Genomic DNA, 144,179 nt, shown 5'->3' with positions numbered 1-144,179 from the left:
GGTAGTCCATGGGAGGTAGGCTGCTGTGAGCCCTCTAGATTGTCCTCTAAAAAAAAAAAAAAAAAAGTCTGCCTGGAGGGCTAACCTTTAGCACAAGAGGCTGAATTGCCAGAGGCTGGGTCTTGAGAACAATTGCATGGGACAGGATAGAGGAAATAGCAGGGCTGCCTGGGAGCAGCAGTGGGACACCCAGCAAGATCAAGTCTTGATCTCCAAGAGACCCCCGGGAATATCCACCAGGAAACAATGGTCATATGACACACCTTCACACAAGTCCAACAAGAACTGTTTGCCTCCTTCAGTCTCCTCCTTCGCTCTGCTCTAGGAGGACACAGCCTTAGGAGAAGGACGCAAAGGGGGAAATAACGAGTAAGACGATAATGTGAGCCCCTCTCCCCTGCTACGGGTAAGCTGCGCTGGGCAGGGGAGTGGATTTGGAGAAGAGTAACAAAGTTAAGTTTCCATTGCGGGTAGAACTGGACTTGTTATTACAGAAGATAAATGAAATTATTTTTTCACACTTGGTAATAGCTTCAAAACTGTGGTATCTTCTGTGGATTTTTTGTTTGTTTGTTTGGATTTTTTTGTTTTTTGGGTTTTTTTTTTTTTGTATTTTTAGGGCTATACTCTCGGCATATGAAGGTTCCCAGGCTAGGGGTCAAATCAGAGCTGCAGTTACCAGCCCACGCCAGATCTAAGCTGCATCTGCAACCTGCAGCTCACAGCTCACGGCAACACTGGATCCTTAATCCACTGAGCAAGGCCAGGGATCAAACCCGCATCCTTGGGGATAACAGTCAGGTTCATTAATGGCTGAGCCATGAAGGGAATTCCTCTTCTGGAGATTTTATTCAGGGAAGAAGAATGAGCTAACAGAGTAAGTTTAATAGGGGATGTTGAGAAACAATAAAGTTGCCTTCTGCTTGAACCCTACTGATATAACTTGATAAACTAGTTAAAACCGTAGAGATTTAGAAGAAAGAGAGCTGGGAACCCTCTGGTTATCAAAAAAATCGGTCTCTAGAAAATAGTAATATTCCTTATCACAAAGTTTCTCAAGATGAGATAAAGAAAACTAACTTTAAGAAAGCCTCTTTGAACATTTCCAAAGGTGGGAATATTACCAATTCATTTTTTTTTTCCATTTTAAAGTGTTAAACTCTCACAGACTCTTCACTCTAATAAAACTCCATGTAACTCTGCCTTCTTTAATGGAAGAGGAAGGAAGGAAGGAAGGAAGACTCTGAGCTTAAAATTTCAATTAAACTAGTCAACCAGAACATTAGCACTGAAGAGTCAATAGAATTAGAAAACTAATTTTGTAATGAATAGTAACTATAAGATAATAGACATCAAATAATACAATATTTCTCACTCTGGATATTGCCTGGAAGTGGTCAAGCATGGAACCAACAGCATAGACAATAGAGTGTTTGTATTCATGTCCTAATACTGCCATAACAAATTTAATGGCTTAGGTGATACAAGTTTTTTAATCTCACAATAGATGGGAAGTTTGATGGGCTCATACGGTTCCTCTGCTCCAGTTTCACAAATCTGAAATCAAGGTGTCAGCAGGGGTGTTCCCATTGTGGCTCAGCAGGTTAAGAAGCCGACATGGTATCTGTGAGGATGTTAGTTTAATCCCAGGGCTCGCTCAGTGGGCTAAGGATCCTGCGCTGCCTCCAGCTGAGGCATAGGTCGCAGGTGAGCCTCAGATCTGGTGGTGTGGGCCAGCAGCTGCAGCTGCAATATGACCCCTAGCCAGGGAACTTCCTTATACCGCAGGCACTTCAGTGAAAGGGGGAAAAAGGCATCAACTCTTCTGTGGAATCTACAGCGGTTATCAGACTGAAGTACTTACTTTCTTATTGGCTCTTAGCCGAGAGCCATTACCAGCTTCCAGAGGATGATTCTTTTCCTAGCGGAGGGCCGTCTTCTTCCATCTTCAGAGTCAGAAATGTCTGGGCATCCTCTTCTCATGCTTCAAATCTCTTCAGCATCTTCTGTTGTCAAATCTCTCTGACTATGGTCAGGAAAGATTCTTTGTTTTTAAGGATTCAAGCAGTTTGATAGGGCCCATCTAGAGAATCCAGGATATTCTCTTTACCTCAAAGTCCATACTTTCGGTTGCACCTGCAAAGCCCCTTCTAGCCATGCAAGGTGCAGGGATTAAGGTCTGAACATCTTTGGAGAGCCAGTGTTCTGCCTAACACAGTGTTAATGCCTAACAATCTCTAATGTCATGATGAAGTAGAGTATTAGTTCATTAGGTGAACATAAAATAGACAATGGTATAATTGAAAGAAGAAGATTCAGAATAACTCTAGTGAGGAAGGAAATAGGAGTAAATTAGGTGCTAAGGATAAGGGATTAAGTGAGAGCTAGGCACCATTTGGCGGTAAGCCATGTATAACTAAGGGCCACGTAATTATCAAACTTATTGAGAAAGCATCACTAATTTAAAATTATACATACTCGCTCTTTGGGAATCCACTTATGTTTGAACAATTTCCACCATGGGGTCTAACCTTCTTTCTTAAATGATCATACTCATTAACTTTCAATTAATATATACAGCTGTGGCTGCTCAAAATGGAAGTAATTCTATTTTCCATTTGGGAATTAGAGCATTGATTTTCAACAGAAGGAGACAGCACTAGGGATTGGGGAGATTGTAAAGTTGGGGAGAACATAGGGTGGGGTAGAAGAAAGAGCATATTCATGTGGGGAAGAAGGTGGTAGAAGCAATGAGAGATTAGTTACTTACCCAGGGATTGAGCAAATCAGTAAAATTAGGAAGATAATGGGAGCCCCATTTCCCACCTTTGCGTAAGGGAATCCCAAGTACGGAGAAGGAAATAAACTAGAAGCAACTTTGTATCATTTGGTTGGAATTGTGAACCCATGGATTTCAATCCATCCTGATAAAGAAATGTATAGATATTAATGTGAGTGTTGGGAGCGTGGAGTCGCAGCTATTCTTCAACAGACCCAAGGACACCCAGCAGCCAGATTGTGATGTTTAAATACCATCCTTCAGTATATGGCTGATTTCAAGGCTGGAAAAGGAAAAAAAGCAAAATGATTCTGGGATATCTTTTTGTGCCAGGAAGAAGGTGCCTGCAGAATGACATGAACATGTTTAAAGGAGAAAAGGCCTGTTTGAAGGGTCTCATACTGGTCAAATTGGGCACAATTTAAATATAAAATAATAGTAACATTATGAATCTTGCATAAAATAGCAAACCATGGGTCCATTGTTTTTCATGAGGAATACCATTCTCAAAATAACTTTCTATAGAAGGTTTATTAATGACAAAGGAAAAACGAATAATTCTACAGTGGAGAATTCTGACAGCCACTGCCTTAAAGAAGTGTCAGAGAATATGATCAGTAATAGGGATACGCTGAAGTATGCATCACCTGATGGGATGCAGGGAAGGAGAACACGGGATCTCTTCTCCAGTATTCCTGCCAAAGACACCGTACCTGAATCCAATCAGAAGAAAATATTGGAGGAGTTCCTGTTGCAGCTGCAGCAGAAACGAATCCGACGAGTATCCATAAGGATGCGGGTTCGATCCCTGGCCGAGCTCAGTGGGTCAGGGATCCGGCATTGCGGTGAGCTGTGGTGTAGGTCACAGACACGGCTTGGACCCTGGTTTGTGGCATAGGCTGGCAGCTGTAGCTTCGATTCAACCCCTAGCCTGGGAGCTTCCATATGCCAGGGGTGCTTGCCCCACAAAGCAAAAAATAAAATAAAATAAAATAGAAATAAACTAAAAAAGAAATATTGGAAAAATACAAACTGAGGGTCATTCTGCAAAATACCTGTAATTAGTACTCTTCAAAACTGCTAAGATCCTTTCATGGAAAGGCTGAGGAACTATGCTAATTTTAGGAGTCTACGGAGATATGATCTAAATGGGAAGTGTGATTCTGAATTTGACCTTCTGCTCTTCAGAATGTCATTAGGATGATAGGTGAAACTGAATGGATGGGATAGCAGCAGCGTATTAATGTTAATTCTCTTATTTTAATGGCTATATTGTGGTTTTCTAGGAAGATGTCCTTGATGGTAGGAATTACCCTCTGTATTAGATTCCTGCAATTGCTCAATGAAATTATCACCAACGGTGTGGCTTAGAAATACACAGATTTATTCTGTCACTGTTTTGGAGGCCACAAGTCTGAAATTAAGATATCGGCAAGGTTGGCTTATTCCAAAGGTTCTGAGGGAAAACCCACTCCCTGCCTCTTCCTCAGCTCCCAATAGTCCCTCAATTCTTGGCCTTCCTTGGCGTATCTCCAATCTCAACTCCATCTTCCCCTGTGTCCCTCTTTTGTAACCGAGTAGCTCAGATCTCCTTGTCTTTTCTCTTACAGTGATACTAGTCATGGGATTAGAGCCTCACCCTAAATCCACAATGATTTCATCTCAAGATCCTTCATTTAATTACATGTGCAAAGACCCTACTTCTAAATAGGCCACGTTCACAGGTGCTAGCGGTGAGGACTTGGACAAACCTTTGTGTGTGGTGGGGAGGGGTGGTCCCTATTGAAACCGCTACATAAAGTTTCCAGGGGTTGAGGATCAGGGTGTCATGTTGGCATCTTATTCGCAAATGTTTAGGGAAAAAAAAAAGTTCTTGTATTCGAATTGCAGTTTTTAAAAAAGTGGAGACAGTCACAACTAGGAAAATTAGAAATAAATTAGAGGAATAAGCTCTGCTGAATTCGTTTAGTGGTAAATGGGACAGACCAGAGTGAGATCACCTAGGTGTGTGCTCTTCCACTTCACTCACCGTGTGAACTTGGGCAGGTCAGTTTAACCCATTTCAACTTCAGTTTCCTTACCTGTAAATGGAGGAGATTAGTACTGCATGGATTTATAAAGATTAACTGAGACAGTAGTTGTAAAGAGCTCCGCAAAATACTTACTCTTTAGTAAACAGTTGATAGAAGTTAGTTAATATCATTACCATTTTCACATGATCCATATCATTAAAACAAGTGACACTTACTTTTATGCAGTAACTGAAGGTCAGGGATGTGCTTTCAGCCTGATTAAAAATTCCTGAACTTGGTAGGCCAAATAGACCTGTCCTTTCTACATTAGTTTACCACAATCCCACATTCTTGCTTTCTTCTTGTACTTGCACTCAATCGTGCCATGTTTTAAGCCTTGGCTTAGTGGGGTTTTGACATTTAAATGTCTTAATCTAGCCATTCAAAAATCTGGAGATTCAAAAATCCAGCTTTAGGGTCATGGTTGTGTAAGTATTTCTATCCATGTTGGTAGATATAGCATTTAGGAATGCACTCAGCCGTAAGTGACATAAAGCAAAACTAGAGTGCATAAAATAGATAGAAATTCATTGGTCTCACATAATAAGAAGTCACGAAGTAGGCAGCCCAAGGCTGGTGAGACAGTTCACTGTTGTCAGCAAGGATCACCCTGGACAGTTTAGCTTCTGTTCTTTATTGCCTCATCGGCGCAAGGCAATCACTGTATGTTGAGGTTTGATAGCTACTCTACAGGCATGACGGGAGGAGCACAAATAGATTAAAAGGCCCACCAATTGAGTCTGTTGTTTAATTTTTGTAATTAGGAGAGCAAAATTTCCCAGAAGCTTCTATCCATCAGGCCTTCGTTATACCACCTTGGTCAGAACTAGGTCACATAATGCCCAGAGATAAATTACTACAGGGCAAGAGAGAAAGGAAAAGGGATGGCATTGCCATAATTAATTCAGGTCATTTATGATTCATTGTCCAGAACTGGAGCAAGGATCAAACTTCCCAGTAGAACCATCCTTGGCACATTCCAGGGTTCTACTGGAAAGAGGAGAAGGGGGAATGTCAGTGTGTATGTAGGCAATGGATGGTTTCTGTCATAATTAGCCTTGACCCTTTGCCAAGCTTCAGGGATGAAATGCCAGCCTTAAAAATGTAATATACAGGGAGTTCCCATCGTGGCGCAGTGGTTAACGAACCTGACTAGGAACCATGAGGTTGCGGGTTCAGTCCCTCCCCTTGCTCAGTGGGTTAAGGATCCGGCGTTGCCGTGAGCTGTGGTGTAGGTTGCAGATGCGGCTCGGATCCCTCGTTGCTGTGGCTCTGGCGTATGCTGGCGGCTACAGCTCCGATTCAACCCCTAGCCTGGGAACCTCCATATGCCGCGGGAGCGGCCCAAGAAATAGAAAAAAAAAATGTAATATACAGGCACATCTCATTTTATTATGGTTCACTTTATTTACTTATAAGTGTACTTTGCAGATATTGTGTTTATTACAAATTGAAAGTTTGTGGCAACCCTGCAAGGAGCAGGTCTGTTGGTGTAATTTTGCAACAGCATTTGCTCGCTTCATTGGGAGTATGTGTCCCATTTTGGTAATTCTCAAAATATTTCGAGACTTTTCACTTTTATTATACTGGTTTTGGTGATCTGCGATCAGTGATCTTTGATGTTCCTGTTGTAACTGTTGGGGGGCCCCCGCCGCTGAACCATGCCCGTATGAGAGTGCGAACCCAACCAATGAATGTTGGGTGGTTTCTGTCCACTCCACCAACCAGTTGTTCCCTGTCTTTCTCCCTCTCCTCAGGCCTCCCTCTTCTCTGAGATACAGTAAGACTAAACTTAAGCCCGCTAATAACCCTACAATGGCCTCTAAGTATTCAAAAGTGTTAAAGGATTGCATGTCTCTCGCTTTATATGGAAAGCTAGAAATGAGTAAGTTTAGCGAGGAAGGTATATCAAAACCCCAGATATGGAAAAAGCTAGGGCTCTTGTGCCAAAAAATTAGCCAAGTTGTAAAGGAAAACTTCTTGAAGAAAATTCTAAGTGTCCTTCCAGTGAACATACAAGTGATAAAGTGAAACAAACATATTACCGATAAGGAGGAAGTTGTAATGGTTTAAGATCAAACCAGCCACAGCATTCCCTTAAGCCAAAGTCTAATCCAGAACATGGTTTTAACTCCCTTCAATTCTATGAAGACTGAGAGAGGTAAGAAAGCTGCAGAAGAAAATTTTGAAATTAGGAAACCTGATTAGTGAAATTTAAGCACGTCTCCATAACCTCAAAGTGCAAGGTGAAGCAGCAATGCTGATGTAGAAACTGCAGCAAGTTATTCAGAAGATCTAGCAAAGATATGTAAAGTGACAGCACTAAACAACAGATCTTTAGTGCAGACAAAATAGCCGTCTATTGGAAGAAGTCTTTATCTAGGAATTTTTTTTTTTTTTTTGGTCTTTTTTGCCATTTGTAGGGCCGCTTCTGTGGCATATGAAGGTTCCCAGGCTAGGGGTCTAATCGGAGCCGTAGCCACCGGCCTACGCCAGAGCCACAGCAATGCGGGATCCGAGCCACGTCTGCAACCTACACCACAGCTCACGGCAACGCCGGATCCTTAACCCCCTGAGCGAGGCCAGGGATTCAATCTGCAACCTCATGGTTCCTAGTCAGATTCGTTAACCACTGAGCCAGGAACTCCTATCTGGGATTTTTATAGCTGGAGAGGAGAAGTCAGCGTTTGGCTTCAAAACTTCAAAGGACAGGCTGACTCTCTTGTTAGGGGCTAATGCAGCTGATGATTTTAAGTTGAAGCCAGTGCTCATGTACTGTTGTGAAAATCCTAGGGCCATCAAGAATTATGCTACATCTCATCTGCATGTGCTCCGTAAATAGAACAAAAAGCCTTAGGATAGCCTATCTGTTTACAACATGGCTTACTGAATATTTTAAACCCACTGTTGTAAAGCATTGCTTAGAAAAAAAGATGCCTTTCAAAATATACTGCTCATTGACCTTGCACCAAGTCACCCAGACCTCTGGTGGAGATGTACAACAAGATTAATGCTGTTTTCATGCCTAACGCAACTTCCATTCTGCAGCCCATCAATCAAGGGATGCATTTGAATTTCGATTTTATTATTTAAGAAATACATTTCATAAGGCTATAGCTGTTATAGATCATGACTCCTCTGATGGATCTGAATAAAGTAAATCCAAACCCTGCTGGAAAGGATTCATCACTCTAGATGTCATTAAGGACATTTGTAATGCATGGGAGGAAGGCAACTTCTCAACATTCACAAGTGTTTGAAAGAAGTAGATTTCAACCCTCATGCATGAATTCAAGACTTTAAGACTTCAGTGGAGGAAGCAGATGTAAAGCCTGAAGGTTTGACTGAATTGCTTCAATCTCATGACAAAACTTGAATCAATGAGTTGTTTCTTACGAATTCTTGAGATTTGCCTCCAATTTTGAAAGTTCTACTATGGGTAAAATGCATCAAACAGCATTACATACTACAGAGAAATTGTTCATGAAAGGAACAGTTAAGCAATACAGCAAACTTCATTATTGTCTTATTTTAAGAAATTGCCACAGCCATCCCAGCCTTCAGCAAACACCACTTGATCAGTCAGCAGCCATCAGTGTTGACAACTGGCTGAAGGCTTGGGTGATGCTTAGCCTTTTTAGCAATCAAATATTTTTTAACTAATGTATTACATTGTTTCTGTAGACATAATGCTATTACACACTTAATATACTACAGTATGGTGTAAGCATAATTTTTTATATGCACTAGGAGAGACAAGACAAAAATTTATGTAATTTGCTTTTATGGCAATATTTGCTTTATTGCAGTGATCTGGAACCAAACCCACAGTATCTCCAATATGCACCTGTGTCAATACATCACAAGATACTTCTGGAAAAAAAAATCATCCCAAGATACACTAATAAAACATGATTTCTAGTTTGTTTTTTATCTCATAAGAAATTATGAGATATACAAAGAGGTTTTTTGGTATATCATTAGCATATTTTTCAGCTATGAATATAAAATAGGAAGACATAGAATCCTTTTTTGTTGAAGATGGTCTAAAAACTATTAAGTTAATCTTAGCTTAAGGTGAAAAACTCTTATGTTGAAAAGAAAAGTTTTCAATTGCATGAGATGAAATCCCATCTAAAGTCCTCGAGGAGTAAAGGAGAAGGTATTTCTGTCTTCATGATCTGAATAAGACCTAAAATAAGAAAGTTACAAATCCAAAAACTATACATCACCATGACCTTAGAGAGATCGCCTAGTCCTACTCCCTCTGCAAATATGAAATGACTGGGCTCAGGGAGAGGAGACAAGGCATATTGCCAGAGGTTGTGCAATTGTTAAGGGATTGGAGTCAGCCCTCCTGATTCCAGTCTAGTGATCTTTTCATCTATGTCCCTCTGAGGCAGAGGCAGTCCAAAAATCTACCAAAAGGGATATGTAGTGAATTGCCTTGATTCCCATAGAGAAGAGGCAGGAAGCTAGAGAAATTCCCTGGTAGATCTAACATTCCAGCTAGGAAGAGAGGACCAGAGCTAAAGGAATCTTATACTATGAGGAGAGAGAAGTAATAAAAATGTGAATGTTTGGTTTTACGTAACCAGAAAGCCTATTAAAACTGTAAACTGGAGTTCCCGCTGTGATGCAGCTAGTTAAGGATCTGGTGTTGTCTCTGCAGTGGCACTTTTGATCCCCAGTCTGGCACAGTGGGTTAAGGAATGGACATTGCCGTAGCTGGGGTATAAGTTGCAGCTGAGGCTCAGATTCAATCCCTGGCCCAGGAACTTCCATATGTTGTGAGTGTGGCCAAAAAACGAAACAAACAAGCAAACAAAACCTCTAAACTTACCTCCTCGCCCTCTCTTCCTTTTTTCTCTTTCTGAACATGTATTTATTGAGCACCTATTTTCTACCTGCTATAATAGGGCATAAAGTGAAGTCCTCCCTTCCGTACAGTCTAGGCTTTAAAATTTCTAGATTGTACATAACAATCATAAGGCATCAAAATTTCAGTTCATGGTCTGCTGGGAATCAACTGTCTCACCATTTTTACCTCCCAAGTTAGAGTGATCTCAGATCAACACTAGATGAAAAGGTGGCTTTGGTTTGATTATTGACACTCGAATCACACTCACTATTGTGAGACACACAGTAGGACAGATAGAAATTAAGGCAGATTTGGAGGACTAAACAGCACCATCCAATCCCCATCTCACAACCAGTGCAAGGCTGTGTTTATCAAGTAGAATGGGGAGCAAAATTGCTCACACTTTGGAAAATTTCTATTTTTCAGGTTTATTTATTAAAATGTTTTGAAATAAAATATGCATAAATTCAATGTAAATACATGCCACAGTGGTCAATATAGTGTGTATGTGACCATGTAAATATAGTTACAACTCAATAGCTGGTGAGTTGCTAAAAAAACGAACATCAGTTTAGGTCAGTAGCAGGCAGGGGCAATAAGCAATTTGTAAATAAAGAGTTGCTTCGATGGCTATGGTCACAGATTATCATTAATGAGAGAGAAGGACTCAGGAGGTCTAAGGACTTACATCTTCTTTTCGGCCTCATGAGAAGCACGTGAAGTAATTTGCATTATCCCAGGCAACAAAAATGAAACACATTCGAGAATTTCTCCAAAATATGTATCTTGCAAATGGTGAAGCCAACGCTGGAACTCCGTTTTATATGACTCTGAAGTCTGTGTTCTTGAAATGACAGCACAGCTTCAGACCCAGTGCATGGGATTCTCATCTTTAGGGGGAGGCATGGGAGAAATCTCTTTCCTGGTCGTCAGCCAAGGAGGATTTATTAAGGGCCTCTGGAGCAACTGCTATGTTTTCAGTTGAGGACACCCTGAATACACCTTCTTATTCTAACATTTCCCCCTAATATTTAGCAACACATTTGTGGCACATCTGTAACGAGGTCAAGAATCTATTCTGCGTTTTTTTCTTCAAACATCACTCTTCCCTTCATCTTAACTTTTCTTTCATTCTGGGCTTTGTCCCATTTTCACATGCAACTATTTTGTTCGCTTCAAGTCTTGCCTATAACACGGTATGATCTAAACAACAAAGTGAAAACCTAAATATAAAATTGTTTACAAGCAGAATATGATCGTAAGAATGACGGATGGGCGTTCCTGTTGTGGCTCAGTGGTAACAAACCCAGCTGGTATCCACGAGGACATGGGTTCACTCTCTGGCCTCGCTCTGTAGGTTAAGGACCTGGCGTTGCTATGAGCTGCAGTGTGGACCACAGACGTGGCTTGGATCCCACAGCTACAGGTCCAATTTGACCCCTGGCCTGGGAACTTCCATATGCTGTGGGAACAGCCCTAAGAAGACAACAAAAGATGAGGGATTAGCTTTAAAATAATAAACTCATAAACTACAAAAATACATGTGACAACCTAATTATACCTATCATCTTCATTGTTGTTGATATTAACCAAAGGATTTACCTGTCTTGTAAAAGGAAAGGGAGAACTAGAAAGGAGGGAAGGCTTTGTCTGTTTGAAAGAGGAGATAGTTATTTTTTTTTTTTTTATGACCAGTTAAATGTTCTTTGTGTCAGGCATTATGCCAAGCCTGGAGGTAAAACATAAATATCCTCTATACTTAGTGACAGATAATTGCCAAAAAGAGTGATCAGCGATATGATAGGTACTTATATAAGACCTTCTGAGATTAATGCAGTAAAGTGACTGAAAGGTTAGCCTTTCAAGTCAGACCTGGATTGAAGAGGGTTCTTTGTGTACTATTTTCCTAGGGTTGCAATAACAAACTACCACACACTGGATGACTTAAGATCTAGAAACTTATTCTCTTGCAATTCTGGAGGCCAGAAATCAGAAATCAAAGTGTGAGCAGAGTTGGTTCCTCCTGGATGTTCGGAGGGAGTTCCCTGCCTCCCTCCTAGTTTCGGGTGGCTCTGCAATCCTCCACACGCCTTGGTTTGAGGATGCATCGCTCCTGTCTCTGTCGTCACATGGCCTTTTCTCTGTGTGTCTGTGTCTTCACCAGGCCTTCTTATAAGGATGCCTGTCATTGAGTTTAGGGCCACCTTAAAATTATAGCTGCAAAGACTCTATTTTTAAATAAGGTCATGTTATGAGATTGAGCGGACACGAGTCATGGTGGGGGGAGTTCTCTTACAGGGCAGTGGGTTAAGAAATTTGGTGTTGTCACTGCAGTGGCCCAGGTCCAATACCTGGCCTGGAAACTTCCACCTGCCATAGGTGTGGTCAGAAAAATAAAATTAAAAATTAAAAAATGGAATTATGGGGGAACATTCTTTCAAGTCAGTATGCTCACTTACTAATTACATGAATTTAAATGAGAATTAACTTTTCTATTCCTCATCTGTAAAATGTAATGATTTAGTAACTATCTCCTAAATTGTTAGGATATTTAAATAAAACACATATAATACTTAGCATATGACTTGGCATAAGACAATTGCTGAGTAAATGCTAGCTAGGAGTGGTTTTGAGAACTATTGAGTTCTTTCTTGTAACAATAATGCTTTGTGAACTAGTATTTAGGAAGTGTACCAATTTTATTTTCCAAAGTCTATGATAGCCATCCAGCTGAATAGTTTAGATACCTCCTAAAACTTGGCAGTGGAAAACTTAACAAGAACTGTGAGGAGTATTGGTGTGCCAAGTATTTTACAATCACAAGAATTGGAAATGTGAAAGTCATGTATCAAAAACGTGTGCGTGTGGAAATAGGGCACTAAAATAGATCTTTAGAAAGTGTCTGATTATTTTCAACTTCTCTAGTGAATTTTGCTTAAGCAGTGACTCTTTCAGTCAGTGTGATAAACTTGTAAATAAGAGAGATTCTGATCTCCAAGATACAATTTCACATTAAACCAAGGAAATCGTTTCCCGAATATCACACTTTGCTTTTTTGGTTTGTCTGTTGTAAATAGACCTTATTTTTTAGATCAGTTTTAGGTTCACAGCAATATTAAGGAGATGATACAGAGATTTTCCTCATACTTCCAGCCTCCATGCATGCATTATCCCCCTTATCAACATTCCTCAGCCCCCCAACCGAGTGGGACATTTGATGAACCTATATTGATACACTACTGTTATCCCAAATGCATAGTTTACACTGGGGTTTACTCTTGGTGTTTTACATTCTATACATTCAGAAAAACTTGTAATAACATTTATCCACTATTAGAGGATCACATAAAGTATTTTCACTGCCCTAAAAGTCGTCTGTGCTATGCATGGTCATCCCTCTTCCAAACTCTGGCAACCACTGATCTGTTTACTGTTTCCATAGTTTTACCTTTTCCAGAATGTCATGTAGTCGGAATCATAAAGGTGTGTAGCCTTTTTAGATTGGCTTCTTTTACTTAGGAATACACATTTAACTTTCCTCCATGTTTTTTTTATGGCTTCATAGCTCATTTCTTTTAAGCTCTGAACAATATTCCATTGTCTGGATGTACCACAGTTGATTTATCCATTCATCTACTGAAGGACATATTTGTTGCTTCCAAGATGTAGCAGTTATGAATAAGCTGCTATAAAAATCAGTGGGAAGGTTTTTCTATGGACCGAAGTTTTCAGCTCCTTTAGGCAAAGACACCAAGGGGAACAATATCTTGATTTTATGGTAACAATGTCTTTAGTTTTATAAGAAGTTTCCAAACTGTCTTCCAAACTGGCTGCATTACGTCACATGCCCACTAGCAGTGAATGAGAGTTCCTATTGCTCCACATCTTCAACAGCATTTGATATCAATAATGTTCTGAATTTTGGCCATTCTAATAGATGTGTAGTGGTATCTCACTGCTGTTTTAATTTGCAGCTCCCTGATGACATACGATTGGAATATCTTTTTTTTTTTTTTTTTAGGGCCACACCCACAGCATATGGAAGTTCCCTGGCTAGGAGTCTAATTGGAGCTGTAGCCATTGACCTACATTACAGCCACAGCAATGCCAGATCCAGGCCACATCTGTGACCTACACCGCAGCTCACGGCAACGCCAGTTCCCAAACCCACTGAGTGAGGACTGGGATCAAACCTGTGTCCTCAAGGATACAAGTCAGATTCGTTTCTGCTGAGCCATGACAAGCACTCCTGATTGGAATATCTTTTTGTCTGCTTATTTGCCATCTACATATTTTCTTCAGTGAGATGTCCATTTTTTAACCAAGTTGTTTGTTTTCTTATTATTGAGTTTCAAGAGTTCTTTGTCTATCTTGGGTAATGGTTCTTTATTGGATATGTATTTTGCAAATATTTTCTCCCAGTGTATGGCTTGTCTTCTCATGCTTTTGACACTGTATTTTTAATTTTATTTTTTCGTTCATGGATCATTCCTTTTTGTTGAATTTAAAAGATCATCAGGAGTTCCCTGTTGGCTCAGCAGGTTATAGATCCAGAGCTGTCACTCCTGTGACTACGGTTACTGCTGTGGCATGGATTCCATCCCTAGCCTAGGAACTTCTGCATGCTGTGGGCCTGTCCAAAAGAAGTAATAGTTGGTATGCCCAAGATCATCTAGGTTTGCTTTTATGTTGTCTTCTAAGAAATGTATAGTTTTGCATTTTAACTTATCTCTGCAATCCATTCTGAGTTAATTTTTGTGAAGAATGTAAAGATCTTTGTCCAGATTCATTGTTTTTGCATTTGGATGTCCAGTGGTTCCAGCAGCACTTGTTGTAAAAACTACCTTTGACCCATTATATTTACTTTGCTTCTTTGTCAAAAATCCCTTGACTATATTTATGTGGGTCTATTTCTGAGCTGCCTATTCTGTTCCATTGATCGAGTTGTCTATGCTTTCATCAAAAACACATTGCTTTTATTGTTGTAGCATTATAACAAGTCTTAAAGTTGGATATTATGAGTCTTCCGACTTTGTTCTTGTCCTTCAATATCAAGGAGGCTATATTGTGTCTTTTGTCTCTCCATATAAATTTTGGAATAAATTTATTCATATTTGCAAAGTAATTTACTGATATTTGTATTGGGATTACATTGAATTTATCTATCAAGTTGGGAGGAACAGACATCTTGACAGTATTGCATCTTCCTATCTATAAACCTGGACTACTTCTCCATTTATTCAGTTCTTTTCTTCCTTCCTTCCATCCTCCCATCCTCCCTCCCTCCCTCTCTCTTTCTCTTTCTTTCTTTCTTCTTTGGCTGCATCCAAGGCGTACAGAAGTTCCCAGGCTAAGGGTCGAATTGGAGCTGTAGCTGCCAGTCTACGCCGCAGCCACATCAACACCAGATCCAAGCTGCATCTGTGACTCACACCACAGCTCAAGGCAACGACAGGTCCCCAACCCACTGAGTGAGGCCAGGGATTCAGCACGCATCCTCATGTTTACCAGTCGGGTTTGTTACTGCTGAGCCACAACGGGAACACCAGGTTCTTTTATTTCTTGCGTCAGAGTTTTGCAGTTTTTCTTATGTAGATCTTCTTACATATTTTGTTATATGTATACCAAAGTATTTCATTTTAGGGAGTGCTAACGCAAACGTTACTTTTTTTTTATTGTCAAATTCTGCTTGGTCATTGCTGGTACATAGAATAGTGATTGATTTTTGTGTATTAATCTTGTGCAATAGACTGAATGTTTGTGGTCACCTCAGAATTCATATGTTGAAATCTAACTCGCCATGTGAGGGAATTAGAAGATGGGGCCATGGGGAGGTAACTAGGTCATGAAGGTTGAGCCCTCATAAATGGGATCAGGGCCCTTAAAAAAGAAGTCCCAGATAGCTCTTCTGCCCCTTTTGAAAATGCAAGAAGATAGTCATGGACAAACCAGGAAGGAGTCCTCACCAGATACCACATAGGCTGGTGCTTTGATCTTGGACTTCCAGCCTCCAGAACTGTGAGAAATAAATTCCTATTGCACATGAGCCTCCCAGTTTATGATATTTTGTTATAGCAGCCCAAAGGGACCAAGACACTTACTATCCTGTCGCTTTGCAACTAGTACTTATAGTTTCAAGAGGTTAGTTTTCTTCTGGATATTGATCTGATCTAGTCCAACTAAGAAAAAATTAATAAATTAGAACCAATGTTTATTGAGTGTCTACTATATGCATGGTGTTTTTCTAGACACTGGGGAATGAATTAATAAAAAATCAACAAATTTTCTGCCCTCATGGTGCTTATCTTCTGGTGGAGAAGATAGATAATGTATAAATCAACTTATAGCATCTGGTAGCAATTACTGTCACGAGAAGAAAAAAGTGGAAAAGGGATTGGGTGAGGAGGCAAGTATGCTCCTTTAGGTAGGTTGATCAGAGGAGGCTTTATGTGAGAACATGACATTTCAAGAGACCCACAAATGAAGTGTGGGAGCTGGCCATCCAAATATCTGGGAAAGAACATTCCAGGAAAAAGGAAGAGCAAAATCAAATAGTAGGAGAGAAGAATGTATTTGGAATGTCCTAGAAACAGTGAAGAGCTGGAACAGAGTGGGCTAGGGCAGGGATGGGGTGGGGTGGGATGGAGTGAACTAGGGGAAATTACATTAGAGGATTGGATAAAGGGAGTTTTAGGACACGGTATGTAGAAGAGGATAGGTACTTCCACTGTCATGCTGAGTATGGTGGGAAGTCATTTGATGGTTGAGAACCAGTGAGGGACTTTACATCTTCCTTTTTGAGTTTTTACTCAATTCCTAATAGCCATTGAATTTGCACTGTCATGGAGAAAACTGACAATAGTATAGTATGCTATTTTTGCTATGATACAGACACTACAAGAAGAAATAAAATGACTGAAACTGTGGCCATACGTTGAATGGGTCAGGTTTGAAAAAAAGAAAAATGAGAATAAGCTAAATGAGACAAATGAGAAATTAGAAGACACTTTGAAAAATAGGACATTGAGAGAGAAAAGAAATAGATACTAGAAAGACACAGCTATTTAGATCCACTCAGTTTTGTTTTAAGCTCCCGTTTCATGAGCGCTCACTGTGTGCTCAGTGGTTCGCTCACATCCTGGACATATCCAGTGAGGGAAAAATTATTGGTCTTCCCCAAGGCTCTTGTACCCTCATGTGCCCAGCACGTTTGTGGCACCCTTTAGAGGGGTTTTCCCACTTCCTCTATGGCCACCTCACAGGCGAGGGACCTCAGTGTCCTCCCCATCGTCTCCTAAACCCCTGGTGAAAAATTTTGATGATGAAACTAAACCTGTACAAAAAGAACACGTCTGTAAAAGGGAGACCGGGCTCTCACAATAATGTTGTGGATCTCATATGAGCAGGGGCATCATTTTATTTCAAGAAGATTGACTCACAGATCAAAGAAAGAAAAGGAAAGACAGAATGAGAACAGACACAGTCACTACAAAGCCAGGATTCTTCCTAGTACAATTCTTTTTACTAGTCTATACTGTCTCCCGTTTCAATCATTTCCTTCCTGGCTGTCATGTTCATCTCCCAACCTGTCCCTTTTTCCTTGACTAATCTATCAGACACTATTTTCACTAAGGATGTTAACACTTTTTTCCCCCATACTCTCTTGTAATAACTTTCTAACAACCCTTTTTTTTGGGGGGGGGGGTCTTTCAGTGCCACACCCATGGCATATGGAGGTTCCCAGGCTAGGGGTCACTGAATTGGAACTGTAGCTGCTGGGCTATGCCACAGCCACAGCAATGCCAGATCTAAGCTGTGTCTGCACAAGCAACACCAGATCCTAAACCCACTGAGTGAGGCTGGAGATCAAACCTGCGTCCTCATGGATGCTTGTCAAATTCATTTCCACTGAGCCACGATGGGAAGTCCCCAACAATCATCATTAATTCCTATATTCATGACTTATTTAACATTGTAGGTCCTTTTCCTTGATCTAGTTTGCCTTAGTAACTTCACCTCTAAGTACTTACTTGGGTGTCTATCTCTCATACCTTGAACTCTGAGCTTTATCTAAATTAGTCCTCCACAACTTCTTCTTCCTCAATTTCAGTAAGTTTGCTTTTTGATTTTGTCATTATTTTCCTTTTTACCAATTTATTTATTATTTTCTTTCAATTTACTAGAGTCTCAGTTTCACTTCCTTCTTATCAGAACAGGTGTACCTCTGTGCCTTGCTGCTAGAAACTTTCTCCAAGTGTGCTGGATCACACCATACTCCCCCAGATTTCTGGGTTTATCGTTCACATATATGCATTTTATTACTCTCTGGGCTTGCAGAATTTGGGATTATAAACTTATTCTCCCCACTTGGGTCATAGACTGTATTTTCCTTTGGTCTGTCCTGCCAATAGGTATTTGAATGAATGTCCTTCTTGAGATTGTTCAGTCTTGAGTCCTGTCCTTGCCATGGCCTTTTAGGTGAAGGTGTTACTGATTTCACCCACCCCCATATATATGATCTGGAAAGCTTCCCACCCAGGCGGGATCCCAGGGTTCATGATGTCAAGTATATACTCATCCATCCCTTCATTCTTTTACTCTCTTGACTGTTAAGTGGAGCATGTACACCATTAATTCCTAAATCTGGATCACTCCACTGATTTGCATTCCTTAATTCCATTCCAAGAGTTCTAAGTACTATTAAGGAAGATTGCATAATTTTTTTGGTTTGGCTCCATTAAGATTTTATTTTTTTTTCAGCTTAGCAAATCTTTTAATCCTCCTTAATCAGTCCCTTCGCATTTCCTTCAGTAACCATTAGGAAAAAAAAACCAGAAAACAAAATCTTTATGGTTCTTCTTAAGCCCCTGATTCCAAAAAAGGGGTCGTCTAGTTATGTGACCTAGAATTTCTATATTGTGCACGGTCAACCTCAATTTTACTGCTTACTCTACCATTACTCTTTCCTCATCTTTCTCTCTCCCCTCTGTGTCAGCTAAAGTTCTTTGGCAAAGGTGACGCAAATGGACTCCCATGAAGAAAAACGGAATGTATCTGAAGGATTTGCGAGATCATGGTATCAAAGGGAAGCTTAGAGATGCGGACTTGGAAATTTATGGGAATCAAGGAAGCCGCAGACGGAATTATAAAATGGTCTTTTGGATAGCAAAAACAGCTTAGTGTTCCAAGCCTGACCTCTGGGATGAATCCAGCCGTTTCTAGTCTCTTGTCACTCTGCCCACTACTAAGCCTTCAGGAAAAGAGCATCCAAGTGACTTAGCTTGATTACAGACGTTGCTTCTTGGCTCATCAGACTGTAACTGATGGAGAAGTACTACTTCCCTCAAAGGGACCTATGAACAAGGGAAAGTGAATGTTAGCTAAGCAGTCAAAACAAAACAAAAATCCACTATACTTTATGTCTCTGAGAAATAATTGGTTCTATACTTTTCCTGTTCTCCCTCAGGGTTCTTGACTCAATCTTAGTAGACTTCCTCCCCAATATACTCCTTTTAATCCTGGGTAGTTTGCTTGTTTTTTGGTTTTGTTTTTGTTTTTTCCCCATTGAGAACCATTTACACATTCCAGTCCTTTAAGTTATGGACCTCAGAGTTATCTCTGTCTCTTTCTTCTTGTTTATCATCTGTTGCCTTATTAATCAGTTTTGAAGGTTTACTGCTCTTTTGTGAAAAATTTCTCTCCCATTAAGTTTTTTCCCTTTGTCTCACTTCAGCCTGTCATAAACTATTATAATAACATCGTAGGCGACCTTTCTCCCTATAGATTCTTCTTCCAATCTAGTTTTTAATGTTGCTTTCAGGGTGATTTTTCTAAAGAAGTTAAGACACCAAAGAAATAAAGAGTAATCTTATCATGACACTTTTCTTGCTTTAAAAAAACTTTAATGGCTTTTCAGCAGCTCCATAATAAAATCTAATCTTTTTACCAGTTAGGCAAAGCCTCAGCTCGTCTCACCTCAACTTACCCTTTCTAGAATTAAATCCTCCCATTCTTCTTTAAACATTCTTCTAAGAACACACAGGTCATCCAGTATTTTATGTTTGAACATGCTGTTTATTATGGTGAGGGAGGTAGAAGAGGGGGACAATTAAAAATGGGGGCCAGATCATGGAGGACCTTGTAAACCCCTGGCTCTGAACAGAGAGCTTGGGCAGAGACTGGATGGGATTTGACTTCTCTTTTTAAAGGCTCCTTCTGGTTGCTGGATTGAGAAGAGGCTTTGGAAAGTATTTATCACACTGTATGATTATTGGTTATTTATTTATCTCTGGCGTCTCTTCCTCCTTTAACTGACAAAGTTGCAACTTCTTCATCCTAATATCCTTGTGGCTTACAAGGGTTTGGGCGATTTAATGGGAAACCACATCTTTGTTGAATGAGTTTTATTCTCTTCATCAGGCATTAAGAAATGTGTATGCACCAAGTAAAATCTGAAAAGATTACGTCGTGTCTATTAGTTAATTAAGATCAAATTAAGTAAAAGCTTATATTAAGATTCTATTAGTTTCATAGAAGAGCAACACTAAATTGATAAAAAGCAGTAAAGTGTAGAAAACAAAAGTTAAACTTGCACATAGGTAAACAATTACACAATAGTTTTAAAATAAATAATAGTTTGTCCCTGGATTTTTAAATAAATTAAGATCTAAGGGAGGACAGAATTCTCGCTTAGTCAACTTTATCGATTAAACTTCTAAAATGATATCAACTATACTATAATTCCATGTCTGTATTAAAATGAGTGTATTGCTGAAACGCTGGAAAGTTAATCATTTCCCAAGTGGCTGAGTAACCTCGGTGTAGACAAATCATCAGATAAGTGTCCCATCGCTAAATAAACTTGTTCCCTGAAGCGAAATTAAATTCTATATTTGAGACATGTGTGTGACTTCCCAACACAAATTTGCAATTTCATTGAATTTTCAGACAATTCGTAGGTTTTGCCGAACGTATTCCTTTGCCCCATCATTTGTCTGGTGTTTGAAAAGCTGTATTCACAAGTTCAGCTAGAAAATATTTATAAGCCCTATGGTGCCAGGCATTGGCAAAGGTCCTCCCCGGACATGTGCTGAAGGGAACAAGCCCCACGACCTCTTCCCTCCCACATAATCCCTCTGGCACATTGAAACTGGATGACCTTCCTGGGAACTCTTTCCTGTGGCCTCGGTGGGTGCCAAAAGCCCAAGAAAGCTTGCTGGGTTGTTCTTATTCAAATACTGAGCTTGCTGGGTTCTCATTCAGGAATCTTTAGACACACTTCCTTCTTGCTCAGCGAAACTGCTAATTGGCTCAGGAAACACCCCAGCTTTGTCCATTTTCTATAGAAGTTGGAAAGGTTTCTACTTGACTCTGCTGACAGAATTACATTTTCAGCAGTCTGAATGCCCCAGACATTTCAGTGGCAACTTTGGAAATAAAATAATACACATGATGCCGTTGGTTCGTCTTAAACAGTCTCATGCCGCAGAATAAGTGGTTACAACAAGAATCTTCTGAAATTGGGGGTAAAAAAAAATGGGTGCTTGGGATGTAGTTATTTATGTTTTATAAAAACTGTACACAGTGCCTTTATGTTCTCATGCTATTTACCTTAATTGGTCTATTTGCACTATTATGCATTTAATCTGTTTGTTACTAATTATAAGTAAGAGGGACTATTGTGGTCGGTTTCCAAGGAAAATTTTTTCATCAGCTCAAAAAAGCATGTTACAGTGCCAGGGGCGAAGAAAACTGCCTTTGTATTTATTGTTGACCAAGAGTCTATGTCTCCTATATGTGAGAAGGAAAAAACCCTCTGCGATCTGTATTTTTAGGTTTGTTTGCTTCTAATGGACTTGGGTAACGTGACGGGCAAAAAGGAAATAGAGATACCCATGAGAGCGCTTGGGCTGCGTGTTGAAGTTATTGAAATGTTCTTTAGCCAGCCTTAATATTTTGATTATTTATTGTCAAATTACCAAAAACTACCTTATATGTTTTACGTATGTATATACAAATGTGCCTATGCATCTCTTTTGAATTCAAGACGATGCATGAAGACATTGCTGAGTCTTTAGAGGAAAATTATGCTCTTCAGTTGTTAGGCTTCATGCTTTAACCATGATATTTCTTATCAAGTATATTGATATGAACAAAGTCCGTTCAAAAATAGCATTAAAAATAAGAGATCATAAATATTTTGCTTTGTGTTTCTAGTTGCATTTTGTGAAGTTTTAGAGTACTCATTGAGAAAGAGATAGAATTTGTAACGTTACTATCCTTGTGTTAAAAAGATCATGAGAAGATACCTAGGTTGCTGGTTGTGTATAGAAAAACCCAGTCACTACTCACTACTCATTTTTACTGTACTTCGTGTATAAGAAGTTCATTTTGCTGCCCTTTTTCCAGTGCGAGAAAGTATTTGATTCATTGAAATTCTGTGTGACCACAGATATCCGGAACTGTGATAGGTAGTTGAATGGCTAAAAAGGAAGTTTCCTGGAGAACTTTTGTTTAGGTCCTCTTTGAATTGTGATTTCTAATACTTGCCAAGTTGTTTTGTTGGAATTAAGTTTTAAAGGATAGTTTCAAAGGGTAATATTTTATGCATCCCAAATGAAAAATCCATTCGTTTGTGAAAGAAAACTAAAAATAGTTTTCAAGATCATGGTTAAGTCAAAGAGGTGAATGCTTGAGAAGGAACAAAATGACAACGAAAATGGAATTGACAGTTCTGGAAATAGAGCCAAAATACTCATGGGGATTTAGTGTGTGGCAAAGCTGTTATTTTAAAGCAGTAGGGAAAGATCAATTATTTAATAGGCAGCTGGCTAGCCATTTGGATGAAGATCAAACTGGATTTCTATCTTAGAGCACTAATAAATTCTTGGGAAAATAATGACTGAAAATAACAATAGTAATAGTAGTAAAATGAACCCTAATAAATTAGAAAAAAACTGAACACAGTATTTTTCTTTATTTAGGATCATGAAATAGGCAAAATCTACTTAAACATAAAATATCACCTGTAGACTATAAAGAAAATAAAATAATGGAATTGAGTATATGAAAATTTCAAGTATCTATGCGGTAAAAATTATCATAAAAATGTTAAAAGACCAATTGGGAAAAAAATATTTGCTGAACATATAATAAACAGAAGGCTAATTGCCTAGATATGCAAAAAAATAATCCCAAACCAGTAAAAAGATAACACTTGAAAGAAAACTTGGCAAAAATATAAACAGAGAGTTAACAAAGAACCGTGCATGACAGACAGGTAGTTATTTAAGCTGCAAATGTGTGCTGCAAACTGACATATGCCAGAATTATTCATGGTGCTTAGATTACATCAGAGAACAAAACCGACAGAAACTCTAGCGCTTGAGTGCATTCTATCATGAGGAATGGTGGTGGGAAAGACAATACATAATCCATGTAATTAATAATTAGATAATATGTCAGTGCCATGGTTCTTAAACTCTATGCCAAGGCATCTTTGTAATCCAGCAAAACTGCAGAGACAATGAAGGTTATCTCAATTTTCAAGGGAAACTTACAATATCTATCAGACAATGTACACACTACTAGCTGAGGTAGCTCAAAATTTCATTGCATCACGCCAGTTTCTTTTGGTGACATATCTTTTCAGGGCCAGCTTTTCAGTGGTTTCTGCAATAACAAACACCACCAAGAGGTGCATGGGGAAGTGAGGGTGGGTAGTATTGTCCATTATGATTTCAAGTGTCGGTAAGCCATTTAAGGTCCGACAGGCATGCACATCCCGTTAGCAAGTCTATTATAATTAATCAGGAATAAAATATAAGATTCAAGGAGGCAGGTCACACAGAAGTCATTAAAGAACTTGGGCTTTTGCCCTGAGAGAAATATAAAATCATTGCCCTTTAGGAGTTCCCATCATGACTCAGTGGTTAAAGAACCCTACTAGTATCCATGAGGACACGGGTTCGATCCCTGGCCTTGCTCAGTGGGTTAAGGCTCCACGTTGCAATGAGCTGTGGTGTAGGTCACATACGTAGCTCAGATCCTTTGTTGCTGTGACTGTGGTGGAGGCTGGCATCTGTAGCTCCGACTGGCTCCCAAGCCGGGGAACTTCCATAGGCCGCAGGTGCAGCTCTAAAAAGAGAGAAGACCGAAAATAAAAAAAAAAATTAAAAATTAAATCATTGCCCTTTAAAATAAGCTTTTAATATACTTATATTCCCAAATGAATGGTTTAGTGAAAAAAACACTTATCCTTTCACTATTTCAATAAACTCTATAGCAGATAGAGTTATATAAAGTTTTAACAACTCTTGTGTATGTTTCAAAATTCATTTTTTTTAAAATGTATTTACTTGTCTTGGAAAACTTAGCTTTCTGACTTTGAAGTGAATCATTTAATGACATCATTGTTTAGAATGTACAACTGTCCTAGAGAGCATTACAGGCTACAAACAAATGCTTCATTCCCGGCCTCATTTTATCCCACGAAAGAAACCCTTCTAGTAAGTAAGTAAGCAAAGCAGTGCCCAATTTTCTATCCAAAAAAATCATGCATAAAAAGTAGAGGAAGATAATTTATTTTACAATAATTTTCACCATCAAACATCTAAAGAATTGTCTTTAAGGTTATACTTTGTTCTGAAAGCTTTTAGAGGAGGCATTATGCTGACCCATATTTAAATATTTTAAGTGACAAATATTTTACATAATATGAATATTACATGAATATTTTAAATTATACGCATGATTTCTTTTTGCTGGAGATTAAAATCCGAGACAATCTTTATAAACCAAAATAAATACCATGCTTGAGTGAGTTCAACTCAGAATGAGAATTATTAAAGTTACTTTCAGATAAATATGTAGTAAAATCACTGTTCGTATTCAAAAAAGAGCAATATATCTTCAGATATATTTAAATCACAGAGAAATTATTATTTGTGTAAAATTTATCCTATTGGATAAACAATTTTTAACTGTAGCAAACAACACTAGTCATAGAACAATTAATAGAAGTATAAACCCAGGGTGTAATTTTAATATTTCCAAGACTTTATTTGGATAACAGAAACAATTCCTTTTAAAAAACATCAAGTTGAGTAGGTATTTTTTGTTTTGTTTGTGTTTTTGTTGAGATCAGGAGTTCTCTTTTGGATATTAACTTTGGGATATTAACTCGGATACTCAGGTATCCAAGAAATGGATCTGGGTTGGATGCTTTAATTGGGCGTATTTGTTGTATCTCTGTTACATAAAGAGTACACTGGATGAGATCACCAAGAAATGAGTGTATTCTAATAGAAAGCAGCCAAGGCCTGAGCCATGGAGCACTCTAACATTGGTGGGACAGGAGGGAAATAAGATGAAGAGGGAAGATAAGGAGAAGGAGGAATTAGGAAATAAGCTAAAACAGGACTGAACATGTGTACCAGAGAATGTACAGCAGATGAGGATTCTGAATTAACCGATGGAATTCGTTGCATAAAAATCTTGATAAGAGCAGTTTCAGTGGTGTAATGGAAATGAAAATCTACTTGGGTTTAACAAAGAATGGAGGAGTTCCACTCTAGTAATCCTGAAGTTAAATTGGATCAACCCTCCAGATAAGGAAAACAAACTAGACAAAATAGGAGGGGAAAAAAAAAAAAAAAGGCAGCAATAACGACCAACAACTTTTCCAAGGGACCGGTGAACTAAAAAAGAAAACTCAGATATGCAAAGCATTCAGGGTCCTTTTTTTTTTTTTTTTTCTTCAGAGATTCCCACTGATAAGGGAAGTGTTAGCTAAAACACTAAGAAGCTGAGAAGAACTTTCAACAAACTCCTAGGGCTGGTGGGCAAACTCTGGACTCAGGGTATGAGCCCTGGTTAAGAAACAAAAACAAACAAAGGAAAACCCAACATTGAGTTGGGACCCTGAAGGTGTTACAGGAGTAAGTAGGAATAGATGGACCATCCCAGGGATGCAAATTTAGTTTCCGAAGATTTCAATTTTAGATTAATTTAAGGCAATACTTTGCCCTTCCCTGGATATTTGGCTATATCTGAGACATTTTTTATTGTTATCCTGGGTGACGTTATTGGCATCTAGTGGGTAGAGTTCAGGGATGCAGCTCAACATCCTAAAATGCAACACAAAATATATATAGCTAATAAAATGGCAATTGTGCCGAGTCTAGAAACTCTGGATTAAGGTGGTCTGGAGTTGCTAGGGCCCCTAGCTGCATCCAGAAACTAATGAAATGTTCTTGGGATGCTGTTCTGGGACTCAGGCTCTATCTACAAGTAGTTGTGTACAGTGTCTAATAAGAGGTCCAAAAGAATCAAGTACATGAGAAGTGAGGCAATGAAATCAAAACTAAAAGGAACATATATGAAGACACAATGATATTATGTCATGAATTTTATACTTTTTAGTTTTTCCTTATGGAAAATTTCAAGGCTATGCAAAAAATAGAAAAAGCAGACATGATAGAAAAATGAACACCTATCTATCTATTTTGTATAAATGGAATCATATAGTGTTTATCTTTTTGTGACTGGCTCACTTCCCTTAGCAGAATGTCCTCGGTGTTCCCCCATGTTGTCCATGTGACAGGATCTCCTTTCTTTTTTAAGGCTGACTAATATTCCATTGTGCGTATATGTCACATTTTATTCACCCATCTGTTGGTGTACGTTTATAGTACTTCCACCTCTTGGCTGTTGTGAATAGGGCTGCTACAAACACGGGGGTGGAAATACCTTCTCAGGCTTTTTTTTTTTTTTTTTTCCTCCAGTTCTTTTGGATATATAGCTAGAGTGGGATTGCTGGAGAGCTAGAGTGGGATTGCTGGATCATATAGTAGTTCTCTTTTTAAATTTTTTAGAAGCTTCCAGACTGTTTTCCCTAGCCGTTGAGTGATTTTACCATTCCAGCAGTCCTGCACAAGGGTTTCAGTTCCTTCATGTTCTTATTTTTGACAGGAGGAATATATTTTTTAATATATGTTACAACCTAATTTGTCCCCACTATCACCCTAGGTTCATATGTTAAAATCCTAACCTCCAACATGATGGGATTTGCGGATGGGGACTTTGGGAGGTATGTAGGACTAAATGAGGTCATGAGGGTCAGGATTCATGATGGAATTATCACGGAAGAAGAGGAGACTCCAGAGAACTTGTTTTCTTTTTCTCTTCCCATGGATACACACACACTCACACACAAAAGGGTTTATGTGAGCATGCAGCAAGATGGCAGCTGTCTTCAAGAAAGAAAACGAGCCTTCTCCAGAATCTGACCATGATCTCAGACTTCCAGCCTCCAGACATGTGAGAAAATAAACTTCTGTCTTTCAAGCCACACAGTCTGTGGAGTTTTGTTATGGCAACCCAAGCTGAAGAAACTAATATACAACAATAATACCATTATAACTCCTTAAGGAGGGAAAAAAAAAAAAAAAAAGCTTTTAAACATAATTCACTATCCAGCAAGAGTTTTAATTTCCTGAATTGCTTCATAAATTTTTTACAGTTGGATTGTGAAAATTAGGACCCAAACATTGTTCACAAGTCAAATCTACAAAACACTCAGAGAAGTTTAGCTTCTTGCTTTTCCCTTCCATAAGAGGCAGTTATTTCCTTCCCCAGAGGTAATTCTGTATTTTATGATTTAGCATTTCTTATTTTAAATATAAGCAAAGATCAACATAATCATATTCATAATACCATTTCTAAGATAAATACCAGCATATTTATATTTTCTTTGACTGCTTTTGATGTCATACATTTTTGTTACCATTTGCATTATAACATACAGGAATTTAAATGTATTTCCTCAATCATCCTTATTGACTCTGTGTCACATATACGTTTTATTTAGGTTGTTTTTCAGTCCTTAATAAAAAAATACAAAGATGGCAGTAAGGGATCCTTTATATCTACTTTACATGTTTGAATCCAGAGTTTATAATTTCTCAATTATTTTTATGAACCATTCCAAAATATATTTGCACATTGGAGGGAAATGATGTGACTGAATTTTATTAGTTTTTCCCTTCTCATGTGTTTTGACTTTTTGTTTTGAATCTTTAAAATGCGTTAGAAGTCTTTAAAATGTCATTATGGCCCAACAGCCTTATACTGGGAAGACAATCCTGTTACACAAAAACACATGAGAAAGTCCAAGTTTGTATGTGTTTAAAATACTCTATCAACAGGAGGATCCTGAAAATCAAAAATACTAGCAGTTGCAAAATACCAAAGTCATCAACAATTTTAGGTCCCGTGTAAACTGCCTTTACTCTGATGAGATTAAGGCGATGACCTGAGCAGGATATATGCTCTGTGTTTGTACATGTGTATTTTTTAAAAAAAAATCCTTGCAGCTGCTCTGTAAAAGACAGTGTTAAGAGAATGAAAAGACACGCCACAGAATGGTAGAAGATAAGGGCAAAACAGAAGTCTGACAGAAGTCTTGCATCTAAAATATGCAAAGAACTCTTAAAATTCAGCAATAAGAAAATAACCCAATTTAAAAATGGACAAAAGACTTGAACAAACATCTCACCAAAGAAGACTTACAGATGGCAAATAAGCATATGAAAAGACGCTCATTTGTCATCCCAGAACTGCAAATTAAAACAATAATGATACACCATTACCTACCTATGAGAATAGCTGAAATTAAAAAAAAAAAAAATGACAATAACAATTGCTGGCAAGAATGTGGAGCAGCAGGACTTTTCACTCCTGGCTGCTGGGAATGCTACGCTGTCCAGCCACTTGACAAGACAGAATTTTCTAAACCTAAACAGTCTAACCACACAGTCCAACAAGCATGCTTCTAGTAATTTACTTAGCTATTCTGAAAATTATGTTCACAAAAAATTGAATGTTTATAGCAGCCTTATTCCTAATCACCAAAAACTCGAAATAACTAACTGTTCTTAATAGAGGAATGGATAAACAAACTGTGATACATTCAGACAATGGAATGTTATTCAGTGATTAAAAGAAATGAGCTATCAAGCCACAAAAGACACACATGAATCTTCAGTGCTTCTTGCCAAGTGAGAGAAGCCAATCTGAAAAGGGTACATGTTTTAGGGTTTCAATTACCTGGCATTCTGGAAAAGTAAAAACTATGGAGACAATTAAAAACCAGTGTTTCCAGAGGCACAGGGAATGGAAGTAACACTGAATATTTAAACACAAGGGGGAGTTCTCATCGTGGCTCAGTGGTAATGAGACCAACTAGGAACCATGAGGATTTGGGTTCGATCCCTGGCCTTGCTCAGTGGGTTGAGGATCTGGCATTGCCATGAGCTGTGGTGTAGGTCACAGACAGGGCTCAGATCCTGCATTGCTGTGGCTGTGGCGTAGGCCAGACGCTGTAGCTCTGATTTGACCCCTAGCCTGGGAACTTCCATATGCTGCAGGTGTGGCCCTAAAAAGCAAATAATAATAATAATAATAATAATAACAGTAATAATAATATAGCACAAAGCATTTTTTTTAGAGCAGTGGAGCAATTCTTTTTTTTTTTTTTTTTAACGCCACAGTTCACAGCAACACTGGATCCTTCACCCACTGAGCGAGGCCAGAGATTGAACCTATGTCCTCGTGGATCCTAGTTGGATTCATTACCACTGAGCCATAATGGGAACTCCCACAGTTCTGTATGGTGTTACAATGGTGGATGCACAATGCTATGCATTTATCAGGACGAGTACCCTGGAAAGTATAGAACATATGTCCTCACATACAGATTTTCTGGTTCTAGAAACAGCAATATTGTTAAATTATATTGCATTTCCTTATCACTAAGAGGGGACACAAGTACAGTTTATTTATAAATGTATACTCTGCAGTACCACATAATTTCTGGTGGAGAAAATACCATTTTGGCAAGGAATTAATGAAACCTGAGTCTTCCATTTACAGTTTACAGGTGACTGTGACAACTGTGAGAATTTTCCATAGACTGGCTTCTGGCTCTAGTCACTTAAGCCCTGTTTCTCCTTCATCAGGAGAAGGTCCATCCGACACATTCGCCAGGGCATCATGGTGACCACACACCTTTGGCCATGATGCCCTGGTGAATTGGCACAGTGCTAAATGGGAGAGCTGCTGGAAGCCACTGCCACATGAGGACACCTGCTAATACCTTCAAGATAAATGGAAGTGACTGCAAATTGTATACAAATGTATTTCTATGTGAATACATTGCTAAGCTTCCTCCTGCAACTTATAAAAGAACTGCCTAAGTGAGGATCAGAAGTTTAAGCTTCTCAACTTCACAGAAAATCAGCCTCTAGGTGCTAGGAATCTTTTATAAAAGACTTTTATAAAAGAATTTATAAAAATCTTTTATAAAAGTTCTCTTTTATGTTTTCAGTTTTCAAGGTGAAGTAGCAATCAAGATTGCTAAGAGGGAGAATGAGGAATGAGGTAGGTGGTTTGGGAGAGAAAATAATATATGAAATAGTCAACTGTAAGAATGGAAAAGCAAATAGACTAGGGAAATATAATTGTTGAGCAGATAGGACCCACTTGAAATTCATGGGAAGGAATTTATAGAGAAACCAGTAGGCATGATAGTGTAGTGTACTCTAGCCATGTTTAGCCACTCAAGTATAGACAAAGAGTGGATGGAGAAGTGGATTTGAGCAGGGGCATCATTTACCAAGCAGATATTAGGAATTGAAAGGGATCAAAAGAGAAGGCATATGCAAGAAAATGATTAGAAGCTGGATCATGAATTTTAATCTGTAAAAGGAGAGGAAGAAAATATCAAAGATGGGCAGTCAGTGGAAAATGGTAGATGTGGCTTGGATCTGGCATTGCTGTGGCTGTGGCACAGGGGAGTGGCTGTGGCTCTGCTTCCACCCCTAGCCTGGGAACTTCCATATGCCAAGAGTACGGCAGAAAGAAATGAAGAAAGGAAAAAAAGGAAGAAAGGAAGCGGAGGGCAGGGAAAGGAAAGGAGAAAGAAAGGTCGAATCAATAGGACAGGTTCTGTGGATAAAAGGATTGTTGGAATTTAATCTGTGAGGGAGTAAACTGGAAAGATTCAAAGTGGTGACAAGAGACAGGATGCCTAGAATTGAGATATGGATGGGTTGCCGTTAACGGTAGTGACAAAGCACACAGGGTGACCATCAGACTTCGTGGCTAGGGTGGTGGTGAGGACTGGCTCACTAGGATAGAAATTTCACGGACCTAAAAGAAGAGGATGTTGAAAAGATCACTTACATGTGTATCAGAATCCCAAGAATTAAGACAGAAGGACAAATGGGTTGCGTGACAGTGAACTGGGTGCTAACACCATTGCGAATGAGGGAGAACCCGGGAGTTCCTACATGAAATCAACAATGAATAGCAGAGGGTATGTAATCGGATGAGGTTCAAATCTGGGAGGGTTTGAGGAGTGGCAAAGAAGACCCAGAAGCAGCAATGAGAAGTAGGGAACCTATTTCCAGACCTAGTGACAGTTATGGAGGAAACGTGGCCACCAACTGAGAGGGTGAAGGGGCAGCTATGTCCCCAGAGAAGTCCTTCATTTTAATTTTGAAGAAAAAGTTCTGAAAGTACATTGGATTTTGCTAAGTATGGACTGTGATTCCAGAAGGCACACATTATAGTACAATCTCAATGTCCATCCACAATCGCCTGGTTCTGGTAGTGGGTAAAGGTTTATCTGGGCTAATGCAGAGTGTTACCCATTCTTCTGATAAATGGGAGAAGTAAGGTTGGAGGAGAGTATTGCATATGTATGTATGTACCTAGTTTTTCTGAGGCTTAACAAGGAATGTGTTCTTCTCCCAAAGAACTAAGCGTAATGTTGAGGGAGGCATTTTCTCTGTGTTGTATTCCCTCCTGTAGTACAATATCACGGTGCACAACGATGAAAGACAATCAAATTAGGAATATTTACTGGGTCTTGGCTATTAAGGCATTATCATTAATTTTTCTCAGGTGCGGCCAAGGGTATTTTGGGTATGTTTCAAAAGTTACAGAGATACCAATGTAAATATTTACAGTTCAAGTATCTGTAGGTATTGTAGGTATTATAGGTATTTGTAGGTATTGTAGCCTGAAAATAGTATGAAAGGTGGCGCTGATTCCTGCGTGCCCCAAGCGTATGAACTGAACCTCAGGTGTGCACTAGGTTGTTACTTCACTGTGGCTTGATGCAGGCTCCTGTGGTTTTCCTGTCTTCTCCGCTAAGTGAGGAACCTTGTTGAGATCCAACAGTGTGTTAATTCAACGTCATCTTCCTTGATGACCTTACCTATCTTCCTTGATTACTTAACCAGGAAACATTGAGTTAAAATGATTTCTTGGATTTTCCTTGTGGTACCGTGGGTTAAGGATCCAGCACTGCCGCTGAAATGGCTTGGGTTGTTACTGCGGTGTAGGTTCCATCCGTGGCCCCGGGAACTTCCACGTGCCTTGGGCGCGCCACCCCTTCCCCAACCCCCCAAAAAGCTTCTTATGTCAAATGACAGGGCCAATTTATGAGTGCATAAAATTCTTTATTTAGAACAATAAAGTATATGTATATATAATGTAATTTCAAATTCAAACCTGTATAAAAAGGGTCAGGACATAGACCTATTTTAAAAAGTACACATACAGTACATACACATACACATCACATTTTACCACCTTTTTATTTAATTAAACCTCGGTCATAAGAAAACTATAGAATAGTGTTGACATACATTTACATTACGATATGCAAACTCCAATCTATGACTGAACTAGCAATATATCTGTGCATCCATCTAAATGTCTGAATACTTTAAATCCACTGATTTAAAAAATAGTGGCACGTGGATACTATAATCACATATTAATCCTTAAAACATAGGAGAATAGGATACTTTGATTGGAAACTTACTCAGTGAGTCTTATAGCTCAGAAATCAAGTAACAGAAAATACTATGGTTTTAGTTGAAACAATTAAACATTTTTAAAAACATCATAAAGACATAATTGGAGATGGCAGTTATAAATAAATTTACGATGCTCAGGAAACATTTTAGGATCACAAATATCCATTTTAATACAGATCATGTCTAAAACGATACCCTTGTTTGTAAAGATAAAATAATGGTACTTCCTTTCCTAAGATATTACCAACCACGCCATAAACTGTGTGATCAAACACCACAACCGAACTGGCTGACATTTCAAACCGAGTGTTTACATTTTAATGCCAATTTCAAAATATTGTTTCGAAACAAGCTGGCTTTCTTTAAGATTCTTAGCCCACTTTCAATTTTAAAACATAACTTATGGTTTAACCATTTCCAAATGGATTCTAAACTACTTTTTGGCATTTAAAAACTCTATGAACATTCTGCATTTTCTGCTCTCAGCTTTTAATAAAATAAGATGCTTAAATGCTTAATTTGGTGCACTTCCAAATGTGATACACATGCTATTTAATTTCTTTATTCCTGAGTAAAATGTACTCTTGGTTTTCATTCTTCAGAGGAGATCCAAAAATGTTTATTTAAGCAAAGGAAAAAGCCATCTCTTGCTTATCCAATTCATCCTACAGGAGACTGAATTTCACTTTTACTAATGGACCCTATTTACATTACAAACAAGAACAGCCATAGCCTTTTATGCTCAAATTGCTTATTCACAGAGATCAGGGTCGAATATTTTGTCTGGGATAGTTTCAGCTCTGTTTTATCATCTTTGTCAGCCACATATTAATAGGTTTCTCCCATACCTCCCATGATCTCTGACTTAACTACATAAATAAAAAAATTGAGATCCAAAGAAGAGCAGTGATTTACCAATATCAGTTAATGGCAGAGTAGAGGCTCCTGACAATTTTTTCCAACATCCATCCCATGATGTCAAACTGCCTTTTTGAAAAATGTATTTCTTAGTTAAATGAGAATAGGTAGGGGATGGCTAACAGCCCCATACAGGGCATTCCGTATTGAAACCAAAACCTAGCTGCAGAAGAACATGAAGAAGTATCCATGAATTCTAAAGGGTTTTTCCACTCATTTAAAACTTCATTTGAGTTAGAATACCAAAATATGCCACAATTCTCCAAAGGACTTTCTTACTAAAAGAAAACATTTTGTTGTGAACAAACTATCATATATCGTCATTTTTCACATCATACTTACACCCTTTTTAAAGAGAATACAGTATGTGTTCTATTAATATATTGAAAAAATCAGCTTGTCTCTGACGCATTAGAAAGTGGCAGTGTGGTAAATACATTAGATTATAATAAAAAAAATCCAGCAAGACTTTGATACCCCTGGCAGGCACCATTTATCACAAAGCCAATTTTTCTACAGACTTGGGTTCTGTCAAAGAGGTGCAAAGCTTTTAGTATAATCTGCAGACTTCTGAGACCATTTTAAGAGACAATTTTGAAATAATACAGAAGAGAACGATCAGATACATGGCGCCAATTTAAAAAGGGATTCACGTTTATGATTTCAGTTGTGGGTTTTCCAGCAGGATGTGCACCAGAAGGCACATTGGGTAAAGTAATGCAAAGATATACATATTTTTATCTCAAAGCAGATATGACAGTTAATTCCCAAGCAACTAGCATCCAAGATAATGTTCAGCATTTTTTCTGTTGTTTGGGTATTTTATCGAATTTTAGTGTTTTAAACATTGGTAATCGATACAACTCTCAACGAACGAATACATTTAATTAGGCAGAATACATCTCCCCTCGCCTACCATGCCGGATTTCATACTTGCTGAATTTCTTTATTTAACTCTATGGATTAGAACCATGTCCTTGAGTGTTAAAATCCAGCCACTAGCTTTGAGAACAAAAGCACACGTACTGTACGCTCAAGCTCATTAAATAGCATTTCCACATACCTACGAAAATTGAAACCATTGCTGAAATAAACTATTCGATTGAGAAGTATTAATCTTCTCAATCTACATGTGACCTACACGCAGAATCATATTAATCTATGTCTAGTTTCCTTAAAATATCATACAGTGAGACAGGTCCTTTCAGCAATTAAATCGATCTCTGGTTTTATTATATATAATTGTTTGTACCATGGGGAATTTGAGGGCCTGTATAAATTAATGCAGCTTCCCAAAGCTCCTGGATTGTATCTCAGAGAAAGGTCTAGTGTTTAAGGAACCACAGCACTTCAGAGAAGGAAAAGATTGGAGAAATCACCTGGGCTCTTTGGTACAAAAAAGAGCAAAGGCCACTTACCGGAGTTGTATTTGGATTAGCTTTGAACCTAAGCTAAAATCCAATGATACTAGAAATTCTTGGACATTTGAAATCAAAGGAAAGGTAGCAGTTTTTCATGCCTTTTTGTGTCACTATTGAAAACAGTCATCAGATGGTGGCAGGACATGGCAATGTTATCGCAAGGATTAAGTTGAAATGGAAAGCTTTGGATTTCTTTATGCATATGTTTGTGATATAGTAAAAGAATCTTCATCAAAATAAACCGTAAGAAGTCATTCTTTGACCTTAGTCAGATGTTCCTTTGATATTAAAAAAAAAAAAAATTGGCAAGGAATATTCACTTATTGTCTTACAAGTTCTGGTTAAAAAGTGCAATGTCATCTTGGGAATTCCTGCCAAATTCACTCAATATGACAAAAATGCTGTCACATATTGAAATAGCAAACCGACATGCATAACTACATAAAGCTCCCTTTATTTTTAATTCATAAACCTTAATGGATATAGAGTGCCTGATTTTAAATAAATGGATCCTTTAAGCAGATAGTGATGATTATATTATAAATAACTAGTTTCCTGATTCCTTTCATTCTCGGACAAAAAAAAAAAAAAAAGAAAAAAGAAAAAACCCGAGTCATTTAGTTGTCAACACCCATATTAACATGTGGGTGTAGCTTTCTAACCTTAGATACTAAATATCATTATTTTTACTGTCTCCCATGGCAGAAATGGAAAATGGGGCCTCCATACATTCAGTGATTTCTCCTAAGTCCCTTTCCATAACTCTGTAATAGTTTTAGAATATAAACATTTTGTAATATATTTTGCAAGCACAATTTATACACTCTGTAGTGGTCAGGGGTAAAGGCAAACTTCACCAGTGGTGCCAAATGTCCTCCCCAGTAGACAGTGCTGCTGCTCAGCGTCCACAGCTTCCTTGGGCGATAGATACTTGGTCAGCGTCTCTCCGCAAAGGCATCACTGTTGTAGTTCAATACTGGCTGCCCTGCATGGATAGAACTGGCCAACCCTGTCCATTTGTCTAGTGGGATGTGGGTGAGCACGTTTCGTGTCAAGAAGAGAGGGGGCTCAGACCCATATCATCCACTGATCAGCAGCTATAAGGCTGACCTGTCGCTTACTCCCCCACTTTGTCCCCACTGCTTCCTGCTCAGTGGCTGATGCTGCTGAGTTTTGGGGGTTTTTTGAGTTTTTTTCTAGATCCGCTTGATAGAAATGATTGCCCCCACCATCCAGGCTGAAATGTACTTACGGAGACCAAGATAACTACGAACTGCAGGTTGTAACTATAAAACAAAGCTATGTGGTTTTTCAGCAATTAGACGTTTCTGGAGGCATGCAAAACGGTGCGTGCAGTCTGGGACACGTGCTTTCTCTCCCAACGTCGGTGGCAAGTTCTAATTGAGACCACAAGTCCCCCGGGTCCTTAAAAATAGAGTCCTCCGCCGTGCAAGTTCTTTATAGATGATTAATTCAGTGCCAGTTTCACAGTAAAACACTTTGTTCCAATTTCTGAATCATCCATATAAAGTCATGGGGTAGCAAGAACAGATAAAGATGCGGTCTGTCACTCCAGACAGAATAGGAATTTGTTTAAAGCTGCTTCATTTATGAAGCAAACATGAACTGTTACCCGCCTGGAGAGGAAAGGAAAAAAAAGAGATTATAGCGTATCTGCTTTCTGTCTTCTTTTCGTTCTCAGTAGCTGAATTCCGATCACTACACAATGAGGAGGAGACACACAATGCCTGCTTCACTTGCACAGCCTGAAATAACTCGGGGAACGTTTTCCTCAAGCGGGACCCATCACCCTCTGATCTCGCCGGTAACACCTTACATGATCCAAAACGATCTTACGTATCGTTTATGAAGGTCTCCTCCCATTAGAATTTCTCTCTTTCGCTGCTGTCCTCCCACACCTAGAACAGCGCCCCGTACTAAACAGGTAGGGGTATCGCTTGCTGTTCCAAAGTTCCCTTTACACCGCTTTGTCGAAAACGGGTACCCTGGAGACGTTTCATAAAAGCAAAGGAAAAAAGTGACAGGAGCATTCATTCAGTGCATGTTTTGCAGTAAACCTCTGGAGGGACTGTGAACCCCCAGCAGTGAGAGTGGCACCGCCAAGCTCCTTCCCCAGAACTACACTGCACATCTCAGCATCAAGCTGCCATAGCTTTGACCTGTGTCTGTACGCATTTATACTTTATCTTGATTTATGCCGTGCATCCTGTTAACAAGAGGTGTCCTTAGGTAGTTGCTTCTTTGTTTTATGCCCTCTTGGTTTAGGAAAGCTTTCATGGGAATGCTCTCCTTTGGAAAAGTGCTGGACGAGGCCACCTGTACGCAATAAATGTTATCTTGAACACAGAATGGATGAATGAATACCCTGTGGCTTTCATACCCTTCTGCACACCACCTGATCTCCGCTTGTGATAAGAGGGTTATTTATCAATCTATATGTAGTCTTGAATTTCTCTAACAAGGCTACGAAAAGCTTGTAGCCAGGTGGTGAGGGGAGAGGGTAGGAAGGACAACGGCAGTGTCCAGAGAGTGCAGAAGTGGAGATTGATGGAGTGGCATGAAAGAGATGATCTGGAGCAGGTGGAGAAGCGAATCAGAGGCCACCCACGAATGACAGCTCCTAGCCACCAAGTAGCGCCAGTATCTTGACGGGCTGGCCAGGTTCTAGCAATCACTTCTCTCAACTGAGGAAACAGCAGCAGCAAGATCTCAGACAAAAAAAGAAAGAAATCCTGGCACCACATCCTGACAAAGCCTCTGGGGAAGTTCAGTTGGCTTCAGCACAGCTTATTATACTTGTTGAAGCATGAAAGCCAGACTCTGTTTTAGTTTTTCAGTGCTGGTATTAAAACACTGAGCTTTTGGACTCAAGCTTTCAGATACTTCAACTTTCAAGTGAAGTATTTGTACTTTCTTATCTTAAAAAATATTATAGGCTATTTTCAATCACAACCCCCAATAAATGTGTATTTTACATTTATTTTCTTCCCTACTCACTACCCTTTCACTCTTTTTCTCCTTATTTATCAGGCCCGGATTTATAGATCATTGGTTTTAAAATGTGTGAGATCATTACACAGACCGTGTATAAAGTTTCACAGTATGAGTGATAATAAGTACAGTATTTTTTCCAGGAATATACGAAGGGTATAACACTCTTATGTAGTATACTAAATGTGTGTAACCTCTAAATGCAATATACTAAATAAACTAAAAATATACATATATAAAATGTAGTAATATACTAAAAACCATTACTATACAATACCAATTTCTAAAAATTAGAAAACCTGTATTTAGAAAAATAGAATTAAGTCCTGAAGAAAAAATGAGCAGATGTTAAGATAAAACTTCAGAAATCCAAATTACATAGCAGGTATTTTAAAAATCAAACTTGGTTAGAAAAGCAGAGGGGAATCACAAAAGAGCAGAAAAATTATTTTTTTAAAAGCTACAAATAAATAATTCAAAATGCTAAACTTAAGCTTCAAGAAGTAAGATTGGAAATCTATTTTGATTTTGTCTTTGGATCCTTCAGCAAAGAAAACAAATTTAAAGCTTAAAATTGGTTTCTCATGTAACAAAACTACAATTTTTATAATGAGACCCTGGATTCTTGCAACAACCTGGTGAAATAAGCAGGGTGAATATCAGTAGCCCCTCATTATATTTGAAAAACCAGGAGTTAAAAGACAACTGACTCATCCAGGAACTTAATAGTCAGTTAAGGTGCAGAGCCAAGGCTTGAACCCACGTCTAATCCCTTCTAATCCTCTACATTACGGACAAACAGCTCCAAAACAAAACAAAACAGCTCCAAAATGCTCCAGCAATTCTCAGGAAATAAGGAGTCACAGATTTTGCCATTTGGTAGCTGATCATTCCCAAGTCCTACATAATCCACGTCCGAGCATAACTTGCCCCCATCCCTGCTCCAATTCTAGGATCTACTTTCTTCTTAGATCTATTGGAAACTTCCAGAGATTAGGCTCTGTCAGCCTAATCATAGTAAGAATTATTTTCTACACTTATTACTCTGGGCTAAGTCCAAAAACATCACTGAGTGTCTGCAAATCCATGCTATTTACCGTTAACCACACTGGGCCTTCTTTGTGACTACACAGTCCTTCTCTCAAGGTCTCAATTAAAATTCTTTGTAGATGACTCTCAAATCCCCAATCTATTATTTCCAGCCCTATCTGTTCTCTGAAGTTCCAGTCTAACGTATTTGGCCACTGGTCAATATAAACTAATAGCTCCTTCTCTCGTTTTCATCTAATGGCACCACCATCTAATTAGTCCCGTAGGTTCCAGATCAACCCTGAGTACTGCCTGTAACTAGGACTCATTGGCTCTTTTCCTGCAGAAAAAGGAAAAGCGGCCCAAAGAGTGGCCCATGCTTTCCTATTTCCATGGCTGTGACCCTAGCTCCTGTCATCTTCTCACCTCTGTTGCGACCGGCCTCCTAAATGGACTCCCTGACTCTGGCTCACCAGTACCATCCATCGGGCCACATGGACATCTGAGTACTTTCCTAAACTCCTTCTCTGACTGTATTAATCTCATCTTTTGTAAACCCCTTAACTCCTCACATTACTCAGTAGAGTGTAAGCCCTGTACTTGGAATTCAGACCCTGTTTCACACAGATGCTTAATCTTTCCTCAGCATTTTAACCCTTTAGGTGTGGCCTCCACTGGAGTCCAGCCGTACACACTCTTGAGCACAGTCTGTACTTTGGGCTCCCTGATTTAGCTTATGCCGTTTGCAGTACTGCTATTATCCCTTCCTTACTGCCAGTAAAATCTGACCAATCATCCAAGACCTAGCTCAGTCATTTATGCAATGAAAGCCTTTCTCCTTGGCTAGGGGCCTTTCTCCCCTGTCAAATAAGACAACTGTACATGGGTGTATGTTGTGCAGTTCTATGGGATGTCATGCATACCAGATCTACGGCTATGCTGAAGGCTCCTCCGGTAGAACCATCACAGTGGCCTTGCCTTTGATCCCTTATTGTATTTCTTTGTCAGCTCCTTTTGTCCTTTTAAAAGTAGGCTATTATGTACACATTTTACCTCCTTTAGTAGGCCATAAGCGATCTGAGGTCAGAACTAGGTTTGCATCCAACACGGCACCTGTGAGAGCTTGTTGAGCTCACATTTGTGGGAAAAATGAAGAGAAAAATGTTGCTGTGATCTACTCTAGTTCTTTCCTTTAAAATGTGCTACACACAACACCATGAATAAAACATTCCTGCGGGGTGCTACTTCCAAATACTTGTCATCAGGTAGCTGACTAAGTAAATTATTAACTTTTCGCAGATAATTTGCACGTTTGATGTCAAATAATCACAGCTTTAGTGTATTTTCTCTTAGAGGCAACTTTTGTTTCTGCTTCATTATCTACCTTCCTTCCTTTTACTCAAAATATCAAACCCTCTTCTTGATTTTCCAATTACAAGTTGGAGAACTATTTCATATGTTATCTAGTCTAGTGTTGCAGTATTTTGTCCTAGTTTAATCTGTTTTAGTTTGTGAAACTTCCATTTCATGGAGAAATCTCTGCCATAAACCTGAGTCATTGCTTATAGTTCCCACTTTTTTTGTTAACCAAGAAAATGACTATAATCTAAATTACATCCAAGGTAAAAAATGCGTAATTACAGTTTCACATTTCATTTCTATCTTGGTACTTTTTACTACCATTATTCTTATGTCTTGGCAGATTTCCTCTCCTACCATGTTATACATAGTCCCAATTCTCCCAAACCTTTCCCTCGATCACATCCCTTTCCCCCAATTCTATTCAAATTTCCTTGGCAGGTTTTAACCGCTGTTGGTATAAACCCTCAAGATTCATGTACTGTATGACAGAAAAATGTACCTAATGTTCCTCCCAAAAGAAAGTATATTTTTTACTTTGTAAAGTGCTAGTTAACATGGAAGGAAAAAAATGGCAGAAAAGGCTTTACGTATATAATCAGTATACAATCAGTACTCAATACATGATTACAAATGATAGATACATATTTTGACTCTAAGATTTGCAGATTCATGATAATTAGCTGCTTGTTTTTTCTTCCTTTTATCTATCTTTCCCTGAGCATTTGAATTGTTATTTATTTGCCCTCCGGAAGTCTGTTTTGGTTTTATTCCATAAGTTTTATTCTCACATTACGGCAGTTCTGAGGTATTCATTCATCTCTCCATTATTTATTCTCAAATACGTTCATTGCTTGTTTGTGCAAAATGTAAACTGCATAGTTTGTTGGATTCAAAAACCAACCTTGTCTTCCAAGAGCTTATGGTTTAGAAAAGGACACAAAACTTGTATGTAAATAACCGTGATGTCCTCCTAATGTATTAGTATATAGGAAATGTAATACAAAATATAATTTGAGGGCTGTAAAAGAGAGATTAACATACTTAAAAAACAGGGCAACCACAAATCAAAACCAAACATTATACTCATGAAAACTAAAAAGAAAAATACACAAGCATAAAATAAATGGAAATCATCCAACCAAAACAAGAAAGGAACAAAGGAGAAGACCTTTCCTTGAAAAAGACATATGCACCTCTATGTTCACTGCAGCACTATTCACAGTAGTCAAGACATGGAAACAACCTACATGTCCATCGACAGAGGAATGGATTAAGAAGATGTGGTATATATACACAACGGAATACTACTCGGCCATAAAAAAGAACAAAATAATGCCATTTGTCGCAATATGGGTGGAACTAGAGACTCTCATACTAAGTTATGAAGTAAGTCAGAAAGATAAAGACAAATACCATATGATATCGCTTACATCTAGAATCTAACATATGGCACAAAGGAATCTTTCCACAGAAAAGAAACTCATGGACTTGGAAAACGGACTTGTGGTTGACAAGGGGGAGGGGGAGGGAGTAGGATGGACTGGGAATCTGGGATTAATAGATGCAAACTATTGCATTTGGAGTGGATAAGGAATGAAATCCTGCTGTGTAGCACTGGGAACTATATCTAGTCACTTGTGATGGAGCATGATGGAGGATAATGTGAGAAAAAGAATGTATTTTATATATATGTGTGTGACTGGGTCACTTTGATGTACAGTAGAAAACTGAACACTGTACACCAATTATAATTGAAAAAATAAAAATCACCTAAAAAAGATTAATTTGGGATATCAGCTTTTTGGAGGTGACGGTTTCTGAACTGAGCCTTGGGGGAGCCTTGCAGAGACAATGATGTAAGGTCATACATTTCACACATATGTGATGAGTTTATTTCTCAACAGTTTGGGGTTGCTTTCACCTAATTTCATTCATTTAATTATACGGGTAATACTTCATATTTTAAGAAAAAAATTAATCATTTCCCATGACTATTCCCCCTTGCTGTACACACTTTGCTGTCCTCCTGACCAAAATCAGCAAATTAAACACACACATACACATACAAGATAAGAATAAACCATACAGCACTTTTTCAAAGATTATTTTAAAACATCTTATTGCAGTAAAAATACTTAACCCAAGACCTACCCTCTTACCACATTTTAAGTACACAACATAGCTTTAAAAAAAATTCTAAGCATTGTGTTGTATTGCAGGTCTCTAGAATGTATTTGTCTTGCAAACCAAAAGAACCTTAAAACAAAAAGGCCGCTTCGGAAGCACTATCTTTCTTACCATCTGGTGAACTTTTCATTTAGGGTTTATTTATTCTCTCAGTCCCTCATTCAACAGACGTTTATTGTGCACCCACAACGCTTCGGCAACAACTGAGGTGTGTGTGAGGAGACACAGCACGAACCAGACAGAGGTAGTAGTCCCTGTGCTTGACTGTTCTCTGACTGGTGGACATATGGCTTGATTATGGCTGCTTTAAAATGCCACCTTTTTTTCTCCTAGACCAGAGCCTTGGGCTCTTCCATCATAATCCATTCTCCAAATATCACAGAACAAATGCCACAATTAAACTTCATATGACCCGTGTGCCAAAACAGGATCTCAGCGATGCCATCCAAAAGCAAACAAGAGAGGACATGACTTGAGCTTTTAAGGTTCAAGGAACCATTGCATGTGTGGTTGGTGGATATCTGGCTTAAGGGAACGGAAATGGCAGCTAGGGAAGCAACAGTCGGTTTGTACTGGGATTGAAGGATAGAGAAATACATTGCTAAGAATAACAGTGATTTCACCTTGGGGAATACTGAGCCTGAAAAATAAACACGAGCCTAGAGAGAGCTGGAATGAGAGTAGGAAAAAAAAGAGAGGGTGCTTGCTATTTGTGCTCTGGACATGGTGACCAAGAGCAGGGCTAACAGAGGTGGACATAGGCAACATAATTATTGTTATTATATGATGTGATTTTGGGTTGTTGAAAGATGATGGTGATAAAAGTGAGTTCCTGGAGGAGAAGAGGCTCTGTGACCCAGTTTCCCTGGAAAAGTTTCAATCTAGAGGGAAAAAAAAAAATCTCTAAATTGGGGACCAAAGGGGACCTGGAAGGACAGTGACGGATGAGGGAAAGGGAAGCCGAACACAGACGGCCTCTGCAATAACCTAGGTGAGGATATGACCCTCTGACCACGGCGGGGTAGATACCGGAAGATGAGAGAACACTTAGCTACCCCTTCAATGAAGGCAGCTGGGAGTCCACGGGCCGGACAGAATCAACAGCCAGCCGGCAGAAGGAGAAACGGGAAGAGCCTGCACGTGGGGTCAGGTGAAGGCCATTCAGGGTGATGCCTGCACCGTGTCTGCGGCTTGGGGGCTGACAGAGCAGGGACAGGGAGACAACTGTCGGCACCCTCCGTGTATTTTCCTGGTCTCCTTTCTCCCCGAGCCGTCCCTGGACCCCCGCAACCACAACGACGCTCTGCCCTTGGTTCCTCTGCAGCGTGTAATGGGCTCTGGACTGCGAGGAGGCACAATTATCACAAGTCACGTGGTGGCTGACACTTTCCCTTGACGGTTCCCTTCTCCGGACTGTAACCTATTTTGACTGTTTTTCTCCTTTTCCTTAAAAGGCCAAGGAAAGGTTTTTGGTTTTCTCGTGTCTCATCATTGAACAGAGGAGCCACTTTTCTTAGCTTACAGTAATCACACCTAATTGAAATTGGTTTTGTTATTCTTCCTCTGCTAATAGTACTTTTAGTCCTACGTTGCTCTAGTCTCCCTGTCTAATTTATTTTCTGGCCTCAACGTCAGAAAACACTCAGCTGTTTTCCACCATGGTCTATCCCAGGAGATTGGATATAGTTCCCCGTGCTATGCGGTAGGACCCTGCTATTAACACTCAACTGTTCATGTTTTGTGTTTCTCCCATACCCTCATCAGGAATGCCACTGCTTGCCTTTCAAAACCTGAGAATGCATAATTCACTTATGGAACAGCTTCCGCTAACATACTGACAATCAGCTTGGTAGAAGACGTAATACATCTTGGCATCTAGGATGCCTTATAGTTCTTGTTAAATCTGGTAACTTGAATTCTCAAAACTTACCAATGTACGAAAGCAACAGTGTTGATACAAGCCACAATTACACTTCTTGAAACTCTCTCTCTTTTTCTTGCAACATACTGAAAAACAACAAGAAGAATGCTTATTTGCTTTTAGATAGAAATTCTGAAGCACACCATGATTTGGGCATTGTGGAAGGCTGGGTTTTTTGTTTGTTTGTTTGCTTTATTTGGGTTTTTTTTTTTTTCCCCATTAATACAGCAGCAAAAGATTGCTCGATTAAGAGAAAAGCTTACCTTCATAATGTTACTCTACAGAAGGGGGAAGCCTTGATCTGCTGCAGCACAGTCTTCCCAAGTGCTTTAGAAATCCTCTATGCATATGCAGATACACGTACTAAAAATGCTCACATGCACCAAATATGTGCACGTGCGGCATGACATAAGGGAAGGGAACACGCCGAATGAGAACTACAACATCAAAGCATTGGTACTGGGGAAATAGGAAAAGGGTAAAAATGGGGCCAGGGTCAGCGACCCTAAGTGGAAAGGTCTCAAAACCATTTTTTTGTATCTGGCTTTGAGAAAATACGGAAGAGACTGAGAAAAGTTGAGGGCTCTGAAAGCCAGTGTCAAGTCAAATATATGAGGCATGCAAGAGAAAATCCCTGCAACAATCTTGATTTAAGAATGAGGTTTACAGGAGACAAAGGTGGAGTTTAGAAAGGCTGAGGAAAAGAAAGCTCGGGGGCAGCGTCTGGTCAAGACATAGTCAAGATGAAGATACTGACCGCAGCCCAAGAAAGAGCAAAGCAGAGCTTGGTACCGGTCTGGAAAGGAGGAGAATTAGCAAACGTGCCTGCTGAGCTCCACAATCAGGAACGTGAGGAAGATTCTGGTGTTTACAAAAATAAAGCGAGCAGAGATCATACCCTCTGAAGCGTCCTAAGGGCAATTATGTGAAGACATTTCGCAGGTAAATGGAGATGCAGGATTGCAGGGACAGGGAGAGATCAGCCAAGTGGATCAAACTTGGAAGAGCCAGGTCTGGGAGCCGCCGTCATGAGAGTGAAACTCTTCTCAAAGGTGTTAGGAGCAGATGCACAGTATGTAAAATGCAAGGTCAAACTTACTTATGCACAGAGTTAGTAAAACAAAATACCTTATCTCATTATCCTCTTCATTAATCTGTATATTTTCCACTGCCCTTGTAAGGTTTGGTTGTTTCTTCTGGGAAAAGAACATACACAGTGTAAAAATATCAATATTATCGTGGCCTATTTAAGAGGAAAAGAGTCTCTACCTCTATGTTTCCTTCAGCATGCAACATATAAAAATATTTGTGCAATAGGAAATGGTGAAAAATGCATGGTTCTATCAAGTGAACATTTTCAGGATATCGGCGATGAGAAAGTAATTAAGAAACTGGAAGATTTAAACAGGAAAAAGACATTTCAAAAAGCTGAGTTGCAAGGATTTAGCCCCTATAAAAATTTGAGACAGGCTTCAATAAAAGAACAAATGAAATAGAAATCCAAAATAGCAGATAATACAAATCGCATTTCAACCTGGCTTTAAGCACATCATAGGATTTTCAGCACATCTCCCTGATTCTTTTTAGGGCTACACCCACGGCATATGGAGGTTCCCAGGCTGGGAGTCGAATCAGAACTGCAGCTTCCAGCCTACATCATGGCCACAGCAATACCAGATCCAAGCCTCGTCTGTGGCCTATACCACAGCTCAGAGCAACACTGGATCCTTAACCCACTGAGCAAGACCAGGGATCGAACCTTTATCTTCATGGATACCAGTCAAGTTCTTAAGCCACTGGGCCACAATGGGAACTCCTACTTCTTCCTTTTTATATTTAGCTCAGGCTTTTAAAACCAGTTTGCATTTCTTTTTTTTTTTTTTTGTCTTTTTGCCTTTTCTAGGGCTGCTCCCACAGCATGTGGAGGTTCCCAGGCTAGAGGTCTAAACGGAGCTGTAGCTGCAGGCCTACGCCACAGCCACAGCCACAGCCACGCAGGATCTGAGCCTCATCTGTGACCTACACCACAGCTCAAGGATCCTTGACCCACTGAGCAAGGCCAGGGATCGAACCCACAACCTCACGGTTCTTAGTCAGATTCGATAACCACTGTGCATGAAGGGAACTCCCAGTTTGCATTTCTTAAGTAGGCATTCTCAGCTAGAGGGGCTGTCTCCAAAGCATAATGAGGAATGGGGGAATTTTTCTAACAGGTACAATTTGTGGAGGATGTAAGTTAAGGTAGAATGGACCCTGTATTACTGTTTTCTTAGTAGGATCCATTCTTAGAAAAGGGCAGTTTATAAGTTATGTAATGTAGTCTGAACAAAGACATATATAAAGTTCAGGAAGTTTTGGAAGAAGCGAGAGGAGAAAAAAAAAGAATGAACGGCAACACGTACCTTCCAGTATAAGGCTCCAAAAGCAAACCCAATGACAAGAGAGAAGAATGCTGGCAATGCTACGGCTGCCCACTGGAGGCTGGAGTCTTCAGTGGAATCTGAGGCCTTCCCTGTAATTTAAACAGTCCAGTGGTGAACACAGCGTATCTAGGCCAGAGGTTTTGCCCTCATGCTGTGGTTGTTCCCAACTGTTTCCGTAATAGACTCTTGACCTATCTGTTTAAAAATTTTAAAACACTAATTTTTCTGCTTGCCATACAAGTCCTTGTCATTTCCAGAAGGTTTAAAGTGAAAAAAAATCAAGAAACCCCACAAGCAGAAGGGTCTTTGACTTGGTTATTATTGACACATATAGAAAACAGAAGGCATATACCTGAAAATGACTAATACCACCAGGCAAATCCATTTCCTATACCTTTATCTTCAAGTGTCTTTTCACATCCAGCCAAGAAATTTTTTTTTTTTTGTCTTTTTGTCTTTTCTTGAGCCGCTTCCGCGGCACTTGGAGGTTCCCAGGCTAGGGGTCTAATCGGAGTTGTAGCCACCGGCCTACACCAGAGCCACAGCAATGCAGGATCCAAGCTGCCTCTGCAACCTACACCACAGCTCACGGCAATGCCGGATCCTTAACCCACTGAGCAAGGCCAGGGATTGAACCCGCAACCTCATGGTTCCTAGTCGGATTCGTTAACCACTGAGCCATGACGGGAACTCCCAGCCAAGAAATTTTAAAGAGGCCACTTTGCCACTCGGTCTGTAAGTTATGTTTGGCCTGCCTCAAAGATTCAGTTAAGAGAGGCATACTGTGGTTAGTGTACTTTTAGGGATCTCAAGCTTGTAATTATGGTGTTTCTTCATCAGATCTTCAATGTACACTTACTGGCTGCCAGGTAGGGTCCAACACTGTGCTGTGGACTAAAGGTTTGGATTTTCAAACGTCCTATGTGGGAGAGCCTGACACTACTGAGCTCTGAAGTGTGGCGAGAAGCACTTGTCTCCCAGCGCTGACTCTACATTATGTGACTTAGTGAGAGAAGACACGTGACATTCACGCGGGGCACCTCCCTGCATCCTGCTTTGCTCATCCATGCAAAGCAGAATGATTTAAGAATTAAACAAAAAACCTGTCTCCCCCAAGGGTCTCTTACTCCCAACACAAAACGTAGCATTTTCTCCCCCTTTTTTGGCCACACCAGGGGCATATGGAAGTTCCCAGGCCAGGGACTGAATATGAGCCACAGGTATGACCTATGCTGCAGCTGTAACGCCACCAGATCCCTTAAGCCACGACATCGCAGATCCAACTGGCAACGCCGCAGAGACAAGCTGGGACATTAGACCCACTGCCTCTCCGTGGGAACTCCAAAAACTTAACATTTTGCAGATGTCTCTCTCGGTGTCTCGTCGCAAACAACAATGTATTTGTTTGAGGACACTGGCACACATGAAACTGAGAGCCAGACCAGTGCACATGCATCAGCTTTGTTTTCCTTTTTTTTTGGCCATGCCCATGGCATGTAAAAGTTCCTGAGCCAGGGATCGAATCTGTGCCATGGCAGTGCCCCAAGCCACTGCAGTGACAATCCTGGATCCTTAACCCACTGTGCCGCAAGAGAACTCCTGTAGCTGCTTTTAAGAGGAAACAATAAACTCATAGATTTAACCAGAGAGGCAAGAAACTAATCTTATCTATTATAGAGAAAACAGGACTTGCCCATTTCCTTACTATTTGTAAACTTGGAACAGGAAATTCACTAATTCTCTGATTCCTATATTTCCAAAGATGCTGTCATAACAGAAGATTGCATGTATGCTGGGGGAGGATGTAGTGAGTCAGGGGTGCCCCTTATACTTAAGGGATCGGGTAAAGAAGTGGAAACTTTCATTCATGTAACCATGAATCACTTCCTTAAGATGAAACTAACAGATTTCTTTTGGCCTACCGTGCATCCAAAAGCCCCCTGGGAAATTTGTTTTAGTCATCTTAAAACTGAACATGAATTCCACATCAAAATGAGCCTGCGTTATAAAATGGGATTTGGTATAATTGAAGTAAGACTATTATTACAATAATATAACTATTTCGAGAGCTATAAAAGATTACATGTTCTTATCTGGGATTTTACTACCATTTATTAAAGTGTTTTCTATGAGGTAATGGTGTTCCATGCAATTCCTACCATTTCAGGACTGTTTATATCACTACCTGTAAATAATCTGGCTGTTTGTATTTGTGTTCCACTTATGTGCTAGAATTCTCCTTGATGGCCGACCCACTGTGGTCCATACTGTCTACTAGGATTGCTGGTGTGTGATTATGATTTGACCAGGCGACCTCCTTGAGGGGCTCTAATCAGTATACACAGAAATAGCAAAGGAAGCTATTAATATTTTGTCCCCAGACTCCAGTGGAACACTAATGAGCTAGAATGGTGCTTCGGAGAGCTACGTTTGGGCAGCCAGATGCCCTGGAATCAGGGCAGCAGAATACCCTAGTCTTCCTGTTCTGTCCAAAAGGAAAATCTTTTTTTTAAATTAATTAATTTATTTTTCCACTGTACCGCATGGGGACCTGGTTACACATACATGGATACATCGTTTTTCCTCCCATTGTCATGTTGCAATGTAAGTATCCAGACCTAGATCGCATACACAGCAGGATCTCATTGTAAATCCATGCCAAGACCAATAGTTTGCATCCGTGAACCCCAAGCTCCCGATCCCTCCTTGAATCACATCCCTCAGAGAAAAGACCCCACCCACCAGCCATAAGCAGAAGAAGCATACAACAGAGTGAGGTGTTCTGGAATTCTCCACTCACGATCCCTCTCAGGTAGGAGGGCAGCCCCGAGGGAGGTGTTCCAGATGAAGCCGCGCGGCAGGAGAGTCTAGAGAAAGCTTTGCCGCGTCCTACCAAAGCACTATGACTTTTTCACCAACTTAAAGTTCTGCCCCAGGACCACGGTCCCAAACAAAGTTCTGGAATCTGACCTACACAGCAGACGTCCTTCTCCAAGAGAGAGGGACAAGTCTGGTAAAGAGAAGAGGGGAAAGAATCAGGGGGATTGAGCTTCCCCTCCTAGACAGGAGTCACACCGCTTTCTTTACTTCTCTTGTTAATGCAAAGGGCTTCAGAGCCAGGCCTTGGGTTCTCTCCAGACATCCGCCATCCCTCTTCCAGGGAGAGAAAATAGATGTTATCAGAAAAGGCTTGCCTACACCTCCAGGGCACGACTCTCCACACTTGCTATGATGCTATCACAGGGATTAATGAGATCGGGATTGTATGCCTTACAGCCCTTATGAAGGATCCTGGGGCCAAAGCTTTGCTTTTATGTAAAGATTGCCCCGGAAACCTTGTGGAATAAGCTCATCTGGACAGGATTTGAGTAATCCCCAACTCCTGGATTGTTGTCCTATCAATTGTATCTCATTTTGATGAAAACTGCCCATCATTCAACAATTTGCGGAAACTAACTTGAGTGGTTTGACTAATACCAGACATCTGAACAAACAGAGAACAAAAACACTGTGCCCCAATTTTGGTGGCCATCTCTGCAGACTGAGTCAGCTTATGGGCACCGTGCCTGTGGACATGACTTTCTTCTTGGTGCTTAGAAAACATGCAGTGTGGTACTCCCCTTTTATTCCGATTTGACGCTCACCACAGCCTTGCCACAATTCCTGACCCAGCCCTGGTGCATCTCATTGTTCTAATAATTAATGATGGCCATGTGCTATATACACATCAGGCATGGCTCTAAGTACACATGCACTAAACTCATTAAAAACTCACAGAAAGCCAAAGAAAGAGCTTAGCGACCTCCATGTGATTGAGGAGTCCAGAGAGATTACGGAAATTGTCCAAGGTCACACAGCTAGCCAAGAGCTAAGAGCGGGGATATAAACGCAGGCAGTCTGACTCGGGAGTGTCTTTCTAAAAGATGTCTAAGGTGATACCAAAGTAAGGATTTTCTTACTTTGTAAAGATCCCACACTTAAACATGTTTAAAACACCCTTTTAGCTTTGCTACAAAGGATATCACTATTTGAAAACACAACTCCCTTTGGATAACTTATACACTCATATTATCCCATGCTTCTCCCCTAGAAAAGGCACTCACACGTCTGGGTGACTCCTTCATATGGCCTGGTCCTCTGGCCAGCAGACACACTTTGGGGTCTTATCCGTGAAAACGAGCATGCTTTCTTCAAATTTCCCTGATCCTACTCCCGAGAAAGGCTTGCTCCTTATGCTACAACTAAAACCATTCTACTATTATTCATGTAATATAAACAATGTACATTGTAAAACACAATGCGAATGTGTTTCTGCTTCTTTTATGAGAATGCATGCTCCATAAGAGCTTGTCTTCTGGATGGGTGTCTAAGTGTCCTATTCAATGAGTGACAACACCTGGCCAAAAGTTGACATGCAAGGCCCATATTTTATTGTTTCTTTACAAAAAGGAAGAAAAAAGAAAACAAAGAAGGCTGGTCATTCACATTGCAATTTTAAAAGTACCTACAAACTCAGAGGTAGTTTTTGTTGGTGGTGGTTTTGTTTTGCTTTGTTTTTGTACTGTCTGTGGTCAAGATATGTATTTTTTGTGACTTTTAAAGAAGTTATAGTTGATTTACAATGTTATGCCAATTTCTGCTTGACCAAGTTGGTGTTTTCTATCTACTTTGTCTTTTAGTGGTTGAGGGCCACGACCGTCCTGATTTTCTGGATGGGAGGCCCCTTCAGACTGAGGTATGAAAGACGGAGCCAAGGAGGGCTTAGCAGGCTCACTGAGATAGTGAATCAGAGAACTGAATTCAGCATTGCTGCTATAGCTGGAGTGTGTGAGGAAGAGTTATTTGCACAAAAGGAGCCTGCAGACAAGAAGCACGACACGTCTCAGGAGGAGTCTTCTTAAGTCACTGGGTGAATAATAAACTGTGTATGCACAGGGAGACACTTGACAAAACCAGGCAATAAACAATGCCTGGGAAGCTGTGACTTAAACAGAGACCCTAGCAGTCAATTCAGAGACAAAACACATCTGACCAACAAGAACGGAGAGATTTTCTAGGTACTCAAGAAATATCTCAGAAATTCCATGCCTTAGAAATATGACTTCTCTCTTCTGCTTCCCTCTAAGAAATCTAGAAACAAGTCTGGGAGGGAAGAGAAAGCTGATCTGCTAGTAAATGGACTGCCTATCAGAAAAAAACGCAACAGTCTCTGAGGAATGCTATAAAACCCAGATATTCAACAACATAATATCCAGCATAGATTCAAAATTTACTACCCATCTAATGGGAAACGTGACCCAGAATCAGAGAGAAAAAAAATCAGTTAATAGAAGCCCAGCTGGGATGACCTACATGTTGAAATTGGGAGATGAGAACTTTAGGAGCAGCTATTATAACTATATCCAAGAGCCAAAAAAGATTGTCATAATAAAAATGCAGTTGGAAAATCTCAGCAGAAAAATATAAAACGTAACAGAATCAAAGGGGAAATTCCTGTTGTGGCTCAGTGGTACGAAACCCGAACAGCATCCGTGAGGACGCAAGTTTGATCCCTGGCCCCATTCAGTGGGTTAAGGATCTGGTGTTGCTGTGAGCTGTGGTGTAGGTCGAAGATGTGGCTCAGGTCTGGCATTACTGTGGCTGTGGCACAGGCTGGCCCCTCTGGCTCCGATTCAACCCCTATCCTGGGAACTGCTATATGCTGCAAGTGCAACCCTAAAAAGACAAAAAAAAAAAAAAAAAAAGAATCAAAGAGATATTCTATACCACAAAGTACAAACCTAGAAATGGAAATTTAAAAAAGAAAAGGCCCTGTATACAAACACCATGCATGAACCCTATGTAAACCATGGACTTTAGGTGATTACGATGTTTTCACGTAGATTCATCACTTGAAACGCCTACACCACTCTACTGGGGGATGTTGACACTGGGAGAGGCTACACTTGTGGGGGGAGGGCAGGACATATGCAGAAAATCTCCGTACCTTCCCCTCAGTTTTGCTGTGAACTTTAAACTGCTCTAAAAAAATAAGATCTTAATAAAAAAAAAAAAGTAATAACAAAAGAAAAATTTATTAGAAAAACATTCAGATTAGAGATGACAGAAAAGTCAGGGAACTTGAAAACAGGTTGAAATTATTCATTTTGAAGACTAAAGAGAAGAGAGCTTAAAAAACTGAACAAAACCTCCATGATGTGTGAGACTATTTATTATCAATTTGCCTAATGTGTGTGGCGGGTCCATGTGTGATTCCTCTCAGAAGAAGATGAGAATGAAGGAGAACATGTTTGAACAAGTTGTGGTCAAATTTCTCCCAAATTTGAGGAAAATAACTTACATATGCAAAAAGCTTGACAAACAACAAGAAAACCACCCCTAGGTGCATCTAATTTAAATTCCTAAACAGAAGAAAAATTTGAAAGGCAGAGGGGAAAAATGACCCAGTACATACGAGGAAAAGCATCATACAAACGCTGGTTAGCTTTTTTGTCAGAAACAGCAGAAGCAGGAGGACAATGGAGTGACACCTTTGAGGACTGAGAAAAAAATTCTATTAACCCAGAATTCCATATCTAGTAAAAAGTACCTTCAAGATCGAAGACAAAGACATTTTTCATTTAAAAAAAAAAAAAAAAAAGATTGTGTTGGCAGCAGACCTGCACTACAAGAAATGCTAAAAGTAAGTTCTTTAGCCAGAAGGGAATTACACTAGACAGAAACTTGGATTTATAAGAACAAATGAGGAGTAATAGGAAATAATAAGTATGTGGGCAGGAATAAAAGACAATTGTTTTTCTTTCTCTTACTTTGAAAGGCTTATGATGGTTTAAAGCACTGTGGGGTTTATAAGCTATATAGACATATACGTCAACACAGCACAAAAGATGGTCATGGGCAAGTGAAACTATCCTATTTCAAGGTTCTTTTACTGGTTCTGAACAATTGCCTCTAGGTAGAATGTTACAAGTTAAGATGTATATTGTAATTCCTAAAGTAACCACAAAATAATGTCAAGAGGTGCTGCTGAAAAGCCAACAGAGTAATTCAAATAGAACACTGGGGGAACAAATCAACACAAAAGATGGCTAGAAAGTAAGAACAGAGGATTGATAAACAAGTGGTGTCACGAACAAAATGGGAGACCCACATCCAGCCATACCAATAACTGTATTAAGTGGCTAAAACACTTTAACTAAAGTAAAGGATGAGATAAAATAGCAACGTCCAACTATATACTTTCTACCAGAGATGTACTTTTAAAAAGACACTAGATTGAAAATACAAGGATGAAAAAAAGAACATGAAAACACGAAGCACAGAAAGGCTGGCTCTACTGATGTCAGACAAAATACACCTTAAGACAAGCGCTCTGCCAGAGGTAATAAGGACTGCTATTTCAGTAAGATATAAAGGTCAGTTCATCGGAGAAAACATAACAATCGTAAAAGTGTAAGCACTGAATAACAGAACTGCAAAACAGACGAAGCAAAAAACTCAGAACCGAAATTTACCATCGAAGGAAAAAAATGTGTAATGTCCCTCCCTCAGTAAGTGATAAAAAAATTTAGACAAAAGCTTAAGGATATGGAGGAGCTCTACAAAACTTTTAACCACTTAGATGGACATTTGAGAATGCTGCACCTGAGACTTGAATGATAACTCATGAAAGAAGTCTCAATAAATTTTAGTAGATTACAGTTTATGTTCCCAGACAATAATGGAATTAATTTAGAGGCCAGTAACAAGATGTCCAGAGAAAATACACATTTTTAGACAACAAATAACCCACTTTTATATTACTCATGAATCGAATAAGAAATCACAAGAAGAGCTAAAAATATTTTTAAAGAAATGGTAATGGAAACACAATGTCGCAAAATGTATGGAATATAGCTAAGCTGCTAACAAGGACATGCATGCCTTAAAGTGCTTATTATATTAGAAAAGAAGAATGGTTTAGAATCGCTGATCTAATTTTTCTACTTTAAGAACTTAAGAAGCTTGAATAAGTTGAGCAAATTAAACCCAAAGTAGAAGCAGAGAAATAGTAAAGCTAAGATTAGACATCAATGAAATACAAACAGAATTTAAGAAGCCCAAAATTGCTTCTTTGAAGAATTAATATTTGTAGTAGCAGGAAAGACCTTAACACACAGAGACCTTTTTCAAAACTTTTCAGATCCAATGTGTTAAGTGATTTAGAAATTTAGGTTTTTAGAAGGTACTGTCTTGTAAACATCGTATATTATATAATAACCTCAATGAGGTCTGGGTAGCACCCTATAATCAAACACCTTGATATTGCGGAGTGAAATGCATAAATACTCATTTTTAGAAGGATAAATATTATAAACAGCCTCATCAGAATTCAGATCATGTTTTCATGGCAAAATTCCAAAACAAACTGGATTTTATTTATTTATGTGTTTGTCTGTCTTTTGAGGTCTGTACCCGTGGCATATGGAAGTTCCCTGGCTAGGGACTGAATCAGAGCTGTAGCTGCCAGCCTGTGCCTCAGCCTTAGCAACGTGGGATCCAAGCCGTGTTTGCAACCTACACCACAGCTCACTGCAACCCTGGATCCTTAACCCACCGACCAAGGCCAGGGACTGAACCTGCATCCTCAGGGATACCAGTTGGGTTCATTACCACTGAGTCATGAAGGGAACTCCCAAATTAGATTTTAGAGGTTTTTCTTTTAATTTCTGAATTGCGTCACTGTTACTGTGGATTTGTATTATATGGATTGCTCCTTTTCACAGATAGGCCTTTGATGTCCTTGAATATTGAAGAGTGACCTGTTACTAAGCCTCAAGGGATGACCTTCTTAGCTAGGATCGAAGGATGAATTTTTTCCTCTTATAATTCCCATGAGATTAGAGGGTCAGAAATTTAGTACATCCAATGACCCTTCCCTGCATTTGCAAAAAGATATTAGACTTCCAGGAAATTGTGTTCTTCACCAAAGGGAATAGAAATTTCAGAGAAAGCAGCACATTCTCCCCGCAACATATGATTTTATAGTAAAATAACAAAATCACCAAATTTCAAAACACACCATAGAAATACTGATATATACAAGACAGAAAATATCCCTGGAATTTCATACAACCAGCATGTGAGCTTTTCATTTTAAAATTCCATTTTTGTCAGGAAAATTCCATGCGAAATACATTTTAAGTCAACAATGAGAAAAGCTTAAATCATATATCCGAAAGTAATTTCATGCCACCTTACTTCATCTTAGCAGAAAATTTATTGCCCCAATTCTCTAAACATTATCTCTAGCTATAGGGAAATCCAGTGTACAAACCTAATATTTAATTCTCAGGAAAACGGTAATAAGAAGAATAGTAATAGAACAGTATTAATAGTAATGATTGTAGAAACTTCCGTGAAAGCCCATGCAATACTCCTACAGATGCTAATTGGAGCCATGCATGCATTAAATCAGATATGTGTACTTACTATTACTGCTACTGCTGTCATTCCTAAGGGAGCTGGCTGCAACAGGGGGTAACATAAATGGTTTTGTGACACTGACTCTGGAATCTAAATAGAAAGCAATAATGTGTCAGTGCTGCATGGCGATTTACATAAATTACAGAGTCCTCAAAAGGTGAAGGGCAATATCAGAGTACTTTCCAGGTCTGCATCCCAAATCTAGATTATTCAGATCCTATTTAGTTCATACTAGGTCCTGCTATCCTATTTTTAGTGAAGATTCACCTTACGAAACAAAGATTCACTGTCTACATGTTAATAAATGTAAATCATGCAAACTGTTGGCAATTGGTCTTTTTTCAAAAAAAGCAATGAAATTAAAATTTTGTGTTATAGGGACAATGAGGGGTCTCAGTGGAAGGTAACACGACTCAGAGAACCCTAAGGAAAAGTCTTGAGAAGGGGACGTTAAGACCACTAGAGGGGAAGAATAATGTAATTGTACATTACTAACAAATATCAGATTAAAAATATGCGTGACTGTCTCATATTATTGACTCAGGCACATTTCTTTTTTCTTTTTTTTTTTTTGTCTTTATAGGGCCACCCCTGCAGCATATGGAGGTTCCCAGGCTAGGGGTTGAATTGGAAGTATAGCCGCTGACCTACGCCACAGCCACGTCAGATCCGAGCTGTGTCTGCAACCTACACCACAGCTCATGGCAATGCTGGATCCTCAGCCCACTGAGAGAGGCCGGGGATCGAACCGCATCCTGGTGGTACTAGTCAGCTTCGTTTCTGCTGAGCCACGATGGGCATTCCCATGCATGGTCTTTAATTTGCAGTGATGAGTGCTGTTTTGGCTTGAACACCAACAAATTTACAACTGTTCATTTCTTTCAAGCCTCTGATATTTGCTTTTATATTTGACATACACATAGATCTTTCTCTAACTATACATATTTGAGGTACAAGTAGATTCTTACCTACACATTTAAGATTCAAGCTTGCTTTCTTATGTGTCTCATATTATCTTTACCTTTTTCAGGAGTTAATGTTGAAGAAATCACACATTCACTAGTTTTAGGTGCCACCATCTCCAAATCCTTGAAGGCATCGATGGATCTATTAAAAATCCCAAAGAATTTTTCAGGAGTAAACAGCCTGGGTTCTGGGCTCTTAGATGATTTTTTTACATTCTGGAAGAAGAAAATACAGAATTGTATTTTTCAAATAGTCATAGATTTAACCAATGTCAAGGTAATAGACTATAAAAATATGTCCTTCAAAGATTCAAGTGACCCTACTGCTTGCCCATTCTAAATGTAATAGCAATGAGGTCCTACTATAGCATAGAGCTATAGCCAATCTCTTGGGGTAGACCATGATGGAAGATAATATGAGAAAAGAAATATGTGTGTGTGTGTGTGTGTGTGTGTGACGGGGTCACTTTGCTGTACAGCAGAAATAGGCACAACATTGTAAATCAACAATTATAATTTAAAAAAGTAAAAAAAAAAAGATTCAAATGAAACCAACACTTTTAGACAACTGCTCTAACGCATGGATTTCACTTTAGTGCTACAGGAAAAGTGATCTGGTTCCCTCTGGGAATTCACTCCTGCTGGAAGGAGGGGAGTGAGGGGGAGGGAGTCCAGTGCAAACAATGTTCCAATCATGAAACAATCCTAACCACATATCACAGACACTGTTCTTAGAGGTGCTCATTATCGTCATCCTTCTGCATTATCTTCATTAGGAAAAAATATGTATATACACCCCCTCCACAACACATGCTTCAAATATCTAAGCATTAAAAAGTTGAATGATACTAAGTCCTGGCGAGGACATGGAGCAGAAGGGTCTCTTATCTACTGGTGGAAGGACATAAATTGGCACATGTGATATTATCTAGCAAAGTTGGACAGGTGCCCGTCCTGTGACCCAAAAATCCACTCCTACGTCAGGACTCTCAGGAAGCTCGTGTCCTGATGTACCAGGAGGTATGTATGAAAGCTCTTAGCAGCAAGTTTTTATAAACCCCTACATCACTGAACAGGAGAGTGGTTTAATAACTAATGGTGCATAGAATCAATGAAATGCTCTATAAACGGGAGAAAAAAAAATACAGCTATCTGCATCAATGTGGACATACGTTCTAAACATAATGCTGAGTGAAAGAAGCAAGTCTTGAACAAAAAGAATGGGATTTTCTTATTTTATGGCCACGCCCTCAGCACGTGGACATTCCCCAGGCCAGGCATCAAACCCATGCCTCTACAGTGATCTGAGCTGCTGCTGTTGGATTCTTAACCTTCTACACCACAGTGGGAACTCAAAAAAAGTTTTACATACTGTCCTCCAAACAAATCAAAGCTATATTTTAGGAATTTATAAATACATGATTATCCATAAATAGAAGCAGATAATAAGAGTTAACACCTAGATAGCACTTCCTATGTACTGCTCTAAGTGCTGTATTTAGATTAACGTTCGAATCCATTGAGGCGTACCACCCGGTATCAAACGGCTGGGTTCTAGCCAGGGTGTCATGATTAGTACATGTACATTCTCTGGTATCTGGAATTCTCTTCCTGACAGTGCCACTTAGTGACCACTTCATTTCTCAGGCTCCAATGAGTATGTTATTTCCCTCGCGACATCTCATCTGATATACCGTCTTTTTGTGACCTCTAGTTCTTATCAATGCCACTAGGATACTTTTTTGAACTACTATGATATAAAATGAGATGCCAACTCTAAGATGTCACTGTGTAAGATATATTCAGATTCAGAATTTAGAAAGTAAAACAACAGAAGTGGTGGAATACAGCGATAAGGTTATGGGCACGATGAGAATTCTGGGCTTAGAAAGCACAAATGGGACTGATGCTGGGTCTTAAAAGAGTAACTGGAATTTGATTGGTGACAGAGTATTTGAGTATCATCGTACAGAATGATGTTTAAAACCCTAGGATTTGAATGTCAAGAAGGCTTGTAGGATAAACCTTGGCTTATGAACTCTGTGCCAAAGCAGGTGTCCAAAGACCACTTTTATTATAGACACAATGTTATAAAATCATAAAAATATTTATTAACACCCATTTGGCCAGATTTGGGGCTAAAGCATTCATCACGAATCATCTAATGTCAAGTCTGTGAGATGGAGCCTCTCATTGTCCCCATTTTAACACATAAAACAAGCAAGCACAGAGGGGTTAACTTCACAAAGCTTTTAGTGATAGAGCCAAGGATTTGAGCTCCTATACCTCATTCTTAATCTCTAAGGATACACTGCCCCTGCAGTATGCTTAGAACCCAAAGCCCTGCCATTCCCACATTCTAAAGCTGGTGATAACTATCACAGGACTTGAAGATGTCAAAATACACTTTGTTGTGATATGATTATTACGCATAAGAGGTCAGGCAGAAGTGTTTGTTATAGACAATTTTCTGTTTAAAGGTACATGAATGTTTGTAACCTAATTGGAAGGTTATGAAAACTTGATGCATGTAGGAAATAAAGTCAGGGCTGTTTTTACATTCTTTTGTGAATTAATTTTAGTTATATCTTCAGGGATCAACATTTAATTGTCTTAATGTACGTTTCCAGCATTGTAGCATAACTACGAAAAACTGCTTGCTTCAGAATTTTCTTTAAAGATTTTTAAATGAAAAATTAAAAGTCCTGCAAATAAAGATCCCCACCACCACCCGTCACATGGCTTTCAAAGAAGAGTGAAAACAGTCCCAGTGACCACACGGTTACCTCAAATGAGTGTTCTTCCATGCATTCCACGAGGTCATCAACAATTTTCACAAGTTTGTCTATGATAGAATAATTACTCAAGCCTTCAGAAATATTGGAAAACTTGTCCAGAAGATCCGTCAAGCTGACTGACAATTGTTCCACCATTTCGCTTATCCAACAATGACTAGGCTGCAGGAAATTGGAAAGAAAAGGCAGACAAAGCATCTTTGGTAAGTACCATAGACTTGGAGCACCCTTCAAAGCCGTCAATGTTTCAGTCATTGACGGCGGGACAAAGGATTTCCTACTATCAGAACAGGACAATTCTTATGTTTTATTTTACTCATATGGAAGAACCTGTTTCAAAGTTTCTAAATGTCTAAAGATCAGAGGAAAGCGTTGATGGTAAAGATTTTGCTCTTCCATGGAAGTAAAATTAAGACAAGCCAGAGCCTTTGCCAAATTCAGCTACTAATGGAATTTAATTCTATTGAAGAGTATTTAGTGCTTATTCACCATATTCTAAAAGAATTTTAGGCCCAGAGGAAATTTTATAGATTTTATATTATATATATATACACACATATACACATACATATATAGTGGAAGAGAGCCCTTGTCTTCAAGGAATTTCCAGTCTCTTAGTGAACTCGAATATGATTATTGTTGGAATAAGCATAGTTTAATTTTTCTTTCTTTTTTTTTTTGCCTTTTGTCTTTTTAGGGCTGCACCCTCAGCATAGGGCGGTTCCCAGGCGAGGGGTCTAATTAGGGCTGCAGCCACTGGCCTGTGCCACAACAATGCCAGATCCACGTCTGTGACCTACATCACAGCTCACGGCAACACCAGATCCTTAACTCACTGAGGGAGGCCAGGGATGGAACCTGCAACCTCGTGGTTCCTGGTCGGATTCGTTAACCACTGAGCCACGACGGGAATGCCATAGCTTAATTTTTCTAATGATCTTGTTAAGACTAAGGCCCCTTCATAGAGGAATTCCTGCGGATGTTTAAAACAAACAAAACACCAAAAACAGCCCTGGCAGAGTGTGGTCTGAGAGAAAAGCACATTTGTCTTAGTGGCAGGACCAGTTACATAATTTGTGGGTCCAAGGGAAAAATGGAATGTATTTATTGTTCAAAAACTTGTTCCAAAAAATGACTGTCAGGATGAGAGTTCCCTAGTGGATCAGAAGGTTAAGGATCCAGTGCTATCACTGCTGTACCACAGGTTTGTTCCCCGGCCTGGGAATTTGGCATGCTGTGGGCGCAGCCAAAAAAAAGTTTCAAGATGGTGACAGCAGAGCATGAAACCAAGCACGGAGGCCCATCCATGCAGCCATCTCTGGCCAGCCCACTGGTTAGAAGCTCAAGCTTTGGGGTCAAGCATAACTGGATTCTGTTCTTGGCGGAGAGACTCCAGACAAGCTCCGTAAGTACTCTGAACCTCACTTTGCCTCTCTGTAGAATGGGGATAATGGAAACAAGGCAGCTTGGAGGAGATGAGGCATGTAACTTAAATATAAGTTTCATGACGGCAGTATTGCTATCAAATCTTGTCTCTGGGGCCTAGAACAGTGCCTGGCATATGGAAATTACTCAAAACTAATTGCTGAACCGATGCAGGAGTGACTAAGAGAATGAATTAGAAGAAATATTCCATAACAGGGGTCCACCTGTTCTGTAAAGGGCTAGATGATCCGTATTTTCGACCTGGCATGCAAGTGGCAAAAATCAAAGATGCAAGAGACATGAATTTCCACCAATTTTTTTATTACAAAGTTTAAAATGTAGTAATTATAATTGGATATAATTTCTTTTGAATAATTGAATTTAATTTCTTTTGTAATGTAAGTCTACCAATAAGGAGAATGGAATTCCTTATTATAGGTCAACATTTTGTTTAGCTGGGATTCAAAGCATTCTCTATCGTCAAATAGACTATAAATAGTCATCTGTAAAAATAAAATTCTTCTGGCCATGCAAATCAGGCAGCAGACTGAATCTGGCCTACAGAGTATGTTTGAGTATGTTTGCCAACTCCTACTATAGATGCTGTGGCTCAGCGAAGGTTTAGATTACTAGGAAAAACTTCTTAGTATATTAGAATGGATTTTCATATTTTTAAAAATTAATGTGACATGACAAAGTATAATAATTGGTCATAATTCACATACTTGGTATACTGTAACTATCTCTTATATAAAGATCTTTTAAGCAGAGGTTCTGATTTATTTCTTTAACTCTACGAAATGTTATAGTGAGGAGTTCCCGTCGTGGCTTGGTGGTTAACGAATCTGACTAGGAACCAAGAGGTTGTGGGTTTGATCCCTGGCCTCGCTCAGTGGGTTAAGGATCCAGTGTTGCTGTGAGCTGTGGTGTAGGTCGCAGATGCAGCTCGGATCCCGCGTTGCTGTGGCTCTGATGTAGGCTGGTGGCTACAGCTCCAATTAGACCCCTAGCCTGGGAACCTCCACATGCTGTGGGTGTGGCCCTAGGAAAGACAAAAAAAAAAAAGTTACGGTGAGACAAAAAATGATAACAATTAGGGGTAGCTAAAATGGGCTCAGCTTATTAAGATCCTAAATATATTAATACGACATCTATGGTAATAAAAATACTGCAACATAGAGTAACTGATGCCATGTAAAACGAATCAAAACCACTAAACTATTTCTGTACTTACCAGTGGAATCTCTCTGTGGGGGAAGTTCAAGTCATTTGTGTATTCTAGGTTATACAAGGATGTCCTTTTATATTCATTTAACAGAACTTAATATGATACAGCCAAAAAGGAAACTGGTTTATCTACAGATAGGTAAGTAGGCAACTTGTGAAAGCATTAAATGTCATTTAGAACTTTTCGGGAGGGTTGGCTCTGGCTTCGGCAAAATAGAATACACAACTCCCCACGTGAGCATGAGTTCACCCAGGCCATTTCATTCAATTCATCAACCAAGTTCTCAAAGACTGTATGTTTCCAAAGTATGTTCAAAATGAATTGAACGCTTTGTTTTCTAAAATCAGCTCTTATCACGAGCACATGCAAGTTCATATCTGCATCATTAACAAGTCTCTTTACAAGCTGTCAGTCTTGCTTTGGAGCTGAATTGCTCTCCAAGTTTCCCTTCCTTTAGGTGGTGATAATTCCCTTTCAACAGTCAGCCCTATCAGCAAGGGGCAGAAGTCCTAGGATAGGGAAGCCTCGCACACTGTAAATACGGTCTTAATAGGATTTATATGGTAGAACAGCCTTTATCTATCAGTTTATACTATTGAAATTGTGCAAACTCTTCCGGGGCACGAGATCCCATATATTAATCTTGTCAAACTCTGTCCTTTCTTCACTTTGTGAATGAACTTGCCTGTCCACCTCTCAGGTCTTCTGCCTGTAGGAATCAAAATCAAATCCCCTGGTTCTGCACTAAAGTACTCCTTTTGTTGCTGCGGTCCTTGCCTTAAAGAACAGCTTATTTTTTGTTTTGTTCTGTGGTTAAAGCGGAAAAGAGTTTGTTTATATGTTTCTTATTTTTAACCTGGGAACTCAGAGGTGCCGACAGCCATCTCTGCATCTATTTTCAAGGGAACTCTATGTTTACGTTCTGGATTCAAGTTCTTCTTTAAGCCATGTCGACTCCCCCAGCGCCACCCAGCCCTGTTTTCACATACCGAATCAACAGTTCAAGCCCAAACTTTTTTCAGGAACATTTTCAATTCTAAACCTGTAATTTCTTACAGTTAAATCAAGGAAATCCCACAATCTAATCCCAGCTCAATATCTGCCTTTTTCAAGTTATGAAAAGCTTGTTGACAATCTGAAATAAACTTCCAGACACACTGCTGAAAAATCCATTTCTACAAGTCTTATAACTACATTTCATTCCGTAGCCATTCTTGCTATAATTTTCTAGGGAAAGAAAATTATATCATCGGTTCAACGTTCTCTCTTATTAATTTGTTTAAATAGTTATATTTTAAATTTTCAGTTTTAAGATTACTGGATTCATTAAAGGTAAAACTGAGGTGAGCCATATTAAATATCAGCCAGCTTTAATTTGGCTGGCTGTAAGAAAGGAAACCAGTTTTGACTAGAACGCAGTTTTACCCTTTTTAATTAAATATAGTCAATAATTTGCAGAGAACAAAACACAGCGAACTAAATATTTCATTTGTGAGATGACAGGAGGCCTCTGTTTTTCACCTCTTCCAAGATTATGATTAGGATATGGATACTTAAAAGCATGAGATTCATAAATTTAATTTTTTCCTTTACCTTAATGGTAGGCATTATCATCACTTTTTACCTTTCGGAAATCATTGTTTTATTCACCCATATACATACATACAAAAAATACAGCTTGAGAGGGAAAACGTGTCTGGATTTTCCTGAACTCCAGACTCTCAATTTCTTACCTTCTTTCTTGGTAGCCTCTGTCTTACATTTTCTGAGTTAATTATCGGCTTTCTTTAGGACTATTGGGACAACATCTGCTTTCTATTCCTATATATACATGAATTATTATTTATTTCTATATGTGCACCATGCATATAATACATATGAATATACACTGCAGCATTCTAGCATGCTGACTGAATCAATGATATTGAATCAACGTCCTTGGCCTGTTAGCACGCCACTGCCACAGAAGAGTTGGGTAAAAATGGTAACCTTCCTAAGGGATTTTAAAGCACCCTAAGTACCACATTAATGACCTGACCAAACAATGAAAGATACAAAAACTACTGTCACTGAAAGCATTCTGAACGTAGCTAGGAATATGACCATTTCCCATGACCAACAATGAAAATTCACACATGAATTTAAGGTAGATGATATGTGAATTTCACAAGATGTGTACCTCTGCAGACCAAGAACTGGTGCATTTTAGACCCTGGCTGAAATAAAACATCCCAGGGCTTGCTGTGAGGCCTGCTTTCTCCTCTGCATCCCCTGCTTCATTTAAGAAACACTTCTGATGTATTAGCCTCTGACATACTATTCTGTATTAGTCGTAGATGAAGAGGCACTGTAAGCGTTTTGGAATTAGAAGCTGAGAGTGGACAAAACATGCTCTAACACTGCTTCCTAGATGCCCTTGGCACCACTCTCCCATTTGGTAGCTATTCCTAGAGAGACGTCCGCTTCCTTAGACACAAGTCTGCCCAGGTCTCAGCCTATGAGGGAGTTCTCGAAGGAGCTGAGGCCAAATATCCTATTAGAGACTCTAAGGGAGAAAGGCTCTGGCTCATAAACTATGAGGCTTCTGAGGACTATTCACAATGAGTATTCACCCCATTTTCCAATCCAACTAATCTAATTACCAGCATTACCACCCAGTTTGATGGGTTGTGTTTTGTTTTCTTTAATGTGTGTCAACCCCAGTCTTGCCAGAGTGAGAGGTATGACTGCCAGGGCACAAAGCATTCCCTTCTTTCGTCTTGTGCTTCCAGGATTTTTACCTCCTGGCTGGGCAGTCAGAAGGATCTAGAGCCATGCCACTGGAATCACAGCGGTTGAGATCTGGAACAAATGCTGAAGACCAGCTGGTCCACACCCACCAGTCTCATAAAGGAGGAAACCAAGGCATAGAGCAGTGAAGTGCTTTGCCAAGGCTGCACGACCAACTTGAAACGGAAACATTAAAAACCAAGACTTCCTAGGGCTCACCTAGTTCTTTTACGAGTGAATGCACTCAAAGCACATACACGACAGTATTTTTTTTTTTTGCCTTTTCTAGGGCTGCACCCCGGCATATGGAGGTTCCCAGGCTAGGGGTCGAATCGGAGCTGTGGCCACTGGCCTACACCACAGCACCTAAGGATCCGAGCTGCATCTGTGACCTATACCACAGCTCATGGCAATGCCGGATCCTTAACCCACTGAGCAATGCCAGGGATGGAACCCACAACCTCATGGTTCCTAGTCGGATTCGTTAACCACTGAGCCACGACTGGAACTCCTGCAGTATTTTTTTTCTGCTGCGTTCTCCATGACTCGTGATTTATCTTAGTCGTCTCTCTACACAGTTCATTTGGGTCCTTGGTGTTCACTGTCGACACCTAACTTTTTATTTTCTTGCTTGAATTAAAGTGATGTCGACACCGCAATCGGATTAAGATGGTCATCGGCCCAAACACTATAAATATGTGTTGTTTTCCAGGGCAGGGCTATAAATGGCCCCTAAGCCAGACACAAAATAGCACCCGCTGTGAAGAAGGGTCAGCATGGCAAGGTGAGGGCAGCAATGCTGAGCCAGAGGCTGTGTCTAGTGCTCGCTCTGTGAACACAGTATGTGATTTCAGGCAGTCACCTCACCTATTGAGATCTTCGGTTTCCCTCTCTCTCAACTGGAGGGTCTGTCTAGTCTGTGCTTGCCAATGAGGGGCCCATTAGCCACCTGCTACTTACCCCTCAAAACGTGGCTCGTGTGACTGAGGAAGGGAAACAGTAATTTCGCTTACCTCATTACTCTGTTTAAAGTTACACGCAATTAACACTTGATGTGGTGACCAGAAACTTTTTAAGTATGTTTGGAAATGCTTAGGTATGTGGATCTGCATTTTAATTTCCCATTTGATACAAGTCTAAATAAGGAATAAATATTTCTGATAAAAACTTAGTGTCTGGAGTTCCCGTCGTGGCGCAGTGGTTAACGAATCCGACTAGGAACCATGAGGTTGCGGGTTCGGTCCCTGCCCTCGCTCAGTGGGTTAACGATCCGGCGTTGCCGTGAGCTGTGGTGTAGGTTGCAGACGAGGCTCGGATCCCGCGTTGCTGTGGCTCTGGTGTAGGCCAGTGGCTACAGCTCCGATTCGACCCCTAGCCTGGGAACCTCCATATGCCACGGGAGCGGCCCTAGAAATGGCAAAAAGACAAAAAAAAAACAAAAACAAAAAACTTAGTGTCTGATGTGGAATGTGCTATAGGTATGACACTCACAGTGGATGGTGAATAAGTATTAAAAAATTTAAAATATTCCATTACCAATTTTATATGGATTGTAAGGTAAAATAATATTTTGAATGCACTGGACTGAAGAAAATTTATTATCCTTTATTTCTCCTGTGCAGTTTTTGTTTTTCAAAATGCAACTGGAGAATTTAACACTTCCCTAGGTGGCTCCTGCTACATTTCTATCAGATAGTAATGATCTAGATGTTCTGAAAGTATCTTAACATAATCATTTCTTCAGATGAGCCCGAGGGTTTGAGTATACAAAAGAGCCACTTTAAATAGCATTTAATGTTAAGTTTATTCATTTACCTACCATTTTACACTGATGCCCTAGAAATAAATATGAGACGTCGGTAAGTACAGTGTTTACTTGCCTGACTTCTGTTTCTAGTTGGGAGTACTTCCAGTCACAGGACAGATCCTCAGGATCCATAGTGACAAAGAGTGAACTTGCCCTACAGCCACAGCTGAATGGACCGTGGTCCCCTGCGCCAGACGCTTTCATCGGCAAGTCCCAATGTCCCCCACACTGGCAGCAGTGATCCCAACTGATCACCAGTCTCGGAGCAGAGTCTAAACTGTCCTGTGTCAATGTCGGAGCTCCGGGGCAGCTGCATTCCACCAGCTGAGTGGAACAGAGAAAAATTTCTGCACAGGCGAAAGAATGTGGCAGGGATGCAGAGAAGGAGAGAGGAGAACCTGCTAGGCTCCCAGCCCTGGCCCGAGTCCCTTCATAAAGCCTGGCTGCATCCCTGCCCTTGCCTGCAATGCTACTCTTCAGAATCCTTATAATAATGGGACTTTTTTGTCTGGGTTGGGTTTTTGGGAAAACTAGAGCTCATTGCTGCTAGCAAGAACCAGTGGAATCTAGACAAGTAAGATGGGCTCTCTCAAGATTTAGAAATCAGACATTCTTTGCCAACAGCTAAATGTCAAGTAATAAATGGTTTTTGAGTGGCTGCTATCTGCTTACACAGCAAGGAAATAAAAAGGAGGAAAAGATCTGAGGCCTCACCTATAGATACATACATTAAAAAGAGAAGCTCTAACAGCAGAAGAGTAATGATGACACAGGACACGCTACCTCAGGCTTTTCAAACTTATTTCTCACACCACCACTTTGAGACAAATCCATAACACATGCAGTTTTAAACAGCCCTGTAAGTAATGTATGATCAAGTAACCAGAATGATTCACTTTGGACAAATGCTACAGGAATTCAGAGATAATAAAAAAGCTAAGGTCCACAGAGCAGATACTACGTCCGTGTCGCTGACCATTTGTCCCTCGGCAGCACCGAAGGAGCAGGAACACAGAATAGAGGGGATGTCAGTTTTACTGGTCAAGTGATACAAGGAGGCGAGGGTGATCTGGAACAGCAGGCCATGGTCTTAGTCTTATGAGAAAGAGGGGTCTTAGGTTGACCTCGGTGGAGATGGCCACTACGATGCTTTCAGCCCCAGGATATTGCAGAATTCCACGGGCAGAATTTGGAGGAGTGGATGGGAGAGGAAAGAGCATTTCTGGCAAAGGGAAGTCGCACTGAGCAGTCTTGGAATTGAGAGTAAGCAAGGTGATTCTAGGAGGCTGGGGTGGTAAGTTCGTGTTGGGGAATAACGGATATTAAGATGAGGTGGTTAGGGTGGGGCAAGTTTATGGCAGGTCATGAACGCCAGAGTCAGGAATTTGGCCCTCAGCTTTCAACCACTGAGAACAATGAGAAAGGGCGTCCACACGGAAATGACTCAATAAAAGTAATATAACAGAAGGCTTAAGGAAACCATGATTCCTCAAAAATTCGTAACACTACTCTTAGACCTCGGAGTTTTTATAACATCCGCACATGTCTAAAAGAAGAAAATGAGAATGTTGAGTGGCAGAAATTGTGTGATGAGTTTCAATCATTCAACGCATCATCATAATCTTGTGGTTTCTATTCAAACTGGACAATTAGGACAGTAAGTGATGACATGCTGGGGACCTTGCCTCCTTCCTTCCTTCATTCCTCACTTTCTTTCAGTAGGCAATTTACTCAGTGCCTCTCCTCCCCTGCACTGAGGAGAGAAGAACAAAATTATACAATCCTTGCCCTAGGCAAGTTTACAGGTAAACAGAAGATTATCGACTAAATAATTCCACAAATACATGACAGAGGAGAACTCTTAGGAGTGCCAAGCAGGTTTCTAATAGGATATAGCTTCCTCAAGGAGAGGGAGGAGTTTCCTTAAGTGAAATTGAGGAGTTCCCGTTGTGGCTCAGTGGTTAACGAATCCGACTAGGAACCGTGAGGTTGCGGGTCCGATCCCTGCCCTTGCTCAGTGGGTTGACGATCCAGCGTTGCCGTGAGCTGTGGTGTAGGCTGCAGATGCGGCTCAGATCCTGCGTTGCTGTGGCTCTGGCGTAGGGCAGTGGCTACAGCTCCAATTCAACCCCAAGCCTGGGAACCTCCATATGCCGCGGGAGCGGCCCAAAAAAAGGCAAAAAGATGGAAAAAAAAAAGAAGTGAAATTGAAAGAGTCAGGGAGTTACCAATGTGGATCAGCGGTAATGAACCCAACAAGTATCCATGAGGATGCGGGTTCAATTCCTGGCCCCCCTCCGTGGGTTAAGGATCTGGCATTGCCATGAACTACAGTGTAGGCCACAGATGCGTCTGGGATCTGGTGTTGCTGTGGCTGTCGTGTAGGCGGGCGGCTGCAGGTCTGATTCAACCCCTAGCCTGGGAATTTCCATATGCTGTCGGTGCAGCCCTGAGAAGAAAAATACAAACTAAAGGAAGGAAGGATGGAAGGAAGGAACGAAAGAAAGAGAAAGTAAGAAAGGATCAGGAGTTACCTAAACAAAAGGACCAATCAGCACTCTAGGTACAGAGAAAGACATGCACAAAAGGAACACGTGGGGCTGAGGGATTGAAAAAGAATTTGGAAAGGTGCCAGACCATGAGAGTCTTGGACTTTTTTTTTTTTTTTTTTTCGCGCGCGCGGGGGGTGGGGAGGTGTCTTTTTTGTCTTTTAGTCTTTCTAGGGCCCCATCCACGACATATGGAGATTCCTAGGCTAGGGGTCCAATCAGAGCTGCAGCGCCGGCCTATGCCACAGCCACAGCAACTGCCAGATCCGAGCCACATCTGTGACCTACACCACAGATCACGGCAACGCCAGATCCTTAACCCACTGAGCAAGGCCAGGGCTCGAACCTGCAACCTCTTGGTTCCTAGTTGGATTCGTTAACCACTGAGCCATGACGGGAACTCCAAGGAGCTCCTATTCCTAAGAGCGACCATTCAAATTATATGAAGAGGAGGGCTAAAATGATCACGGTGTATTTGTTTCCTGTTTCTTTGTTTTTTTTTTTTTTGTTTGTTTGTTTTTTAAAAAAAACCACTGTCTTCTCAAGAAGAGTTAAAACCTCCAGTAATAAATCCGGGAATGGCAAGGGAGACAGAAGAGCCAGAGGCAGCAGACCTGGCAAAAGCAGGTGGGAAGAGTTGAGAAAGTGAAATCCTACAGACTGGAGGAAGGGTGCTGCTGAGGAAAGACGGCTGGGAGGCCTATCGACATTATGTGCTGCCAATAACTTCTCCTTAACCCTGCCTTTAAAACAAAATAATTAAAATCTCACATGACAATGAAGACTGGTTCAGGAAAGAATCATCAGTAGATGCTACATTTATATGAGAAACTGATGAAGAACTGCACATGGTCTTAAAGCATCTCCCCAAAGATTGTTCCTTAGTTGCTAATGAGTAAATACATGGAAATAGCGGAACATCTGCACCAGGTGGTCAGAGCAAGCAGCAGGCTGGCGAGAAGACAGACACTGTGTGCCTCTGGGTGTGATACCCAGACGACCTGTCATCACCTAATGTCGTATCATGGCTTGGGATGCTTAATCTGAATAGTATCAATAGAAGACATCAATTGGAGTTCCCGTTGTGGCTCCGCAGGAACAAACCTGACTAGTCTCCGTGAGGACGGGGGATCCATCCCTGGCCTTGCTCCGTGGATTAAGGATCCGGTATTGTCCTGAGCTGCCACGTAGACTGCAGATGTGGCCCAGATCTCAAGTTGCTGTGGCTGTGGCGTAGGCAGGTCTGATTCGACCCCAACCCTGGGAACTTCCATATGCTGTGGGTGTGACCCTAAAAATAAATAAATAAGCAAGACATCAACTGTTTTGAAGAGGAATATTTTCTTTCAAGGGGAGGCTGTAGTCCTCAACAATTTTGCTGTCATAAAGAGAAAGAAAGGCTGAGGGACTCTTCAAGTAGCACAAAGAGACATAATGTAGTAGTTTCCTGAACTTGGCTTTAAAGAGCAGAGATTTGTTATTTCATGGTTCTTGAGGTCAGAGGTACAAAACTGGTGTCCCTAGGCTGAAATCAAGGTGTGCACAGGGGCTGTGTTTCTTCTAGAGGCTCTGCAGGAGAATCCCTTTCCTCACCTTTTCTAGCTTTCAGAGGTCTCCTGCATTTCTTGGCTTGTGGCCCCCTCCTTCCTCTTCAAAGGCATCAGTGTCACATTTTCAAGTCACTCTCTGGTTCCAACACTCCTTCCCCTTGCCCCTGCTAAGGATTCCTGTGATTAGACTGGGCCCATCTAGATACTGCAGGGTCCTCTCCCCACCTCACAATCCTTGACTTAACTACATCTGCGAAGGCCCTTTGGCCATGGAAGGCCATATATTCACAGCACAAGACATCTTTGGGGGAACCATTAGTCTGTCTATCCTACAGGCTATCAAAATGCAAATCATGATCCTAGATTAGATTTTCGTACAAGAAAAAAAAATGCAAAGGAAATGGTAAAATTGAAATACAGCCAATAGATGGAAGTATCTTAGTTATTGCTTCATTTATGAAAGCTGAAAACCATACTGTGGTTGTGCAAGAGAAAAATCAACTTAGGAAATACACACTGAAGTATTTAGGGGTAAACAGCTATTCTGTATACAACTTACTCAATGGGTTTAGAAAAATAACACATGTGCACACAGAAAGCAAGCATTCAGGAAAGCAAACAAAGCAAAATATTACAAAGAGATGATGCTGTACTAGAGAGTAAAGGCTGTAAAGATTCTTGCAACTTTCCTGCAAATTTGGAAGTATTTCCAAATGAAAAGTTAAGAGGAAAACTGATAAATATATCGTTTAACTGAAAAGGGATGAAAATTTTTATTACTCAAAAACCACGAGCAACTCACAGTTTCTCTCATTTTATGGACGTCCAAGGGACTGCAGGTGGGTGGCAGAAATTCAGCCGCTCCATTTTTGTTCTTTCTACAATAACATTCCTCATACGTGGAAAGGATCAGAAATGTTTAGAATTTTTAGCTTATGAACTTAATGGAAACCCTAAGCATGACAATATTATAGTCTCAAAGAGCTTAAAATAAAATTGGTAGCTATCGTTGAGATTTAAATACCAAGCGGTGGGTCTCACCCTACCATTTGTGAGAGACAATCTGCTGAGTAATTTTCTAAAAAGGCCCTTAGAAAAGTCACCTCCCCTTTTCAGGAGTGTTGAGGAGATTTTTCTAACAAAAGTAAAAAATAAAGTGTCTTCTATCCTGGAGCTTTCTTCTGCCTGGTTCCTCCTGCACCATTTTATTGCTTTGGCTCCAGAGAATTTCTGGTACCATCCTAAACACCTTCTACTGTTTAAAGACAAAAGATAAGGCAGCTGGGACTCTGACGACTGACAAATAATCAGGGGCCTCTGCACCGGGAAACTCCTCTGGTCTTGGCAGAAACTAGCATTTTAAAATGAAGGGAAAACAAAGCGTAAGACCCCTGTTTCTGTCCAAAGGCCTATGCACGGGCTTGTTTTTCTTGCCAACTGCGGTAGCCAAGAACACTTTCTCCAGTTGTGCCAGGATGGTGTGCCAAGACCAAATAATAGTGGACTTTTCTCAATTACAGAAACAAAGAGCAAAAAATATGTGGCTGTGAATCAGCTTTATTTTTACAAGTTTAGCCCTTCTTATTACCAGCAAATACTCAAATCAATGATTTAGCATCATCTACCGTTATACCAGCACAAGCCAATCTATTTCGATATTTTCAGTTTAACACGTTGTTTTTCAAAGAGGTGCATGATTTCTTTGAGTGAGTTTGGCAATCCCAGGCCTAGGTGCTTCTGTAATCAGGAGCAGGGTGCATCTTTATTACTTAGAGGCTTCACTTGGAACACTTTCCCTTACTCCTGTAATTACTTTCTGCAGCCCAGGGTTAAGGGTCAGATGACCTAGGGGTTCTTTTTAAGACTCTGTCACTTTCTAGTTGTTACCCTTGGGCAAAATACTTCTGGGTTGTAAAGCTCAGGGTGTCATTTGTAGAATAGGAATCAGAGTCGCTCTGCTACCTTCCTCCTGGGGTTTTTCTAATCATCCAAAGAAATAAAAACATGCCATCGTGTTGAAAATAGAAAAAGTATTATAAAAAGGTCAGATACCCCCCTCCTATTATTATTAAAGTTTTTGAACATAAAACTAATTGATGTATACTTGTTTCTTAGAGTGTCTCATCAAGTGCTGGCTCCAGAGTTTTCCCCTAAACAAATACTTGCTGACTGAGTGAGCAAATGATTGGATTAATTAGTTTCAGGCCACGGATACTGTTGCATTACTATTTCCAGAGAACTCTCCCTAATTCAGTAGGACAGACATTGACCTAGACTTGCTAGGTCAACGAAGGGGAAAACTGGTTCTACATGCAGGGACATGTTCTAAGGAGTTCTAAGGAACTTGGGAGGTAGTAAACACATTGGCATGAAAAGAAATATGCTTTTGACCTTCTCTGGAGATGACAACCTTAGCATCTTTGAAAGGCTTTTTAAGCACAAGCACTTCGTGCCATGCTTAACACACTTAAACTAGTGATAATTTTGATGGACTCGTCCACAGAAAGGACACCAAGCCTAACACAACTTGCACGAAGCGGATGTGTAATTAAGCACTTTTCGTAAGTTATGGAAAGATGTCAACTTGCAGAGCAGAGAGTAACCTAAATGATTTCACATTAACTCAAAGGAACGCAATACAGTAGTTAAAAATCAACATGGAACATATATTTCAAAGGCCTGTTGCAAAATGTAAGTTGCAAAGTGATACATGCAGTATAATGGCATTAACATAAAATATGAAAATGTGCAAAATACATGGTATCTTATGTATGGATAAGTATAATTTGCAGTAAAAGTAAAAAATACCTCTAATGGAGTACACTAACTAGCCTCATGTCCAGCCCTGAAAACATGCAGTGAAATGAAAAATTCCAGCTTGGAATATTTATTCCTAGGCGACAAGTCGTCCCTAAGAGACAAAGTGGGCACTAATGGATATAGGAAAGAGGCATAGAGGGGGCTCTAGCTATATTTATAGTTATTAAAAAATACATTTGAAGCAAATATTGTCCAGTGGTAACATCTGACAAGCTATGCGATGGATACACAGGCATGACATTGTCCCGTATGCCTGAACATTTCTTGATGTATAAATACTGATAATAATGAGAAAAAATAACTCGAATGTCTTGGCTGCAATAATAAAGGATACTTGAAATCCCAGCCACATCTTTTTACTGCAAGGCTCTAAGGATCAATCACACTGCAAATAAATTCAGAGAGAAAACATTTTATGTCCTCAATGACTAGGAGACTGATACAGGATCTTTTCAGGTATGAAAAGAATTTACATAATTTTACACTCAAGCTTTTGCGGGGTTGGGGGGAGGCTGAAAGACAGACAGGGATCTGTGGCTAGTTCTAAAGAATGCGGTCTTATCAACTTTGTGAGTACAGGTGTAAGATACATGGGCTGAAATGCTAACCCCAAACTAAAGTTTAACAGTGGCTTGAGGAAAAAAACATATACAAGTCAAATTCCAAAGATACCTACTTTAAATTCTGACAATTAGCAAACTCCTAAGTGGCAGATAATTTCCTGTCTCAATATGAATGATCTCATCTCTTTTGACAGCAACTCAAAAGAAACTCAGAAGCATACGGTTTACATACCAAAACGTCCATCCCGGGGACATATTTGAGGGTTATCTTATAGTCTTTTGGAAGATTTGCCACCTACAGAGACCAAAAAAAAAAAAAAAAATCTGTAAGAAAATCCATACATATCAGTTAACCATATTGTTTTCAGTAATTTGGAGAAAAACACTTACAAACGTATTATACTAAGTTACTGCTGAATTTCAACATTTACATATATAGTGATTTTTCATTCTTGATTTCCCTTCGCAATCAAAGGCACTCTCCAAAATTAAAGGGAAGTGATAATACCAATCTTTTAGACTCCAAATTCAGCTACGGGTGGCTAAGTATAATCTACTGAGATTTGGAAACACAATCTGAATTTCAATTTCCATCTGTGGTCTTGGAATTTCCCTGTAGGACTGTTTTCCTACTTGTTCCTCCGAACAATCAGCAACACAATTTATTTTCTTGTCAGTGGTTCTCCAAGTGATGTGTCAACATCACCAGGGAACCTGTTAGAAACACAAAGTCCTGGACCACACCAGACCAACTGAATCTTTCTTAAGTCTTCCAGGTAACTCTGATGCGTGCTCAAGTTCGAGAACTACTGTTCTATGTTGATGCCTCCCCCAAAAGTCTGTAAAACTTCAAAAGAAAAACTATACTTATCAGAGGCAAATGCTTTATCCCTTAAATAATTTAGAAATATTCAGTTCTGTCATATAACGTAATCTACTTACCTGGAGCTGAACATTCGAGATGCCCTAAGTTTTTACCTGGTTTCTTTAAAGATTTTAAAGAAAGATCTAACCCAATTCCATCCGTCACTTTAGCATAAGTTGAACAAACACCTGATTCATTTACAACCGGGGAATATGGAACGAGTCTAAACTGTACTTTGTTTTCTCTCATCTGTAAAACGCAGATAAAAGTACCCATGTCAAATAGTCAAATTATGCATTGAGAAGAGTGAATGTGCCAAACATCATAAACAATTAGTTGACAGTCTTCATTAGAAGAGTATTGTCACTCTCTTGGCAACTGACTTGCAAGGCACATATCCTGGTAAGTTACAGAATTCGAGGTTCACCTGTCTCCTTTTCTCTCTCTAGTGCCAGCGCCATCATTTCGCATCTCTAGCACGGTGAAAACTTCCAGTTGTGTAAGACAGCCAACAACCGATTTAGCCCATTGAGTCTTAAATAATATACGAGGTAAGAAAGCGGCTTTGCTCTGTTATAACCTCAAAGGGTCTAGCTTGCTTTGCAGACATTTTCCCCTTCACCCTGCCTCTAAAATGGTCACCGTTCCCCATAGTAAGCTGGGATCTTGCGCATGTTTGCGGGACTAGGTCATCTCTGACAAGTCTCCCGGGACACAATCCATGTGTTTCCTCTTGGCTCTGCCAAAAGCTTCAAGAATCTGAGAACCATTTGGTAGGAAAAACATCTAGGTAAAGGCAAAAGCAATCAGAGGACAGCCAAAGAAGTAGGTGATCCCACTGCGTGTGTGCCATCCTACCTCCAACAGTACCACCTCCACTCCTCTCAGCCTGGAGCCTGACACTTTTCTCATATTTACAACGTGCCAGTACTGTGTTCCTTATGAGCTGAACTTAGCTTTGTGCGATCACATCCAACCCTCAGACCAACTTTCACATAGGATCTCTATTTAACAATGAGGAACTTGAGGCCCAAAGAGGTCAAGTAAGTTGACTAAGGTCACCCGACTACTGCATGTCAAGTTTGGACTAGAACTTGGGTCTCTGACAGCAAAGCCTCCCTTGCCTCTTAGCTCAGCTAAACAATTCCATCTCACTACTCTCTGCACACTGGTTGTGGATGTTTTCCAACTGGGAGACTCACTGTCATCCTTCCTCATGCCACCCCCAATAGAACAATGAAGTCCTCCCTGCTTCCTGAAAACACCTCTGGGCTGCCATGGAAGACGGCATAGTTTTATGTTTAATTTTGAGGTGACTTTCTTACTCTTTACACTCAACTTTCCACCATGCTCCCCTCATTTCTTTTGTCTCATAGAGGTTCATTCCTATTTTTGGGCAGCCAAATGAACTTTAAGCATTTTACGTAAGTCCTGGCAGAAGACATAGCTGACACCTTTGCAGGTGTAAGAGCTGGAATCTGAATGAGCAGCAACATTCAATTCTGCTACCAACCAACCGCATAAATGAAAGCCTTTCCAGATGGAGAAACACAGCGAGAAGTGGCAGGTGTTCTGAACACAAGCTGCTTGACAATCTAGCCCCTCCTTAAGCACAATTAACATTATCAAAAAATAAATATAAAATCAACTGAATGAGTATTCAGAAAACTTAGAATCTGAGCATACACCAAAAGAGCAGAGAGAATGTAAGAGAGATGTTGGGCAATTCTGTTTAAACAGGAATTTAAATATCCAAATTGGTTCCAAGAAGTCAAAGGAATCTAACGAGTTCTCTAACACATTGAAATCTCCATGCCTTGGGAGACTCACTTCTGCATTAAACTAATTTATTGATATTTCACTTCTGATGGGACTGAAAAATCATTCTATTTTTTTTTTCATTCTTTACAATTTTAAGAAGTTTTCATATTTGGTCTCTGCCACAATCCCAGAAATGTGTATTATTAAGCCCATTTTAGAGAAGAAAATCTGGAGGCTCAGAGAGGTTAACTGGCCTGCCAAGGTCAGAGGCAGCAGGAACACCTGCTAGAGGTAAGGATACAAATCTTGGCTCTGTGCTCTGGTGTCAGCACAGTTATCTACTGATCGGTCCCCTCATTATTACTTTCTTGGCTTGCACTGGTTTGTTTCAAATTACATTTGGAAGAGAAATGAGGAAGTCAAGTTGTAGACTTTTATGGTGGCTTCATGAGGTATGTTACTTTGTAAGCATTCACTGTATGTTGAATAGCATTCAGAAAGCACAGATAACTTTTTGATAAACGGGGCTCTCTTATGTCCACTGATTGTAGAAATTTGACAGAGTAGAGGGAGTCCCTGGCCTGGAACTAGGAAGATAAGATATTTGCTCAAGGCAGTGAATTTGATGTAGGACTCACAGCACAGGTCCCGGGGACACAGTGCTCAGACTGGATCCAGGCCTTGCCTGCCACGTGCTCAACTCAGAGACTTTGGGCAAGTGACTTAATTTTCTTTAGCCTCCATTTCTACGTGTGTCCAATGGGAATCATAGAATCAAGCTAATGGATTTGGTTAGACTAAACAAGAATTAAATAACTTGTTTAAAATACTTAGTGCTTGAGTGTGGTGTGTGAACAAGTGTGAGTGTTTGTCATTATTAATTTCAAGGGAGTGGGACTTTCTAGATATAGGAAGGGTCGTATGCAAAGACAAGGACATGGAGACGCGGGACAGATCATTCAGGCTTTAGCAGCTAAGAGGTAAGAACTACGCTGGCAGAGCCACATTAGAGTGGGACCCGAATCCTGGGCTAAGGAGGCCCAATGGATGGATCAGGTCCACCACCAGTCCCTTCTGCCTTAGGCACATCGCTTCCTCCCTGTGGAGCTTCCACTGCTCGTCTGTCGGCTGAAGAGGGTGAAGTTGATAATTACTAAAAATCCAGTCTGATGGAACAGTCTTGCGTAAGCAGTGGAGCTACACAAACCATGTTTAAAAGCAGGAAAAGAACATGACGGGAAATTTAGGAAGCTTGGCTAGAAGGAAGGATTGGAGCAGGGAGAAGATAGAGACCAGGAGTAGTTTAGAAGACCACTGGGCAAGTGCTGAACATGTATTAAAGATTGATACAGAGACTGGAAGCTGAAAAAGCAGAGACGTGTTTTTGAGTCCAAGAAAGCATCCTGTTGGTAGGGTTAAATGGATACATAACTGAAGCTACAGATTTTGAAAAAATCTAGTCTAGTAAAATAAGTTCAGGGTAAGGAAAAAAAAAAAAGAACGCAATTGATGTTTGAGAAAAGAACCTGAAAAACAATGGATATATATGTTTGTATAACCGAATGACATTGCTGTACACGGAAACAAATACAACAGTGTATGTCAACTACACTCCCATAAAATTGTAAAAGAGACCCTAACTGATGGAAAATTTACCAAACCATTATTCCAATGAGCTTTGTGGTTTGGAACATGCAGATATAAACATGATGCTAGATTATAAAATATATAGAAGAGCAAAAACAAGTAACTTTGTGAGGGACTCACTCCACTATACTGGTTCATTTGCTCTCTCTTTTTGGGTGTCTTAAGGGTTGACCATACTCAGTGACACAAGGCAGTAAAATGCATAAGAGAACAGCAAGTGGAAATGCTGGAAACTTAGCCAAGAAAAAGTCTTTGCAGGTCAACAGGTACTGGCTGCTTACCAGGCCCTGCAGGTATTTGGACTTGGGAGAAAAAGAACTCCAAGTTGGAACATTTAATTACCTGTTTAGATCACTGATGGACAATCTTTGGACCTCACGACTCAAATATTAAGGTCTCTGAGTCTCATGAAATCCGTGACTTCTTAAGACATCTTTAGTCAGATACTCACTTGTCTCAATTGTTTCTCCTAAGTTCTAGGTAAGAATCAAAATGCCACTGTATAACTCCTGATTCCCTTGACATGACACACCAAGTTGCACAGATGTGAACCTCTCTGGGCAGAGTACAGTTTTCAGATCTCATCACACCCAGAGAGGTTTAAGAATCACTGCTATAGAGAAAACCTCTATGCTTATACTTAAATATCCCGGTTCACTCCCACGCAACAGCTTAGTTTAATGCCAGTCTTCAGTCTTCAGAAATAACACAGAACAAAGCTCTTCAGCTTTTTCTTTCTGCTTATAAGCCATCTCTTGTTAATACTGACTGAAAATCTAACCAACTAGGATCAATTACTTTTCTTTTTTAGAAAATAATAACTCAGTGGTTTAGAAAACATTAACATGACAAGACTTTTCTGGGTCATCTTTTTTTGGTGAAGAATACCTAAATACAGTTAGAAGACTCATGTCTCCTTTCAAATAAAAGAGATTAGCAACATTTTTGATCTAGTTCATAGACACACCTTATGATAATTCCAATTAAGTAGGACTAACCGAACTTGTATGATATGACTGCTTCCTAATCACAAGATAGGGTAACTAACACCTAGGAAAAACAATTCAAAAGATTACAATGAGAATTTTTTTTTTTTTCCTGGCTGGGCCCATGACATGTAGAGATTCCCCAGCCAGGGACTGAACCTATGCCACAGCAGTGACCCAAGCTGCTGCAGTGACAATGCCAGATCCTTAACCTGCTGTGCCACGAATGACCTCCACAATGATAACTCTTAAATTGCAGTGGACATTGACATTCTAAGTTAAGGCATCATAAATTATGAACTGGAGTTTTGGTCATGGCTCAGCAGAAAAGAATATGACTAGGATGCATGAGGACGCGGGTTCAATCCCTGGGCTCGCTCGGTGGGTTAAGGATCTGGCATTGCCGTGAGCTGTGGTGTAGGTGGCAGACGTGGCTCAGATCCCAAGTTGCTGTCGCTGTGGTGCAGGCCAGCAGCTACAGCTCTGATTCGACCCCCTAGCCTGGGAACCTCCATATGCCGTGGGTGCGGCCTTAATAAAAGACTATATATACATAAAAATAAATGAACTGAGTCCTTGTGCTCCAGAAAGGGGCAGTTACGGGTTCAAACCTCTAGTCAGTTCACTATTTTCAGTGAGGATCATCAAGTTACTTACGATTACCAGGCCTCAGCTTCCTAATCAATAAACTGGGGTAAAAAAAATAATTACCAACGTGAGTGGTAACAACTAAAAGAGAGACCCCATACACAGTGCTTTTCATGGTCCCTGGATACTTACACAAAGTTAAGGCCACAGAAGTACCTAAGTGGATTGTCTTATAAAGAAAGAAAAATTTTTTCTTTATGATAAGATTGATGTGCCTGGTAATACACGGTAATGTAGACATCTACTTGTCAGTATTTTCAAGTAATATATATATATATATACATACACACACATATATACATACACACACACACACATATATATATATATATATATATATATACTTTTTTTTTTTTTTTTGCCACCCCATGACATATGGAGCTCCCAGGCCAGGGACCAGACCCAAGCTGCAGCTGCAACCTATGCTGCAGCTGTGGCAATGCTGGATCTTTTAACTCACTGTGCCTGGCCAGGGATCAAGCCAGTGTCCCAGCCCTTCAGATATGCTGCTGATCCAATTGTGCCACAGTGGGAACTTCCCCAATATTATTTCTAATACATTTCTCTCCTTTCTTGGAATACTAAAGGTCCTAAATTTAGATTTAAATAGAGAAAAAAAATTTTTTTCTACTGATGCAGGAACAGAATGAAAATGCTAAATATTGCAAACTAAAAAAAAATCACTTTAAAAACCATCTAGTGATCAAACCATTGTTCATCAAGGGTTAAATATAGAAAACAAAAAAAACCCCAAAACATAGAACTCTGCTTTTAAAAGAGAAGCTATGCTTAGAAAAGCTCAGTATTCATCTAGAAGGGGGGGACTCCAATTCCAATTCTCCATTTTAATGCAGTGGTAATTCTATCTGAAGATCACTGTATTTGAAGAAAAATAAAAATCAGAATTATTCCGAAGTGTCCATTCAAGGTGTAAAATTTATTATCCAAGGATTTTTTTTAATCTCCCATTACATTAAACTCTTAAGAGTCATACATTAATATAATCTGTTTAAAATAAGTACCTACCACAAGATCAGGAAAACCATGAATTCCTGTGTTTTAATCCTATTCTACTGATTTGCAGACTGACCTTGAAAAGACAGGGTAATTTCACCCTTACGAGATGGGGCTGGGACAGCAACCTGTCTGAAACATTTTGTGGAAGGCAAATAGTTACTCAATAGATAAATAGGTTTTTTAAAAAGCAGCAAAGTCACATTTAATTAAATTCCTACAAATAAAGCAAAAGCATCACAGATGAAGGGAAAAGTAGGAAGAACAAAACGAAAGACTAATTTCAACAATTTCAATATTTGGATCCCTCTTTATATTAATACTTGCAATCATTAAAAGCTGTGGCCAAACCATCCCATAGACACATGTTTTTAAAGTTTCATTCATCCTTTTCCCAGATACTTGACCCTTTCTTTAGGTAGATCTGAGTTTGCCATTTAAACAAGTCTTGCAACATTTTTTAGAAACAAAGCAAAATGTTCTGTAAATAGATGAACTATTATGCTAAGTAAACATGCCAGAAGGATTTCAGATGAAAACCATGGGGACGATAGGGGCAGGACAAAGTGTCCAAGAAGAAATTAAAAAAAAAAAAATGACAAGTCATAGATCATGTGCTTTTGTGACACAAGAATCACCCCAAGCAAACAAACTTAAGGTTTGTGGGCACAGTGGGAGGTGCCACCTAACACAAAGGTGAAGCTGGCAGAATTGGAAAGGGAGTAATTTCCACAGAAGAAATTACTATGAGCACAAAGCAAAACGGTATTGTCCACCTACTTTCTCTCAAATTGTACCAAGATGATGCCTGCAAAGCAAGCACATTTCTGTTGCTTGATATAACCTCCTTTAATCAAGGCATAACTGAATTATTCCAAAAGGTACAACCCGAGGGAGTATCATTTTATTTTTTTTTAATTTATTATTTCTTTTTATGGCCACACCTGTGGCATATAGAAACTCCCAGGCTAGGGGTCGAAATGGAGCTCTAGCTGCAGGCCTACACCATGGCAACGCGGGATCTGAGCTGCATGCGAGACCTGTGCCACAGCTTGCAGCAATGCTGGACCCTTAACCCACTGAACAAGGCCAGGGATTGAACCCACATCCTCACAGATCTATGTCAGGTTCTTAACCCACTGAGCCACAACGGGAACCCCATGAAGAAGTATCATTATGGAGTGAGAGCAACTCAGTGCTAAAAAGGGCCTCCAAAGTTAGCTGATTTTTAGTTCCTATGGGAGGATGCGGGGAGGTCACAGACTTCTCTGGAAAATAGATGAAAGTTATACATCCTCTTCTTTGAAACTCACATGAGGCACACATACGCACAATTTGAAGTCCCACTGGCAAGAGTTTGAAAGTTAATGCATCCTAGATTAGGAACTAAGGATCATGTCCTAGTACCTCATTTTCAAAACCACAAGGTGAATCCCAGAAAGGTACAGGGATTCCTTTGTCCAAGGTCACACAGCTGGACAGTATCAGAACGGGCATTCAAACACCCCAGGAAGCCTGACCGACTTCTCGATGCTTTTTTGCCCCACAGTTCTTTGAAGAAAAGAGTCACTCATGCTCCCTTGGGAATGAGAGAAATTAATGAGGCTGGGACTAAGGATGGGGACCCAGCGTCTTTTCAAACGTGGAAACAGCCCAATACTGCAAATGTCATGACCTAAGCTGTCCTGACACATCTATGCGAACGACTGTCACCTGGGATGCTCGTCGGAAACATGACGGTGCCCAACATCCCATCTCCACAAGCCGTGATTCAGGATTTCGGAGGTAGAACCCTGACCGCTATACTTTTAGTAAGTACCCTGAGACACTGTGGCTCGCTGGTTCTCAAACAATATTCCACACGTGCTGGCCTGAAGCAGTGGCTCACCAACATGTTTTCATCAAGCTCGATTCTTTGTTCAAGCCATGTCTTCCTTGGAAACCCAGACACACAAGTCAAAACAGGGCAGCGGGCTGGCCTCTTGAAGCCAGTTTAAAAAGCACCGTCCTAGAAAATCACAGCACACGTAATGGGACCTGGAGCTGGGCTTCACCACTCTCGGATCTCAGGATTCCTGCTGACAAAGTCGTTTGTCTCGACGGCCTTAAATCCCCTTCCAGCTCCAGGACCCTGTGAGCCCACCAACACCACTGCTCCCATTGCTAGTAACTAATATTTACTTGGCACCTGTTTTGTTCCTAAAACAGGTGCCAAGTAAATATTTAATTAACTCATTTAATCTTTACAATAATTCTACGAGTGTCATAAAGATGACCCTTGAACAACACGGGTTTGAACTCCACGGGTCCACTCATCCCCACGTGTTTTTCAATAGTAAATACTGCAGTACCACGTGATCCACAGTTGGTTGAATCGGGTATAGAGAACCACTGCCACGGAAGAACCTCGTATACGAAGGGCCAACTCTAAGCTGTGAGATGGGTTTTCCACTGCCCGAAGGTGGGCACCCCATCCCCTGTGTTGTTCAAAGGTCAATTAACTGTCAATCTATTACATTGATGAGGAAACTGAGGCACAGACAGGTTGTGTGACAACAACTGTGGTTAAAAAAATTGCTATTGTACATTCTCTTATGTAATCCATAGCACAAAACTGGGGAGTAAGAACTGAGATTTAGAGAGTAGTTCCTTAGACAAGGTTAAAGAGCGGATCTGTCAGATTCTAAAAATCCACTCTTTCAACCAATAAATTAGTGCAGGCTGGGTCTCTGCTAATCCATAAAATCTTTTAAATGGCATCCATTTATGGGCAGTTATTGCGGTGTTAGTGCTACGTATTCGTATATTCATAGAGATGGCTTATCTCACAAAATAGATTACAAATACTCTAAGACCAGGGATTATTTTATATCTTTCAATTTCCTACTCTATGAAATATTGGCTGTGCATTAAGTAGGTCTTTATTCAATTAGAAGTGATCTTCTAAGTCCTTTTTTATTACCTTGATTTCCCCCCCAATAATCCCAAGTAAGCATATTCATTTTATTTAGATCAACTCTTGAAATTAAAATTTCCCCCTCTGAGTCAGTTGCTGGAAGGGAGGGGAAAAAAAGACTTTTCTTTTCAGTTTAATGATTTTACATTTGCCCTTGAAGGAGGGAATTATATTTTAGTGCTAATAAGTATCTTCTTCCCAGGCACTTCTTTCTCAATGCTTCCTGCCATTTTTCATTGCATCAGCTGATAGGTCACAGACTGAAAATAAGCAGATGGTTAAAGACAAGAATGGGAATCTTGGAAAGTGCTTATAATATCTACTTATGCCACTTAAAAATATCAGTTTGACATTAAAGTGGTGCTTATTAAGTAGCATTCCTCAAACCCTTAGCAAACAATAAGGACTATCAGTCATTTTTCTTAAATACCATTTTAATCCTGGACATGTTCAGCCTGTGGTCAGATGCGCCATCACCTTTCAACCATGAGTTCCTGCCCGCATATTTGAAATTTAATCCCTAGGACCTCCGCAGACCTCTCATGCTTGGCCAGACCCTCGGGTACACCCGTGGCTTCATGCCTTCACGAGACCTGTAATTTCCCAGGTGTGACCTACATGAAGCCTATTTTGGAGACTTGTATTCATCTCCTATTTATATAAATCTGTACAACATGGATAAAACTAGTCATAATAAGAACTGAGATTAAATGAGGGTCACAACACTTGGGTCTCTAAACTTTTGACAGACTAGACCATCTCCAGCCATGGTTCTTAAACCTCCTTTTGGAAATGTCTTAAAAATGCAGATGCCTGAAGCCCTTCCTCAGGCCTGTAGCATCAGTGAGGCACAGACACTCTGGTGTTCACCAACACCGCAGGTGACGGACGCTCAGCACAGAAGATTCAATGAACAAACTTTTCTCGAGTGCCTCCTACCAAACCACGTTTTCAATGTACACATTTCTTTTTAGTAGAGGGTTCCTTGGGTGACAAACTAATCAGCAACTTGAGGAAAAGGATCATGATCTATGTTTTTTAAAAAGTACTTCCCCCTCCCCCTCCATCCCTATATCCGATACCTAGCTGGGCATATCGTAGACAACTGTTACATTGCTTTGGTCACCAGCCCCTCGAATAAAACATGTTGATACAACTTCACCTCCTGCACCAGGAATATTTTTTAAACCTGGACTTCAGGGTATCTTCTAAAGAATCCACATGAATTTGTATCTGTGTGTTTTGTATTCTTAATTCTGTCCTGAGATTAAGCCATTAAGAATCACACCATAGCATTAAACTTCTGTTTTGAAGTTTGGCTATGAACCCCAAAGAAACATATAGACCAGGAAATGTCTATCAAGCTAGGGAAGATAAATATTTCCAGAAAACACTTTTCCTTCTTTCCTACATACTACAACCCCTCATGTCTTTCCTATTCTCACATCACCTCCGTTCTCTAGACATATTCAAATAACTGAGTGCCACTTAGCTTTTTCCAACCAGGAACTTACAAAAATGCTTCTCAAACTTTGCTCATCCCGAAGCACACATGTAGCTCAAGGGAGCCTATGCAGTCACCACTAGCTCATGATCCTTAGGAGGAATGCATTTCAGATAACCCTCTCACTCCCGCATCTTTTTGTCTTTTTTGCCATTTCTTGGGCCGCTCCCACGGCATACGGAGGTTCCCAGTGCATCTTTTTGTCTCTTTTGCCATTTCTTGGGCCGCTCCCACGGCATACGGAGGTTCCCAGGCTAGGGGTCAAATCAGAGCTGTAGCCACCGGCCTACGCCAGAGCCACAGCAACGCTGGATCCGAGCCACGTCTACAATCTACACCACAGCTCAGGGCAACGCCGGATCCTGAACCCACTGCGCGAGGCCAGGGATCGAACCCGCAACCTCATGGTTCCTAGTCGGATTCGCTAACCACTGAGCCGTGATGGGAACTCCGCTCCCTGCATCTTAAGAGAAGCATTGTATGAAGGTGGCAGGGGCCAAGGGGCACCAGTGAAGATGGTTTCTGCTGAAGGAAGAGCTCCAATGTGACAGAAGTGGGAGAAGAATCTGGTCAACATTTAGACAACTTATGACTCCAACTGTGTTGAAGGAGGTAGCACACACCCACCCACATGTGAAAGGGTCTTCACACCATTGGACAGGGGAGAATGACCATCTCAGATCTCCTTTTGTTAGGCTCGTTAGAGAACAGCAGGAAGGCACGTGGAGGGGAAATAAACCATGTTTAAGAGATAATGAGGAACAAGCTAGTGCTGGCGCGTCAGCACACAGAGAACCCTCTGGTGTCCTTCACTGCCTGTAAATGAGAGGAAAAGACCAGCAAAGAAACAAAGCCACTTCAGTGGTGTGCAACAGGCCAGTGTCACCAGCAAGATGCTCCATGACCTTAAATAGCTCCATTCCTGTTCTCTGGAAACCTTTCAGAATAACTCAGTGACTTCTCTCCTGATCTTAGAAAAATATTAAGTTGGGGCAAGAAAAAAGGAACTCTTTTTTTCCAAAATTACAAGAAAAAGAGTCACAGCAGTTGAAAGTGCTTTTTACTTACCAATTTTGCAACGTCTTTCACATCATCAGTCACACGGTTCCTGCAGATCCCTTGAGTTCTGACGAGAGGATTAAATAGGAGCAGTTGAAGATAAATGCAAGTGATAATCCAAGTCTAAATGAAAACAGAAAAATGCTGGTGACCATCAGGTAAAATCTATAGTCACTCAAACTATTAACAGTCAACACCTTCTGCCTTAGCGTGGGAAGGGAAAGGGGGGGATATACCCCCCCCTTTTTTCAATGCCATTGCTTTGCATTCAGTTAGGTGCTGAGCAAACTCTGCTGAACAAATTTTGAAAAAATGCTCAGGTAAAATATGGCTTGGGTTTTTCATTTCAATGACATTATTGTTAGCTTTTGTCAAAAGCTTTCTAAAGGCAATTCCCAATAGCAATTAGGAATGAACTTGTAGCAACATGTAAAGGACTTATCAGTTAAAGTGCTTTTAAAAACTAGGGAACGCATAAAATTCATACCTTAAGGCACCAAAAGAAACTATCTCTACTTAAATGTAGCCTATTTGGCAAGTAGCAGCAAAACCCTGAAAAGCGTTTTAATTCAATTGTCTAATAGTACACCAAGTCAAAGCAAGGGAGAGAGAGATTTAGATCTAGGGCAGAATTTAACCTAATTGGTGAGACATCAAGAGAATCATTGTTTTGCATCACAGCTTTTTAGCCATTTAATAAGGAAAAGTATTTTCTTAGTCAGTGGGAACACATTCTTAAATCCTGGAATGAAGTATTCACAATTCCCATAAGTATTCACATATGGACACATCCCTCTCTTAAAAAAATACTTTCAACAGTGGATTACAGTTACTTTTGCACATGGCTTATCTTTTTATTACATTCTCTTTTAGCTTTTGAAAATTTTTGGCATCTAATTTTTTTTTCAGTATCTTTGCAACAGGAACAGCACCTACACTATAAAATACCCTTAATAAATATTTGGTAAAAAACAAGAGTCAAATGCTTCAAATGTAACACCTATTTATTGAGCACATATTATGAGACAGAGACGAAACCAGTCACTAGAGAAACAAAGGCAGTAAGAAACGCTTGAAACGAAGGGGAATGTAAATAAATAGGTAAATGCGTAATACCTGCACCCCAAGATAAATGCTTTGGGAACTCAGAGGAGGGAACAATTAATCAGTTAACCTGAAGGCAGAGAACTAACCACAGAAAAGTGCCAAGAAAAGCCAGAGAAAAATATGACTGTCTTGATTTTGGAGGACAGAGGAATTTGCAAGAGTTGACAAGGAGGGGATGAGCCCTTCAGAAAAAATAAACAGCATGAGCAAAGGCATGAAGATATGAAGATATTTTAAAATGTGAGGATTCTGTTATGAGTTAACATTCATCTATGGCCTCTTAAAATTACACCGAAGCGCATCTGCACATGGCTAGAAATTGTTCCATTTTATCATGTAACCAGCCCTGATTTAAATATGGAACTAGATTATTATTTTCAATTAATATCTGCAAGCTAAATAGACATTTTGCTGGACCAAGTCACCATTATCATTTACTAAAATTTCTGAAAGTACAGTGCTACTTACATAGATAACAGTGACTTGTAATCAAAATTAAAACACTTCTATTGTTTTACCATTGCGATCTATGTATTTAGCAGTGATCTGGCTTATTTCTGTTTAATGCTACTTTGAGCATGGTGGGCTCGCACTCTTCAAAGCACCATCTCCCTTGGACCAAAATGATGACAAATTATATAAATGATTTTGGGGGGGAATTCTTCTTTTCGGACAATCCCAACATATAAAATCTCCTCCAATGACTTAGTATCCCTTCATGTACATAATGGCTTAAACTCAAGCTTTCTTTTATATTGTCATTGCTAAGATCTATCCCAGCAAATGTATTTCTCCAAGAACCTCTTCATGATATGATTAGAAGTCCTTCCAAGGATCTCTGTAAAAGGCCAGTCTCAGTAATAACCACATTCATATCCTAGGCTCTAAGAAATACAAAGGCTGACAGGGAGGGGGGAGCGGCACTGGATGAAGGCAGTTAAAACGTACACACTGCCTCATAAGTTCCTAGTACTTAACATAAGATAGATAATACACCTAGGGATGTAATGCACAATATGATGAATACAATTAACACTGCTGTATGTTGTATGAAAGTTGGTAAGAGTCAATCTGAGGAGTTATCACAAGGAAAAAAATTTTTTTTCTCTTTCTTTAACTTTGTATCTATTTGAAACGACAGGTAGTCAGTAAACTTAATGTGGTCATCACTACATGGTTTATGTAAGGCAAATCTTTATGCTGTATACCTTAAGACAGGGTATATCTCAATTACATCTCAGTAAGACTAGACAAAAAACAAAAGACATATAAGAGCAGAAATTCTATTGCCTTCTCTATACCACATCTTACTCCTGACAGTGAAGAAACACTACACCACCATTTGTTCACCAATTCATGCACTCAGCAAATATTTATTAACCACCTAGTGCTAATGAGTGCTAGGCATTCCTCTGGATTGTTCTAGATGTTTTGGATACATTAGAAGAAAGAAAGAGAGAGAGAGAGAGAGAGGGAGAAAGAAAGAAAGAAAGAAAAAAAGAAAGAAAGAGAGAGAAAGGAAGGAAGGAAGAAGGAAGGAAGGAAGGAAGGAAGGGACAGGAAGGAAAGAAAGAAGGAAAGAAAGAAAAAAAAGAAGGAAAGAGAAAGAGAGCGAAGAAGAAGGAAGAAAGAAAAGCAGAAAGAAAAAGAGAAGGAAGGAAGGAAGTAGGAAGGAGGAAGGAAGGAAGGAATGAAGGAAGGAAAGGAAGGAAGGAAGAAAGCGAAGAAAGAAAGAACGAAAGAAAAAAGAAAGAAAGAGAAAGAAGAAGAGAAAGAGAGAGAAAGGAAGGAAGAAAGAAAGAAAAAGAAAGAAGGAAAGAAGGAAGGATGGAAGGAAGGAGAGAGAAGGAAAGAAGAAGGAAAGAAAGAAGGAATGAAGGAAAAAAAGAAGGAAAGAGAAAGAATGAAGTGGAGAGAAGGAGAGTAGGAAAGAGAGAAAGGAAGGAAGGAAGGGAGAAATCCCTGCCTTTGTGAAGCTGACCTTCTAGTGAGGGAAGGCAGACCATAACCAGTGAATATGGTAAATAACTAGATTATATAGTATGTCGAACATTGTGCCATGAAAAAAGAAAATTTTGATCATGGTAAAGGGTTCTGGGATTATAACGCCTGCTCTGCTAGCAGCATGGTCTCAGGTTCATGCGGACCATCACACTCATGAGGCATCGAAGGTTTGACCCAGCACCGAGTGTGTTATTGGGCTTTAAGAAAAGACACCAGAGAGATGACAAAAGGCATGCCCATACCAGCAGAGCAGAGCTCAGGACTCCCCAGCAGCCTCTAGTACCCACGTATCGCTACACCCTTGGGGGGAGTGTAGCCATGACACATGATGTTGGGTGGGCAGGACCACTTCTCGTGCTTGCACCTTGCTGAGTAGTCCCTTCAAGGAGATGCCATCTGTCATCACAACTACCACCCTTCAGTACCAGTCTCAACACTAAACTGCATTCTGATGACTGTTCTGCTGCTTAGAAACTTCAGTAGAATTCTACTGGGTGAAGGATACAAATATGCCTATCGATTGCTTGAGTTTTTGTTGCAATGAGGATGAGAGAGAGGTCCGTCCAATCCCCAGGCATCCCTGAGTCTAGGAAAAAAGGCCACAGAACCAGCTGTTAACTCCTCCATCTCTGTAATACATGTGGAAACAGCTTGAAATATTAAACAGAATGATACTTGGTGGGGCCTCAATGGGAAGACGATTTCTATTAAAGATGAGATGGAGCTAAGGGAGATATCCAGGCAGATGTCCATGGGAGAGTATTGCAGAGAGAGAAGCTAGTGCAAAAGCCTTAAGGTGTTTTCTCTTATTGTTGTTTTACATCAAATCTTTCAAGTTTTATTATTATAAAAGCAATATCTAGCGTTATCAAACATTTGGATAATAAGGAAAAACCTGACCTGGAATGTCACTACCCTGACAATTTTAGAAAGTATATCTTTCTACACTTTCATTATAAAAAATGAATTCTCTTTATGAAGGGTCTTACACCTCTACCTCTACTTACACTTTTATTGTGAGTGAAAAAGAATTCATTGAAGGATTTTGAGGAAAGGAAAATATGACATATTTTCAATTAAAAAAAAGACTACTTAGTAATTTCACACAAAACTGAACATTCTCTTACTGTATGATGCAGCAGTCAGGCTCTTTGGTTCTACCCAAAGGAACTGAAAATATGTGTCCATACCAAAGCCTGCACACCAATTTTTATAGCGGTGTATTCAAATATTGCCAAAACTTGGAAGCAGTAAGACGTCCTTCAGCAGGTGAATAGATACATAACTGTGGTCTATCTGGGCAGTGGACCTCTACTCAGCACTAAAAAGAAATGAGCCATGAAGCCATAAAGGACGTGGGAAATGAGTGCATATTAGTAAGGGAAAAAGCCTATCTCAAAAGGCTATATACTCTTTGAGTCTGACTACTTTGATATTCTAGAAAAGGCAAACTAGGAAACAGGAAAATAATCAGCAGTTGCCAGGGTTTTGAGCAGGAGGGATGAAGACTGAGCAGTGAAAGTACTGTGATAAAATAATTGTGAATACATATAATTATACATTTGTCTAAACTTATAGACTGTAAAACACCGAGAGTAAACCCTCCTGTAGACTATGGGCTTTGGGTGATTAAGACGTGTCAGGGTGGGTTCATCAGCTGTGACAAAGCTACCACCCTGGTGAGGGACTGCTGGTAATGGGGGAGGCCATGCTTGAGGGGGCAAAGGGCAAAGGGGAAATCTCGATTTTCCTCAAATTCCATAAATCAACGAGTATGCATTTCTTTAGTACTGAAGGGGGAAAAGATAGACTTTCTAAAATCGTTAGGGTAGTGACATTCCAAATAGGTTTTGCTTTATTATCCAAGTGTTTGGTAATGATAATACATTACTTTATTACTTTTACAATTAAAAATGAGTATCTTAAAAGATTCTATTTTTAAAACTTCTCTAAAAATATAAATCCTCCCCCCCGCCCCCAAAAAAAAAATCACTTGATTTCTGCGGTAAGAACAGACTTCAGGGTAACAACAGGTAGAAACAGAGGGACCAGTTAGGAGCTATTGTGATAATTCAAGCAAGAAGGGGTTGCAGTGGTCCTTAGATTCCAGTGCCTCCTGAAGATGGAGCCCATGGGGTTTCCTGAGAGTTGAAGTGCTGCTTTGGGAGAGAGGGAGTCAAAGGACCACTCCAAGGATTCTGGTGTGAGCAGGTGGAAGGACGGTGTTGCCATCAACTTAGAGGGGGATGGCTAAGGGACAGAGAAAATTGGGGGGTGGATTAGGAATTAAATTTGGTGTGTGCTAAATTTGAAGTTTATTGGAGATACCCTACCTATGAAACTAGGTCAGGATATTTCAATCTGTACTGAGAAGGGAAGTGTGGGTTAGATATATGAGTATGATAGCCTTTGATATATAAATGGAATTTTAAGCAAAAGAGTGGATGAGACCATCAAGGGAGGGAGTACAGATGGAGGACATCAGCGAGAGCACAAACAAAGACAGAACTGGATCCGCCAGTTCTCTAATGTTGAGAGGTCTGGCAAAAGATTTAGGACACACCAAGGGTCTGATAAAGAAGCCACTGGAGGAGGAGAAAGCCAACTTTAAAAAAAGGGGGGGAGGAAAGAGTACCTTAAGGAGAAGGTCAAAGTATGTCAAATACTCCTAACAAGTCAACTAAGATGAGAATTGAGAATTGACCACTGGATTTAGCAGCAGAGTCACTGGTGACAGTAACAAGAGCATTTTTATTGACACAGTTATAGGAAAGACCAGTCAGGAGTCGGTTTAAGAGAACATGAGAGGTGAGTAATTGGGAACAGTGCATACAGACAGCTATTTATTTATTTGTCTTATTAGGGCCACACCCACAGCATATGGAAGTTCCCAGGCTTGTGGTCGAATCAGAGCTGTAGCTGCCAGCCTGTACCACAGCCACAGCAATGCCAGATCCAAGCCACATCTGCGACCTATGCCACAGGTCATGGCAATGCCGGATCCTTAACCCACTGAACAAGGCCAAGGATCGAACCTGTGTCTTCAATGATACTGGTCAGGTTCCTTACTGCTGAGTCTCAAAAGGAACTCCTCAATGGCTCTTCTAAAGAAGTGTCTTTCAAAGGAGAAGAAAGAAAGGAAAGAGAAAGAAAGAAGAGAAGAAAGAAGAAGGAAAAAAGGAAGGAGGAAGGAAAGGAAAGGAAGAAAACAAAGTGAGGTGGTAGTTTGCAAGGGATGAAGCTGGGTGGTGGTAGGGGGAGTTTTCATTGTAAGAGGGCAGACATGCCAGGAGGCCCCTGTGTCTATGGGGATGACCCGGGAAGAGATGCAGTTGGCCCTGTGGTTCAGAAGAGAGAGAACTGCTTGATCGATGTCCTTGAGAAGACAGGAAGGGGTGAGATCCAGCTCTCAAGTAGGGGGCCTAGCTTTCAACAGAGCAGGAGCTGTAGTTCCTCAGTACCATTAGGCAGGATGTCTGAATGTGTTTGCAAGTGCTGACGCTCTCTCAACAACACAGTGGATAAAGCTTCCACTCACTGAACATCTACCACGGACCAAACATGTTGTCTATCTTATGACCACAAAATGTAAGGTTCACCTAAACTAAGTTGGACGATGAAGAAACAGAGAGAGATGTGGTGACTTCTAAGTGGTAAGATCAGGATGAAAAACCCAGGTCTGTCCAGTTCTAAACCCTGACCGTTTCCCCACGTCATACTGTAGAATGCTCCCACAATGCTGTTTGGTCACTGCTGAGGACTCTGACAGCATCTTAATAATGTTTCAAATATCACACACATAGGCACGAGCTTCATAACTCTAAGCCAAAGTTGAGTCTTCTTCATTTTTCAGAATTGTTAATTTTCATCATGTTTACATATGCTCTTTGATAGTTTAAAAATATCCGTTTGAGACAGACTTTTATAATAATTGCAAAACAATTTCACCAGGGCAGGAATTTTTATAGCAATTATATCTAAACATCTGTAAAGTTGGTTTTGCTCCCATTTGTTAGAATCTATGTGGTCAGGCTTCAACTTAAATCCGTAAATACATTCAAATATCCCTGAGAAACTTTTATTTCATGAAGCACTTTAAGTTATTAAGAAAACGGAGGCTGTAACTTAATTTCACATTTAGAGTGGACCTGTGAGCAATGCAGGGGTTTTACCTGTAGAATTTATAGTCAGCTTTCCCTATCCCTGGTTCCTCAACATCTGGGGATTCGACCAACCCGGGACCATGCAGTACTTCGGTATTTACCCCTGAAAAATATCCACATGTAAGTGGACCTTCAAGGTTCAAACTCATGTTGTTCAAGGGTCAAGCACTTCGCTATTGGTAAGGAGTATCCACCTTTCATGAAATTCAGTCATTCACTCAGGCATAACTAAACCTGAGTTATGGAGGAGCAGTCAAGGGAGAAATGTGCTAAGTCTGCATGGCAGTAGTTATACCTCCCTATTAGTATTCTCGGGAGAGGGCTGAAATGTGGGGCTTACTTTATATGGAAAAGTATTTTTTCCATATTATTCTATACAGAAATTTTTCTAATGTATAGTACACACACTTCCCTGATTTCCTAAACAGTGGCGAGAAACATTAAACTTTGCTTTTCTTGGATGACTCAGATTCATCAAATAAAGGGAAGAGGCAGTGAAAGAAGCCAGACACAGAAAGACAAATACCCTATGATCTCACTTAAATGTGCAATCAAAAAAAAAAAAAAAGTATTACTCATGGAAACAAAGAATAGAAAGATGGTTACCGGAGGTGGGAGGGTGGGGAGGAAAATGGGGAGCTACTGATTAAAGTGTACAGGCTTTTCAGTTATAAGACACGCATGTACTAAAGCCCTAATGTACAGCATGGTGCCTACAGCAAATAATCCTGTACTGTTGACTTGAACTTTCCGAAGAGAGCAGATCGCAAGTGTTCTCGCCACACACACAGAAGGGTAATATGGATAATTTGATTATGTTCATCATTTCACAAGGTGTCCACATTGCAAAACACCCCATTGTCCACCTTATACGATTCCTGTCAGTCACACCTCAGTAAAACTGAAGGGCAAGGCATTTTGGTTGTGTACTTGTCACTGCTCTCCTAGGAAGAGCTCCAAATTACTGTACTTCTCACAAGGACTCTTTTTTTTTTTTTTAAACTTTATTTTAGGTGCTTTCTTCGTTGACCTCTTTCTCCCATATCATTAGATCATTATCTGCAACACACTTTCACTGTTCACATGCCCATCCCTAGCCTTGTGTAGTCTCAATGGCAAACACAGCAGGTGGCCCTGGGGGGCTGCTTATGGCCGGCCGATTAATAGCAAAAATATGGCCACATCCTAATTCTTGGAATTTGTGAAAATACTGCCCTTATCTGGCAAAATGGACTCTGCAGATGTGAGTGAGTCTAGGACCTTGCAATGGAGACATGATCCCGGATTCTCTGAGCTCAGTCTAAGCACCTGTGTTCTTCCAAATGGAGAACCTTTGCCAACTCTGGTCAGAGAGATGCAATGATGGAAGATGGGTCAGAAAGAAGTGACTTAAAGACTTTGACTCACCCTTGCTGGCATTAAAGATGGAGCGAAGGGGCCAGGAGTCAAGGCATGTAAGTGGCTTTTAGAAGCTGAAGGAGGGCAAGCAGGCAAGAGTCTCCCTCAGAGACTTCAGAAAGACACGCGGTCTCACCAACACCTCGCTTTTTTTAGTTCAGCAAGCTCCATTTTGGACTTCTGCATTTCTAACCTGAACAGAACCCATCTGTATTGTTTTAGGTCCCTAAATTGGTGGTAATTTGTTTCAGGAGCAATTGAAAAATAAATCAGAGCTCAATAAATCTTTTTTTTTTTTTTTTGATGAATGGTGTAGCATGTAATGCTCAAGCTGCTCCTGGTAAGGAAAATATACTGCCTGCCAGCATTCTGCACCCCCACAGCTGGCTTTAACAGAGCAGCTCAGCTTTTTTTCTATTTGTTCATGCTTCTGGATAAGATGTTGTCAGAACAAAGGTTGCCAAGGGCAAGAAAAGAAAGAGAAAAAAAGAAAAAAGAGCTCACGCTTTTGAAAACTGGTAGTGCGATGGCAGGGTTCAGAAGATGGATCCAGGAAACCTCTGAGCCCCTCATGTTGTAACCTCAGAAAAGCCAGTGAATCCTTGAGTGTCTGTTTACCCATCTCTAAAATGAGAATTGTTTTTGCCTCACCCATTCATGAAGTGGTGGTGAGAATCAAATGAAAACTTTTCAAACTACAGGTGCTCTGCAATTATTTGTTGTGCAGCTTATAGGTTTTGATTGTCTAGGAAACCAAGGAAACCAGCGCTTCAATGAATAAAACAGTCTGGGAAAGGACTTTATAGAGTCAATCTTGCATGAACAAAGAGTCAGACTTTCAGTACATGGCTATTTTGATGCTCTGGCCTTCTTCCATTTATTTCTTCATTCTTAACTCTGTCGAGAGTAGCTTCAGTGAGAAGACAACTGACTTCCAATTAAGTGAGGTGCGCCAATACAGAGACAAAATATTTATCTTCATCTCTCTCTTCCTCATTCTCTAACTTCTGGAAACTCCAACAAGGGTATGCGGGTGCCTGAATGTGTGGGTGTGTGTGCACACACACCACACACCCTATTGGAGATAGAAAGCTGAGGCATAATGTCCCTGGGTTTGTGACTTCTGCTCTAAAATGTATCTTTTCCGTTTGAGTAATCATCTCACTGCTTTTTCTGTAACACTCTCTGTTTCTGCATATGACATTTTTTCTTTGGCTACTTTGTTTTAGCATCGTACAACTTTTCTCTCTAGGTCACGCTCGTTGTGTGATAACCTCTCCTTTTATGATAACCTTTCATTGCACAGACACATGAAACTAATTTCATTGTCAGCAGTCCTAGATTTTTTTTATTTAGAGGCATGCGTCAAAAGTGTCCCCCACATACTCCCTATGACACACAGGATTCCAATAACCCTTTCATTTCTAAGAGTTGCCTTCACCTTATTTCCATGCTGGAAAAAAAAAAAAATCAGAAATCTGTACGTCCTCGTAGAGCCAAAACATCCAGTAGAAACCGTCCTGGTAGAAGGAAGTAAGAGCGACTAAAATTTACAATTGTGTATGACAGATAGAGTAGATCTCTTGCTGGGAGGAGGTTTTAACAGGGGCAGGCAGTATTCAAAGGGAACTTTAAGAAAGAAAATTTACAGGAAAATGAGACTGGAGACACTCAAGGCTAAGGTCTTACCTAAATCTCATTGCTGTTGAGAACCAGTCTCCAGAGACCCCAGAGGAATAGTCACCCATTCATCCATTGTTCCTTAGTATAACAGCCTTCCTTACAATAAAAAGCCACATGCCAGAAAAAGGAGTTCCAAAGCCCCCCAAAGCATATTATTTACTTGATCTGAACATGTGTTATGACACAGAAGTCAGGTTGCAGACTCCTTTCCTTTAGTAGAAATTAACATGCATGCAGCCCAAGAACATCAGGGGGACATATGCTGTTGGAGAAACCGGAAGATTCCAATCTTCTCAACGCGGAAAAAAAAAAAATTAAAAGAACAAAATACTTTTCTATGCATGTGAGAATCAATTTTAAAAGACGCCTGGCCAGCGTCCACCTTACAGACTTCTCAAAGCCAAAAAGGTAAGAGGGGCGTCTGTGAAACTCGTTTTCTTTATGCATAGAACTACCAAATGGTATTAGGACAGCCCGGAACAAAACAGCAGCTGCTGCCAAAAACAACATTCATCTTCTCCCTCATCTCACATGCCAGCTAGCAAAGCAGGCAGTTCCCTTGTAGCCCAAATGTGCTTTGGAAGAGAGCCAACTGGCTCAGCTACCCAGAGCCAGGAAAGCAGGTTACCAATATACAGGTAGAGTAACTAGTCCTGAGTTCAGGTTTTCTGAGGTCATATGAACCAGATCCTCCACAAGTGATATTCCTGACCTGAATTAACTGCAGATTTTCAGTCAGTGACTAACCACTCCATTCTAGATGATAGCTTCCTCTGGATTTTTTATGGCTCAAAAAGATTCTACCATTTCACAGTATAAAGAAAACACCTAATCATCCTACACTGATTCAGATTCTTCTCTAGTGACTGTCCAGTAATTTCAAAGGGGCAAAGGAAACAGCAGATGGGTTGTCTTTTCTGCTGGTTCAGGAAAGTAGATGCTAACAGGCCAGGAGAGTGAAACTCACATCAGCTCAAAGTCAAGAGGTGCCACTAAAATCCTCTAAGTATACGCTTCTAAATTTCTCCTTGCAGATCTTTTTGGAAAGTAAAATATTTTCAAATATGGGCACGTGTGCGCTGGTAACAAAATCTGAACATTCTAAAAGGGAGGTGCTTAATATTACAAAGGTGGACAATGGCTTTAACGTACAAGGAGAATGTAAGAAGGTCAAGGTATTCAGTCTATGGGGAAAAGGGAGGAGGGGGAGTCACCCTATGAGAGTTAGTCCTTACTCTACGAGTAAATGCCTTTTTTTTTGTCTTTTGTCTTTTTTTTTTGTTGTTGTTGTTGTTGCTATTTCTTGGGCCGCTCCCGCGGCATATGGAGGTTCCCAGGCTAGGGGTCGAATCGGAGCTGTAGCCACCGGCCTACGCCAGAGCCAGAGCAACGCACGATCCGAGCCGCGTCTGCAACCTACACCACAGCTCACGGCAACGTCGGATCGTTAACCCACTGAGCAAGGGCAGGGACCGAACCCGCAACCTCATGGTTCCTAGTCGGATTCGTTAACCACTGCGCCACGACGGGAACTCCGTAAATGCCTTTTAAAGGGAGCAATGACTCACACGTATGGACGCCTACTAAGGATCATACACGGGACAGCGTGCAGATACTGCGTCACAGGACCTTCCATCACCCAGGGAGGTCATTATTACCCCATTTTATAGGGGAGAAAAACACAATGCAATGAGATTAACTGACTGGTCTGTGGCCACTCTGCTAGTAAATCCCAACGTGAACAGACTTTAAACCAATACCTACACTACTCTAGAAAGAAAAATACTGGGCCAGTCCGATAATAAAAGCTGACTTCATTTCTATCTAATAAACAATTAAATTGTATTTAAAATGCCTAGGCTGTGGAAGGCATAAGGTCTCTCCAACCACATCAGTTTCTAATTGAAACGACAATGTCAAATTATCACTAGGCTGGGTAAACAAGTAGTGCAGGTACATCAGGTTATACTTGATAAAAAAAAAAAAAATCCATAGCTAGAGGGAGAGGAGAGCTCAAAAATGAAGTGATGTTATTCCTTCTTGATAAAAAACAAAATTGAGTGCTTTTATATTTCTAAGAATTACGTACTTATTCAAAAGACGCATAGGGACCACGTGATAAGTACAGAAGGTAAAGAAACCGAAGATACCATCATGGCCTCAGGAAGCTCTAGTTCCTGGCGAACACAGCAGGGTGAGAGAGCTTACAAGAGGCGAAGGGCCCAGAAGAACAGCTGAACCTGACTGTGGGGATGGGGAGTGGGGAGAGTGAGGGAGGGGCTCAGAAAGAGCTTCTGGGAGAAGATGACATCTTTTTTTAAAGGTGGGTGGAAGGCAGCCAGGTCAAAGGAGCTGGGGCCAAGACCCCTAACAGAAGTAAAGGAGTGGGTGCCCACAGAAGAGAGGGAACGAGGCATCTTCATAGACCTTCATGTTTATGACATGAATGAAAAAATGAGTTTCAAGGAATAAGCAACAACAAACGAGGCTAGAAGATAAGCAGAGGCCCTCCCAATTTTGCTAATTGATTTGGATTTTATCTTAAATGCATTGGGGAGCTGCTGAAGAGTTTTAGGCAGGGGAAGATCAAGATCTGATTTATTTTTGAAAAGTTTAATGGGCATCAGAATGAAGGAAAGATGGGGTGGGAAGGCTGGCAACAAGCCTAGGGGCAAGAGGTCAGTGTGAAGGTCAGTGGAGTCATCTGGAGGCCACATGAGGAGGGACTTAACTAGCAAAAGGCAGTGGGAGTGGAGAGAAACAGACACGGCCATGCGGATGTGGAAGCAGGAAAGAACTTGGGTGACTGACAGAAGGGAGGTGGGGTTTATAAGGGGAGAGTCACACATGTCTTCCAGGGTCCAGTCTGGGTGACCGAGGCAGAAGTGGTGCTACACCTTGAGCCAGGCTATGTCGAAGTGGCCGCTGGAGATTGGAAATGATCACCGGAACCCCTGGAGAACACTATCATGTAAGAAGAAGAACCATCCGCAGAGGCGACGAGAGAGAATGAGAAGCCATCCATGTGGGAGGCAAATCAGTTGATCTGGGGGTACTGCGGCCAATAGAAAAGAAAGGTAAAAAAGGGAGAGTGTGACTGATAACACAAGCACTGAGAGATGTCAACCTGACGGTTGTTTCAGAGGACCTAATGGAGCCAGCCTTGGAGTGAGGCCAAGGCGGATGGACCACGGAGGTCAATGAGAGTGAGGGAATTTCAAGGGCTTACTAAAACAGAGAGGGTGTGATATCTGGAAGGCCTAAAAGCTTAACTTTAGTCCTGGTTGATGAGAAGAGGAAAAGGATGGGGGCCAAAATGACCAATGAAGCCTTCTTCTTCCTTAAATGGACTGTGCGTGGGGGACTTGGCTGGGGTTAATGAGAATCAGGTAAGCTCAGAGACTTTGGCCCTATGTGAAAATACCTACAAAGGACTTCTACTTGAGGCTAGAACCTAGGGTCTAAGGGCTCGAGTTTTACTATTATTTTTAATAGAGACATATATCATAAAGTAAGAGTTTGTGCCAGCAGTATAGATTATTTCATTGGAAAGAATGGTACTATATAAGTTATTAGCTATTCATAAATGTAAGTCTTCAGCAACTATATAAAAGCAGAGAGAAAGATTCCCCATCAAGAGTATAAGTCACTGCATTTGACAGAGATGCCAGTTGATGGCTAATTCTAATCAATGTTATAAGGAAGATGTGTAACAAACCAAAGGGTCTAGAAAACTGGTGGATGCTAGTTCAATGTTGGACCTAGCCTTACATATCTGTTACCATTATTTTTGATACGTTTAGTTAAAAAATAAGAGCGGCAGGCCCTCAACATTGGCAAGAATAAGAATATCACACACACACACACACAAAAGTAACAGCTCTGAAATCCACATATCCAAATTCAGCACGTCATATAGCCAAATTCGGCACTTCCTGGGCACTGATTCTTTTGTCATGGCTTTGTTTACTATTATGCCAATTAGTTGCTTTTAAAATTGAATCATGATGTGCCATCTAAGGGTTGTCACTTTCTGACAACTGCTACAAAAACCTAAATCATAATTTATATTCTTCCAACTATCTAACTCACTTTTGAAATTGTGATGACCTGTGAATTATAGTTTCTACAGATCATTAAAATCTGTACAACTTTTTGAACTCCAGACAAATGAGATGGGACAATGAGTGCAGTAGGCTCTCACTGCTATTTGAGCCCAGGCACTGAATTTGGACTGAATGCCTGAACTTCCTAGAACTTCTTGTGTTTTTTCCCCTGTGGCTGTAATTAAATATGCTCAGATGTCTTGTCAGATCACCCACTGGGAGTCTGACAAGTTTAGCCTCACAGGTCCTTTCAATTTTTAAGAAGACTCAATCTGAGGAAGCAGCTCAGGAAATCTCCAACAAAGTCTTTTTTCTTCCCATCTGGGTTTCTGACTACAAATAAACGAAATCTTTATACTCTGCTGTAACTGCTTCCAAATATCATCAAAACCAGCAGGTCAAAGGCATGAGCTCAAAGAACATGCACAATCTTGATCGTTTTCTCCATCGCATCAGATGACAAGCCAGATTTGCAAAGGTCACTGCAAGAACTTTCCTGATTATGCAATGTATTCTGGACACACCAAGTGCCTCTGGCCGAAGTGAATAAACTGTTGAAATATCCTTGCCTTTCAAGGAAGTGCCCCATCTGAAATGAGGGGAGTTGCTGTCTTACCTTTAGATCAAAGTATAATCATCTGGGGTGGGAGGAGAGGGTATTTATTTAGAGTACAGATTTCTGGGCATCACGTGGATTCCAAATTTCTGAAGGTCCACCTCAGGAATGAGTACTTTTAACAAGATTCTTAGGTACACTCTCAAGTCTGAGACATGCCATTTTAGGCTCTGCTGGGGGGTGCTGTAGCATTAGAGGAAACAAAAATTGTCTGAAAAGGTATACAAGGTTGCATTTGGTTCAAGAGCTACATATTAGCTACTCCTGATTTAGAGGAATCTGAAAAGAGCTCAGTGTAGTAAGTGGAGAGCATACTGTGAATTGATTCTTAATTCCCAGTCCTGCTCCCTCTGAGCATGTTCTGTACCTCAGTGGCTGCACAACATCGCCATGTCCCTGACACCTCTGCAACAAGCTATAGCTGCAGATATAACTTGAGTTTCATCAGTCAGGAACAACTCTGCAAGATTTGAAGGGGAAGACGGTTAGATGAATGCTGGGCGTGCATTTTGCTGGGTGGTAGTAGGGGCAGCAAGCCCCTGCCATCAGCAGCAGTCCCGGCTATACAGCATTGGCCGTAGATGCTTTACACGCTGCCTTGAACTTGACTGGGTTCTGAGAGCTAAGACTGTTCTGAAATCTTAAAACTGCTCTTCTAGCCCTTCCAGTGGTTTATAAGCTATCAAATGCACTTCAGTATCTTCTTTTCTGTTTAAAAGGGCTAGAGTGGATTATGTTGTCTGTAACTAAACCTTAAACAATTCTAGGAGAGAAAAAAAATCCAAGTTACTAAGCATTTATTTCTCATTGAGGTTAGTCTAAACTTACCCTACGTTTTTCCATCAGTATTTCAAAATTCAAATTGTAAACAGAGGTCTTTTTTAAAAATTTTAAGAAGGCAGTTTTTGATTGGCAATCCAAGAAAATGTTAATGCAATTCTACTACCTGAAGCCCAGCAAAGCATCTACCTTTGACATGCCCAGGACATGTTCCTCTGGTAACAATACATGTCAACTGCAGGTTCTTTGCTTATGAAAGAGACGAGATGATGTTTAGAAAAGAAGAACATCAGCAAAGCAGGCTGTGGGTTCAAATCCCGGTTCTGAAACGTACATGCTGCAACCTTGACCAAATGATGGAACCTCTCTGAGCCTCTGTTTTTCTCAAGGTGATAACATTTCCTTGGATTTTTGCAACGATTAATAAATAAGACAATGCTATCAAGTACCCACAAGAGAACTGGTACCAAATAGATCACGACATGACTGTTAATGCTATACCCGCACACCTCGGAGCTCTTGTGGGTTCAGTTCTAAACCACCACAGTGAAGTGACTATTGCAATAAAGCAAGTGAGTCACACTAATATTCTGGTTTCCCAGTGGATGTAATAGTTATATTTACACTTACCATAGTCTCTGAAGTGTGCAATAGCATGATGTCTAAAACAATGCACTTATCTTAATTACAAAATACTTTATTGCTAAAAAAGGCTGACCATCACCTGAGCCTTCAGCAAGTTGTAATAGCTGTTTCAAAGTTCACTGATCACAGATCCCCATAACAAATAGTGAAAAATTTGAAATACAGCAGAAATATATGACACAGAGAGAATGAGCAAATGCTGTTGGAAAAGTGGTGCCAACAGACTTTCTTGAGGTAGCGTGGCCATAAATCTTTGTGGGGTTTGTGGGGGGGTGGGGGGGAGAATGGGGGGAATGCAGTACCTGGGAAGTACAATAAAACAAGGTATGCCCACAGTTATTTTATCATGACTGCTAATTTTTTTGTAATGTTGACCTTAAAATTAAAAGCTATACTAACAGTGGATGTCACAACCCCATTTATGTTCTGTCACTGCCATAAATTAAAGATCAGCACAGCAAGGGGATAAAAAGAGATTGTGAAGCTGACCCCTGGGCCTGGATTCGGGATCAGCTCTCCCAAAGCAGGCAGGCTCACCTCTACCTGGAGCAAAAGGGAGGCTGAATTGTTTGGGCAAAGGGTGAATGTTAACCTGAACAGCAGGGTTTCAAAAGTCAGCTTTAGCTTAGGTAATAATTCAAGACAGTTTTAGAAAACAGTGTGTTTACTCACGCACAGAGAATGCGGTATAGCGTGGGGGCTGAGAGGCCGTGCTTCTAGATGCAAGCTGCTCTAGTTTTAATCTCTACTCTGCCACCGACTGGCCTTGGGGCCTTTGGGAAGTTATTTTATCCTTCTGTGCTCCAGTTTCCTTACCTGTAACACGGGCCTAAGAATAGAACTTCGTTCACAAGCTCCTTGAGGATTCGAAAAAATTACACACATACACACTTGGTATCTCGTATCTGACAACGAGCTCACCCTCATAACTGTCCACTGTGTTATTACGACCGCTGTCTTTTCAAACACACCCTTGACAGGAATCTCCATTCATGTCATTTTCGGACCTGACGTCTGGTGGTTCGAGTCCCAACTCTGGGCACCATCCTTGATTCTTTCCATTCGCCCTCTTACCATCTGCGGCCTGTCAAATCCTATTAGTTCCCCGGCAAAAGAAATCTTGAAACTTTTCACTTCCCTCCCTGTCGTCTTATACCACTGCAACCTGCGCCGAGCTCCATCACTCCTGCCTAGAAGACTGTAAGGAGCCTTTAAATTGCCTTTTTTGATTTCATACTTGCTTCTCGCAATAGTGTGGTCTTCTGGAAAGGCAAACAGCACCACCTGGTTAAAAACCTCTGACTGCCTTGCTGTACATGTACAATAAAATGCACACTTCTGCCTCTGGTCTACGAGGCTCTGTTTAACGTACACTTGCCCACCTCCATGCTCATCCTTTTTTTTTTTTTTTTTGGCTTTTTAGGGCTTCATCTGCAGCAGCAGCATATAGATGTTCCCAGGCTAGGGGTCAAATCAGAGATGCGACTGCCGGTCTACACCACAGCCACGTTGGATCAGAGCTGTGTTTGAGACCTACAGTATAGCTCATGGCAATGCCGGGTCCTTAACCCATGACCAAGGCCAGGATCGGACCCACGTCCTCATGGATACTAGTTAGGTTTGTTACCGCTGAGCCACAATGGGAACTCCTCCACGCTCATTCTTACCCTTTCCTCTGTCCTCACTATACTCCAGCCACACCGACCTCCTTTCTGTTCCTGAAACACGGGGAATGGGTTCCTGCCTTAAGCCCTTTGCACCAACTGTTATAAGCTTTCTTCCTCTTGGACTCTCAAAGGGGAAACTCTTTCTGACCATCCAGGACTCATCTCAGGCATCACCTTCAAGGAGAAGCCTTCCCAGGTGATCTGCCATGAGCAGCCCCAGCACTCTCAGATCAATTTCCACTCAAGCACTCAATCAGGAATGATGCGAAACTGTCTTGCCTCCTCAGTTCGTTCACTCTTACCATCTATTCCTTCTGACAAGCATGTAAATGGGAGTGAGGATGAGGATTCTATTACTGTTAATTCTTATCTCTAGTACCTTGACCTGCTAGTCACTCACAGGACATGCTCCTTCACAGCTGTGCATGGCCAACTGTCACTAAAATCTGCAGAAAAATTCTCTTGTATGGTACTGACCACGGCCATAGCAATCTCTAACCTGTTTGAATAAACTCAGGGGTGAAATAGGGCACAAAGTCAGGCTAGTGTGAGATTCAGTCCTTAGTAGATAGGGTCCATATTCACGAAATGGAATTGCAACATTACTCATCAGTTTTGCTTGCTATCTGCCTCCTGCACTTGAGTTTCAGCACCATAAGGCGGGTACTTTCCATCCCTCGCTGTTTTGTCCAGAATGGGTAGAGCAATGCCATGTTCAGAGAAGTCTCCGATGAACATTTTTAGAATGAATGAAGGATAAACAGGAGAGTTTTGCTCACCCACTGGTCATAAACTCTTGCCATCCTTCGCACTCTTAGGTCTATCACTGTTAAACCCTAATGATGCCACGAGTGAGTAACGGTGCAACATTCTCTTCACTACCCCAAATGTGACAATAGCTATGTACTTTTCAGTTTGAACCCTTAACTGTTTCCTTCGTACCTTGAAATACTTCTCTAGCTCCATGAACATGGAAAACAAAGATATAAAACCAAGAGCAGACTGTAAGCCCCATGAAGAGCAGGAACAACTTAACTGCTTTTCTTACTAGTGTGGCTCTCAACTCTTGCACCGTGCTTTGTTTGTAGTAAATGCTAAATAAACTATTTTTAATGAACAACCAGAGGAAAATGCCTTTCCTGGCAGATGCAGCCAAAGTGTGGTAATAATCCAAAGTACTAACCTGCCTGTAAAATCCCCAGATCCCCTTTCTAAAGGAACTAGATGAGTACAATGTGTAGTTACTTTCCCGTATTGACCCAACAGGGGCATATTAGGAAAAACAAAAGAACAAAAACATGGAGCTGGAATGCAGGTACCTTCCTATACTAAATTCCGTGGACGCCTCTGAGGTCTACAATTCTGTGCTTTGTTTAGAATTCCATCAAATATGCATCTATAAATTTCTCCCTGTATCCCCAGTGAGCTGCAATCCATCAAAACCTCTAAAGCAGCCATTCATAAAAAAATTATTCATGGTGATTCTGCACTGGAAACACATGCAGGGAATAGATTTCACTAGGGAGCAGGCAAGTTCAGAAGTGATGACAAAGGTTAAGCTTTTAAATGCTAATCTTATCTCTTCTCAAAGCACTGGTTGACTTATCTGTCATCCCTACTAAAGCAGGCAAAAAAAAAAAAACCACCAAAACCCTCACAGAACTAAATTATTTTTTCATGTCATCCAGACCTACTTTGACTGAAGAATAAAATCGACTCCCTTTTCTTCATAGTAACACGGCATAATATCACTGCTCTCTTCTCCTAAGACTTGTTTGCAAGAAACAGAAAGTTGCATGCCACACAACTCAAGAGTGGGCTGGAATGACACTTCCTCTGCACCCCTCCCCCCAAAAAAATAGGCTGTATTATTGCATTTTCTTGCTAATCATCATGACTAAGTGGCAAGATTTTTTACTCTGATTTTTCACCACGATGCCACAGAGTTGGGCTTAGCACTCTCTGTGACAGCCCTATGGAGGAAGAGACCCCACATTCCATAGAGAAAGAAAGATGTAGGGCAGAAATAAAAGGCTCACCACGTATCAGCATGTGAGGGGTGGCATCACATTTCTTTTTACAATTTTTTTTTTTAAAGGTGCCGAGTCAATGTAAAAACTAAAAGTAAATGTACGTACATACACTACTTTGTGTTCTGAAATCCTTCTTCAAAGATGAGTTGGGAAGGTGATCAATTAAGCTTCCTTGGTAAAAAGAAAAAAAAAATATGGAAAATGTCCTTTAAACCTTCAAGTCCTAATGCTCGAGTGGGGGAAGGGAGGAACGGTCTCCTTGGATCAGAAAAGAAGGTAGGCGAGCCTTTGGGCTTTTTTCACAGCAGCTGCTTTGCTGAGCACTCCAAAGAGGACGGAGGAATAAATGTAAACAAGGAGACTGCTTGGAGAGCAAATAGATTCTTTCACTACATAGGAGCAAAAGGAATCTACTTCCTCGGGAATGAAGACAGGGCCATGCATCCAGCTAAATGAAATTTAAAAGACACGCTTCAGCTGCTGTACAATTCAAGTGCCAAGTCTGCACTCGCCATTCTGCACATCTACTTCATGGTTTGATTTTTGAATGTTACATCTCCTTCTCTTGGATGGTCCTTTTTGGAGCTTTTGTTTGTAAATTGAGACAGGAGGTAGATGTTGCTCTTTGTAATGCAGTGATTATTTAAGACCTGACAAGTTTTATGGGTTCCAGTTAACCTTTCAGTTCCATGCCCCAAACCAAGCAGGTTACCTGATTCAAAAAAAAAAAAAAAGCAAAATAGGCCATGCTACAAAGTTGCATAACTTGAAAAACTTCAGCACTTGTGAAAATTTTGCATCGCGAATTTTTTTAAAGTACACAAGCTCTATACAATATTACTTTAGGGAATTTTATTGTAAAGCAGTAGTATTATGGCCTTAGGTTATTAAGATGGTGGCTTCTAATCACAGATGAAATTTGAAAACATCACTTGTAAATCCATCTCCAACTTTCTTCCTCCAAATTTAAATACATCTTTGATCTGGAGTACTGAAGTATCATTTTTGCTAAATGCCTTCACCGCAAATTAAGCCCATAAATACCATGTAAGTTTAATGATCTAAAATTCTCATACTGCCTACAGTCTCATATCTCATTTCTTTCAACACTTTCTTGATAGAGATTATACACATCAGTGTCTAAACCTACACAACATCCTTTCCTTGTCTATTGCACTGGCTAACCATTAACCAACACAAACTGTGGAGAGAAAATATGAAAGGAAGCTTCTTGAACATGGGTGAGCTGGGAGGAGGAATTTGTTTACTGTCCTTGTAATAGTCTTCTGCATTAGTATGTATCAAGAAACACATCCTATCTAGGGAAAGGAAGAGATGGCAGCAATACTAATACGAAACAAAAGGATGGGTTTAAGACTGACTACTTGTACGAAGCTAAGCAATTTGTTCAACCTTCCTAAGCCCACATTTCTTGTTCTGTAAATGGTAGGATCAGACAACCACCCTCATAGATGGGAGAGAATCAGGGGAGATAAAATTATGTAACAAAGTTAGCTCAGGACAGGGCATAGCAAATGAGCATCAGAATCAGCTTTTCTTCATCATCAGCAGCAGTATTACCTGCTAAAATCTCTCTGGCTCTCAGTCCCTCTATCATCTTGACTTAGCAAGCATCAGCTGACACCTGCTATTCAACCTATTTTGTTATTTCTTTAGAGGTGGCAAGCACCTTGGCCCACTCTATTGGTTTTTTAATCCATGGTCTCAACCTCAAGTGGCCCAGTTCTCTCTCCAAACAGAATCACGTTTGAACAACGTATGTCTGTGACAGGCGGTATCGCGGGCATGTTATGTTTCCTCCTATGAAGGGTATCAATGCGTAACAGTCACGTTCAAAAGTTCCTCCTACCTTCCAGTCACCTTCCCGGGTGTCAACCCATGTGTCAACTGAACTCAGAAGGCAGGTAATACTCAAATCCATGCTTAGAATGTCAAGAGTCAAAGATTCAGTCAAAGATACAGCTGATGTGATTCATTAACTCATAGCTTGGTTCCAAAAATCTTTACTAAGAGTTGCGTGCTGTGCCACTAGCTGGTGATACCCACATGAGGCAATTTTACCCAGGCAGACAGGTACGTAAGGAGATAATTCCATTATATTGTTTCCAATATACAATTTTTTTTTGATTGTTATAGAAGCACAGGGTAAGGTCACTCAACACAGGGGAGTTGGGGGAGGGAAGAAAGAGCAGACAGACTTCAGGAAGGGTTTCTGAGAGGAGAAATCATCTCAGCCAGACCAACTGGAGGATGAAGAGAGGCTGTCAGGCCCTTCGAGACAAAGTACAGCGTGGGGCATGTCACTCTCCCAGTGAACATTGTTAGAGGAATGAAATCTACCACCCAGGGACCCATGGCAAAAAGCAACAACCAAATCACAGAGAATCTTGGGTAGTGTGTTGAGGGTTTGGACTTTATCCTGCAGGTAATGCAGAGTCAGTGGAGGATTTTAACCAGGATAGTCACATGATCAGATCTCTGTTAATAATCTCAGTTGGGTGCATTAGACAGAATCTTTAAAATTATAGAATTTACTCTTCATTTTATTGGATAATAAAATAGATCCCCTTGGCGAGGCGAACCCCATATCAGCACCACATTGCTCCATTTAGGATGTGGATCTCCTGGGTGGTCACCAAGTTCTTGTTCTGACTTTCCTACATTGCCCGTCAAGTGCCAAGACACACACTGCTAGGGAAAGATGCAAAATTAGCAAGCCCCTTTGTCATCCAGCTCTCCTCTTAAGCAGCTTATAAAAATAACTCATGCCAATGATTCTGTCCCATTCTTCACTGGGCCTTAAAAGAATGGATGTAGTTTTTTTTCTTTCCTTTTCCAACACTTAAAAAGAGATTTTCACCTTTTGATTGAACAGTTTTGGCCCAAGTTGTTGTGTTAGATCCCACTCTGGAAATGAACCCACAGTTACTTCACACTTGTCTGGGTTGATAACTTAATTGCTGAGGGAGTGACAGTCAAAGATTCAATCAAGAAACCACTAGAAACACTCTTCAGGTTATACAATGTCGGAAAACAGGAGCTGTTTTCTGTCTTTCAGGAGTGTTTTGAACAAGTCAGCACTCCATCAAAAGGAACATAACAGTTTAATGTTCTGTCAGAGAATGGAATGCTTGTTTACCTTAAGTAATGGACTGATAAAAGTAACTTGCATCTGTCTTGATTGATCTAAAACTTACTTGAAGATTAACCTGGACAATCAAGCCCTCAAACACTAAACACAATCACCCATTAGTAAATAAAACCTGAATTCATAATGCAAACATTCCCAAACTCTTGATCATACAGTCTCACTAAATTCAACACATGTGAAACACACACACACACACACACAAACATTGCATACACAAATTAATTTTGCTTGGAAAGCTAACATTTACCCATGTTTTCCGGGTACCTGGCAACAGCCCTTCTCATGCATTGGCTCATTTAATCCCCAAAACCACCTGGAGAGCTAGGCACTATTACAAATGTCATTTTACAAACGGGAACATCAGACTGTGAGAAGAATTAAGCGACTATGTCACCCAATTAGAAGAGCTAACTCTAGATCCATGTGTCTCCAAAGCCATTAATACGTCCTACATAGTGTGAGGCTCACTTTGAAAGACATTAATAAACACGAGGCTTTCATGGGTTTAGAAAGTGTGAATTTTTCATCACTCAAGGATGGGAATAATAAATAGTCAGCCCCGAGGCTTCCGAATGGAATGGCACGGTCTGAAGAGCACTGCTCTATTGCGAATTCCTGTATCGTACAACTGGTGAGGTGGTCAGCATCCTTGGTTGCAAAGGGAGATGGTGACCCCTATGCAGACCCTCACTCATCTCCGTTCATGGTTACACACCCCACTTCCCATAATCACCCATACGCTCGCTGCTGTTCAATGACAACAGGTGTAAATTATTACTGCCATCACACAAACGGAAAAACAGGCGGATATTTGCTGGCAGAATCCAGTCCCTGACCATTACAGCGACCGCTTACTGACCATCAGTTCGACGTCAGCCTATTTCCATACACTACCTCATTGAATCTTTATATTCTTCCAACTATGTACTATTACCTTTATTACTCCATTGTACAGATGAGGACATCAAGGCCCAGCGAAAAAGTAAATAACATGCCCATGAGTCTTGGTGAGTAACAAGCGCTATGAGGACTAAAGCCTCATTCTCACTCCCAAGTCCATGCTCCTCTGAGTGTCTACATGAGGCCAATGGGTCAAACACTGGAACACATGTATAGGGTAGCAGGAAAATACGGTTAAGTCTGAAAAGTCCTTTTTTTTTTTTTTTTTATAGCCATACAATTCTGTCAGTGACCATCACAAAGTAGGTACATGACCAACTACTTCTAGGTTAAAAAGGTAAGGAAGGGAGGAAACAGGAAGGAGGGAGGTGGAGGGAGCAGAGAGGAAAGCTGCAAAGTATTGTTACTCTATTTTTACAGAAGAGGAAATTCAGTTTAAGGTTAAGCCAAGTTAAATAAATTGCCTAAGACCCTGAGGCAAGCTAGAGGCAAGAGCCAGAGGTACAGCCTAGGTGCTTTTGACACCAAAGCCATGATCTTTCCTTTCTCCCTCAACAAGTGGCTCTACTTCTACTGATGCAGAAGATGACTCCTCCTCCCAGAGAGGGAAAAGCAGGAGACCACTCCCCAGTGCACAGGAAGGGCTCATGGATGCACGCCACCACCCCTCATCCTCCCTCCCCATTCCAGGTAAAGCATAGAGCTGAGAGGTTCCGACTCAGGTTCCAGACCACCTGGTTCCTAAGCCAGCTCCACCTCCCATGAGCTCTGTGACCTTGGGCACAAGACAGAAAGAAGTCCCTTTGCTCTAGGTAAACGATCTTGTGATTATAATTCTACCCATTTAGCTCCTTTTCAGAGTTCTCTTAAGGCAGGGAAAGAAAGCAATTCTTCAGGACAAAAGTGCCTTCGAAGCCTGAGTTGGTTGGATAAACGGCTTCAATTTTCCCTTTCATTCTGACAATGGAGACTTTGTAATTAAAGTCACTTTCTTAAGAAAGGCGTCATCACTATCAATAGGCGTACAATTTGTTTAATGCGCATGATCATAGTGAATACTTACTTATTTAGTCTTTCCTAGGTGCCTGGCTGTCTGTGGGTCATTTCACGTAATCTTCACAACCACCTTCGAGACATGTACCACTGCTCCCTATCTGGCAGATGGGGGAGACAGACTCAGAGGATTAGCCCACCAAAGTGGCCCATCTAACTGCAGTCCGTTTGGTTTATCCACAGTTCCGTCGTCTCCTGCACCTGTGCTCAGTGATTCTAGGACCTTCTAGCAAACACTTTCATTCCTACTAAAGTGATAAATTACATCGTGTAGCTGCCGGTTAATAATGCTCCAGCAGTCATTTATTTCCAAAAAATGGTACCACTAATGTAGAAAATGAATTTTTAATATTCATGCCATTGGACTGATAAAGAATTACAATACAAAGGTCACAACTTTAATGGCTGGTGGCTTTAACAACCAGACGTAAGCATAAAGACATTATTGCTAAATAGTTTTCTAATATGATCATAGCCACTTCCAACTGCCTTTGCAAACAACGTGAAAATAGTCAGAACAAATTGATTATAGTCATTCCTGAAGCATTTTTTTGCCCAAGAAGTTATTTTGCAACACATTTTTCAAATATTTAAAAACCTCCCCTCTGCCAAAAGAGCACCCTTTGAAAGACACTAACGTTTTGGCAGGAGTTCTTAATTCCATGAAATAAAATGGTGTTCTTATAGTTTCTAAGTGCTTCCCTCAAAATGGGTCCGTGAACAGGAATTGGATGGCTAAGGAGACTGAGGTGGGAGAGGCTGGGGACCAAGACTGTGCTCCCAGACTTTGTGCTCCTGCGGGGGCCTGCAGAGTTAAGTAACAAGCAAACTGTCCCTCAGCCAGGGAACTCAGCTTTGCCTGAGTTCATCTCAACAGGTATGAGATGAAGAACCATCATCTTGACATGCAAATTAAAGGAGAAAAGTCTCAGGCCTTACAGATTGTGATGTATATACACGTATACCTAATATAGTCGCATTCTGCTGATGGGACTCAGTGGATTCTAATCTTTAGACGTCAACAGGCTTGGGCTCAAATCCAAGCTCTACCACTTGCTTTCCCCCCCACCCCTTTTAGTCTTGGGTAAGTGTTCTTAATCTCTCTGAACTTTAGTCACCTTATTTAAAAAAAATATATATATATGTCAACCATAATATCTACCTCATCACATCTTTTGCTAGAATTGGCATATGCCTGTGCGCTACGGCACAGTGCCCCATCTATGGTGAATAATCAATAGATATTAACTTATTAACTAGTCTTATTGCTTTCTTATTTTTTCCCTTCTTAAGTAGCTTGTTTTTTGACCTATTTTGTAGAACTGTTACATTTTGTAGAAAGGGGAGAAAGACAAAGGAGCTAAAATTTGGGGAAATTCTGTTTAACTTTCTAAAAGTGCTTAGGAGCATTTAAGTAGATGGTGTGTACATAAGGCAGTTAAAGAATTCATCTCTTTTATTTTAATTCATTTATTCATACAAGTCCTATGGCCAAAGCCAGGAACTGCCAGCAATGAATTTATGTTTGACCAGATGTGGATTTACTGAAAGGTTCCCTGATTTGCTCTTCTTGCAGAGAAGGAACTGATTCTTTACTAAGAGCAAGTTACTGCGTAGCTCCACAGTCTCTCTCAATCATCACATCGATACCACCAACAGGTAGCTATTTGTACACCCACTTTAGAGACTGGGAAAGTAAAGTTCAGAGAGAAACACTACAGAGCATACTAGAAAGTGGCAGAACTGCTACTACATCAGACTCAGTTCAGTGTTTTCTGTTTGCTCACATGCCTGCCAGTTTTGCTTAGTAAATAATAGTGCATTTTAGTTATTACCCTGAAAACCAATGCTATAAATGGTGAACAAAGTAGCCTCTCCAATCAAACATATTTCTGTGTATAACAGTATTTAAAATTTACCTTTTGTTAAAAAAAAAAGAAAAAGAAAGACTTCTAAAAAAGGTTATTGACACTTAGCAACCTGAAATCAGGCATTTATTCATTCCACAACATTCAATCTGTGTTTATTGAGCATATAACATGAGCCATTCTGCTAAGCTACTGGCATCACAAAATTTCTGTTGCCAAATTCTATTATAGGCAGCTGTGTTTAATATCCGAACTGTATTTTTGATTCAATGTTCCTATAAGCAGAACGTGTATCTTTGAGGCACAGAATAAGGTGTGCTGATGGACTGGGTGGTGCCAGCTAAATGGGTATTAATCATTACCATACACACCTGGAGTTGGCAAGGATTAGACCTTATCTTAGTTTCCCCGTCTGTGAAATGGGACTTGAGAAAAAAAAAAAAAAAAAAAAAAAAAAGCACTTACCTCTCAGAAGAAAAGTTCTTTGAATTAATTCATCTTGGAATTGTTTTCTAGTAAGTGCCATTGTGGCATGATCTTATTATCAGAGTGATTTGATTTAACCAAAACAATCATGAAAGCTACTTAAAATGGCTACACATTTAAATGTCAAATGCTTGACACATACTGGAGTAAGTATCATTCTTTCAAGCTGAATCATTTCTGTGTGACATTTATACAGAAATACAAACAATAAATGGTCAGATTGGTTTTGGGTTGAAAAGTCTATGGAATTGTTTAAGAATAAAAAAGATCCAAGTTTCAGATGGAGGGGAAAAAAATACTCCACTATTTTCTAGTATTGTTTAGACAGAGTACTATTATAACCATGGTACATTATGAACGAACATGTACCCAAGTTTTGGGGTTTTTGTTTTGTTTTGTTTGCTTTTTGGGGCTGCACCCATGGCATATGAAAGTTCCCAGGCTAGGGGTGCAATCAGAGCTGTAGCCGCCAGCCTATGCCACCGCCACGTGGGATCCGAGCTCCACGTGTGACCTGTAGCACAGCTCATGCCAATGCTGGATTCTTAACCCACTGCGTGAGGCCAGGGGTCAAACCCACATCCTCATGGATACTAGTGGGCTCGTTAACCACTGAGCCACAATGGGAACTCCTTTTTTTTTTTTTCCCTAAAGTTTTAAAAATACTTTTGTGGGCAGGGGTTAAGAATTGAAAAAAAAAAAAAAAAAGTTACCATTTTTTTGCAAAAACAATGGGAGGATTATCTAAATCCTGTTTTACAGTTCTGTGCTTTTCTACATGGAATTGATTTCATCCAGCACTAAGGACATTGTACTCGAAACCTCCTTGTGATTCTTCCTGAATGTTTTCTAAGTCCTTCATTAGATCCCTGCATTTTAGCACTCACTTTGGACCACCCGGAGGCAGAAGGCCCCCACCCAGATCATGCAAGGTAATAATTTGTCTTTTGAACACAGGGTAGAGGGACCTGTGCGTCAACAGAACACATCAGAGCTCTCCGGGTGGGGCTGGCTTAAGATCGCAGCTTTTACAATCACCAGAGATCCAAAGGCAGGCAATCAGAGACTTCAGCTGGTCATCAAAAATGGAAACCCCTAACACGGTGACTATTTCAGAGGTGTTAAATCGAAGGTTTACACAGAAGCATAAATAATGATGTGTAACTGCTGAGGTTTGTTTTGTAATCCTTCAGTTTCCCAGATCACATCAGAAAACATTTCACATGAACTATTTCTACCCTCCCTCCCTCCCGCCATCTCAAGTTCTGCCGTGAATGTAAATTTTAACACCCACCCATATGGGCAACACATCCCAGGAGGGGAGAGCAAGGCCTTTATAACACAACCTACGTTCTCTTCCACACTCTTCTTGGAAATCAAGGTATCTGTTTTCACAGGGCAATTATCTAGGAAGGCTCTGAGAAAGGGACCCCCAAGTAAAGAGTGGAAAGCTCAGCACAAAGGGGTCCTTCACAATAGACAGCCACTATTGCACTGCAATTCTTAGAGCCAAGCTGGGGTACTACCACCCAAACACTGGCATTTAGAAGAAACAGGCCAATTATGAGATGTGATTCAGTCCTGGAGTTGAGTCACGGCACTGAAAATGGAAAGGTCCTTGGCTCCAGAGATGTCCTGTCAAGGTGGAAAGGAGGCAAAAGTTCTAAGCATCCACAGGGCTTTTGTTCAGAAGACGAACTTCTGCTCCTGAAAGGGCAACAGAGCATGTGTGTGTGTGGGTACACAGCAAACAATGGCCCCCTCCAGGCTGTGCTCTTCCCTCCCTGGTCTCCAGTGGGAGCACACTAGGCATTCAGGGGGTACAAACTTTATGCAGTGGGGATGCCCTTTCTGCAAAGGTGAAGGAAGCAGAGGCTTGATTTTCCAAGTGAGCAGTGACGACTGCTTTGCTCTTGCTTTCGTCCTGTGCATCCTCTTGTGCAGTCAGCCTAGAGAGCAAAGGCATTCTTTGCAAGGCAACTGCCAGATTTTTGAGCCACTGTCTGTGTGCCAGGAACACAGAAAAGGCACCCTAACTAGCCCCTTGCAAAACTACATTCTCAAGAGCAGCACTCCAAGCCCCAAGGCAACAGCTACACTGGCAAAGTCAAGTGCTGAATTCCTGCATCCAGATAACTAAAGATAGTCACTGCTGCTTTTTTAAAGTGTCTGGGTCATTGCCTCAATTCTGAACATGGTTTTAGTAGGAAGCTCCCTAGATTTTGCTGGTACTTAGAGCAGGAAAGCGTTTTCATCACTGGCACAGCTCTATTTTCTGCAGAATCTATGGCCCCTTGGCTAGAAGAGGGATCTAGCTGATCTTGGAATATTCACATGTCAACAATAAGAAAAGTGGCTGCTGACTGCTAAGGAAAACCTGCTGCTGGCTACAAGCTTAGCTCCTGGTCTCAGCTCTGCCCATCCAAGAGAGAGGCTAAGGAAAAGGAGTAGGGAAGAAGTGTTACAGCGACCACACTGGACCTGCAAAACCCAAGGCAAGGACAGTCTCAGACTCAGCCATGCACCATCTGCAGGAACCGTCTTCCCTGGAGGCAGAAGGGATGCTCTCTCCTTTTCAGCCTCTGGGTCTCCAGGTGCAGACTCCTCCTCTTCACTGTCTTTTCAGGAATAAGGCTAGGGCATGATACTACTAGGGCTCAGTGACTTACTTGCCCAAGACTTGTCTGAGACTTGCCCAAGACTGCTGAGACCCAAGGACAGGCTCTGGAGCCAGAGCCAAGGGCAGGACCTGGACATCTGCTTCCCTCCACCAAAGCTCTTTCTACTGCACAGGCAGATTCTCCCCATTTCTACTTCATGCACACAGATGCTGGAAACTGCAGGGGCAGAAATAAGTATGGGGAGGGAGGCATTCCCTAATTACGTAAGATGACTTCCTCCGGCTGCCCGACTTGCCTTCTTCACAGAGAGAATTTAAGATTCCAAGAGAGTAAAGACCCTCTTCTCCTGTGGATGTTGCCAAACTAGCCAGTGTAAATACCACTCTTGTCATAGAGAATACTAAAGCTCAGTGGAAAGGAGAAAGGCAGAGCAGTCTAAATCGCCTTTATTTCTCCCCATCGGCTGGTTCATGATCATAAAACCTATCAGAAAACAATTTTTTTTTTTTTTTGCTTTTTAGGGTTGCATCCGAGGCATATGGAGGTTCCCAGGCTAGGGGTCTAATCAGAGCTGTAGCCGCTGGCCTGTGCCACAGCCACAGCCACACCAGATCCAAGCCATGTCTGCCACCTAACCACAGCTCACGGCAACGCCAGATCCTTCACCCACTGAGCGAGGCCAGGGATCGAACCCGCAACCTCATGGTTCCTAGTTGGATTCGTTTCTGCTGCACCACAGTGGGAACTCCCTGGTTATCATTTCTATTCACACCCAAGCAGTGACTACACAAATCGCCGAACTATAGGAAGCTCAAGTGCCATCTAGTCCAAGCATCAATTGTATCAGAGCCTTAGAAATGGGGAGTTTTAGAACTGGAGGACACTCACCTAGTCCTACTTTCTCATTTTATAATGGAGTAAAGTGAGGTCCAGAGAGATTCAAAAGCCCTCCCCAAGTCATACAACATAGCATCTGTGCTAATAAAAGAACACCATCCCCTAATAACCAAGTCAATGTCACAGCCTGGAAGAATAGTAAAATACAGACAAAAGACAAAGAGAGTTACAGAAAGGACAGTCTTCCTTTAGATGACACACACTGTGATTTTAGACCGAGAGCATGAGGTCTAATTCTAAGAAGAATCACCCGTGTCACTTCCAGTTTTCAGGACAGAGGAAACAGGTAGAGATGGGATGGTGACAATCCTTTCCAACGCCTAAGCAGAGCTGTAGCCGCTGGCCTGTGCCACAGCCACAGCCACACCAGATCCAAGCCATGTCTTGCGTCCAAGCCATGAACAGGTTTTACCATGACCTTAATGAAGTGAAATGGCAAAAACCTCTCACTGCATCTGTAAAAATCCGCAAGGCTGCAGTGGATGGTTTCTAGGAGACAAAGCCTAAACAACGTATGCCTGCAAACAGCCTATATTATAAAAGCATCCCGGTGTTTCTCAATTTGTCTTCTAAATTGTTCCCACCACACAGATGAGGAACACTGAAAGAGAATCTCCTGTGGTTTACTCATGATTTATGTACTGGAAACAAAGATGAGAGACTGCTCTGAGAGGTGTATATTCAAAAGCCTTGCCCTCATTTACAAAAGAGAACATTTAGGTAATCGAATAAAGGGAGGGAAAAAAAAAAAAAAAAAACCCCTCCCTAACTTACATAAGGAGGAAAAAAAAAGTCACTGCATGTTGCCTGGTCAAGAAGGCAACGACATCCTGAAGACATGAATGGTTGTCCTCACTCAGGAAAGCAAGTTCAAGAACACCATGGACAGGGCTTTTTTTTTAGTTTTTCTGCCTAAAATGAAATAAAATAATAGTGTCTCAGAGTCAGACAGGGGAACTGAGAAAGCAAGAGTGTGGAAATGGGACAGTAAATCAGAGATTTCTATTTTCTATTTTCAATTTCTATTTTCAATATTAACTCTCATTTTCACTTTTATTAGAAAAACTTGAAAAACATTGACACCTCCCACGCCACGGATAATCTTTGTTTTCCCTGGTTTGATGAATAGAAATATCAGCCTATGAGACGGAATCCACAGATCCAGACTTATGAAATGGCATCATTTTACTTGCAATAACTGGTTTTCCTCTGCCTTTTAAGTTAGGGGAAGGCAATTTGCTCCTCAGACATGATAAATTCAGACTGCAACCACAGTAAACCACAGTGCTGGGAGACATACATAACATCTCATTTAATCCTTACAACCACCATGTGAGAAAAATCTTTCTAACTCTTGTAATCACTGTACCAACTATAAAATAGAAATCCCAAGGAGTTCAATCATTCACCTAATGTCATTTGTCTTACCACCGGTAAAACAGAAAATTAGAATCAAAGTCTTCAAAAGCTCGAGCCTAAGATCTCTCCCCTCTGTCTCAGGTGTTCTCTAAATATGGATAGGGAAGGGCACATGCAATGGGGTTCAACGGACTATGCAGGAAACCCCCAGTATTCAGACTAGCTAGGTGGGCAGGGAATTTTTTTTTTAATTTATTTATTTATGTATTTTTTACTATTATCGATGGTGATGGAAAGATTTCAATCACCTGTTATTAAAGAACAAATGTGACTCATAATTTGCTATCTCCAAATCAGCAGTTAAGTTATAAATTAAATTTGGCAATTCTAATTGGTTTGGCTCAGGCCTTCAGATTTCCATATGGTTATTTTCCATGTTTTACGTTAAATGTAATCGACTTAGCACTTGAGTTTCTCAAGTCTTGGCAGAATGTATCAATTAAAAGCTACATAAATTAGGATTATTCAAAGCATACATCCCAAATTGAGTGATTTTAAGGACAAGATTTAAAAATGCTCTTTTCTATAAACTTGCCTCATCACCCAGATGACAAACTTCATACAGATGAGAGAGGGCTATTTTCTTCAAAATAACAAAAGCTAATATTCTATTTGCTTCTTCTCTGAGAACTAAAGTGTGCCTAAAATGGCCTTTTCTACACTGTTTGCCAGATGAATTTTTCCTATCTTAGCATTTCCAAAACTGACAGCAATCAGGAAAACTCACAAAACCATCTCAAACCTAAAATATAAGCACAGTATCAATAAAGATGGCACCAGGCCCATTAAAGTAATAGCACTTTTTAAATTGGATTTGCAAATTAAGATGCCTAATTGTTATTTCAGATGCCAGGTTATTAAAGTACTACATTGAAAAAAAGATATGGAAAGAGATGTTCTTTCCAAGCCAGAGACACAATTCCCTTCAAACCATAAAACCACACCATATGAATGAAATACATTCAGAAATCTGAAAAATGCAAAACGCTTTCACTTCTGTAGACTTGACATTAAATGCGTTGTTACAATTGCTCCTCCTAACTACTGCCCAGGTAACTATTTCCCACATGCTGAAGTCCATCACACGTGCTCAATAAATGAAAGAATCATTTATCAAACCCCGTGTTTGTTGACAGACTTTCCATATTCAGCTTGACTGAAAAGCCAGAATGTCTGATGTCCCTGTGATTCTTAGAGAGCTGCCTAATTCAAGTTAAAGTATATTATTATTATTATTATTGTTGTTGTTGTTATTATTAAATTCTCATTTTATATCCTGGGTAATGGCAGAGCACACCACCATTTGCTCTGGAATTGATGCCATTTTTGTCAATGACTATTCGAACTATTGAATATTAATAAGTATTCCTCCCTGGCAAGGATATCATTAGATTCAGTAGAATAACTGATCTTATGTCTTAATGTCAGATCTGCTTACGCTGCTCTCCATCCATACAGAGTTGCATAGGCAATTTTTTAATGTAACTTTTAAGATCAGAAATTTTAACAATACGAATGAGGATTTAAGCGCCCGTTCCATTTCTGCTGTTTATCTCATCCATTTCATGCTATTTCCAGGGCCCCCGTTTTGCAGTGCAAGAATGTGGAATTGCTAGACCTATCCTTAAAGGAAACCTTGAAGGTCATTAGATCCCAGGCAATGAATGCCTTCTTTCACCAAGGGCACTGCCCTCCTTTGCCTCAAGCCCTTCAACATAGGCAAGTTCCACCAAAGGGCTTGCACTTTTACTCGGTCTGAGCAGGTCACATTTCTAAAATGCTTAGCTGTCTCCAATGTCCCTGGTCAGCAGCACTGACTCACTAACACCAAGAAGCTTCGGTTTAGTTCGACCTCTTTCTCGTTTTCAATGGAATTATTGCCTGTAATCCGATTTACACAGCCATTTAATCCAAGTGAGGAAGGCGATTACAGAGCTCACATTTGTTTTGCAAAGCAAGGGTGCAAGGATCATCAATCCTACGGACACTCAGAGTGACTTGATAGCACATCGCGCCCCTTTGGAGTGTTGGTCATTAACCTGATCTGTCTCCAGTGATCTTGTTTAAATAGGAAGGTTGAGGCTCTTTCCCTGAACTAGAAGGTAGCCGGTTTCTCCACCCAGATCTCACCACTCTTCAAGTGAGCAGATGCTACTATAACAAAGAATTGGGTCCCCGCCCATGCTTATTAGTCTGCAAAGCAGAAAGCGTGGTACGAATCAAGTAATTACACTAAAACTTCTCCTCTGTCGCCAGTCTTTCACATTCGAATTTCAACAGCCCCCTGTGGTCATCTCAGGTGTGGCGTCCAATGCTTTGCCCATAAACTAACCTGCGGGAGAGGAACCTGCGTTCTGCTCCTCTCGGTCCCAAGCAGCGGTCCTAGAGACCACACAAACCTTTCTGCTAGGTGAGTCCCTCCCCGCTGCTCTTTTCCACACGGGTGCATGGGCTCGAGTCTTTCTACTCCCTTCTGAATGTGTACTCTTCCCGGGCTTAGACATATATTTAAAATGGCACACGACGTGTGCCATTTTATAAAGCATTTTCCGCACATGGATGCCTTCATTCTAAACTGAGGATTTATACAACCCTTTTCCCCACCACCTCCACCCTTCCGACACATTTCAGGAATTGCAATCTCCGACAGAACCTCTGGGGGGTGAAAGGGCAGCCTTACCCAACCCGAGGCAGAAACAAGGAAAAATTCCTAAGGGGAGAAGTGAGAAGAGGTTCAGCCCGCCATAGAGAAAAGAACTGTGTTTGAAAATAACCCTGGCGGCCCTTTCCAAAGGACAAGCCAGTTATCTACCTCAGGGGAAAAAAAATCTAATTGTACCCCTGAACGGTGCTTTAGCCACTAATCCTTCTCTATAATGCACAGTTTTGCAGCACTGGCAATTACCTCAATAACTACCATCGGAGTTAACACACACACACACACAACTTTTTCTCTACTGTAATGAAAGAGGTGGGTGCAATGTAGAAGTATCACCCCGTTTGGAGCTCTCCGGGGAAGCTCACCAAGAGCCGCAAACTTGGCACACGCCGCGGGAGCCAAGTTTTCCCGAGGTGGCTAGGCAGGTTCTCTGCCCACTCGAGCGTGGCTGCTAAGAAACTCCGGGTTGGCTACCTTCTGGAGGCTGCTCCCGCGCCCGCACGAGCCCGGCACCCACCCGGGGGCTGCACGAAAATCTGGGTGCTCGAGCGACCGAGCGTGGCACGCGGGGAGCTGTTGTGTAATCTCCCCGGAACCCACTGGAAAGTGTCTCCCGTGCAAAGGCATGCCTTTCTGTAATAATTTAAACTCCCCGGCCAAAGAGCAGATCCTCCCGTCTTACAGGAGCTGCAGCTCCCCACTGACAGCTCCCAACTTAGGGGCTGCGGCACCAAACTTGACACCAGCTCCCACTCTTCTCTCTCACTCCTCTCCCTGGCTCACCCGGGCCGGGGAGCTGGCACTAGCACGCCACGCCCGCCTCCCGGGTGCCCTCCGGGCTCGTCCAGCTAGCACAGCCCCGCGCGCCCCAGCAGTCGCGGCCGGGAGGCGCGGGCCTGTGGGCGCGATTTTCTTGGAGTGCCGGCGAGCTCCTGGGTGCGCCTTACTCACTTGTGTCTTCTTCATAAGGAAAGGCAGCGCTGTGATCCAGCCCAGGCAGCGGTGTGGCAACTCCGTTTAGCTGATCTGGAGCTCCAGCATATTGCATGAGCAGCGGCTGCAGATAGTCCACGCATTGGGTAGCCCGAGCGCAAACGCCCTCTCCAAGGCCTCCGCTTCGCGCGGCGCTCCAGGTCCCGGCGCGAGGCGGAGAGTGAAGCCCCGAACCGGCGCGCCGCCAGCACTTTATAGGGCTCCCTCCCGCCTACTCCGGACACGCCTCCTTCCCTTCCGGAGCCCCGGGGAAGCGAGACTCTGCTGGTGTGCGGGGGGGAGACCGGCAGGGCTGCCGGAGCACTGCAAATACCGTAGAAGTTGGATAGATTAATCCAAGCGTTTCCCCTCGATTAGGGGCGGGTGCGCGCACGGCCCGAAGGCTAGGAGGGCACGAGGGTGCGGAGCGAGAAGCTGAACACCCTGCAGCTGCCGCGTGCACTGCGCGCCTGGCTGGGAGAGTCGCAGCTGGGCCCCTCGGCTTCGTCTAGGCTCACCTGGCACCGCCCTGGGACGGACCAAATATCTAACACGCTCGCTAAGTCCGGGAGCTCCCTCTTTTCTGCAGAGGCAGTACGGGATAGTTCATTGGGGGGCCTAGCGAAGAATTCACCCCGCCCCGCTTTAGGGATTTTTTTTTTTTTAACTTAATTAGGATCTATACTTGGGCCATTGTCTTAGCCTCCCCCCCTTTTTTAAACAATTACTTTAGTGAATGAATATTTAATAATCGAAATAATTTTGACTCAAGGAAGATGCTGTTTCCAAAAACGGTTTACCGCTGCTTCTTTAGACATCTAAATTGAAAGAGAAGTGGTAGGTTATTAAACGCGGAAGTCAGCGATCCAGCCAGGGTCTTGAAAGATACACTTTTGTTTGCTGTTGTCGGAGAAGGTTTTGGAATTGGAAAGCTACTGCAACAACAGTAATAGTTAAAACCACTATTCGATGCACTTAATGCCATACCAGGCATCGTGCTAAGTACTTTACATAGATATGTCACTAAATCTTTTCCACAAACCTGTTGTATAGGTCCTGTCATTTTTATTCCTATTTTATTGTTGATGAAACAGAGCCTGAGGAGTTCCCATCGTGGCGCAGTGGTTAACGAATCTGACTAGGAACCATGAGGTTGCAGGTTCGATCCCTGGCCTTGCTCAGTGGGTGAAGGATCGTCGTTGCCCTAAGCTGTGGTGTAGGTCGCAGATGCGGCTCGGATCTGGCGTTGCTGTGGCTGTGGTGTTGGCGGCCGGCGGCTACAGCTCCAATTGGACCTCTAGCCTGGTAACCTCCATATGCCGCGGGTGCGGCCCTAGAAAAGACAATCAATCAATCAATCAATCAATCAATCTTAAAAAAAGAAACAGAGGCTGAGAGAGGTCAATTTTCCCAAACCAATAATGTGTAAATTTAGGAATTAGATGTTTTAATAAAAGAGTAGGATTCCAAATTCAACTTAACTAGTTCTTTTTAAAAAATTAATATGGCAACCTATAACCATGAGAAACAATAAAGTGGGTAAAATTTGAAGTTCACTGTGTTATTTGCCATTGCTGCTGTAACAAATAACCAAAATTTCATCACTTAAAACAACGCAAGATTACTACCTTACGGCTTGGAGGTCAAAAGTCCAAAAAGTCTAAATAGTCCAAAAAGTCCCAGGGCTCAATGTTGGCAATGTTGTCAGGGCTGTGTTCTTTCTAGAAGCTCTAGGGGAGAATTCCTTTTCTTGCCTTTCTAGGCTTCTGGAAGCTCTCCAGAGTTTTTGGCTCATAGCCTCCTTCATCTTCAAAGTCAGTAATGGTGAGTTGAGTCCTTCTCACATCACCCACTCTGACCTTCCCTTCCCCCTCCTGCTTCCACTTCTGAGGCCCTTGTGATTACATTGGGCCCAACTGGATAATCCAGGCTGAGTTCCCTAAATCAGCTGATTAGCATCAGTTCCACCTGCAATCTTAATTCCTCTTTGCCATTTAACGTAACATATTCACCGGTTCCAGGGATTAGGATGCTGACCTCTTTGGGCATGGGAGGCAGGCATCGTTCTGTCAACCACACCCAACAGTAAACAGGTCTGGGGAGAACATGGGGTAGAAACGTGGACTTGTGTGTACATGAGCGTCCTTCCGTGCGTATTTCACTCCAAGTGGCTCCAGAGCTCCAGCTAGGAGACTACCTCCCCCTCTATAGTTACAAAAATGTATGTTTGAAATCAGACCACAAACAAAGTTCAGGGTATTAACTACCTTTGTTTTCAACCAAAACGTGCTGCAGACTGTTTTAAGTGGAAGTGAAAAAAAGTTTGAAAACAGAAGCAAATGCAACAGTCTAGGAAAGTCATTTAACTAATGACTTCTCCGTGCTAATCCCAATCTTAACCCAACCAGCCTTTGGGAATAATTTTGGTTACACTCCTGAAATATATCATATGGCCTAATCGAAAGGGAAGTGAATTTGAGGGAGTTTTTCCCTATATCAAAACTATTACAGGCTGGGACCTTGCCTCCAGTCAAGGATTTAGCAGTGTGCCACGCATAAAGCTTCCCCAGATGACTGTAGGTATTACACCAATGAACATATTTATCAAATGAGTATAAATCAAAATGCATTTTTAAAATATGTGCTCTAACATATGTGTATAACACATCTATATCACATCGAACAGATGATTTCAAGTTGATTGTATCTCAGGAAAATATTTGAAGGATCAATTTGGGAGTGGGATGGACTGGGAGTTTAAGGTTATTAGAAACTACTACACTTAGAATGGATAAACAATAAGGCCCTACTGTGCAGCACAGGAAACCATATCCAATGTCTTGGGAGAGACCATGATGGAATCATAATGGAAGATAATATAAGAAAAAGAATGTGTGTGTATTTATATATGTATACATATATACATGTGTGTAAATATATACGTGTGTGTGTGTGTGTGTGTGTGTGTGTGACTGGGTCACTTTGCTATACAGCAGAAATTGGCACAACATGGTAAATCAACTATACTTTAATAAAAATTATAATTTTATTATTTTGGGGGGTTGCATGTACCTTTTTTATTTTATTTTTTACTTTTTTTTATTACTCAGTGAGTTTTATTACATTTATAGTCATACAATGACCATCACAACCCAATTTTATAACATTAACAATTATAATTTTAGATAAATACTAGGCTTAATGAGAAATGAGGGGGTGTGGAGATAGTAAAAAAATAAAAATAAAAGCGGTTTGATGTGTATCATTAAATAAATAAAACTAGTGGTAAAGGAAGGTGTATATGACAAAAGTCATGCCTTTGGTACAGTTAGTGAAGCTTGGCAGACCTCCATCTAATCGTACTAATTTTATGAAATTAGGAAAGAATGGCTTAATAAGTTAAAGGGTAAAGAAAACAGGGGGTGGACCTATCAGAAATTCAGTTCAATTTCTTTTCATTCAGCCGAGTAATTCATCTCAGTACTCAGTATGCTCATCCCCCGCTGTGACGCCCTCTATTTTTTCCTCTGTTCCTCCCGCCTTTCCTTCTTCTCTTAGTTCTGCCTCCTCCTCCCACCTCCACAGCCCAATGGCTTTCTAGCTACATTAATATCATCATTGTCACACCCATAACTCTGTTATGTGTGGTTGCCTTCATACTGCTGCACTAGAGTTCTGCTGTAGAAGCACATTACTTGAGCTCAAATTAAGAAAATAAAAAAGCATATATCAAAGGTATGAGAAGAGCTAGCACACAAATCAAAGATTGTGGGCAAGCTCATCAGGAGATCAGAAATACCGAGATCCCTCTTTAAGGTAAGCCTCTGAGAGCGGGCAAAGGCCAGCCTCCAGTCCCTTAGAAGAAAACCAGGAGCTGCTTAAAAGTAAACAAGAGTCAGGGAGTTCCCGTCGTGGCACAGTGGTTAAGGAATCCGACTAGGAACCATGAGGTTGCAGTAACCATGAGGTTGTGGGTTCGATCCCTGGCCTTGCTCAGTGGGTAAGGATCCAGTGTTGCCGTGAGCTGTGGTGTGCGTTGCAGACCCGGCTCGGATCCTGAGTTGCTGTGGCTGTGGGGTAGGCTGGCGGCTACAGCTCTGATTAGACCCCTAGCCTGGGAACCTCCATATGCCGTGGGAGTGGCCCTGGAAAAGGCAAAGAGACAAAAAAAAAAAAGGAACCCAAGTGGACAAGAGGCATCAGGGAACTGTCTCTCATAGAATAGTAAGCTCCTGTTGCAGAATGCAGGGAGTTCAACATTTGACACCTTGGCAAGAAAATTTGTCTTTGATTATCTAGTCTTGGCTGGCATACTTTGAATGCCAGTTGGTCCATCATGCTGTTTTTGATTAACCTAATTGTTGGAAAGCTTATTTATTTATTTATTTGCTTACTTATTTACGTTGGGATTTAACATCTGTTGTTGATGTTGTTAAGAGATAGACTTAATTTAGTGAGTAAATTTGGGAAGGCTTGTCTTGTGCATGTGGAACATCTCTGGTACATTCACCCCTTTCCGGGTGTCTTCTGTTAGACACACATGTTGATTTCAGGGCCCTTTAGAAAATGGCACCCCAAATGGAAACCACAGTTTTTTCAGGCCAGAAGGATGCCATCCATTCCCATCTTTGGGGGGGGAGGGGCGGGAGATAGGATAAGAATCATTCTTTGATCATAGAACTTCTGCTGAGAACTCTGGTGGCTTGCCATTGCTTTTGGAATAAAGGAAGGCAAAGCCTTTCAGGTTTCTGGAGTCTGGCACTTCCTGGCTTCTAGAGAGTCAACTGGTGCTGTGTTTGCTGCTCCAGAGGCAAGAGCCATTTTCTCTTCCTCGGAGTTCCTTCTCATTTCAGAGCCTTTGCTTATAACTTCCTTCTGCCTCCGCAGAGATCACTTTGCCCAATCCTCTCCTCTTCGCCTAGTAAGTATATTATTCTTTAGCTCTCAATTCAGTGTTTGCTACATTTTCTTCCTCAGGTGTGGGCAAGTTCATCAGGCGATCAGAAACCCTAAGCTCTGATATGGTCAGATTCCCTCTTGTTCTAAACTCAAGTATGAATTTTCTCTCTTTTGTGGCATTTAAAAAACAGAGGCAGTTTAGCATTTGTTTGTGATTATTTGATTAAAGTCACTATGACTGTTCCCACTGATTATTTTATCTTCAATGTCTACTGAAGTGAGCAGAACACAACAAATCTCTTAAATGTTCCAATTAGGTTACCGGTGTCAGAGAGGAGGCGGGACAAGGCTCTTAGCTTACACAATGTCACCAATTTCTCACCACAATCATGTAAGGGAGATAATTTTTCTGTTTGATACATAAGGAACCTGAGAACCAGTGAAGTTAAGCAATTTATTCAAGTTCCTTCAATTGGTAAGTAGAAAGAGTATGATCTAATCCAGGCATATGGATTATGGTTAGGACTTTTCATCTCCTCAGCACATATCCTATTTTTATACTACCAGCATCCCACATTCTTTTTTTAGAAATCATATGCAGGAGTTCCCATGGTAGCTCAGTGGGTTAAGAACCCAACATCGTCTCCATGAGGATGCTGCTTTGATCCCTGGTCCTGTGCAGTTGGTTAAGGATTGGGCACCGCTGTAAACTACAGCACATGTCTCAGATGTGACTGGGATCCGGTGTTGCTTGTGGCATAGGCCACAACTGCAGCTCCAATTCGACCACTAACCGGGAACTTCCCATATGCCACAGATGCAGCCATAAAAAGAAAAGGAAGAAAGAAACACAATTCCATGGTTTTCAAGAAGGATTGTCATTTACAAGCCTTTGTTCCCCCCCACACCCCGCCCCCACCTCCTCAGCTCCCCTCCCCTCCACTATAGGGGTGGGTTTAGCATCCAGGTCTGGCCAATCTCCTGATATCACCTGAGCTGGGTCAATTAGCACCCACTGAGGTACTTACAGGCTCAAGTTAATTGGAAAGACTACCACCTTAATAAGGAGTTGCTACAAGCCACAGAAATGTGAAGCTTCCTTTATCCTATTGGTGTCTGGTTTGACCAACCTTAAAAAATAATGACAGACAACAGTTCACAGAGTACTCTTTGAATAACCTCGATTTTTCTAGTATTCAGGGAGTACCATCAAACTCCTTTGTTTAGTTCAGTTGTTTCTCGATTATAGAATAAAGATTAGAAAATACTGCCAAGGATAGTAAAGGCTTAAATGATTGGTAGGCAGCCTCCTTTTCCCTTTACACTGTGCCTAAAAATTAATTGCAATTCCTATATAAAAATCAATAGGAATACTTACATTCCTGAAAAAAGGTCGAGCCTGTATAATACAAAATCAGAGATTTTTTTAAACTCTTTTATGAAATATAGAAGTGTTGACAATATTATCTCAGATGTTCTATTTAAGGCTGTCAAGAAATACTGATTGCACATCGAAAGGAATTTGGTTGACAAAAAAAAAGAATTAGTGTTCCCTGAAGATAATTACAACGTAGATCATTATCCTCCATGTCTATCAAATAACCAAGGAGTTATTAGCATCATAACCTACTGAAAAAGTGAGATTATTAAGAAATTCTAAAGAAATAAACTTATTTAAACATTCTAGTAGGAATCTCAGTGAAAACAATTCCAATGGCTCCTAGAGAGTTTCCTGGTAAATTTAAAGCTATTACTTCAACTTTGCAGAAATAACTAATCTTATTCATCAACTAATTCATTTGACAATTTTAATGCTTCCAGTAATTATAACAAATAATTTTTAATTACCTCCAATAATCTCCTCTAAAATGTATTATTCATTTCTGGTATCACTGCCTTACTTCAGAGTCTCATGAATCTCATTTAAACTATTTCAGCAGATTCACCAATTATCATCCTGTTTCTAGTTTTTTCTTCTTCCCATCTGTTTCATCATTGTTGCCAGCATTACAGTAGCATCTATAAAAATATAGGCACAGCATCTAACGGTCTACAAGTGTATTCTGATTCTTCAAACCCAGAAAATAAAATATTTGGCCACAATATTTCTAGTTTCCTAGACTCATCAATTGTACTAGCTACTTTCTTCCAACTAGCCATATTGGACTTCTCAACATTTTTTCTTTGACGCCTTTGTTCCTGTGTTTGCATTGTTCCTTTCGCACAGAGTAGCTTTTCCTCTATTTTTTGCCTGAAATCTCCTTTTCATCCTTCAAATCCTGGTTCAAATAACACTTCCTCTTTGAAGCAGAGTGGTTGCTCATTCCTTACAACCTTAATTAGGCTTACAATTAGTGGGAAAATTAATTTGTAATCCATGGGCCCTCAGTGAAGGAGAGAAGGATGCTGCTCAAAACGCCGAGTAAAAGAATCAAATAAACTGTAGGAATTTGATGGGAACATTCTAGAGAGAGGATATGAATATAGGGCTTGATAAAAGTTAACTATGTTTTCATGTTGTTGGGTTTTTTTGCTAGTAAAAGTTTAACAACGATTTTTTGACTCAAAATTTATTTGTTAATAAGTATAATTATTTCCCTTAATTCACAGAAATGTTTTTGTTTATGCCTTTTTCTAATCCTTAGAGATTTCAAAAATTGAGTTATTTCAGAAACCTGTAGGTTTAAAAACTAGAAAAGAATTTTGATAAAAGTTGGTTTACATAATTAATCTACAGATAAAGAAAGAGTTGAGGCCACAGAGAGGCTTGCGTGAGCAAGGAATAGACCCATTGTCTCCAGAACTGACATATGAAATACTTTCTGGCTAGTCTGGAGACACTACTTCCAAGGAATCAAGATCAAAGAATAAATATTCTACCCTTGTTTACTGCAATGAGTGACTATTAATAAGACAATGATTTTAAGATTATTTAGGGAAGAATTTCTAGAGAAAATAAAAAGGTGGAATTGATTATCTAAATGAAATGTATATTCTGGGAATACACTTTTCTATATTCCCAGAATACAGCAGACTGTTGAATATGTATTTGTGTATACATAAGATGCTCAAATAACATAAACTGTTGTAACTTTTATATATTTTATTATATAAATATTCTCCATGATATTTAAAAGTGTGTCATGTACAATATATTATGTAATTATTTTTGCATAATTTTCCTGGATATTATGGTTTTCATATATGTCTCACAACTTTTATGTGTATAAGATAAATTAATTTAGGTTGATGTTTTTGGCAGTGATATTATCTGCCTCATTTATCTGAATTTAAAAGAGATTTGTGACTCAAACTGTAGCAGTGTTCTTTATATTCTACTTTTGAAGTATCTTCTCTAATGAATCATTTAAAAAAGTTTCTAGAGCATGGCTTATTTCCTAATTGACACATTTCTTCTATGCAGCTCTTGAATGGCACAGGTGGAGTATAGAGATATAGGCAAATATACTAGTACTTTGTAAAGCTCTTTCATAGATATACTGCAACTCCCATAGTTATCTCTTCCTTTAAATATTATAAACAGGGAATGGCAGAGAAGCTGTACATGTCTGGAACTTTTTCTTTCTTTCTTCTTCTAGAGGTTGGTGGGTGAAAAGATTTTGACATTAAGGCAGCTAGGGAACAGATAAACTTTACCATTATGGGTTCCAAAGTCTGAAAGAAGCATTGCAGGAACTTTTTTTTTTTTTTTTTTTAGTGGATATGCAACTTGCTTAGACAAGTAGCAGATTTTTCACGTCTCCCTCCAGCGTCATCAGACCACTATCAAGTTTGGATAAAAGACATTTGTTAACAATGTACCTTATTGTCTGTGTTTTCCCTCAGCTAAAAACTATTTGCAGTGACCCCATCTTCAGAGGTTATGGGGATCTTGACCAGTTTTCAACCTAGTTTGCTGAGGCCTTGAGGGAAGAGATGGCTTCAGAATTTAGAGATCCAAATTAGAATAGCTAGTAAGGCCTAGACATTGCTATCTTAGCCGCATACACTGGCCACCCTCACCCACCTTCCTTTTTAAACTTTTTTTTCCATTCAAAACTATTATTCTGTATTATGGAGGTTCCCATGTCAAATCTGTTTCCAGCTTTCTTATTCTGAAGACTACACCCAAGGTAAGACAATAAATAAAAATAAAGTGATCATTGTCATAGCCATGGATTTGTAAATACATGTTTTCTTTTTCATTTATAAAGTATGCATGCTTAAATTGGATTGCTTATTGCTATGATATCTTTCATTTACCTTAAAATACGCAGTGTGTTCTTGTGTGTGCTATTGATGGAGGGTATATCTCAGCTGCTGAAAGCATGCTCTTTAAGAATTTCAGTCAAGGGCTGGCCAGGTAGCTTTCAAATTTGAAGTTCCATGTTTAGAGGATTCTAGTGGGAACATTTCTATTATCCATATCTATGCTATCCAAATCTAGCTTAGACATGAATGTTGGAAATAGATTAGAAATAAGAATGTACAATATTATTCATAGATAGCAGACCAAATCTAATAATTTTTTAGAAGTGAAAATGGTGGCTATGGACCAGTATCATTAATGGAAGAGTCTCATTGGTAAATTAAAGTTCTTCAGGATACGTGGACTGGCTAAAATTGTTCTAAAAGCATAGACATGAACAGGGTATAAAAATTCAGGGAGGCACAAAACCTTTAGCAGTAGTTACAATGCTTAAGACTCGAGCCCTAAACAGACTGGTTCCAGCCATTGGTGTGGGAGGAGTTTTAATAATGTGTTTGCTTTGAGTAAATATTTCATGCAAGATATTAATGGGAATACTTAACTGTACCAAGATCTGGGACTTTATCAAGCTGTAAAGAATATTTTGCTTGGCTTCATTTGTGTCTCTTTGTGAATATATTGGTCTCCATGTGTTGTAGAATTTGGTCTGTGATTTGCTTTCAGTATGAACTGATGGCCACATAATCTACCATAAAGAATCTAAGAGTTGTGCACATTAAATTGGCTTGAAGTCAGTTAATAATTGTTCATGGAGCACTCACCAAGCATATATTATTTAACCTTTAGAGCAGTTATGCAATAATCCTCATGATACTCCTAGCAAAACTGTTGTTTGTTTTTGGTAAACCATCTATGCATAGGATGATGTTAATTATTATCATTATTTAAAGAAAGAGAAGTAGGATGATCAAATCCACATATAAGGTGGGCACAATTACCTATTTTAAATATGAGGAAACTGTGGCCACAGGGTAGTTAAGTGACTACTCAAGATCACACAGATTAAAAAGTGGCCAATCTTAGATTTAACCTGTGCCTGAGTGACTCTAAAAGCTCATCCTTCTAGCCATGAGGTTTTACTGCATTCCCTAATGATTTTTTCCTGTTAATAGAAGAATTTACAGGGTGAGAAGTGAGTTAAATATTTCTGATAATACAGTATTTATGTTGCAGAGTTTTCTCCTGGGGTCCAATGATGAAAATAATTCGTCAAGTCTAGGGCACGCTGGGTAGCTATGAGGACTATAAGATAATTAGACACTTTTCGAAGCAATGCTCTCAGCATGGAAAATGTCAATTTTGATTCAAATGACTGATGTCACAAAAACAAACTCATAGAGAACAGACTTATGGTTGCCGAGGGGGAGGGGAGGTAGGGGAGGGAAGGATTGAGAATTGGGGATTAGCAGAGATAAACTATTACACATAGGATGTGAGACTAACAAGGTGCTACTGTGTAGCCCTGAGAACTGTATTCAATAGTCTATGACAAACTATAATGGAAAAGAATATGTGTTTTATACATGCATACATACATACATACATATGTATGTATAACTGAGTTACTCTGCTGTGCAGTGGAAATTAACACAACATTGTAAATCACCTATACCTCAATAAAATTGTTTTAAGTGAATGATTTTATAACAATGAAGGGTTCCAAAAGCAAAGCAAGATTCTTTTATGTAGAGCAAAGGAAATAGGCTAGCACTGAGTCTTTTCAGGGCCAACACTGGAAGTTTAAGATTATCTGTGCTGATTTTCCCCCTAATCCATGTTCTTGAGTTTCTGGTTACCCGACCTTAGTATAGCTTGTACAATATCATCTGTGTAACCTTTGTGTTTGTCAGTTTATCTTGATCAACTATCAGTGCACAGTGAGAAGCTGCCTTTCATCTGGTTTCCCATGGTGCTAACTAGGAAAAGAGAAACTAAAAAGTTTACATTGAGCAGAAATAAAGTAGTCAAGGTATTAAAGCACTGACAGTGAACTTAAAGAGGGTATTTGAAGAAGGAAGGCTTCCTAGGGAGAAGGTTCACTATAGAATATCGACACTATAGGACTTTGGGAACAAAAAGGGTTGGCTAAAATCCTGATGATTTGCAGTGGTACAAAGCTTTACTATTTCAACTTCAAAAAAGAGTTTTTGTCAGTTCATCCTTATGCTGAAGCTGTTCTTCTAAATCTAACGCATCAAAGATCTGCCACTGTTAAGGTAGATAATCCTTGAACCCTTAGCAATATAAGCAGAACTGGCAAGGAAAAAAAAAAAAAAAAAAAAGGATGATGCTATATACACCTTTCTCTCTGGAAGGAAAATAGAAGAGATTTGGTTTTTGGGAGACTAGCTAAATCAGGCAGAAGAGCAGAGCAAGGTTTTCTCCTCCCAGAAGAGAGGAGAAAGTGAACAAGGAAGTTGTAGAATGCAAATGATTAATTTTACAGCTCCGTGTTAAATGAAAGGAGGAGGTATATTTCACTTCACTAACATGCTTTCTTTTACCCTGTGTGGGAGTTAAAAGAATATTAGTTTTGCAGTCAATATACTTGGGTTTCAATCCTGGCTCCAATACTTTCTACCTGGGAAGTTTAGGGCAGATTCTTTAATCTCTCTGACCCTCAGTTTCCCCATAGGCTAAATGGAGCTCCCAGTACTTATCTCCCAGAAGTGTCAGAGCCTACATCTGTCACTCACCTTCTATTTGGCTTTGGGCAGCTCAACCTCTCTGAGCCTCAGGAGCTGGCTCCATCTGTAAAATGGGACACTCGTGCTTCCTGGCTCCAATCTAGAACTTTCTGCACATGTGGACAAAACACACAGGACTGATGGTCCTGGTGGTTTTTGCTCTGTCAGATCAGAATAATAAAGACTACCTAGAACAATAATGCCTTCTAAAGATCTGACGGTAATATTTTTCAAGTCTCCAGTTCATAGTAGCCAGGCAATAGACACTACACAACTGGCATGCAGTCAGTGTTCAAAGTACGTTATTTTTGGTTTTGTTTTGACCATGCCTGCAGCCAGGGGCTGAACCCTCACTGCAGAGTCCCTGCAGTAACAATGCCAGATCCTTAACTGCTAGGCCACCAGAGAACTCCTAGAAGTACATTATTAAATTCATATGTGATCTATGGGTGGTATTGGCTTCTTCAATACTCCTTTTCATATCAGCCATAGCAGACAACACATGAGACAAAAATTTCTTATATTTAAGTTGTGTTCTCCACTTTTTCAAAGCATGATCATATTCTCATGGAGAAAGACATACACACACATACACATCATACTCACTATTTTCCAGAAAGAAAGGCTGAGATCCAGAGATATTTAGTGATAGTCAGCATAAATTGTGTGATGTAGCAGGATCAGATTTAGCTGGAGTCTGGGCTCCTGAATTCTGTCCCCGTGACCTTTCCATCACACCACATTCTAATTGGCCCATGGATCTTGAATACCTTTCTAGAAGTCCTCTGTTAGGGTGCATTGTAAGAGCAAGAAATAAGCAATCAAAATAGGCTTTCCTCTTCTGAGTTCATTATGTGTTGATATCCTTGGCTTACTGTCTCAGTTTTTTAAATGCAAAGAAGATAATGAACTCTCTGTAACATTTAGACAGGAACAGAGAGAACACACTTTTGCTAAATTGAGTGGACTCGTGCCACTATCAGTTTCAAGCCTTGAACTGATTTCAGACTCTTGAAAGCTGAAAATTAGCAAAATATTTTGCCTGTGTTCGGAAAAAAAGATTGATGTTTTTAAGATCACAAGTCAAACCCATCAACTTGAGATGGCAAAGGAAAAGTTAAATATTTTGATCAATAATGCAAATTGGCATACCCACAAAATTAGTAAATTTTCTTGGAAACAGAAATCTTCTTCTGACTACATCTTGTTTAAAAGCATTGGACGTTATGAGAATCAAGCCCAAACCAACTCAGATTTCTTAAAGTGGTTTATTTTCCCCAGATAACTACTCTAATAGTTGATAATTTTTTTCTTTGCCATATTAAAATACTTCTAGAACGTCACGGAAATATACAACATTGGGTAAACGGTCTATGTTTTTTGTTCAGTCCAACCTACAACGATTTAATTCAATCTATAGTACTCATAAAGAAATTCTTCTCTAGGGCCATGACGCCGGCCCTGAGATAAAGACGGTCTCTCTACCTTTGAGAAATCCTGCATCTGAGCTTTACGGTAATAAAAGCTTATAGTTGCTAACATTTATTCATCTCTTGTTATGCATCCACTACTCTGCCAAGAGTTTTGCATATGTTTTCTCACTTAATCTTCCCACCTTAGTCCTTTAGAAACTGCATTTTAATTAGCCCCATTTTATAGATGAGGGCACAGTGGTTTAGATTTAGGAATTTATCCCAGGACACAGAGTTTACAAGTAGTTTAATCCATTGAGTTAATTAATATGTGAACAAATATCCAGACAAATAATTAACAAACTTACCCACGTAAACAACAAATACTTACAACTAATAGTATTACAACTAATAAGAGTTTTCCTTCTTTAAATGAAACAAAGGTGTTTGTTGTTATTGTTGTTTCTCTTGCCAGCTTATGCTTCAGTGATTATGTGATAGGAGCCTCATTGTTGTGCAGAAAGGGCAATGCATTGATAATCTCTTAGAGGCCTGCAGGACTACTAACTCAAGTCTCTCATGACTACTAACTCAAGTCTCAAGTGCTCTGACCCAAACACTGCGTTTTTTTTTTTTTTTTTTACAGATCAATTAAGACCAAAAGGATGTTTAAGCTTTAGTTTGATTTCATAATAAAACTTTGCATGTACTTGTGTTTTTCCTAGGGAATTGTGGTAATAACATGCTGGGAATATATTCAGAACTGTCTTTTATCGAAGGATCCTAAACACACAAGACCAGAGGACCTTAAACATGAGAGCACAAGGGGCATGAGTGTAGGAGGGAAATTCGGGTAAATAGGAGACTTTACAAAGAATAAATAAAATCCCCACCATTTTATTTGAAGTTTCGGGTAGAAAACTCTTGATAGAATATTTAGAAATATATTGAGATGACTAATTCCATTTATGCATTTATAGTAGATTTAGTGACTATGTTAGTTACCAAGCTGCCATCACAAGCTACCTATGACTATATGGCTTAAACGAGGGAAATGTATTTTCTCACGTTTCTGGTGGCTGAAAGTGCAAGATCACAGTGTCAGTGGGATTGGTCTCTTCTGACTCTCTCTTTGGTCTGCAGTTACCCTCCTGCTGTGTCCTCACATGGGCATCCCTGTGTACAATGGTGCTCTGCAAATCTCTTAGTGTGTTCAAATCTCTTCTTACTATAAGCACAGCAAGCAGTCAGGTCAGATGAGGGTCCACCCTCTTGGTCTCATTTTAATTTGATACCTCTTTACAGGCCCTCTTTTGAAATACAGCCACATTCTAGGCATTGGGGTTCAGGGCTTCCACATACAAATTTTGAAGGACACAATGCAGCCCATAACAGCAATCTTTAGTTGCAAAGAGCTGAGAGTTCTTCCAGATCTAGAATTTTACACATTTTTTTTCCCCAAAGTTTCACTGCATATAAGTTGACCACAATTTAATTTGCTAATATAATGCTTTCCTTTATTTATTAAAGAGACATTTCTGCTTTTCTGTGCTACCAGAGGGGGTCCATTCGGGGTTGTTCTGGGTTCTCCTCATAACTTAAAGGGAAATGGTCACAATGTCGGGAGCCCTTGACGTCCTGCAAACAAAGAAGAGGAGCGTCCTCAAATTCCTTGCAGCAGGAACCCACGTAGGTGGCACCATCTGTGACTACCAAAGGGAACAGGCCATCTATGAGAGGCAAAGTGAGGGCGTTACCTCACTCGCCCAGAGGGGCCCTGCGAGGAGCCTCTGCTGGGAGCTTGCGCCAGGGCTACCCCTGGAAACCAGGCTGTTCCAGGGTCCTGTCCTCTAGGAACACTGGCCAGCGAGCTGGGCTCAAGTTCGCCGCGGCCCCTGGAGCCACTCCTATTGCCAGCTGCTTCTCTTCTGGAACCTTCGCCAGCCAGATCCAGGTTGCCCAGAAGCTGAGACTTCCAGTGGGTACTGAACCAGGGCTGATCTCAGAGGCGTCTTAGGTTAACCCTCCTGCCATCACTGGGTCCCACAGAGTTCCCTCTGCGCTGTGTGGACATGGCCCTTGCTGAGACACAACAAGGAGCACCTGCGCTGCGGCGGCTGTGGTTGGGGGAGGGGGGAGTTCTGCGCATGTGCGGCTCTGGCTCCCAGGAACACCTGGGGCGGCCGGCCTCTGCCCGGAGGCTGACGACGCTGAAAAGCGAGAGCGGGCTCCTGCTGGCGGGACTGTGACGCGGGAGGCGTTTCCGGGGGAATTGGGCTGCTTCAGCTCCTGCATTTACTGCTCCTCGCCCTGAGGGTGCACATGGGCCTTCAGGTGCCCTCTGTGCCCACCCAGCAGTTCCCCGCTGCAGACCGCAGCCCTGTGGCCCCGTCGAGGACTGGACCGCGGCTCCCGGCACTCTGGCTGCTGAGCAGGTAGGAACACCACTGAGTGGTCTTCAGGTGTCCTTCCACACGCCCAAAGAGAAAATGGAAAGAAGACGGGCAGAAAGTAAAGTTTCTTTCAAAAAATGACATTCCCGAATTAGCCTTCGTACACACACACGTGTGTGTGTGTGGGGGGGGGATATATGAATATATATATATGAATGTATCCCCACATGTGTGTGAGTATTTTGGGGGCAATGGAGAAACAGACAGCTGTGGCTACATCTGCCTTTTAACTCCTACAGTTACAACCAAAAGTGTATATCCAATTATTGACCGCGAATAGCCGCAGTCACATGGTTGCGCCATGCTAAAAGCACTCTTTTTAAAAATGGATTTGAAGAAGTTTCTGTTTTAGATTAACCTACAGTTTCATGCTACATTCCACCTGGTTTGGGGACACATTTATATAGACAAAAGTAAATTATGAGCAGCTGTACTGAGTTAAAAGTCATCCCAAATACGTTCAATGAGATCCCTGCTGCTGTGCATTTTATTTTCCAAAAACGGCTGCAAGAACATTTCCAATCCTACAGACCTTGGCAGCTGCCCTGTCCAGAGGTGGAGTCTGTGTCTCTCCCCACCACAATCTTCCTCTTTAAAACTTGGTGGGCCTTTAGGGCTGCCTCAATAAATAGAATCCTGCAGAAAAGATACTGTGGGACTTCTGAGAAGAGGTCACTAAAAGGCAACATAAAAAGTTTTTACATCTCAATAAAGTCTGTATTTGGAAGAATAATATGGCCGAAGAATGTAGGAGAAATTGAAGGAAAGAGAAATAATGCATTTATTTTCTGCTCCAAATAGTTTCTTTCCTGAAACGGTCACCTGTATTGCCAAAAGATGCTTTCTTAAGCAGAGAGCAGATTGTCTTTATGAGGGATGCCAGAGAAGGGCAGTTAGTTATTAGAAATAGGAAGGGTGGTTGAGGAGCTAATGACTGCACAATGCGCTCCACCTGTGGTCTCAAGTTTATTTATACTCTGAAGCCAGATCACACTCTGGAGGAGAGGGATGCTTATCTCGCCTGCTGGGGTACCTTCGGCAGAGTATATTCCCCTGCTAAGACATGAGCAGCAGCAGGATAAGGTAACTTAGAAGCAGCAAGACTATGAACCCTCAGATGGAAAGGATCAGGTGGGCATGGTGATACATCTGTGGACGGTAGATAAAGCAGGGATCTGCATGCAAGTTAAACCAGACAGCGATTAGAAGCACGAGCGGGGGTTGGGGGAGAGGGAGAGGAGAGGAGAATCTGTAGCTTGTGCCAATTTTCCTGGTATAAATACTACTGCCATGACCACTTTCGAGTTATTAAAGTGAGATGGATGGACTTGCAAAATTTTTTGAAATTTTAGCGATCCACTCTTAGGAGTTAGTACAGGCCAGCTCCAGCACACTATGAGAATTGGCACAGAGATTTATCTCAGGCAAGTATAATGGACTAAGGATCAGGGGCTTAGGCAAGGAGATTTAGTGACAAGTTGTCTGAATCCAGGCAAGTCACCTGGGTGATTTTTACCCGTATCATCAGCAGGAAAAAGCCAGCTATGGCATTGAACATCGTCTGAGCCATAGCCTCCGGGAGCTCTGTTTGTTTTTTTGTTTTGTTGTGTTTTTTTTAAACACTCTGTGGGGGTAGGTCAGAGGCAGGAGGAAGCAAGTGGGAGTATCTGGCAGAGTGGGGAGCAGAAGCCTAAGAAGCGTCATGGGGTGGTCTCTGTCTTCTCTCTCCTGGGTAGATGTGCTGAGCATCTGGGCTTTTAGTAGGGCCTTGGCTCCTCCCTCTGATTAGATGCTTCATTCTCAAACCAATAGCCAGCAGGTGTGGAATAGGGAAGAAAGTAGTTGAAAGAAATCACCCCTCTGTTTGGTAGTGAGTTGCCTGCTTCTAATCAGCTTCAGGAATGAGATAAATGAGATAATTTATACAATAATTTCCAGCCTCTCTCTCTCTCTTTCCTTTATAAACATTCTGCCTCACTTGAAGCAATCTGTCTTCCATGCGATGCCATTCACAAATACGGTATTGTGAGACTATTCTTTAGCTCACATTCTAGGGTGTTTAAACACATTCAGTATTTCAATCTGTGAATTTATATCATTCCCAGAAAAAAAATTTATTTCCAGAAGAAATTTACAACCTAAAGAACAGTCAAAGGAATTCTAAATGACAGAATGACTGTAGTTTTCATAACTTACTAAATTATTTAAAAACAGCTGTCCTTTGCATCCTTTGCAACCAATTTTTTTTTTTTAATGGGTCTGACTTTGGGCACAGTTTTAGTCACAATACTCTCATTGATAATTTCTGCCATTTAGTCATAAGGTAAGAAAAACTCCAAGAAGCCTTCTAGAGGGTCAGTAAAACAATTAAATATGGCATTTAAAGGATTTAAATTTTGCTAGAGAATGAGATTGTAATATTTCATTATTTGAATATTCCTTTCCTTTCACATGATGTTTTTTAGTTGTGACTAAATAACATTATGCAAGTAATTCTGGAAATTTTCTGAAGATACGTAAGCCTTACACCATAAAAATGGTTGACACTGTTTTTTAAAATGGTATATGTGAATTTAATTATGAAAAAATGTTCAGAAGTGGTTGATTTAGAAAATAGTTTGTGATTGGGTTCTTTGTCTCCTGTGAAGTGGAAAAAGATAAATTTAACAGGCCCCTTGCCTGGGCCTACTGCCCGATTCATTTTTCATTCCATTGCTCTTAACCCTGAGCTCCTTGGGCTTTTCAACGCTACAAGCCTGCCTCGACCTGACTGGAGAGTTCAGGTCCAAGCCTGTCTCTGATAAACTACCTGAGCCTCTTCTCCAAAGCTCCCCGCAAGGGCAAGGCCGTAGGGCTTCAAGCTTTTTCTTATAAAGTCCAGAGGTTCTCCTAAGAGCATTAAGAACTTAGAACTCCAGGTCCAGGTTGATGACACTGTGTTTGCCTTTGTTATAAATCCACATCACACAATCGTGTATCATAGGCCTCTTTGTCCCTCGCTCCCTGCTTTTTTATTCCGAGAAGGAACCAGGAAGGTAGGTTTGGAATCCTGTTTTCTTGGCTTTTGTAGGAAGCCATCCCTGAATTACCAATTAGAATCGTGCCTCCCTAAGCCGTTTCTCGACCTCTCTATTTAGGATTTTCCCCTCAAACCTTTAATCATGCTCCCAGCACTCTATCTCCCTTTAAGCTTTATTTTCCTCCCTAATATTCATCACTGACTAGAATGCCATATATTCTCCTTCTATATTTGTCTATAGCTTGTTTGCTTGTTTGTTTTCTACTAGGATGTAAATTGCAGGAGATCAGGACATTGTCTGTCTTGTTCACTGCTACTGCCTGGCACCTCGAGCCACGGTGCACTACAGATACTAAATAGTTACTGAATATGGGACTAAGACAAGTGTGAATGAGCAAATTCTGGACGGCAGGTTCAGAGCTGGGAATAGGGTTCAAATCTGTGGCTTTCCAGTGACCAGCTTCACGAGAAATAAGATGAAGGTCATTTCCATGTAGGGCTATTATTTATGTTTCATTCATTCATTTAACAATGAACGTTTATTGAGAAATGTTTGTATACAAGGCACGGTTCTAGATGCTGGAAGTTGGTGCAGAGTTAGCAGGTTTATTAGAATTGTATTACCGTACACTGTTAAGGATGCTTATTTACATGCCGTCTGAAAGACTCTGTGAGTGAATGCTAGGGGAAGTGTCCGGTTACAGGTGGGTACAAAGTGGGAGCACAAAGGAAGATGTGGGTACCTCGAATGAGGTCGTAGACATGTGTTGCCAGGCGTGGATTTGCAGAGAAAGAATTTATTTTTTGCACTAAAGAAGTTACTGGCAGAGTTCACTCAAGGTTGGGGGAACTGAATGCCCAAAACATCGATGAGTAAGCTTATGGCATTTGGGGGGAATTACTGAGTTATTTGTGACCAGGAATAAGGCTGGGAATGTAGGTTCAGGCGGGGTTAGAAAGTACGTTGAGAATTTAAATTTATACCCTGTAGGTTACAGGAAACCACTTAAAAGTTATTACATGGGGAGTGATAGGTATGTCATATGTTTCAGAAACATGAACTTCTTTGGTGCAAAATGTTTGGAATTGGCGGAGGAAAGACATTTCCTGTAGGGATGCCTGCTAGGGGGACTTTGGTCCTAGTGGGGCGATGATGACCAGGGTAATAGCAGCGGGAGCAGAACGGAGAGGGTAGAGTACCTTTGTATTTCAGAGATAGAAGCTGTAGGATTTGATGCGAAGAATAAGGTGAAGGGAGGAATGAGCGATGTGGATGAAGTTTCTAATTCGGGAGCTGATGTGGTGTTTTGTCCTTAACTGATATGAGTAATGCATGGGGTAGAGGTTTCTGGAAAGACGGGGAGGGAGACACACCAGTTTGCTGGCAGAGGTGCTGTTTGAGTTGCAGGTGCTCCTAAGAAGGTGAGCCCTGAGCTCTGTGTACAATGAAGCTGGAGATGAAGATCTGGGTGTCATTGCCGAGGCTATGGGGTTTCATGAGCTCCATCAGACAGAGGATACAGAGCCAGAATAAGCACTCCTAGAATGGAATCCTAAGGTATATTTAAGAGACACTGGTAAAGATGGACCATGAATACTCAGTTTCACCAGAACCAGAAGAGAGAGAAGAGAGGAGGAGTCTTTGCAGAAGGAAGAAATTGTTAAGTAAAAAATGCTGCCAGAAGTCAAGGGAATGAAGTTCGGTAGTTAGGAGTCTTGGGTGACCTTGACAAGAGCCATTTCACTTGGGTGCTGAAGGTGGCAATTGGATTGTGAGGTGTAGAAAGTGGCAAAGCAGGAGGAATGTTGTACATTTTGTGTGAATGTGCAGCAGCACCCCCTTGACGGCCCTGGCCACACCCCCGTAACCCTCCTCACAGAAACAGATTCTCAGTCATGCAGGGCTTCCAAGGAGTTGAATTAGTTTAGCGCCTTGCTCA

At 40.7% G+C, this 144,179-nt stretch overlaps 1 protein-coding gene across 2 annotated transcripts; it reads right to left on the bottom strand.

Annotated features, from left to right (window-relative positions):
- Nucleotides 1–32,230: 32,230 nt before the first annotated feature.
- On the bottom strand, nt 32,231–123,827 carry KITLG (KIT ligand). 2 transcript variants are annotated; one of them, XM_047788324.1, is made up of 10 exons: nt 123,479–123,815; nt 87,260–87,373; nt 75,043–75,105; nt 60,091–60,261; nt 57,361–57,520; nt 56,346–56,429; nt 46,854–46,963; nt 45,580–45,647; nt 44,461–44,537; nt 32,231–36,577 (listed from the first exon to the last, which is right to left on the bottom strand). In XM_047788324.1, exons 1-9 carry the CDS (start codon nt 123,491–123,493, stop codon nt 44,498–44,500), a joined length of 825 nt encoding a protein of 274 aa, XP_047644280.1. In that variant the 5' UTR covers nt 123,494–123,815; the 3' UTR covers nt 32,231–36,577; nt 44,461–44,497. The 2 variants fall into 2 exon arrangements, with proteins under 2 accessions (XP_047644280.1, XP_047644281.1); XM_047788325.1 differs by lacking the exon at nt 56,346–56,429 and having other exon boundaries at nt 123,479–123,827.
- Nucleotides 123,828–144,179: the final 20,352 nt, after the last annotated feature.

The sequence above is a fragment of the Phacochoerus africanus genome, chromosome 7 (genome assembly GCF_016906955.1).
Source record: "Phacochoerus africanus isolate WHEZ1 chromosome 7, ROS_Pafr_v1, whole genome shotgun sequence".
Classification (NCBI taxonomy): domain Eukaryota; kingdom Metazoa; phylum Chordata; class Mammalia; order Artiodactyla; family Suidae; genus Phacochoerus; species Phacochoerus africanus.
The sequence above is the reverse complement of the archived record's forward strand: the minus strand, read 5'-3'. Positions and strand labels throughout refer to the sequence as shown.

Excerpts from the sequence above, each read along its gene's own strand:
- KITLG (XM_047788324.1), bottom strand. Across the intron at positions 57,521-60,090 it reads TGGAAGAACACTCATTTGAG|AATGTAAAAAAATCATCTAA; the intron begins GTAACCGTGTGG and ends TTCTTCTTCCAG. Across the intron at positions 44,538-45,579 it reads GAAGAGGATAATGAGATAAG|TATGTTGCAAGAAAAAGAGA; the intron begins GTATTTTGTTTT and ends GTTGTTTTTCAG.